General features: G+C 31.9%; 3 protein-coding genes across 6 annotated transcripts in view; 2 read left to right on the plus strand and 1 right to left on the minus strand.

Moving 5' to 3' along the window:
• The first annotated feature begins 9020 nt into the window (after nucleotides 1–9020).
• LOC145322122 (uncharacterized) lies at nucleotides 9021–13762 on the plus strand. 3 transcript variants are annotated; one of them, XM_080163911.1, is made up of 7 exons: nucleotides 9021–9087; nucleotides 9501–9574; nucleotides 10667–10719; nucleotides 11228–11378; nucleotides 11949–12080; nucleotides 12413–12525; nucleotides 13561–13762. In XM_080163911.1, the coding sequence occupies exons 2-7, from the start codon at nucleotides 9563–9565 to the stop codon at nucleotides 13610–13612; spliced, it is 513 nt and encodes a 170-aa protein (XP_080020037.1). In that variant the 5' UTR covers nucleotides 9021–9087; nucleotides 9501–9562; the 3' UTR covers nucleotides 13613–13762. The 3 variants fall into 3 exon arrangements, with proteins under 3 accessions (XP_080020037.1, XP_080020038.1, XP_080020039.1); XM_080163912.1 differs by having other exon boundaries at nucleotides 11291–11378; XM_080163913.1 differs by lacking the exon at nucleotides 12413–12525.
• Nucleotides 13763–26217: 12455 nt separating this feature from the next.
• Nucleotides 26218–91054, minus strand: LOC145322119 (FMRFamide receptor-like). The gene is made up of 16 exons (XM_080163907.1): nucleotides 90918–91054; nucleotides 84451–84531; nucleotides 82336–82431; nucleotides 64659–64722; nucleotides 58913–58974; nucleotides 56312–56385; nucleotides 49877–49980; nucleotides 46462–46503; nucleotides 37989–38041; nucleotides 35946–36063; nucleotides 29308–29407; nucleotides 28954–29015; nucleotides 28364–28409; nucleotides 27373–27444; nucleotides 26738–26822; nucleotides 26218–26421 (listed from the first exon to the last, which is right to left on the minus strand). The coding sequence occupies exons 2-16, from the start codon at nucleotides 84527–84529 to the stop codon at nucleotides 26369–26371; spliced, it is 1110 nt and encodes a 369-aa protein (XP_080020033.1). The 5' UTR covers nucleotides 84530–84531; nucleotides 90918–91054; the 3' UTR covers nucleotides 26218–26368.
• A 50386-nt stretch (nucleotides 91055–141440) lies between these two features.
• LOC145322124 (uncharacterized) overlaps nucleotides 141441–144179 on the plus strand; it is a 4885-nt gene continuing 2146 nt past the window's right edge. Inside the window, exons 1-2 of one of the 2 annotated variants that reach the window (XR_013880508.1) lie at nucleotides 141441–142072; nucleotides 143379–144179. The exon at nucleotides 143379–144179 is cut by the window's right edge and continues 2146 nt beyond it. Coding sequence is in view for 1 of the 2 variants with exons in the window: in XM_080163914.1 (XP_080020040.1) it covers nucleotides 141550–141618; nucleotides 143379–143747 (438 nt within the window). In the remaining variant the exon portion in view is untranslated. The remainder of the gene's footprint in view (nucleotides 142073–143378) is intronic. The other variant, XM_080163914.1, reaches the window with a different exon arrangement.

Consider the following 144179-nt stretch of genomic DNA (forward strand, 5'->3'; position numbering starts at 1 on the left):
AAAAATACAATTTTCTTTATTACTTTAAACAGGTGGGTAGTAACACCTACCTGCAACCAAAACCAAAATGCCTATGTTTTTAAAGAAAATTTGTACTGTAATTAGTATTAATGGCGAAAATAATGTTTTGAAAAGAAATAACTGTTTTCTTGTACTGTAGTAAATCCATGGATTTGTGGACAATAGGCGATAAATTAATGTACATCCCCAATGATGATAGACAAATATTACCCCTACTTCACTTTAGACTTATTAGTTGCAAAGTTTGAGCATTACTAGTATGGAACCAACCAATCAAAATTCAATAGAAATGCCCAAAGTACTTGAGTAAACGAAAACTTTGGGTACTAGTGTAATTTAATTGAATGTCCCCATCCTCCCTGAGTAAATCTAATTCTGGAAAGATGAATGAAGAGTAAATACATATTGTAGTAAAGTAGCTTCTATACAAGTAACAATTAGTGCCTATTGAAACAATTAACTTATAATATTTTCAAAATAACAGGCGAGGCGACTTAATTCTAGGGCATTTGTGCTGTTGCTTTGTACTGTTATTTGGGGGCTTCTAAAATATTTGTTGGGACCCGGGGCTTGTTAGCCCTTACCCCTCTCTTCATTTTGGAAAACATAAAAGATAACATGACAAATTCGAAAAAGCAAAGTGTCCCCAATAGAGAAATCAAGTAACAATTTGATTGCACGTCATTTGTTTAGAATGAGTATGGTAATAAATTGGGCACATGGGATAGCATTTTGAAGAGGGTCATATGCCCCCCTCCACCCCCCCCCCCCCAACTAAAAAATATATGATATCAAGCATACATAGTAAGAGTCTAAAGATATGGCGCAAGTAAAAATGAAACTTTTAAATTTAGTCAAGGCACGCACCAAAACTCTGTGCCCACTTTTTCTTTTTTTAAAAGTTAGACCATCATTTTGTTAAAAAAATGAAAATAAGATTATCGTTTCGAATAGTTTTGAACAAATCATCCTGGGTTTATTCTGACACTCTTGTCTCTCGAGAATTTATTGAATTTGAATTCCTTTTGAAAATTTGTATAAAATAGTGTGTCTTCACTTAGTATTAAATCCGCAATGTGTTTCATACTAGCAATAAGTTTGCAAGGATGCTAACATCCATAAAAGCAAAGCTCTAAAATCAGAAGCTGGGACAAACAAAGTTGTTTTCAAAAATGTTGAAGATCAGCATGTTTTAAATGGACGTAAGGACTTTCTGGTAACGATTATAAAGTTACTACACTTCCTAAATAGTTCCTAACTGTTATATCATGCAAAATATGAAGTCGATGGGACAATACTATAATGTCTAAATTAACGAAAAGAGCTAACCCTTACAAACTAACGGACAAACGGACCTACCCTAATTAGAGAACAGTTTCGCTTTTAATAAGAGAGAATGTTTAGTTAGACGAGTGAATCAAGTAACTTAGTGTTATCGTAATAATGTGATATAAATGTGCAAAAATGAATGTACACTATTGAAAAGTGCTAATTATAGAATATATCATAGGCTTAGTGTGAAATCATTTCCGCCATTACTTTCAATCAGGGAGGGAAGGGATATTGGACTGTAAATTATATTGGTAATCAATGTTTTATAACCACAATATCAATGAATTGTGATCGGTTGGTTCTAAACTAGAAGTGTTTAAATTTTTCAACCAATGAAATAATCAACAGAATGGGTAATTTTTCAACATCATTGGGGGTGTACAATGTACATCAATTTATTGTCTTATCTCTGAATATCCCTGCGTTCAATAAATTCTCAAATTCATTGAATGTCCTTTTATAATCCCTGTAGACTCTGGAAGTATGGTTTGGATATTGATGTAAAAGAATTGATGAGAAAGTGTGTAAATGAATGTATGTCCCCGCCCCGAGGACCCTGTTTTGACTTTCAATTGGGTCTTTGAAAGTCAACAAATAGCGTCGGAAATATGAACACAGTTAAGTCGGTAAAAAAGAGCAGAAAGCAATTTGATAGCAGACGAAAAGGGTCCCCAACAAGGGGATTCATGTAGATTTCTGGTTATACATCTATGTATAAAGATTTGTTATAATTAAAAGTAGCTGTTTCAACAAATACTTTCTTTTGCGTTTAGTTTCGGCTAATCCTTATTCTAGTACATATTAATGACTAGGATAAAAATGTGTTGATATATTAACATCACCAAAGCAGGGGCGTCCAAGCTTTTTTTTTTGGGGGGGGTAAAAAATTGTAGGGGGGGGGTAATTCGTGTTTGGGGGGGGTAAAATGGCGCGCGAAGCGCGCCGAAATTTTTTTTTACCCCCCCCAAAATTTTTACCCCGGGGGTAAAATTTGATTGGGGGGGGGGGTAATTACCCCCCCTAAAGTCTGTTGGGGGGGGGGGGGGGTAAATACTCCCCCCAAATCTGTTGGGGGGGGTAATTACCCCCCCAAAACTAATTTACCCTGGGGGTAAAATTTTTGGGGGGGGTAATTTAATTATGTAAAAAAAGCACCTACCTAATCTATTAAGTTAATAAGTACTATCCTATAACATAAAGTAGTAAGTAAGGTTTATTTGACTATAGCTTCAGATTTCATTACTTTTAATAATGAGTTCTCCTTTTTAGGAAAGCTTCACATAGATCCCATGATGGTTCCACACTATTATAGGTCAATCCTTTGAGTGGTTTTAGGCTATTTTTCTCCTCCCTTTTTACCCTTTAGAAAACAAGAGTTCTTAGATGCTAAGGGCGCCACTACTATTCCAATATATAGTAGTATCTCATTCTTTAGAACATAAAAATACAATAATTAACTCACTAACCAATGAACCAATATGATTATACTTTAAAGTGAAGCGTCTTATAGGTCCTGGTAAGTTTTATAACTAGTTTTGAGACACCCTGACATCCTCCCAAAAGAAATCGCCTATAGAAATTCTTTTTCATTATTTAATGAAATATTTAATTTAGTTAGGTATCTATTTTATGGAATCTTCAGTGCTTTACAATTACATCATAGATCCCCGGGATGGTTTTAGCCTTTATAAAGGCCCAAGCAAATAAAACATGATCAAACTATTAAATTTTTTGTTATCATGGTTAAGAACTGTTTTAACTGGTTGGACTATATTGGGGTATAATCCCTTTTGTGGCAACGCTCTTTAAGGGGCGTTTCTTCGTTTTTTTCACACAAGCTTCTCTCCTATTTCTAGCCCCTGCGGGGGGCCAATTGCTTAACCATGTGGGGCAATCACCTAAACCAATATAACCTATCCTAAAATAAACTATCAGTAAAATTTTTTTTAAAGAACATTCAATTTGGGGGGGGTAAATACCCCCCCAAAAAAATTTTTTTAAAGAACATTTATTTTGGGGGGGGTATTGTTCACAAAATTTTGGGGGTGCCTACGGCACCCCCAAAATCGTTTGGGGGTGCCAAATGGCCCATTACCCCCCCCCCCCTTGGACGCCTATGCACCAAAGCTCAACATGAACCATCTCATTCTCCCATGTCCAAGAGAGAGAAGGGGACAAAAGGCTGTTTATTACAATAGTCTCCAAAGGTTTATAATGACATTTTCTTATTCGTTGGCATTATAATTTTGGGAAAATAGTGAATTTCGATTGGTTAGTTCATTTATTTGAATGTCCAAACGTTTCAATCTCTAATTGTAACCTACAAAAGGGATAATTGTGTGTATCAAAATTTGGGGTGTTCATCAAATTGCCTTATCCCTTTAGATCCCTGAAATGCTCCCATGTCCCTTGATAGATTCTTCAAAGTTTTTTTTGTTCGTCATGGTCACTATATATATGTATGTATATTTTTTCTTCAAAGGATCCATTAAGATCAATGTAAGTATGAATAATACAGGGTTTAACAACAAAATTTTACTAAAAGTACAATTTTATTTAAAGATGTTGGTCATCTAGAAGCTAAAATAATCAGCTTTCCTTTTTGTAACGCTTGTTTTATCAAGTAATTTTCTTCATTGTTTATGATTTTCACTGTTTAGTTGCATATAAAAAGGCAGCTTTAAATTCATTTGATACAAAAAGGTAGGTCAAATTGTTTACCAAGCTTATTTTTAAGGAGGAGGGGGGATATTTACTTTTAAAGATGGGGGGGGGGGACAAAATCTAACTTATTTATACAATATTTTTTGGGAAAAGAACAAAAGTCAATTTGCTAGCAGACGAAAAGGGCCTTTACCACTTGGGGTAGGTAATTGTCTGGATTATAAATATATACAAATACATTTATAGTTTTGTATCTAAAATAAATTTTTAATGCCAGGCTTCTTAAAACTAGGGTTTACAGGTCACATTTTAGTAGAAGATTCAAACTTTGGAGTTATGCAAATTTTAACATGAAAAAGCTCTTTTTTTAAATTGGAAGTAGTTGGCATTAAACACCCACAGTACATTGTATAATCTATAAAAATTGCGAAAAAATGAACCTTATGAAGTAAGGTATTAAATAGCACCATAAACATTTCAAAGGTGTCTGAATATTAAGGGACTGTTTTTAAGTTAAGATATTTTCCAGCATGGCTTCCTTAAAAAAAATTTGCCTCACTAAAATCAGTTTGCCCCACTAAAATCAGTGAGGCTCACTAAAAATTTTGAGGTGATAAATTTGCCCCACTAAAATTTAAGGGAGGCAAACTGATTTTAGTGAGGCAAGAGTTTTTTAAGAATTCACCTCAGGACCACTGGAATATAACCGCCTTTGAGCCTACTAATGAAATCTGGCTTCGTATTGTACTATATGTAAGACAATATTCCACGAATCAAAACTGTAGTTATCTTTCATATCTCCTTTTGCTATCTGCGGAAAACTGTTTATGATTCGATGTGATAAAAAATTTTAACATAACTTTGGAAGATTTTTACAAAAATTATTTTTAGCCGATTCAAGTTTCTTCAATTTTATGTATTAAGAATCCACTGAAATTTAAAACAGCCTTAAGTTATTATGATTTTGTCTTCTATTAAACAAATTTTCCCAAAATATTTTTCTACTTGGACTAACACTTTCTTGTATAGTGTCATAAATTTCTCTCACTTTATTTCATACGTTTCAGTCAGGGAGTAAGGGAGGGGACAATGTGCAATTAATTCAATATAAGAGTTATCAAAGAAAGGGCATGAAATCCAGTTTAATCCAATAAATTTGTAGGAAATTATAAAGGGATTGTTAATTGAATAATAGATTTCCATAGCGTCATGTAAAGTGAAATCACAACTTGTTTTTTATGAAATATATTGAGGTTTTTTGGTGTGATTTTTATATTAAAAGATTATTGGACCCGGCCAGCTGCTAGCAAAAATATGACTGCCCCTTTTTATTCTTTTTATTTCCCTTGTCCCTTGCCCCCACCTCCCTTCTCCCTTCTCCTCGTCTGCTATATTCCAAACTAACACAACGAGTGTTTATTTCCCTTGCCCCCACTTCCCTTATCCCTTCTCCCTGTCTGCAATATTCAAAACATACATAACGAGTAGCGGCATTTCATGCGCAAGTCCTCAAACTCGGTCAGAAACTGCTAAATTCTTGCACATTCCCTTTAAGCCAGTACCCAAAGTCTGAGACTCCTAAAAATTGAATATTCGATCCATTGTCCCCTCCCTTACTCCCTGCGTTTTAGTGTATATACAAATTGAAATATAGATATTTTACACTTTATATACATTTACATAAATATGTAGTAAAATATATCTTAAGCTCCATATTTTTACAGTATTTTCTGAGAATTTCATTTTTTAGAAGCGTACCTACACATAGCTTTGTCCTTGTCTTATTTGGCAAGTTAGTAACCTCAACTGGAAATAAGAATTATTTAATATCCTAACGGCTTTGCTCCTAGAGGCCTCTAACTACTTTAGATTTTTGTTTTAAAAAGAAAAAGTAAAAAAGTAGTAGTGAATTTTTTCTTCTTGGGAGGGTGAACGGGGATTTTATAAACCTTTCTTCAACCTATTAAAAGATTCATAGTAGAGAAGAAGCATATCGGTTTTACAGTTAGAGGGATCTGTCGCTACACACAGACAGACAGAGTTCCACTTTTTTATCAGGCCTACATGTGGGTTGAGATAATCTTAGTAATTCTACGGAAACTAAGAAGATACAGTTATTATTGGTAATGCCCCCTCAATGAAAATTTTTAGGATACATTAAATTTAATCTCTCCCTCTGTTAAAAAATTATCCCCAAAATCTCTAATATCTTCACATGTTTCTTCGGCTTCGCTACCAAAAAATGTTGTCATCCTTGTTTTTAGCTTTATTTATGTATTATGTTACACCTACTAGGTCGTAGAAAAATAATGGTTTCAAAATATTTAGAAACTGAATATTCATGGTTTTAAAATGTATAGAAAAATTGGAAAATATTTTAAGGATAAAGGAAACTGGATATTGTCAAATATATTAAAATAAGTATAAAAAAAAGTTTATAACAGCGAGCCAAACTGCGATGTAAAGTAAATAAAACACAAATTTTAATATAAAAATTTTATTTTTTATTAAATGTATCTTTTACACGCATTAATTCTAAATTTAAGAAAGATGGGGCTGGTTAAATAAAGGATGATCTAGATAATTTATGAGAAAAGAAAAATATTACAACAAGGATGACAACATCTATAAAAGCGAAGCTCTTAATTGGTAAGACAAACGAACAATAACAATTGTAGAGTGTCAGAACTGAATAAGCAGAATATAAAGTTTAAGTCTAAACAAGATTGTAAGTTCATTTGTGTGAAAACTGCTTATACATTATACCTTGTTTTAATAGAAATTAGAGTTAAGATCAATGGGATAATCATATTGTACAAAAATTTGTTGTCGAAAAAAGTAAAAAATCAGCATGTTTAAAATGGACGTAGGAACTTTCTGGTAACGATTATAGAATTGCTACGTTTCCTAATTGCATCTTATTGTTATAGGAATCATCATTCAAATCATTGAAATTGATGGGACAATTCTAACATGTTTAAACTAACAATAAAAACTAACCGTTCTGTCGGACGGACGGACCAACCGAAAAATATTTTCAATATAGTATACTTACAATTTGACATCAGAGAAAAATGATAGATTTCAAGCTTGTAAAATCCTGTTTTAACAATATTTTTCATGATTTCAAACCTGTAAAATCAAGGTACATAGAAATTGTAATGGACAAATTTGTAGCTGACTTTCAATGAAATTTTATTCAGCCCATGAACAATTGAAATATTCTTAATATAAAACAATCTTTACATATAGACATACATACAGACAGAAATACTGTCAGAGTGAGGGACCCTAAGTTTTATAGAACATACAGTGTGTGATTAAATTGAAGATGAAGGGCTTACTTACCATATTCTTTCTTGTGTCAGTCTAAAATTCTAAAGAAGTTGTATCAACTTTTTTTTTTATAGCTAGCCGGTTCTTTTAGTAAGTAGTAGATGTAAAATTTTTCATAGAATTCAAATATGCAATCGGTTTTTTTGTAGACCTCTTATTTTTTAAGTAATTTAAGTTTTTTAAAAAAATAATTAAGTCGGTTTTAAGGTACTAAAACGCAACAAAATAAAAGAAGAAAATGGTCAGTAAGAACAAAAATAGTAAGATCTTTAATTTGACACCTTACTTTTAAAATTCTGTTGAGTAATTATTGAAAAAATCTATTTTTTTAACCTCGGTATAATAAAAACTTTAGACCTAAATATTTTCTCAAACAGACATAAAAAACATGGGTTCATATATACCATTAGAATCAGAAAAATATTACGAATCCATTGTAAGCAAAATTGAAAAAAATTAAAAAATTAAAAAATTACAGAAATGGCCAATTATTTTTTTTGTTCAGACAACACTATTGTTTTCCCTTTTTTACCCCCTCTTTACCCCCTCTTTACCCCCTTCCCATTTTTATACTCAATTGAAGAATTAAGACGTTGCCTGTACAACATAATATGATATTTTCATATAATTCCTTTTATTGTAGTTTATATACTATATTGTAAACTTTTTTTTTCAATTTTGCTTACAATGGATTCGTAATATTTTTCTGATTCTAATGGTATATATGAACCCATATTTTTTTATTTGTGAAATAATAAAATTAAGTTCAAAATTTTTATTCTCGTGGGTTTAAAAAAATCGATTTTTTCAATAATTACCTGACAGAATTGAAAAAGTAAGGTGTCAAATTAAAGATCTTACTATTTTTGTTCATAATGACCATTTTCTTTCTTTTTTTTGTTGCATTTTAGTACCTTAAAATCGACTTAATTTTTTTTTTTTTAAACTTAAATTACTTAAAAAATAAGAGGTCTACAAAAAAACCGATTGCATATCTGAATTCTATGAAAAATTTTACATCTACTACTTACTAAAAGAACCGGCTAGCTATAAAAAAAATAGTTGATACACCTTCTTTCAGCCCTTTCATCTAAAATTATGATAAAGTGTCTGCCAAAATAAAAATTTACTTTCTTAGAAGTTGAATATTCTACATTTATATGTACATGGAATTTTTTAAAAAAGTTGTTAGATCTTGTGAGAAATTATAATAGTAATTCGTCACATTATAGACAGCTTTCCACTGTTATTAAAATGAAAAACTAATATAAGATTAAAACCAGTTTTGTGATTTTTCATTTAAATACTCGTCCAAAGTTATCTTTAACACGACACAATAAATAATTTTTCAGTATGGCTAAAAACTGGTTTTAATCCAGCGGATATTAATCGGTTTCGAAAACAAAATGGAAAAAAATATTAAAATGGTTAGAAGTTTTATAAATTGAAAGCTTAGTTGGTCTGAAACGGCATCATGCAGCTCTCAGTGAAACGTAATGTTATCATACTGAGGCATATGACTTTAAAACCAACAATCAAACACTCCCCCCCCCCCCACCTCCATTCTTCAGTTTGACCGCTTAACCAGTTAATCCGGCCGACACCAACTCCCCGTCACCTTTTCCCCCTTCCCCAAACTTGATTAAAAAAGATTAGTAAACAGACAGTTTTACTTTAAATTTTATCTTCGTGACATGTAATATAAATAATTTGTTATATTATTAATAAAAGAAAGTAAGTAGGTTTTACTTTTTTACTTTGTTGGTTTGTGATTATGAAACTAATTTTTTGCATGTTCTCTTTTTATGAAAACTGTGTCCGTTTCCATTTATGTTTTTGTGCTACGCTTTTTATCTATGTTGACATCCTTGTTAGAATTAAGCAAAAATAGAATAAATCGTTTATGTGTGAAAATTTGTAAGTAAATGTACTCTTTTTTTTTCCACCGTTAACTTTTTTAACCGTGGGGCCGAAGGCCAAGTCTAACAAAACTGGTTTTATTATTATGATTTTATTTTTATATTCGTGAAAAGCTGTCTATAATACGATGTAATAATAAACTATTATTAAGGCTAAAAATTTCTTCTAATCTAGCGGATATTAATCGGATTCGAAGCCATACTGGAAATATTATTATTCTTATTTAGGTACTGTCGTATACTTGTTTGTTGTATCCATAAATCAGTAACCTACCAGAATAAACAAGAAAATGGGTTCTCATAACAGGAATATATTATCTTTGCTTATTTATTTCAAGACTGTAAATCCTACTGGTCCCCAAAGTCTTCTAAACACGAACTTTCATTTGATAGCTTATAAATTTTGTTGCATTTTATTAAATCTTAATTAATTTGTGCAATTATCCAGTGTTCAAACTTTTCAACGGGTAACTTTAATTTGCTGCAAGTGTCTTAACCATGACACTTTGGTTAAGTGTGACTTCCGAATTTGCGGGAAGTTCTAGAGATCTTGTTTGACGGACAAAAACCCCCAATACCAGGAACCATCAAGTTTCAACAGCAGGTTTGAGTATAGATTTATTGATACAAACTATTTCAAAGTCCTGAAATTCCAAAATCAATTAATACAAAATTCCAGTTTTTATAACCACGTAATATTATTTGCTTTTTAAAAATCTTTTTTTTTCTACGGTTAAGAATCTTTGGGTACTTTGGCTTTAAAGGAAAATTATTTGGTTTAATGGATCATTGTTAAATGCAAAAATAAAGGCACATAAAAATTACTAAAACATAATAATTGAATCATAATAAAGTTTCATGTTTAGCTGGCTAAAGCCTTTTAAACTTAATACATTCGTCCTATACGCCATTCAATTTAAATAAAATGAACAAAATCTACCTGAAGTTCTTATGGTTTAAAGCCCCTGGTATACTAGGGTTGTTCACGCACTATGAGACCAATGATAGGCCCAACTTTATTCTCCGAAATCTTCATCCACTCAAATATCATTCAAAAGTAAAGAACGTGGACACATCAAAACATAAACAACATTCATGCCGCGTCTCTTTAGGAAAGAAAAGTCAAACAAAGACGACATTTGCGCCGAATTGGGATTATGAATAAGGGAATTAATTTCGATCTTGATAAACACAAAGCTTCCTAGAAAAGAGGTTAAGACAGCAAGGGTAATTTTATCTTTCGTAATTTCAGGTTCACAGCAATTTATCGTCTATTGTTCTATCCCTTAATCTTTTGGTAATTATATGTAATTATAAATGAATATCTAAAATTTCTTTAATTTATTGATAAATTAAAATATGTATACCTAAGCAAAGTAAAAAAATGGATTAAAAACAGGAAAGTACTGCAGGACGTGGAGCTGACAACTCCATTGAGTACTCCCAGGTATTATTTTAATTTACTGCTTTGATACAACATTCTTTGTAAATTTAAGGGGTAACTGGATTTATTCAGCTGCTAAAACAGATATGTATCTGACTTTTTTTGCAGTTTACATTTATTTGAATGTCCAGTAAAAAAACTCTGTGACTTGTCTGTCCTGTCAGTCCGTATGCATTGCAAAGGAAGACAAATGTAACTTACTAGGCTGAAATTTTATGTGAACAGATAGATAAATAGATATATTTGGATTTTATTAATGAAGGATAGATAAGGAACTGATCAATCTCAATTTATGTTTTAGTGAAATTGAAAAATGTTTTTGTCTATGCAAAAATTTAATTTACCCTACGTTATAAATATGAGATGCATATTTTGCTATAATTTGCATAAAATTGTTGATTTTCTTTTTTGAAGCTATTTTTCAGGTTATTTGTTAATCATTTCTTAATAGTTTTTTAAATTTACATTTCTGTGCTTTGCTACTTAATAGTGTCATCCTTGTTTCACTTAGGCGTTCCTATGGAGCAATAAATGGAGACAATTGTTTTTATGGTAAAACTATCCGTTTTTCCAGGGATGTATTTACCTGTAAGGATGAGCCCCGCCCCCGCAGCGAGTCTGAGGAACCCTCCCAGTCCTTCAGAATACCTCTTTCTTCCCAGGTATGATAGTGGAAGCTGTTTATAGTGCCTATAAAAAATTACACTTTAAAAATGACCACTGATAGGCCAATACACACTGCTAAGTTACCAATGGAAGGCTGGTATACATTTAAATGGCCAATGGTAGGCCTACATGATGCCATTTTTGATAGGCACTATAAAAAGCTTCAGCATATTGACCCTGTCAGTGGCGCATCTATTTTATATTAGAGTATTTACCCTCGGTATTATTGTGACTGTGTCTGTTTTCTTTCGTAGAGATGTTGTGTACGAGTCAGGGTAACATCGTATCACAAAAGAGACTTTGATATTAATACTAAATGCTCGGCGTATGATCTTAGTAGGAGAGTTTTAGTCTATTATAAAACAGGCACAACTAATTACCAATCACAATGAAGTCTAAACTAGTATATATATTTTAAGATTTACTCTTATATACTTATATAGAATTTTTTTAACAATGGACAAATTGTAATTTTGAAAATTGTCATTAACGTTACAGACAAAAGGACGCTTAAAGTTCTAGAGAAAATTAAAACTCTAAAATGATCTAACTCTCAATATATTAAGGTATTCCGTCGTGCGAGGCTACAGAGGCTCAGCCGTCAGAAGAACGTTGGAATAACCATGATTGTCATACTCATTGTTTTACTCAACCTGGGATGTATTTATTTCAATCCAATTCAGATCTTTCTTGTTGAGGTTAGTTTTTATTAAATTTTTTTTTTTATAAAGCTTAATTGGTGATTTCCTTCTAAGTGCCTACTCGAGCACAGTAATTCAACATCCCCCCTTTATAATAGAATAAATTGATCATAAAGTTTTTGTTTTTCTTGTGTTTGTGATTTACTTTATGATAGGTTAGGTTATAGTGGATACAGTGTAGTATCACAGGGCTAGGGCACTGCAGGTGTAAGTCCCTAAGAATTTGGGCTAGCACATGTAGAAATATGTTCCACCATTAATAGTTTTGGCTATTTTTAAATGTTTAATTATTAATACTTAGGTACATTTCTTTTTCATTTTTTTTTCAGGGAACCGATCAATGGAATTTAAAGATTTCTCAGTTATCATTTGTGTTCAGTATTTTGATCCTAGCCATCCTTGTTAATTTCATCTGGCTACTCAATATTTGTTATAAACAAAGGTACATATTTTGATTTATATAACAGTAACAGGATGTCAGTCTGTGTGTAGTAATAGATCTTTCTAAAGAATTGGTTAAGTGAAGGGTCAACCCCCCCCCCCTCCCCTTTCTTTTTAAATTTGCCGGTTACAGTTGCACTACTAATGAATATAGTTGTCCTTGTTTAATTTTTAATATTTCGTTGTTAGTGTATATTTATAGTATCGGGGAGGCAGGGGACATTGGACTGTAAATTACATTGGTATCCAAAGTTTTATTCGTTTTTGCAAAAACTTTTGTTCCTTTAATTTTTATTGGTTAGTTGTTAACTTGTAGTGTCGAAACTTTTCAACCAACAATTTTAATCTTATTAAGGGGTAATATTGTCATTTGGGATATATATATAAAGAGGTTCACAAACAATATATGAATTTTACATATTTATTCAGACATTACAAATTGTTTCGTGCATGTATGCACTCTTCAGATGTCGATCAATGTAAAACTAAAGTTTAAAATAAATTTAAACTTAAAGGATTTTTACAAATACTTTGGAAGATTTTTTTAAACATAATAATATATCAATTTATTGTCCTATCCCTTAAGATCCATGGTATATTAAAGAATATAAATTCTTATACAAAGCTCATTTGTGTGTCTTAAACTTTTCTTTCTAAATCTTTTCTCAACTTTTCAGAACTTTATTCTCTATATTCTGTCTGCAAATTTGTTAGTATACTTTTTTCTAGAATATATTTAGCTAATTAATTTAGGTATCCTTCAAAATGTAATAAAATTTCTTATTGTTTTATTCATTGCACCTCTTTATAGACAGCTTTCTGAGGATAGTAAAATAATTAAATTACAAGATTAATTTAATGTTTGGGCTCTGAGGGCCGGTTTAACAAAACAGGGATTGACTTTTATTCTAGTTTTCGTGGAAAATTGCTTTTATTACAATACATATTTCTTTTAGGTGGCTAAGTACCAGGTCTAATTCAGCGGATATTTTTCGGTTTCAAAGGAATGGTTAAAAATATTTTCTTAATTTTTTAGGAAAAGTCGCTTGGATGGTGAAACTGACATAGAAAGAGATGGCATTTATTAGACTTAAAATTTATCCGAATTTGTGTTTTCTTCATTCTATTTTTAACTTGTACATAAATCTAATTTTGACATTATATTGGATAAACCTAGCTGTATATATAAATATTTGTTATTATTTTTTACTTGAAAAATAAATTTTAGTATTAGTCAAGTTGAGTGTTTTATTTAATTCTCCGAAATTAGTTGGTTGTTTGCATGGAGTTTGTTATGTTAGATCTCCTACATGGATGTATACTAAAGTGACGTAGTTAACATCCGCTCAGTAAAATTATTAGTGGAAAAGTTTAGATTTACAAAATCAAAATTTGATAAAAAATCCTCAAAGTTTACCCCCTTCCGTCCCTCTAAATAAAGCGTGGATGACCTTATTTAGACGTATGAAAATTTGATTGGTCTGTGTTCTGACCTAATTAATAACACTTTATATTTGTCACTTTCTTAAATATTATAATTAATTAAATCATGTCCACAAATTGGTGCAATAATTATTAATGATATTCTAACCTCACATTTCCAAATTATTTGTTGTAATCTTTCATCATATTACTATAATAAATTGAAACTTTCTAAAATTTATTTCAACTGGGTTTCTGTCAAACAAATCCCGATAGCTGCAGCTGCTTTTAGCCACTCGGCTGGAAACGGTATCACTTTGTATTTGCTTTTTATGGATATTATGATTTGCTGCATGCGACTTCTTTGTGTTTTTAACTAATACAAATTACAGATCTGGATTATAACAGATTTTTGTAATCTTTTGTAATCTCTAATAAAGTGAAACTTCCAGCGGGCTAAAAGAACGATACCCTCCATCCACCCTCTTTACCCTATCTGTCACTGGGCGAGCGATCTGACCAAAAAGTGAATTCCAGGTTATTGACCTTAATTGACAACAATTTTTCCTCTGTCATAATATTCGCAAATATTCTACTACATCCATTAACACAGTTCTTCCAAAGAGCTACTACATAGATGATATGAGTAATTTGGAAGCATTTAAAATATTTAACTAACTGGGTTGATAACACTTGAAAATTCTATTAATTTATCATATGTGTCCAGTGATGTGGAAAACAATTTTTTCTTACAAACCTGAAAGATTAATTATTCTTATCCAGAGTTTAGAGGATTTCTTTTACGACTGGAAGTCAAATCATTATATTTCATATAGAATACAAAGCTTTAGTTTTTAAAGGGTGAATATCATTTTCTGTTTGTTATCAAAGTCCTCTGGGGATTTATGCTTAAATGAAGGAATTTGCAATTTCACATTTTTGATGGTGAACAAATGAAATTAATAGTGTATTATACCTATTCCATTATTTCTGAATCTTATCTGCAAAGACCAGTAATTAGCTCTAGGAAAATTATGAATTAAAAACAGGGAGGGAGGGGACAATGGACTGTTTATTACTACAGTCTCCAATGTTATATAAAAAACTCTTCTTATTCATTGGCTTTTCATTTTTTGGGACTCTTATTGAATTTCGATTGGTTGGTTCAATAAGTTAAGTGTCCAAACATTTTAACTATTAATTAAAATCTACATAATGGGTAATTTTGTGTATCATCATATGGGTATGTACAATGATTTATCGGCCATTGTCGTATCCCTTTAGATCCCTGATTAGAATAGAATTATTGTTACCAAGAATAATTAATTCAGTAGAAAATTAATTTCAATTATGTACCTTTCTCTCAATGTTATTTTCATACTCTAAAAGCGATGCTTTACTATAATCAGGGTTTTTTTCTGTACGTCTGTACAAGAGACCTATGATCGTCAATGTGTGTATGATCGAATCAAATTGTCGACAAAAATTATTTTTTTATTGGTGATGTCCAGAGCGAATAGAAACAATGTTAGAAACGAAGCATCTATCTAATAAAGATTTAAAGATCTATAAAAAAAACATGACCTTAAAATGCATCAATGCATCCTACTTTCAAGTTGGTTTGTATTAGATCAAAAAAGTGAAGTCATCATTTTTAAAAATGCCATACGAACTTTCTGATAACGTTTATAAAAATGCTACGCTTTTAATTTACACCTAACTGTTACAAGAATCATCAAGTTTGAAATCTATAGAGCAATTCTATCGTGTCCAAATTATCAATAAGAGCTATCCGTTACGGATGGAATGTACAACGAGACCGCCGCTGTCGCCGAAAACCGGTATATGCCGTTATATTATTTTTTCCTTTTTATCGAAGTTAGAATTTTTAAAACTGATTTAGTTACCTATCCAAGTAAAAAGGCGCTTTAAAAATCCCCCATCCCTGCTACTTAATTTTCTATAAGCAGTAATAAATAGTATCTTTCTCTTATAACATGGCTTTCTGAAGCATGAAAATACTCTAGGTACAATATGTTAACTATTACTGTATTAATGTAAACATTATGATATTTTTGGTCTGATTTCTTATGACAAATATCTGTTGTAAAAAAGATAAAACTAATCTTCAAATTGATAAGGTGTTGCTTGATTGTAGCTTTGTTATAGTATATAATACTACTGTATATAAGGTGAACAATATTATTAAATTGCAGGGATCTAAAAGGATAAGACAATGCCCGACAAATTGATGTACATCCCCAATGATGATACACGAATTCCCCTATTCTATAGATTACAATAATTGGTTGAAACATTTGGACACTAATTTTTGGACTAAATTTCCCCAAAGTTGTTAAGCCATCGAATAAGAAACATCATTCAAAAGTTTGGGGAGTTGTGTAATAAACAGCCCATTGTCCCCTTCCTTCCTGATTAAATTGATTTCAATACTTATTTTTGTTTGAAAAGATAAAACTAATCTTCAAATTAATTAAGATAGCTTTAATTACTATTTTAAGAGATTAATAAGCCTTCATCATAATTTTTATGACGTTTATATAATCTGAAGTACATATGTGAGTTTTAAATCGGGGTTTAAAACATTTTTCTGTGATTAGGTAAATTCCTACAAAAGATCGAACAAAATGTTTTTTTTTGCTGTAATGATTTAGCATTTAGAAGTTTATTTAAATTTGAAGAACAATTCACAATAATTCGCAATTAAGCCACTAACCTCTTTTGGCTTTGTCCTAAGAAGTGATAAAAAAAAATTAAGGCAAAATTCGTAAAAGAACTAAGTAAATCTTCAGCAAGAAAAAAAGGAAAAAGGAAAAGTTCTGCAAAAAAAAGGACCAAGGAAATGTTCTGCAAAAAAAAGGACCAAGGAAATGTTCCGCAAAAGAAATGGGGGAGGGGGAATTTTTTGTTTTTTGGGGGGTTGGGGGTGTCCCACCCCCCAGAAAAATAGCCTAAAACCATCACAAGACCAGTAGGTATATTCCCAGAAGAGTAGAATCGGATCGGTTCAGTGGTTACCGAGATCTTAAGCTTCAGACGGACGGACGGACAGGCGGACAGACAGACATCAAGCTACTTTGTATTATAGATAAAATCCAGGAATTTACAGAGGAGAACATATGGAAGAGGAAAATATTATAGCAGGGATCTAAAGAGAATAGACAATGGCCGATAAATTTATCTACATCTCCAATGATTGCACACAAAATTACCCCTTCTGTAGATTATAAATAGTGGTTGAAACGTTTAGACAAAATCTCCAAAGATAAGGAGATAACGAACAATAAAACTTTGGAGACTAGTGTAATAAACAGCCAAATGTCTTCTCCCTCCCCTAGATTATATTATCGTATAATTCCCTGTATCCCTGCTATAAACCAAGTAAATTATGTTCTGGGAAGTGTAACTCAACAAATTAACTTTGTGGACAAGGATTTTTTACCGTAGTTTTTTTTTAGAAAATACAGAAAACATTTATTTAATGTACATCAATTGCTATGTTTTTTTCTCAATCTTGTACAAGTAAAAATATAGAAAATGTGTTAAAGGGTGTTTTAAAAAACCAATCGCTTCACTTTTTTCAATATAAACCTTACAGTTTTGGTCCAAAACTAATAAAAAATAATACAATTCATGCCCAAGCAATGACAAGAAGAAACAATATTGAATTTTAAATCTACTCACCCTTCGAGAGCACTAGAGCTCGAAACCTAGCCCTTGCAGAGAAATTTGCCCTAAGTGCATATTTTATAATAAATTTAAGACAAATTTGTCTCTTTAAAAAAAGAACAAACCGTCTTAAGTACTTATAATCTTGTAGATAGACCCCATAAAGTTTGAGGTTTTTGATGGGGCATGTAAAGACCTTTCTCTAGACACCTTAACAAGGTTTCTAACATAATCCTAGCCAATGCGGCATCAAAAAGAGAGACCTGACAAACATCAAGAACTAGATTTAAACAGAGCCGCCATGCCTCAATGTTGGATGGGTCTGTCTTTTTTATCCCAAATTGGCTAGGATTGAGGTAGAAACCTGTTTAAGGTGTCTAAAGAAAGGTTTTTACATGCCCCATCAAAAAATCTAAACATTATGGGGTCTATCTCCAAGATTTGAAGTGTTTATGGTGGTTCAAATTGTGAGCGATTGGTTTTTTTAAACACCCTTTATATTATTATCGGGGTGGGGGGAAGAGAGTTATTATTTTAGGAGATATTACTCTAAGTGGGTTAGTCTCAGCCTTTTTAATATAGCCTAAAACCTGAAAAGTATCATCTCTTAGGCTGTGGAGCAATCCGATCACAGCCGTTTACTAGATCTTACTGGACGTACATACACATATATAACTTACAACTTTATAATCTAAAGCAACAATTTGATATGAAAATTATAATTGGTCGTTTAAAATTCCTACCAAATCTATAAAAACTCACAACCCTTCATATTAAAGATTTACATAAATTTTATAAGCTACTTATTAATATTTTACCCATTGTTTAACAAATACATTATAATTACAATTATAATTACAAATACCATATAATTTAGAATAGTTTGCATGAATAAAACCCTTCTCTCTAAATTTCTTATTCTGGATATATTCAATTTAACTTCTTCGTGAAATCCATTCCAGTGTTTTAACAAGCAAAGCTACTCTATAGTCATCCGTCGTTCGTTTTGTTTTTACTTTTTTTAACACTGAATTTTTGTTCGCCTACTTTTCATTTTTCATTTTTTAGCCGTTCTCCCTTTTTTCGACTATTGTAGCTGTACTGTATCTTTTGTTGAAAATTTATCACCGCATCTGTAACCAGCGGATGTTTATGGCATATAATGGCATCCAAATAAAAACAATTTTCATCGGGACTCGGCAGCCGCGCGGTATCCACCTGTAAGCCTCAGGGGAATCAACCTTTTAAACTTTAAAAATATGTTAATCTTTCTTTTTAAATTTGTTTAAAAGCATTTAAATGAGTTTAGATTTGATTTAACGCACGGCTGCCGAGCCCTGGGTTCTATTAATCTGCGGCCTAGCCTTACAATATCAATATATCAATTTTCAAAAGTTTTAATCTGCCTTCGTAAATATTTTTGTACTCGTTTTTAAAAATATAAACTTACTTTTAAGATTACTTTGTTTCTTTATGTGTACTATGTAACTTAATCCAATTTCATCACACACAAAATACTAATACTATATAGAACATAAAAATCTGAAAAATCTGAGTGTTATTTGAGCGAGAAGAAAAGAGGGAGAAAAAAAGAGAAAGATAGAAAGACAGAGAGAGATAGAGAGAGAGAGAGAGAGAGAGAGAGAAAGATAGAAAGATAAGGACAGAGAGAGAGAGAGAGATAGAGAGAGAGAGAGAGAGAGAGAGAGAGAGAGAGAGAGAGAAAGAGAGAGAGAAAGAGAGAGAGAGAGAGAGAGAGAGAGAGAAAGAGAGAGAGAAAGAGAGTGAGAGAGAATGACATGGACTGAGTTAGAGATATAAAAATATCTAGGAACAATTTTGGACTTGAAAGGACTTGAAAAACTGTTAGACAAGGTTACTTATAAAGAAGCTATTCTACTTAAAAATGTTATATATTAGTCCAGGACAACATTATAAAGAACAAAGGGAAAGAAAAAGTATATACTAGGCAAACTTCAAGTTTCTCTGAAGTGCGTAACTTCATTACAATTGTCATCTCACTTGAGGTTGGATTTAAATTTCTATTATTGTCCTTCGGAACCAGTCATTTGACAGACAACCAACACTTTTAATTAGCGTTGCTACAAAAGACCTAACCCTACAAAAGACCCAATTTTACAAAAGGCCTAATCCTACAAATGATCTAACTACAAAAGACGTAAACCTAGGATTTGGTCTTTAGTAGCAACGCCCAATATTTTTTGTGATATAAATATCCTATTCATAAGCATTTTGGAAAACTGATTTCTAAGATAACAAAATACAATGTTACAAGCGAAGCATCTCTACGATTAAGACCTAATAATGTAAACATGTCCTTACACTATTCTGTATTCAATCATCTTTGCAACAAATTTACTTACAATTTAATGTAGACTTATACATTTATATTTAGTTTATTAAGTTCTGTCACTCTACAAGTGTCATTGTTGGTTTCTTCTACCTTTTAAGAGCTTCATTTTATGGATATTGTCATCCTTGTTTATGTTTTAAGATTAATACATTCGGTCCTTGACATTTGATATAAAAACAAGAAAGTTATTCTTATTTTAAATATTTAACAAAAGGAAACTTTTTCTCTGTAGTCAAATAATTATTGCTCTGAAAAAAGCTACGTCCGTCTGTATGTTGACTATAAAAATAAATATATACATAATTTAATTTTTTTGTTCATATACATATATATCTTTATTCTTCATACGACAAAAGTGTCCTTGTTTTTATATCTGTATGTCGGTCGTCTGTTGGTTCTGTAATGATAGCTTGACCTATAACATGTTAGGTATGACATGAGTTTTAATTAAATATCCTCTCATTTTTCTCTTCATTCTTCATTTTCAACTTTCTATTTTATCTTTCTTCATTCTTTAACACTCTCAGTAACTGAACGTATATGTTACCTATGATTTCAAGGAGCTTTGTTATTATTGTACGTAATCCTCCTTGTTTCATTTAATATTACACCCCTAGAGGCCTCTATGTGCACTTGAGGTGGTGGGGGGTTTTGAATTCAACCTCCCATTTTATATTTCAATTTCAAAAAGAAGAAGAAAAAAGTCAAATAGCTATAAACCTTCCCTGGACATATGAGAAGCTACACTGTAAAGGAGAACCGTATTGTTTCAGCGGTTAGCGAGATCCATCGGTACAGACACACACAGATTAGGCTACTATTTTATAAGAATTTTTTAGAATAATTGTTCTTAGCTATACTTATATTGTTTGTATCAACCTTTTTCTTTTATTTTTAAAGTTTATATTTGTTCAACAGATTTATAATGTCAAAAGACCAAAGTTTAGTTCCAAACAGGGACGGATAGTACAACATTATACTGGTACCCAAACTTTTATAACCATGCACTTTCATTCGTTAGTTTTGTATCTTAAGGTACTTTTATCAACTTTTAATTGATTGGTTCCAATAGGAGTGCCTAAACTTTCCAAGGCTTTTTAGGGACAGTCATAACGACATTGGATGTAAGCGAAGCTATTCTTCAAATAATTTCGGTTCGAACGTTCATAACTGATAGGAAATCTATGCCAGATCCGTCCTATCTATTTCAAACTGATGTTCTCAACATATAGATATCATAGCAACTCAATAATATTTAACAGAAAGTCTGTATATACATATTGATATGTTAAATAATTGGCACAGTAAGAAAACATCTTAATAATCATATCCAGAATTTATTTGTCTTATTATTTAAATATATACAAGAAATCATAATTTTAAAACACACATAAATTTAAGATAAAAGTACTTATAAACATGAAGTTGTACCCACGGAATTGCATCTATTTAGATTAGTTCCAGGGAGGGAGGGGACATTGGGCAGTTTATTAGACTAGTCCCCAACGTTCTTACATTGTTTCTTATTCGTTTGCTTAACAAAATTAGGTACTTTCAACCATCGATATATTATACATACAGAAGGGGTAATTTTGTGCATCATTATTGGGGATATACATTAATTTATTGGCTACTGTGAATGGTTTGGGTGCAATCACATGTGGGTTCAATTCCAATGTAACAACTATGGCAAGTATATTTAATTTTGATCACTCGTTGTATTAATTTACGCCATTCTTTTTCAATAATTAATAATACATAAACTTATCTCAAATCTTTTAAAAAGATAACATATCACATTCAAAAACAGTATTAATTGTGGTCTTTTTTCATCCACATATTTTAGATATATTATTTTTAAGTATGGCCGCTATTCTGCTAATTATTTTGTTTCTATAACATATCCTATTTTTCTGTTTATAAAAATTACTATTAACTATCATTAATTACATTTATGTAAGTTTTAATTAGATCTATTTTATATTTTTATTAGGTATCTATTATATCAATTTTAATCTATTTTTTTTACAGGTACAAATGTCATTTTTGCATTTAGTTTAATTTACAAAAGTTGGATGGTGCTTGCCCACAATTGGCCGGTTGGAAACTGATCACCTTCCCCTTTATTTTTAGAAAAAAATAAAAATAAGAGAGGGAGGGGGGGGGGTTGTTTTATCCTATGTCTAAACCCCTACGGGGCTTTGTCTGCAGTATTCTATAGGTTAACCTGATATGACCTAACCCCCCCCCCCTCTTATTTTTGATAATTTCAAAATAAGGAAGAGGGGAGGGTGTGGTTCAGTGCTCAAGAGGTAGTTTGTGGGATTGCACCATTTGCTGAAGAAAAAGAAAACTTTTATTATAAAATGCAAGGCTCGGCAGAGTAATGTCAGCCTCAACAAACTCTCCAATCTAAACCTGTATGGGTGTTTTCAAAAAGTTACTTTGCGGATTGCTTTATTAGAAACAACTTAAGGGGGGGGGGGGGTGTCCCATAGAGAAGGGGTTAGCGCACTACGCTGTGGTTGGGAAAATCCGAGTTCACTTGATATTACACTTGGATGACAAATGCTGTTGCTATTTGTCAGAATATAACTACGCAACCTTCCCTGTGATGCCCTTAGGTTGTTAGGAGGGAGATTTGTAGGAAGTTAGAATCCTACCTATCAAGCAACATTAGTCGTGCTTTCCCTAATCCATGCTTCTTATTAATATGAGAGTGCCATTAATTAGGGTGGCTTAACACTAACTTAACTCTAGGCCAGGGTGATGTAATAATTAAGAAGCTTCCACGAGATTTGCGGGTCAGCTTGTAATGTATCATAGAATACACTCAGCTGTGCGCAAAGCTTACCAATCTAGGATTGGTCAAAGGGTTCTCACCTCCAATCTCCTCGTGCATCTTAATCCTAACTTCAGAGAATCAAGGCTACATACATACAGGAACAACTTAAGCCATCTAGAGTATTTTAAAATGATAAAAAGTTGATTTACTCTGGCTGACACGCGACTTTCGAGCCCTCATAAAATGCAAACAATAGCTTTACAAAATTTACCTATTCATAAAAATTCTATAAAATAGTCATTCTTGATTAATTTCCAATTCAAAAGAACAGAATAACCAATTAGAAATTGAAATTTTATGTAACCTACTTTCTTTATAAATTGTAAGAGTATTAATTTAACTATACAATTACTTATATATTTGTAAAGAAATAAAATAATTTTTTTAAAAAGGTGTTTTTTAATTATTTAAGTCTATAAAATCTAGACTATAAATGTTCTTTGTATCAAATTGCTTTAAATATGTAATTAATTATTTTCCAGTATGGCTTCGAAATCGCTGGATAAGAACTGATTCTCAGCCATTCTGAAAAAATCACGCATAGCATCGTATTGAAGACAATTTTCCACGAATATTAACAAAAAAAATCATAGAATTAATACCAGTTTTCTCAAACCTGGCCTTCTGCCTCTCTGTACTAACAAGACTGGTTTTATTATTAAATTTTTAAATTTTAAAATCCACGGAAAGCTGTCAAAATACGATATAAAACTAACTATTATAAAATATGTATTACAAAACTATTATATGAAATGCAATAAATTCTGACCTCAAGACTATTAAAATATAATTTACAAATCGCTCTTTTTCAGGGACGTGCAAGTGAACTTATTTAGAGGGAGTTAAATACGGGGGGGGGGGGAAGGGTGAGATCCTTCTCCCCCTACCTGTAATTTTACTTTGTTCCCCATGAGAACGCATGAACCTAGTAATAGTGTCTAACTTTTTATCTTTGTGATGAGAGGGGAGGTGGGAAAGGAAACCCCTAAAAAAGAGATGGATTTTTGTTACGTCACATAGATAAAAAGTTAGACACTATTACTAGGTTCGAACGCATGCGACTGAGATAATGTGAAATAATAAGCAAAAACAGCAATTAAATAAAAGTCGTTTGAACATATAATAAATTAATGTAGCTTAGATATATAAAAGTTTTTTTCAAAATTAATAGATAGAAAAGTGAGCAATTTCTTTTTTTTTATTTACAAAATTTTCAATTATAAAATTTGTCAAGAAGAATTAACAGTTTGTAATAATACTAGCGGCTACGCCCCTAGAGGCCTCTAGGGGGACTTGAGGAGAAAGTCGAATTTAATAATTAAATTTCTTATTTTAGATTTTAAAAGAAAAAGTAAAAAAAAATTTTTTTGGGGGGAGCGAAAAATTTTTTTGGTGGGGGGGGGGGGGGGGGGGTGCCTCCCCCCCTCATTTTTAATTTTAGTTAAAAAAATTCAAAATTTTTTTTTGGGGGGGGGGATTTTTTATTTTTTGTGGGGTTTGGGGGTGTCCCATCCCCCAAGAAAATAGTTATAAACCTTCCCAAGACCTATGAGAAGCTACCCTGTTAAGGAGAACCCGATCGGTTCAGCGGTTAGCGAGATCCTTTGTTACAAACAAACAGACAAACACACAAACACACAAACAAACAGACAGACATCGTTCTACTTTGTATTATAGATGATTCATTTTTGAAAATTAAATGTTCTATTTACATTATTGATTTCATATTGTATCTATCTATGTATCAAATTTTTTAAGGTAAAATATATGTCTATTTTCTAATCTAAATAGAAATTTTATTAAATATTTGATGGATTTTTTTTCAGATTTAAAAAATATTAATTATTTTTATGTTATTTGTCATTTAACAGGTACAAAACCGGTGCAATATAATTAGAATTAATTAGCAAAACGATTAGATTAATGTTTAAAATATTATGTATTTGAATAACATGAAAATAGATATCTTTATACATAATATGATTAATTTATAAATAAAACGAATTAAAATATCACTTATTATCACTTTATATTAGAATACAACGTATAATATTTACATCTTTTTGCATATATATTTGTTAAAATTATTATTTTTTAAAAATTGCACATAAATTTTTGATACTATGTAAACAAAATAACAATGAAAATTCTATTTTTGCAAAAATGAAATATAAAGTAAAGTATAGAAATAAAATATTTTATAGAAATTATTGAAAATCCTTAATTAAACAGTAAAGCATCATTTTGTAATCGAACACTTTGCTAAAGTTTAACCAGCAATAATTTAACAATTACAAAAATGTTCCGAGGTGGGTTCTTAAAAAATAAGTATCGCATAATCGGCTATGCTGTATCCAACTCACCAACATTAATTTATTTTTAAATATTACAAAATCCTAACAAAAATCTCCAAAATTAAGAAACTCTTTACAATAATTTATGCATGAAATTCGTTTTTAATTGACTTTTACATACTGTTGATCTTGTTAAGATGCTAAAAAATAGGATTTGATGGTCCTTAAACTTCTTTAAATTCATTTTTGCAAAAAAGTTTTTTTAAATTATAACTAGCGGCTGCTCCCTATCTAAGGAAGGACTCTGTCTTTAAAAGGGGTAAGAATCGGACAGAAAAAAATAGCCATTTCAAGACTTAAATTTAAAATAAAATAGACCAAAATTATATCTTGACCTTTGTGAATCTTCGCTTAAAGGAAGAATTCAATCAGTTCAGTAATTAGTCAAATTTAATCTTCAGAGAAAGAAAAATCTTACTACTTTATATAGTAGGATAAAAAGCACAACCTTATGTTCACCGGTTTAGTTTAATATTACATAGAAAAGCTCGTTTATTGAAAAAAATAATAGTTTGCTGGTAACTTATACTCTCCATTTAGTTATTTAGATCTGGTGCAGTTTAGGGTGAAATGTTCCTGGTATCGATTATATACAAAAAAATCTATGAACTTTAAAGGATTCTAGCTGCCAAACGGATGAACTTACATGTTATATCCTCACATCGTTAAAAGAAAGTACTAAAAATAATCGATAATAGACAATATCATATCATGCACAAGGAAAGCTCGACTGAAGAAAACACACATAAAATAAGATAATAGATTTTTGGTGGTAATCAATTCCACGTACTTTTTTCCATGAACTGCAACTGATCCAATTTTTTAAAAAGTGTTTAAATCCGATTCCTTTCTGCTAGATAAAAACCGGTTCTAAATTGTAATAAAAACATATCAAGCATTAATTATACTATTTCATATTTATTATTTCTTTGGTGTTTCAAAAATATATACTTTGTATTTTATATCTATTTGTTTTAATCTAAATATATAATAATTATTTGGTATATATAACTTTGAGTTATTATTTGTCGCTGGGTTTAGTCACTTAAAATACAAAAATCTTAAAATATTATTGTATTTAAAATTAGTTAATAATGTTATGTTGTCTTTTTTGATATTCTATAGAGCAGCTTCTCTATAATGTGGTACTGTCTGTATTTTATACTGATTCAAGTTTATTTAGCAGGCTGGCGCTTAGTTCACTGTGACTTTCTGAAATTAAAAAAACATAATAATTTAACCCAGCTGTAACCAAAAACTTAATCAATTCGAAAAACAATATTTTATAATTTGGTTATTCAACTAAATGAACCAACTAATCAAAATTAAAAGTTGTTGAGTCAACGAATAAGAAAAGTTTATTATAAAACATTGGGAACTAGTATAATAATCATCCCAATGTCCCATTCCTCCCTGGTTATATAATTATTAGAGATCGTTACTAGTGTCTTTGATCTCAAAAGCATAATTTGTGTCGAGAATCGAATCAACTAGTGGCTAACTTATGGAATAATATATGATTAATCACCTGCGTCCCTGTCAAGCTGTGCCAGGTTGATCCTGTAGTAGGAATCTGGATTTCCAGACACAGGAGTCTCAACATTTCTTCGTGTCTGTGACCAATGTTTTGTCAATATATTAACATTTTTAGTTTTCAATATCAATTGCTTAATTTTTAAATTTAAGGGAAAATAGCCAAAAAAAGCTTTTTAATTTAAAAGTAAAGGAAATATTCATAATTAAATAAATTATTAAATTTGCGTAAATATTAGTTTTGAAAAGCCTGGGGCAGAAAAGTTGAAAATGCAAATAAGAAAAAAACTCTATATACCCAAAATGGAAATTCTTCAAGTACTTTTAAATGGAGATGGATGGGTACTACCCCACATAGTGCCTTTCGAGTACAGAACCCCCCCTTTCCCTCATTTTTAAAAAATTAAATGGAAACAAGGAGGGTTTGGTAGTTTTGTTTCTATGTCTAACCACTGCAAGGCTACTAATACCCAATATAACCAAACCTAACCTAAAGTAAAAAACAAACTACCCTTCCGTTATTTTTACTTTTTCAAAATAAGGGGAGAGGGAGTTCGGTGCTCAACAAGGAACTCTGGGGGAAAACGCCAATGGATGTATACAATATACATGTTAAGTATTGACACGTTCCTGGGAATAAATGTTGCAACAGAATAAATATTTAATACAGCTTAGCTCCAACTTTTCACGAAATAGCCGCTCCTAAACATTTAATAGTTATTTAACGCATAGTATTATAGACAGTATTCCGCAGATAATAAAATTAAAACAGATAAGATAAACAGATAAGATAAAACAGTTTTGTTGAACCCATTAGGCCAAAGGCCCGTCTAACAAAACTAGTATTAATTTTATGACTTTTATATTAAGTTCTTGGAAAATTGTCTGTTATACGATGTTATACATGATATTTCAGTATGGCTGATAACACGTTCTAATCCAGCGGATAATTATCGGTTTCGATGCCTTACTAGAAATTTGTATTAATCATGCAAAAAAATACATTTCTTTAGATACAAGACATCTTTCACATTGTTATTTTACTATCTCTATTTTAATCTTATACTTTAAATTTTTCAATATGCGCTATAGTTTTAAAAATTATTTTCATATCTTATTTAGATAAAGAAAATATACATTGCATTGTTAAAAATGATCTAACATTAAATTCTATAATCTATATAATAAATAATACTAGGAAATTACCACGCAAAAAGTTGAAAATAATTGGATGGTTTTAAGATAAAATTTCCTTATTATTTGAAATTATTGTCAAGTTTGGAGAGTGCGAGATATTGAAATTAATCTCCCCCCTAATAGTTACAAGCTTCTTCAAAATTTTGGTGCATGAATTGTGGGGTAGATTAGGTCAGGTTATGATACTTGGTTACGGAACTGCAGGTAGAGTCAAGCAGCCTCCCGAAAGGTTTAGACTAACCCCCCCTATTTAAACCTTTTTAACATTAATTGGGAGGACTAACTAATAAAAATCTTTAGTAGTGGTTATTTGTTCACTATCATAGTAGAATAAGTTGTAATGTTTTAACGTCTTTAGCGTAACGCGTTGGCATATGGACTCGAACTGAACACAGGCCCGACTACTAGCGAAAAAAAAACTTACTTGTAAGATGAAAACAAATATGTTGAGACATGAACACAGAACCAAACTGAAATAATAATATAAATTTCATTGTAATTGCATGACAGTTGTCCGCGGGTATGAATATTTAAAACTATAGGAAGGGGCCGATATAAAAAAGGACGTATCCTATATTTTTCTTTTCTTTTACGAGAATGGGTTTCTAAATTACGATACAGGATTTTTAGTACGGCTTGAAAACAGCTAAAAACCATGAAACCTTCGTCGAAAATATATCATGTCACTTATCAAGCAAGTAAGGGTTGTAGTAGCTGGAGAACAAACTATTGTGCAATAAAATACACAAGTTGTTTACCAAAAATTATGAATTCCACTAGGCGGTGCTAGTTATATTTTTTTGTATTTATAGCGATTTCTCTTGGGAGGGTTGTGGTACCCTCTCTCGAAATAGCTATAAACCTTCCCAGCACCCATAAGAAGCTACATTGTAAAGTAGAACCATATCAGTTCAGCGGTTAGTGAGATCTTTCGGTACACACACACAAACACTCAGAGATCCTATTACTTTATTATAAGGATACACTCTTAAGTTTTGAAAGTTTTTTTTTTACCTGAGATGAGAAACGTCCACTAACCATGGGTAGGGAAATGCCAATTCTTCTGCCATTGTAACCTTAGCAATAGATATATATTTCAAAACAAGGATGACAACATCCATAAGAAATAATGCTAATCAAAAGTGATGCAGATAAAACTGAAAATAACCTACTTATGATTGGATAGACTTTCGAATATTTTGGTGGCTATTCTTAATACAACCTAAGAAATAGTAAAAATGTTAAATGTAAAGTTTATAATCAGACCTCTATCTTCTATAGCCTATGAGAAAATCTAATTTTTGTTAACAGGCGAACGGAAAGGCCAACCCTAATTACAGAGATGATTCACTTCTTTTAAAAAATTACCAGGTATAGTTCATACATGCTAAATGTATGCCTCGGAAGATGACAGATGCCCATCAGAATTATTCCGCTGATCAACAAAAATGGATTGAAACTCTCCTCCCTAAAAAAATATTTAGAATGTAAACTTTAATATAAACTAGCGGTTTTGTCCCTAGCCTCTAGAGACATCTAGATAAAAACTTTTTACGGCGGTTAGGTAGTTTTGGTATAGACAGTGACAGACAAATTGACGGGTAACCTGCTTCTTTTATACAAAGATACAGTGCCAGCGCCCTTACGCTGTAAATATATCTTTAAAACTTTTATGTTCATATTTCACCATATTTTAAAAAGACAATACAAAAAATTTTAACATATAGAGCTGTACTATGATCAGATTAGGAAATGATAGGCTAATACAAGGTCCGAGTTTGAACAGCGCATATTTTACACATATGGGCTTTGTAGAGTTTTAAATTTTTTTTTGAAAAAAAAATTATTAAAATGTACAAATAAATGATTCATTTTTGGTCTACTGAGTCTCTGTAACCTTTTCAGTTAATGAAAAGAAATGTTATTATTTGTGTTTTGTTTTCTTTTGGCATTGTATTATAAATCCAATTTAGAATGAGGTAATACTAACTTACTTCAAAAAAGAAATGGTATTAGAGTTTTCTTTACTTTTGTACTATAAGAATTGATATAGAATATACGTGGATGTTATGATAGGGGAAAGTTGTGAAAAATTTAGCTTGCTAACATGGTTTATTACTTATTGTTCAGCTACTTTATTAGAGTACATGATAATATGGTGTAAGATCAAAGTAATAATAAATCCCCAACTATAAGTAGATCAATGAAAGGAGTACAAAAACTGTAACAATTGAATTTTTTTTAAACTCACGTTAAAATAAAGATTTAAATTAGTATCTGATTTGTTTCCAATAAAAGATCAAATCCTAATTGGTGGGTGGACTGTACATTTTCTCTAAGGAGTACATTGTTTTTTTTTTAAATAGAATGTCAATATAATGTTTGTTTATATTTTTCTTTTTAGAAGTGTGAGGGTGTCCCAGCACTTAAGAAAGCGCTAAAAACCAGCACATGTCCTGTAGGTAAAGAGTTCTGAAGAGTAGAGCCCAATCGGTTCATCGGTTAACGACAGACGAACAGACGGACATCGTTCTTCTTTGTATTATATATCACTGTACTTTACATGTTATAGATGTTGTCAACCTTGTTTTTTACCTAATATTATAATGCCAAACATGAAACGTCTGAACTATTTGAATGTTTCACAAGAAGTAAAAGTTTTCAGAAGATTCCAATAATGGATTTATTATTAAATGGATACTCCAGATTTTTTTTCGTGTACTCCAATAAGTCAAAATCATAGCTGGCTAAAGTTTACGATGCCCTCCATCCAACTCCATTACTATAACGAACTAACTAATAAAGGAGGTCCATATTAGCAACCTATATTGAAGAAATATTTTCCCCTGTCAATATATCCAAGTAATCTTATATGTTATGGATATTGTCAATCTTTTTTTTTACCTAATGTTATAATGTTAAACATGAAACGTCTAAACTATTTGTATGGAATGCAGGGGTCTAAAAGGATAAGACAATGGCCAATAGATTGATGTACATCCAATTCCACAATAATGATAAAAATTACCCCTCCTACGGATTACTATTAGTGGTTGAAACATTTGGACACTCAACTGAATGAGCTAACCAATCAAAATTGAATAAAGGTCCCCAAAAATGATAAGCCAACGAAAAAGAAAACATTATTATTAAACTTTGGGTACTATTTTTAAACAAACCAATGGCCCCACCCTCCCTGGTATGTTTTCCAAGAAAGTAAAAATTTGCAGAAGATTCCAATGCATTCCGTAATATTTTCACAAGAAGTAATGGATATAGGATATATATGGATATATTGTTACGAGAAAATTTCAAATATGGAAATAATTTTTGGCCTATTAATTTGTACAGTATAATGGGAGGGGATGGGGTAAAGGGTATATGGTTGGTTTCGTTATTTTGGCCCGCTGCATGTTTCAATTTATTAGATAACATGAGAATCTAGTGTAACAACAAAGTAAATAACAATATATCGATTCAATAAATATTCAATATACAACAAATATTCCACATTTTCAGGTATATAAAGATCAACTTTTTATTTTTCAGTGTTAGGTTTTAGTGCTGTTATTATGTCAACATGAGACATACTGTCGACTTAAAGATTTAACCTGTATGTCAAAACAATGAAATGCTCGTTTTCGTTGACTGCGCCATCTGTGTCTGTTTATCAGTCTAAGCTTGTCAAGCAGTATTATTTGATGTTCAGTTAAGGTTTAGTGAAATATTAAGAAAGGGAAACAAAAAAGGAGGATAGGAAATAAAAAGAAAGGGGAAGAAAAGGGAAGTGAATGGGGGAGTATTGTCCTTTTTCACAATAAAAATCAACACCCTTCTAAAATTACAGACAGTTTGACACAGATATTTATATTGTAGCTTCTCAACTAAAAACTGAGAAAATTATTAAACAAAAAATTTTGATAAAATAAACCAAGCCGATGGAAAAAATAACAAAAGGATTTATTTTATCCAGATTTTGTTTAATATTATAATGAAATCAAAACATAGAATTCTGCTGGACAATATCAAAGCATTGGATATAGAATATACATGGATATTATGACAGAGGAAAAATTGTAGTTAATTAAAGTTGCTAACATGTACATCACTTATTGGTCTATTAGTTTATACATTTAGAGGGGAGGGGATGGGGCGAAGAAGATGGATAGGAGGGGGGGGGTCGTTGTTTTAGCCAGCTACATGTTTCAATTTATTGGAGTACATGATAATCTGGTGTAAGATTTAAGAAATAATAATCTATTGTAATCTACAGAAGGGATAATTTTGTGAATCATCATTAGGAATGTAAATAAATTTATCGACCATTGTCTTATCCACTTAGATCCATGAAGACATATAAAGCTGCGCTGAAAAATAATGCAAAGAGGGTTATTTGTGGCATAGGCGTCCAAGGGGGGGGGGTAATGGGCCATTTAGCACCCCCAAACGATTTTGGGGGTGCCGTAGGCAAACCTACCCCCCCAAACCATTTTTTTTTTGGGGGGGGGGGTAATTACCCCCCCCCAAAATAAACGTTCTTTAAAAAAAATTTTTGGGGGGGTATTTACTATTTACCCCCCCCAAATTGAATGTTCTTAAAAAAAAATTTTACTGAACATTTTTTTTTGGGGGGGGGAGGGAGTAATCCCCGCCTTCCCCCCCCCCTAAAAAAAGTCATAGTGTGACTCGAGCCTTAAGGTGTAATATATTTTATGTTCCTTGTTTGGTCTCCTAATAGTTAATGAAAAGTATATCCTAATTGGCTTTTGATAGTTTATTTTAGGATAGGTTATATTGGTTTAGGTGATTGCCCCACATCGTTAAGCAATTGGCCCCCCGCAGGGGCTCGAAATAGGAGAGAAGCTTGTGTGAAAAAAACGAAGAAACGCCCCTTAAAGAGCGTTGCCACAAAAGGGACCATACCCCAATATAGTCCAACCAGTTAAAACAGTTCTTAACCATGATAACAAAAAATATAATAGTTTGATCATGTTTTATTAGCTTGGGCCTTTATAAGGGCTAAAACCATCCCGGGGATCTATGATGTAATTGTAGAGCACTGAAGATTCCATAAAATAGATACCTAACTAAATTAAATATTTCATTAAATAATGAAAAAGAATTTCTATAGGCGATTTCTTTTGGGAGGATGTCAGGGTGTCTCAAAACTAGTTATAAAACTTACCAGGACCTATAAGACGCTTCACTTTAAAGTATAATCATATTAGTTCATTGGTTAGTGAGTTAATTATTGTATTTTTATGTTCTAAAGAATGAGATACTGCTATATATTTGAATATTAGTGGCGCCCTTAGCATCTAAGAACTCGTGTTTTCTAAAGGGTAAAAAGGAAGGAGAAAAATAGCCTAAAACCACTCAAAGGATTGACCTATAATAGTGTGGAACCATCATGGGATCTATGTGAAGCTTTCCTAAAAAGGAGAACTCAGTATTAAAAGTAATGAAATCTGAAGCTATAGTCAAATAAACCTTACTTACTACTTTATGTTATAGGATAGTACTTATTAATTTAATAGATTAGGTAGGTGCTTTTTTTACATAATTAAATTACCCCCCCAAAAAATTTTACCCCCGGGGTAAATTAGTTTGGGGGGGGGGGTAATTACCCCCCCCCCAACAGATTTGGGGGAAGTATTTACCCCCCCCCCCCAACAGACTTTAGGGGGGGTAATTACCCCCCCCAATCAAATTTTACCCCCGGGGTAAAAATTTTGGGGGGGGTAAAAAAAAATTTCGGCGCGCTTCGAGCGCCATTTTACCCCCCCCAAACACGAATTACCCCCCCCCTAAAATTTTTTACTCCCCCCCCCAAAAAAGCTTGGACGCCCCTGATTTGTGGCCCAAGTGGCTAAATAAGAAATTTTGCAAATGTTTTTATTAGTCATCACATTACAAAGATCAAATCAATCCCATTTTAAAGTCTTGTCAATGAATTAAGAAATCTGCAATTTGCTAAAAAAATTAAAAAAGATTTTAGTCTAGTTTTTTTTTGGCAAAAGTAAAGATTTTCTAGTATTTAGGTTATTCTTTTTTGCATTGTTTGAATTGTTACTTATGTATGATATAATCGACCTGTTGATTTAAAACCACTAGTACATTGTGTATTAAAGCAGCTCAAAACGTTTTCTTCATTTTTTTTATATGCTTATAAAATGGAAATTACTATGACAACTAGACAACATTCAATTATGAAATTACAATTTAAAAAAGACTAAAGTTATTAATTATTATATGTATAAACACAGTTTATTTTTTAACTTTTTATTGATGGAATACATATGTTTCTCTATAAAAATAGATCATCAGTTCCAATTAAGATGTATAAAATAAGAGTTAAGAAAATATATGTCCTTGCATTTTGAATCCTTTTAAAAGACTAAATAAGAAAGAAGTGTTAGAAATTGTACCCCCTGCGGGTTTTTTTACTACTTATGTCCTCTTGGGGTTGGGGGGAATTAGCATCTTTATATAAAAAGGGGGAGGTGTTTAAAGAGAATCTTTAAAGAAAAAAATAGGTCATATTTTATCATTTGCAGTTTTACAAATTAATACATATTATATAAAAAAAGGAATCTTTCAAATTTTGTAAATTCGCGATTTTTGTACATTAAATGAAAATTACTTTCTTTCTAGTCATCCTTCTTAATTCGTCTAAATCTAAGTTTTGTGGTTTTGGTAAGTCTCCATTTAAAAAGTTAAATTCTCACAATAGAGCGTCAACATTTTAGTAAAAAATTTATGTATTTGACAGTTTATTTTTCTTTGTATCGTAGTCTTTCTATAGCTAAAGGTTTTACGCATATACATATGAATGTCTATTATGTTTTAAGCATAAGCCTGTATTAATCCTCTCGAAACGGACAGGACGGACGGACAGACGGACGAACGGATGGACGGACCGACCCTAGTTATAGAGTAGCTTGCCCTTCTAAAAAACACTAAACCTGATATTGTAAGAAAATACGATGCTGTGAGAATTGGTGCAAAAAATATGACGTAACAAAAAAAATTAGCCAATGAGAGGCCGTTATTGACCAATGGCGGCGACTACCATTGCCGCCATTTGTCAATAACGGCCTCTCATTGGCTAATTTTTTTGTTACGTCATATTTTTTGCACCAATTCTCACAGCATCAGAAAATACAAACAAAATGACAAAACCTAGTAATTTTACTTCAATTTGAGTTTATGTCAACTTAATTAAAGTGGTAGTTGCTGGCATAATATAGATATGCTATTTTTTAAATATTCCTTCGACAATACTTACGTCGACTATATGTCTATTAAAGTGACAATGGCTGACCTTATATCAACATTTCGACAGTCTTATTTAATTACTTATGTCGACATAATAATGACACATTTTTTTCAGACCATCTACTCAACAATCTATAAATAAAATCCTAACATCCATCTGTATTATACTTTATCTTTTACTTTTTTTGCGAATAAATAAAAAAGAGACGACGCAACTTTATTTGCAAATTTACTTGTTGTTTGATAGAGACAATTTTTAAAAGTTTTGCTAAACTTTTAATTAATTTGTGTTTAAATGAGACTTGGACTGGCTGTCTATATTTGTTTTTCTTATTTCTCATTCGTACCAGCTTTCCATTACTTTAAATTCACTGAATTCAAAATAAGTTTTATTTTTTGTTTATATTTTAAGGGGGGATTGGAGAAGTTAAAAGCAGGGTTTAGACTATTTTCTAATTGAGCAGCAGAGATAAATCAGTCGGTTTACTACAAAAATAGTTTCTAAATAATATACTAGCTCTTAAACCCCTAGAGGAATCTAGGGGCAGATGAGGTTGGTTGTGAGAAGATTTGAGGGAATTCAACCCCCTTCCCTAAAAATAGTTATAAACCTTACCAAGAGAAGCTAAATCTTTAAGGATAACGATATCGGTACAGACAGACACACACAAACAGAATCAGATACATTATTTTTATCTTTATATTTAACAAGTAAAATGTGAAGTTACCTAAATTTGCTTATTCGTTGACTGGGAGTGATTGACAGAGAACTTGGTGTAATTTGTCGTCTTCCTTCTCTCAGAACCAGTCCATTCATGATTCCAACTGTTAATAATGGTGCCACGCCTACAAATTCAAATTTCAATATAAACAAGGATGATAACATCCTTGAAAGCAACGCTCTAATATTAAACGATAGAACAAACGAACATTAACACTTGTAGGGTGTCAAAACTTAATAAGCAGAATATCTATTAATAGTAAACAAAATTTTATATACTCTTGCAGCAAATTGCTTAAATACATGATTCTGTTTAAGGACATACTTACCTTTTTAGGACTTGATTGTGGAAATACTCCGATTAAAATGTTATACCTAGTTGTCCTAGTAATTAATGTTGGAAAATCAGTATCTTTTAAATAGATTACGGTCTTTCTGGTAACGATTATATAAATTACGCTTTCTGAACAGTACATAACTATTGCAGTGATCATTATCCAAAGTTTGACATCGTTAGGGCAATTCTATTGTGTCTAAATTGAGGAAAAGACCCTTAGAGAAGAATTGCGTTAAAAAAGAGATACAATTGTACATATCCAATAAAAATTTATTTATTGGGATAAATTAGATGTTGCGGTAAATTTTAAAAAGAATTAATCAAACAAAATTGTTCTTTTAAGAATTCAATTCTTTCAAATAATTCTATTCTTTTTAGAATTAAGAGAAAAAATGAAAATATTCAAAAAAAAATTTGTTTATTGATCTATACAGAGAGAGAGGGGACAATGGGCTGTTTTTTATACTAGTCCGAAAAGTTTTCATTTTCTTTGATTTTACAACTTTGGGGACTTTTTGATTGGTTGGTTAATCAACCACTAATTGTAATCTATAGAAGGAATTTTGTGTATCATTATTGGGGATGTACATCAATTTATTAGCCATTTTCTTATCCCTTTACATCCCTGTCTATATCAGAGAAATTGTTGTTTTTCAAACAAATATTTTCCAACGTTTTTCATCGCGAATTTTCTTATTTTTATTCCAATTTTTACAGGTTTTAGATCGAAATATTTTTTCTCACGGGATGGAATGCTAATTTATTCTTTGAATTACAAAGTGCGAAAACAGAACCCCCGCACATCTATTATTTCTTAAAATAGATTAAAAGTATGTAATTAAGGGAAGTTTTTTTCTCCTTATGACTTATCACTGCGAGGGGCCCTCCAGGAATAAGTGTTACAACATCTTAGGTAAATCTGTAATGCACGAAAAACTATTCACAATTTTAAAGCGGTCTTAAAACATCTTGTAAAAATTCTTTTGATCAATATAATGTTAAAAAAATGTAGATAATTTCCATTTAAAGATTCTTTATGCACTATGTACTTAAATGGTAAATTGAATAAAAAAGTTTTTAACATTTATGCTTTAATCTGTTAATGGAATTTCGTAAGTTTAAGACAAACTTTATTATGAAATCAGTGTATATATTTGTAAGTACTTATTATGTAAATGTAAGTCAAAGTTAGATACATCATGGGAACATTAGGGCTTAAATTAATTTTACGTAACACGGATACCCAAAGTCTTCTAAGCACATATTCTCATTCATTGCCTTTAAAAACATTGGGTACTTATTTAAAATCATGATTGGTTGATTGTAAAAACTAAAAGTGTCTATACTATCGCAAATCATTTTGATCGAAGAATTGGCAATTCAGTTTATCATAATTGAGGGCTTACATCGATTTATCCCATTCCTATCCAAAGCTTATTTTTTATTACCCAAATTAAGTATTGAGTAAAATATTTAAAGAGAGAGAGGGGGGGGGGGGAATGATAACCATTATCTCGTAAACAAAATATTAAGGACACTTTAAAGGTACTGCAAATGCATATAAGGCTTCCTGAAAACAAATATTACAAAAGCCAATTATAATAAACGTTCGACCACTCCAAAAATACCTTAAACTTGGATTACAAATTATCTACAATTGTCAGCATCCCCCCCCCAAAAAAAAAAAAAAATTATATTTTTTCCATAATTTACCTAAGAGTAGAAATCCAGCTCCGATGGTGTAATAACTGTACTCCGCAGATTTCCTGAAAATAAAATATATAAAAGCTGAATTATTGAGAGAAAACAAGAACATTTAAGTTACATTATAGATAATTTTTAAGTGAATTATTGAATGTTAGAAAAAAGGAAAGAATTTGATTTTCCAAAAACCAATAATCTACAACCCGTTCTACATTCTCCCACTTGATACTTGAGGAGGTGATATGATAAGTTTTCTTTTATTATTATCACAGAAAGAAATTCAAAATTTATGAAGGCATTATTTGTCATCAATTGATTGTCCCTTGTAGACATTTTTCTATTAGATTTCAGACGGACAGAAGTTTGGATATAACTGAAGAGTAGCTACGCGTCGTCAGTAACAATCAGGAACAGACTATTTATTTTCTTGAGGTCTACATTCATTTTCTGGGATACGGATTAAAGTTCTGGCATAATATACAAACACAAAAGAATATTTAAAGAAGATAAGTAAAGTCCCTCAACAGATAATGAAGTCATACTCAAAATTGAAAAAAAAAATTTTAAGAGGATAACGCCAAACTTTACTGTCATCTATAAAAGCATCATTAAATTAGAGAACTCAATATGTTCAGTAGTTATCGAAATCTTAAGCAACATACAAAAAAATCATTATTACTGTATATAATAGGATTGCAATACAGGTTAGATTAATAAAACACTTGAAAAGATTTGAATTTCCAAGTTTATCTCCTCCCCTTGAAAATTTTGCAATAATGTCAAGATATTTAAGAACTTACTGAAGTCGCATATTTTTTTTTTACCAGCAAATCTTATTTTCATAGATCGGATAATAATAACACATAAAAATTTTATTTTAAGAAAGTTGAAAATCAACATGTTTAAAATGGACGTACGAACATTCTGACAACAATTCTAGAATTGCTACGCTTTCTATATCGTACCTAACTACTACAGGAATCACCATGCAATTTTTAAAATCGATAGAACAATTCTAACATGCCTAAATTAACGAAAAAAGCAATCCGTTCTGGACGGACGGACGGACAGACCCTAATTATAGAAAAGCTTCGCTTTAAAAAGATATTTATTCTTTCATGCATTTACATAAATATTTGTCACTACCCAGAACTAAATTAGATTTGCCAGGTCACTTTGTTTTTCCCAAGAGGATAATTCATATATAATTAGGGGCGTATTGTGGAGGGTGAGGAGTCAAATAGGGTGGTTATCCCCCCCCCCCCTCCTTAACGAGAATATGTGTTGTTTTATGTAAAACATCCCTAGGATGTTAAATTAATATCGTTTTAGTTTTATTGTCTCCCATTAAATTAACTGTAACCCCTCCCCCCCTCCCTCCCCCCCCCCAAAAAAAAGTTAAAATAGAATTTACGAAAATATTTAAAATATTGCAGGGTCATTTGTATTTTAGCACCACCCCCCCCCCCCCCCCTTAAATCATCTGTGCATGCCTGTATAAGATATCTACACAAATAAAAATAAGAATTAATACATTAACTTTCCTGTTATTACAGCAGTCAATATTAAATAGCAGCTAAAAAAAGAATTCATAGCTTTACGGACGGAATGACGGACAGACAAGAAAAAAAAATAATAGCTTTGCAGCTAAAAAATCTATTCTTAATGATTATTCCTAATTTCCTATAGAGGAAACAACGAAAATTTTACTACGATTTTTTTAATATAACAAAAAAAGACACGTTTTAAAATTACAAAAGGAAATGAAACTGTTTTTCTCAAAAGTTTTATTTAAAATTCAGAGAATAATCAAGAAAAATATTGAATTTAAATCCTCAAAAAAACTTTCTCGCCATTGTTTGTCAAACAGAAATTCATCCTATTCATTCAAAATTTTCTTTTAAAGGTTTAAGTAAAATATTTTTTAACTCTTTTAGCTTTTATAGTAACCAAGCTTCTCTATAATTCACTTTGTCTGTGTGGCCGTCACTCAATCCGTCCGTAACGATATTGGAGTAATGTGATTTATTTCGGCCGCTCTTTGAGAAAGATAACTAAAATTTTCATTAAAGATTCCAATGACCTGTGCACAGTAAAATAGACTTAAGACTGTATTGTCCGTCTGTCTGTCATTCATGCCTCAAAAGACAAAATTAATATTTTTCTCTCTTTTTCTTTTTATTATACGACAACTCACTAAACCTTACTGACTAATGTTTATGAGATCTTAAAGGACATAGCTACAGTCAAACAATCTGTTACTTTAAGGTATGAAAATGGTTAGAGATATTTTTATATTTACATTAAACAAATTTTTAAAAATTTAACATTGTAATTTAGAAAATTGTTAATTTAAAAGCACAGAATATGAAATATTGATATATATAAATACAATATATTGCATAAATATTTCAAAATAATACACTTTAAATATTTATACATTTACATGATATTGAGAAGAAAAAAAACCTTTTTACAGATTAAAATTATTGGTTAAAGTCAGCATACTTATATTTTTAAAACAATGAAACTTAAATAAAATACCCAAAGCTTTTCAGCAAACGAATAAGATAACAAGGTTATAAAGGTCACAAATGTAATTATAGTCCGATATCCCCTCTCTCTCTGCTAGAGATCCCTACAATAAAGTCATGTCTGTGTGTACCGAAGGATCTCGCTAACCACTGAACCAATATTAAAAAAAATTACAGCCCCCCCCCCAAAAAAAAAAATTTCTTTTTTTTTTAAACCTAAAATTAAAAATAGAAAGTAGTCGACTTCCCCAACCTACAGTGCCCCTAGAATCCTCTAAGGGGGCGTAGCCGCTAGTAAAGAATAAAAAATCTAATATATTATCCAGTTCACGTCAACCTTCCACACATATTAATTTCTCTGGCTGTGTTTTACAGGAAAATAATATTATTAATTATTTTCATGGATATTAGGTATATTGGGTTGTTTATTTCAATAGTCCCCAAAGTTTTAAAATAACGTTGGCCAAGCAATTTTGGGGACTCTAAATGAATTTGATTTGTTGGTTCATTAAGTTAAGGTTCAAACGTTTCAACCGCTAATTGTAATCTACAGAACGGGCAATTTATTGTTTGATTCATTGGGAATATACATTTATTTTTCGGCCATTGTCTTATCCCTCTAGAATGATCCCTTATTATTAGAATACTTCCTTCTTGGACCTGGAAGATTGGAATTGACATAAATTTTAATTCTTTTTGGCAACTTTCTGAATCTTTATAAGAGGGGTCATAGATGACATCAAAATGGAGGTAGAATATACATACGTTGATATTATGAATTCGAAACCGATTAATATCCGTAGGAATGGATTCGGTTCTAAGCCAAACTAAAAAAGAGCATCGTATTACAGACAATTTTCCACAAATATTAAAATAAAAATCATCAAATTTTTGGTCCAGACCTTCGGCCCCCCGGGGCTACCATAACTGTTCTGGATGATTTTCAATATTAATATCCGAAAGCTGTCTATAATATGATGCGATAAATAACTATTACCAGCAACTAATTTAATTCTACTATATCACATTTTTTGGGGCAACACTTAGACGACCTTTTTATCTGCTCCCAAATATTATTTTAGATTTATTTCGCTTGTTGGCTATACCTTATTCCTGCAATTGTAATATCCTTTCTCGTATTCATTCGAATCCGGTGGTTAGGAACCGGTTCTCATCCATACGGAAAAAACTATGTCTAGCATCGTATTATATCCAGTTTTCTACGAATATAGAAATGTACAATCATAAGGTTAAAACCAATTTTTTTAGCCGGTGCCTCCGGCACCTCGGGGCTAAAAAAACTAGTTTTAATCTTATAATTGTACATTCTATATCCGCGGAAAGTCGTTTATAATACGATACGAGAAATAACTATTCTCGTATTCATTCGAATCCGGTGGATAGGAACCGGTTCTCATCCATACGAAAAAACTATGTCTAGCATCGTATTATATCCAGCTTTCTACGAATATAAAAATGTACAATCATAAGATTAAAACCAGTTTTTTAACCGGTGCCTTCGGCACCTCGAGGCTAAAAAACTAGTTTTAATATCATAATTGTACATTCTATATCCGCGGAAAGCCGTTTATAATACGATGCGAGAAACAACTATTCTGGGACACAAAACTTTTAATACAAATAACAAAGAAAATCGTATTAATCTCTCAATCTTTATATTTGGACTGGCATTGTCCATAAATCGATTACTCAGCAATGCACGGTATCAATGATATAATGATTGAAATTCAATTAATACAGCTATATTATGTTTTATCAAAATGGTACAATATACAAAGAGAAGAAACGTTTTCTCTTACACTTATCAAGTTATAAAATATTAGTAGATCAAAATTAGTTTAGGGACAAAAAAGTACAGCTTTAAACAAAGGCTGACAGCCACAGATTTAGAAGGAAGATCGGCTGTCGCTGCTGATTAATAGGAGAAAAATGACCACTTACAAATTGTTATCTTGTTCTAAGTTGTAAGGAGTCTTTTTCTGCATTGTACAATCCAATGTAAAAAAGGCGATTGGTTTGAAAATAACTAGTGGATAAGCCCCTAGAGGCACTTGAAGGAAATGAGGAGAGAGGGTGAGTCGATGAAGGAAGATGTCCATCATAACTATTTTCGGTTCGATTCGCCCCATCTCTTTATGCATTCCCCTTTGAACTGGATTTTTCTGGATTATCTATTGATAGCGATAAGGTGTTTATACAAGTGCGCCAATGTTTTTTTTATAAAATTGTTTAAAAATGACATCTGTTTGGTTTTCCTTTGCAATTAAGCTTTTTTTTAGGTACAGGGAAGGTTTTTAACTATTTTGGGAGAGCGTATCTCTACCCTCCCAATTTAAAATCACACCCCCAAATTTTTTTCTGAATATTTCTTATTAAAACTCAGTTAAAAAGTAGAAGGGCGGTTGACTTATCCCCCTCCCACCTTAAGAACACCTAGAGGCTTCTTGGGGGCGTCCGTTGCCCCTAGTCTTTCTTAAAATAAAAGCTATGTCTTGCATTTTTTTCAATTAGGTGTTTGATCACGAATTTCATATGTTAAAAATATTTTTCTTATTTAATTGTTATCCTAATAAGATAAAAGTTATGCTTGAAAATTGTTTTAATAGCTATTATTTTATGTTGCATTTTTAGATAAACGTGAGAATTGCGTTCAGAATTTGCGTCAGAATTTGCGTCATTTGCGTCATTTCAATTTTCAGATTTTTATTGATGACGGGTAATAAAAATCTGAAAATTGAAATGACGCAAATGACGCAAATTCTGACGCAAATTCTGAACGCAATTCTCACGTTTATCTAAAAATGCAACATATAATAATAGCTATTAAAACAATTTTCAAGCATAACTTTTATCTTATTAGGATAACAATTAAATAAGAAAAATATTTTTAACATATGAAATTCGTGATCAAACACCTAATTGAAAAAAATGCAAGACATAGCTTTTATTTTAAGAAAGACTAGGGGCAACGGACGCCCCCAAGAAGCCTCTAGGTGTTCTTAAGGTGCAAGGGGGATAAGTCAACCGCCCTTCTACTTTTTAACTGAGTTTTAATAAGAAATATTCAGAAAAAAATTTGGGGGTGTGATTTTAAATTGGGAGGGTAGAGATACGCTCTCCCAAAATAGTTAAAAACCTTCCCTGTACCTAAAAAAAAGCTTAATTGCAAAGGAAAACCAAACAGATGTCATTTTTTAACAATTTTATAAAAAAAAAACATTGGCGCACTTGTATAAACACCTTATCGCTATCAAGTTTTGGAAAAGATAATCCAGAAAAATCCAGTTCAAAGGGGAATGCATAAAGAGATGGGGCGAATCGAACCGAAAATAGTTATGATGGACATCTTCCTTCATCTTTTTATTACCCGTCATCGGGTGAGTCAACATAAATTTGATGAAGGGTAATAGAAATCTGAAATATAAATGACGCAAGTGAGTACAAAATATATACTCATATTTTGGTCAATTTTGGTGTTTTTTTAAAAATGCAAAATATAATGATAACTATTAAAACAATTTTTAAGTATAACTTTTATCTTATTAGGATAACAATTTAAAAAGAAAAATATTTTTACTATATGCAATTCGTGTTCAAACACCTAATTGAAAAAAATAATGCAAGATATAGCTTTTATTTTAAGATAGACTCGGGGCAACGCCCCCTAGAAGCCTTTAGGTATTATTAAAGTGGGAGGGGGATAAGTCAACCGCCTTTCTACTTTTTAATTTGAGTTTTAATAAAAAATATTATAAAAAAATTTTAGGTAGGGGATTTGAAATTGGCGCATTTGTATAAACACCAGTTAATGCACAAAAATAAGGGGGGGGGGGGGGGGGGGAACAAAACAAGTTTTAAAAAATCCGAGATTTCGAACTACTGTTGTTTTGGGTGGGGGGTTGTATTATTTTTCAGTGACGATTTCTCTTGGGGGTATCATCCTTCAGAATAGTTATAAATAGTTTCAAATTTAAGGCACAGCCACGCAGAAGGATGGTAACTGTCATTGCATTTAGTCTATTTTGCCGGTAACAGCTCAAGTAGATTGCTTTAAATAAGTGTACCTGGCTTAACACTGCGATTACCAACTTATCCTGACAGGCTAGATAAATGAAGGAAAGATATGACTGCAATTGCCGAGCCCTAATGTTTAATCTAAATTCTAGATTCAAAGTTTAGATTGTTCAATTGTATTATAACATTTGCAAAAAAAAACATAAAAGGTTACTTTTAATACAATAGAAAACTTGCAATAAACTGGATTCATGCTTTGGTAAGTTTGTAGAGGAACAAAGATAGCAACATCCATAATAGCAAAGCTCAAAATTAACATGGTAGGACAAACGAACATCAACACATGTTATTAGCAGAATACTAATTTAGAAGTTTAAATTATAGAAAGACCTCGCTGTCAATATAAAATTATTTGTTTTGAATTGCTTTCAAACAAAATGGGCATTGTTTCAAAAAAAATAATATAAGACACGACATTTTCCGACAATTGAGTAATCATTACAAACATCTAACCCTTTTTGCACTGCCTGTCTAGGATATAGTTCTTATTTACATTGTAGCTTCTTATAGGTCCAGAAAAATTTATAACTGGAGTTAACTACCACCCAACCATGATAAATCACACATAGGTAAAAATGCCCTCCACCCTCCCAACAATTAACCCCCCCCCCTCAAAAAAAGAAACAGAGGCAATAGCTAGACTGCAGCAAAAGAAAGCGATATTTTTTTTGCATTGACGTATTACCGCCCTCAAAAACCACATGTTACAGAAAAGTTCCCAAAAAGAAATGATAAAATCAAAAATAAATGTAAACAATTAACATTTTTTTATTGCCGAGAACAATGGGAAACTATTTGCCCACAGTTGTAGATATGCAGCGCACCTTCTCTCCACATTTGTTTTCCGATCAGCTGAAAATGGATTTCATAATCGAGCCCTAGTTTCCTAAAGTGTACAGCAGATAACCCAATTATTGCAGACCCTATTTTCAGCGACTCTGGTCAAATGGAAAAGCGATTTAATGTATAAACGATTTATACATTATACATTCAAAAATTTAAATTTTTCAAATTTTGATTTTTTTAAAGTTTGAAGCTTTTTTAGCTAGTAGCAAATATTGAGATAGTACGCGGAAGCACACTTTCGGAAACTAAAATTCAGTTCATCTGTTTTCCTGTTACTACGATAGCTTACAAATGAATTCTTATTATCGATATATTTTGCGTGGATATAGCACCAGATTTTTATGTACTTTGAAGTAATACTCGCAGCAGGTTAAAATAACTCCTTTATTTCTGGATGAACGAACTGACCAACAAATGAAGTTTACACTAGCTAGATTAATTGACGACATTTTCCCCTGTCATTATATCCACGTATAATTATATCCTATGTCCACTATTCTTGTTGCTTATATATAAATATCGAGTATAATCAGGATTCTAATAGTTTATTATACAACTAGCGGTTGCTTGGTTGCCAACTAAAGGATTTGTATTTTAAAGGGTAAGTAAGAAGGGGCATGGGATATCTTAAAAACATCACAAGGCATATATCTAAAAATAAAATAGCCTTGTGACCTTATGATGCTTCCATTAAAGGAGAACGCAAACAGTTCTGTAGTTGTTTTTTTAATATAAAAGAATAGACTGACATTTATTTACAAATTATCTAATCTGCCAAATCAAAGAAATGTTGTTCTTAAGTGCTAATTTGTCTGGTTGTAATGTTGATGTAACAAAAAAACATCTAAAATAAAGTTTTTAAAGTGGAAATAAATTTGGGTAGTGTATCAGGTCCCCGCCCCCACCTCCTCAATGAGCGAAGCAACAAATCCAAATATTTTTATCAAAACAAGAACTTTACAAATGCAGAGCTGCAAGAACGTTTTAACAAAAATTTTAATTCTTACCTTAATTTTGTTGGTATGGAAAATGGCATCTCAGCGGATGTTCTAAAATAAAAATAAAATTAAAGATCTGACTATTTTTGTTCATACTGGCAATTTTCTTCTTTTATTTTGTTGCGTTTTAGTACCTTAAAACCGACTTAATTATTTTAAAAAAACTTAAATTACTTCAAAAATAAGAGGTCTACAAAAAAAACGATTGCATATTTAAATTCTATGAACCATTTTACATCTATTACTTACTAAAAACACCGACTAGCTATTCTAAATAAAAAGCAAAAAAGTTAAGACGCCTTCTTTTAAATGAAACCTTGATGAATTATATACATACGACCATATATTAAATTCCAATACCATTAATACAAATCACATTTACCAAATTTAATTCATTTAAATTAAAGCAAATATAAATATATAGATATTCAGGTTAAAATCATCATCAAGGCTCGACAGTTCAAGGTAAAATTTTACTGGTACCGATTATCTCCAAAAATCTATGAAAGCTTCTACCGGCCAAATGGTGGAACGTATATATTATGCCTGCACAAAATTTTAACCTACAAAAGAAGTCGTACAAATAATCTGGAATAGGCATTAATCAATAATTTTAAGTTATCTCACAGTGCGCAAAAAAAAAAATATTTTACGTGTTTTTTCTTCACTGAAGCTTTCCCTGCGCATCTTTAGATCTTGGCGATTCCAGATTATTTGTAGGTCTTCTTAGGCCGCTTAAAACGTAGTGCGGGCATGATATGTACATTCAGCCGTTTTGAAGCTAGCAGCCTTTAAAATTCATAGATCTTGAAGTCGCTGACCATCTTTCATATTTTAGACAATCCATAAACACTACACGAGAAAACAAATCAGCCATCAATAATTGCACCAACAGCAGTCAATCGGCCGCTGTTTTTTTTTCTTCAGAGTACGCAGCTGCCGAGCCGTAATCATTCCTACCAATCACGCTGATTTGTTTTAAGAAAATGTATTAGTATACTTCTTTTATTTCGTGAACTAACACTATCAAATATTAATACTGGAAAAAAGGAAGGTGTTCATTAACTGCCACATTATCTAAATGTGTATAAAATATACGTGGATATTTTGACAGGGGAAAATTTGTCGTCAATTTTAATGCCTCATTTATTGGTCAGCTCGTTCATCCAGTAGGAGGGTAAAGAGGGTGAATGGGGGTATCGTTAACTTTATCAGAGTATATGTAAATTTAGAACAACTTCCAAGCAATAATAATAATAATAATTGGTTGGTTGGTTCTTTAAGTAGAGTACTCAAACGTTTGAACCACTGATTGTAATATCTACAGAAGGGGTAACTTTGTGTATCATAATTGGGGATGTACATTGTACATACATTATTTAATCAGCCTTGTCTTATCACTTTAGATCCCTGATGAGAAACACTCAATGTTAAGATGTGATAATATACGGAAGTGAATTCACACCAAAACGGAATAAAATTAATCATTTATACAACTCAATATTATTGTGCAAAGACAGGGCACATTAATATTTTTGGCTATACCTTATTCCTGGCAAAAAAGGTGTCCTTTGTGGCATTAAATGTAACATAACTTCCTATTTCATTTTTACTTTTAAAAAATGCTCGAAAAGTTTTTTAGGTGCTAAATACCTCTCGTTCGCTTGGAATTTATGTCACAAACTGCATTCGAGCCTGGTATTGATTTTTTTGATTTTTTTTTCCATTTTCGTGGAAAATTGTCTCAATTCGATGCTATTCATGATTTTTTAGAATGGTTGAGAAACGGTACTAATCCATCGGATATTAATATGTTTGAAACCATACTGAAAAATAACATTAAAACTTGTCCCTCTCTGTGTAAGTGTCATGATATATTCATATACATATAATATACATAGATAATTAATATTTGGCTTAGAACATAATAACCCAGTTTAGAAAGAATATACATACTAGGGTTGGGCCGGATACTTTTTTGGCCGGATACCGGATACCGGATATCCGGCTGATTTCAAATGGTGGCCGGATATCCGGCAAATCACCGGTTATCCGGCCTAATTACTGGATATCCGGCCGGATAACCGGCCAAAATACAAGTTTTTAAAGTAACAAAAACAAAATTTCTTCATAAGCTGGTGTTTTATTATATAAAATTAATGTTAAAACTTAAAAATTAAGTAACTATTAAAATAATTGTTCTTTTAGATTCAATATTAAGAAAATTACAGCCATTTAAAATTTAAAAGGCAGATATTTTTGTTGTAAAATGTAAAAGATTATAGTGCCGGATATCCGGCCGGATAGTTTCAATATCCGGTATCCGGCCATCCGGCCCAACCCTAATACATACAATATTGTACATAGAAATATTATTAGAAAAAGTATTATTAGATATTATGTATTTATATGCAGACAAGCATAGATTAATAGAATGATACTAAGATAAAACCTTAACGTAAAAGAATATAGGCAGCACCAGCTAAATGTAACTCTACCCAAGGGGACCCTCTGCCGACTTTCAATTTGGTCTTTAAAACACAGCAGAGTCGCTACAAAAGAAAAAAGAGCTATTTGCAAGCAGATAAAAATGGTCTCCACCACTAGTGCCAGGTAGTAATCTACATCTACAACTTTTTTGTTAAAGCAGAAAATTGAGAATTGGCAGGCAATAAAACAGGAACAATAATATGCATTCCAATTTTGAATATGTATATTATTTTTTTAAAAACAATTCTTTAATAAAATAATTTTACTGTACAGATTTTACTTATGATTAAGGGAGAGAGAGAGAGAAAAAGAGAAAGTAATGTAGAGAGAGTAGAAAAAAAGAAAATGTGTTAGATAGATATATTCTATACTGATAAATAGATAAAAAAAAGATACAAAGAAAAGAAAAAAATGAGATAAAAAGATAAATAAATAGAATGTAGAAAAGTGGGTATTACAAATAAAAACTCATCCTTATATAAAAGTATCAGGTAGTCTATATGTGTGTTTGTGTGTGTGTGTGTGTGTCTGTATGGTTCTCCTTAACAACATATCATCTTATAGATCCTATTTTATCCATATTTTGGATCAAACAAACAATAATCTGTACAGTGCAAAAATAGATGGAGACATTCTATTTTTTAGATATCTTATAGTCTAAAAATAAGGCTGCGCTAGCTTTGGAACATTTTAAATCTTTACTCAAGTGTATCTCAACACTGGATTTCCTTGGGTAGAATGCTACTTATCTTTTACTCTTATAAATGCCTTATGAATTTACGACCTATAAAGAATCATAAAAGCCCACGCACGCTAAAGCAGTAATATGCAAGAATAATAGCTTGTTTTCAAAAGGTTGGTATAAGTTTGTTCAATTTATTTGAAACATAGATCTCGCATCTACAATTGTACTTTAAATAAATGTAAAACTCACCCCGAACCATCGTTGACATAGATGGTCTTTAACTCGAAAAATTTTGGTAGATTAAAAATGATTGAGAATACAACAACTGGCAGGACGTAGCCCTGGAAAGATCCCTGAAAAGAACAATATATTAATATACAATAAATAGATGTATGTATAACCCAGACAACTACCTTGTTCCAGTGGTGGGTACATTTTTCGCCTGCTAGCAAATTGCTTTCATTTCATATTGTAGCTGTGTTAATATTTCCGATGCTATTGGCTGATATTCAAAGACCGAATTGAAAGCTACACAGGGTTCCACCCCGTGATCATAAAGTTATTTAACTGTAATTATAATACAAAGTATGATGTATGTCTGTCTGTCCGTCTGTCTTGTCTGGAGATAAATCATTAATCATTTTAATTGTGAACTAATGAATTGTACTTGCTTAATTAATTTATCATAATTTAATCGCTTAATTTTAAATATTCCTTTTGACTGTACAAAAATATTTATATAACTCAAATAATAAATTTTTTACTTTTTTGCTGGGCTCGGCAGCCACTCGTCAGCAACATGGAAATCAGCTTTTTACAATTTTTAAAATCAGCTGAAAGTCTAAACCTGTCCCAAATAAGACCAGCCCTCTTTTTTGAAAAAAATTTACAAACATTCAAACGGGTTTAAATTTGAGGCTTCGTCGTGGCTGTCGCGCGGTTGCCGAGCCCTGCTTCTCAAACAAGAATTTCATAACCAACCATCTTATCTTTACCTAAACCTCTTGAAAAAATATCTGATTTAAAATTCATTTAAAGTATAAAGTTTGTACTTGACTTTTCAAGATTATTAAAGTTACTTAGAAAAAAGGATAATTTTTTTTCTTTAGCACTTTTCAATGGAATGCCAGTTTTAAAACTGTAAAAGAGCCTGAGTTGGACTAGATAGGTATTGTTACTAAAGGTTTTAAAGGTTGCTAATGGAGCAAATATTTTTAAAGCTATAAAAGTATGCTACTTTAAAAAAATTACTCTTAACTGGATATTCTACTATATGATACCCCATTCTTATTTTTTTTTTAATACAGATATCCCGGATGCTAGAGAGATGCCGCTAGTCATTGATTAAGAACTTTAATGATGTTTGCAAAGCATTTGATAAAAATTTTATATTCTGTATAGTCTGGTAGGTTAAGCTATATTGGATACTGGATATCCACATATAGGCCCCACAGGGGTTATGCATAGGGAAAAAACAACAACCTCCCCCTCTTCAGTTTTGAATTGTTATAAAAATAAGGGGAGCGGGTTAGTGATTAATAGTCACTTTGAGGGAAAGTACAAAAACTATCAATTAAAAATTTTAGAATTTCTCAAATGTTTGTTATTGGCCAATTTTAAACAGTACCTGTTATTTCTCAACCTGGTTTTTTTTACTAATTTTCAAACAAGAGTTCTGAAGAGGTGTATGGCTAGAAAAATATTCTTGGCAAAGTTTGGAGTAGAAAGTTTGAAATTTACCTCTTCTTAGAGAAAATCATTAATCATCTATTGAAGACAGAAATCCTTTAAGACCAAGATAAATTTGATTGAAAATAAAATAAATTAAGATTAAACCAAAAAAGAGGGAAAAAGTTTTCTCTAAATAATAAAAAAAATAATACTTTAAAATGCATTTTTAACTTTTTGATTGTTGAGAAGTCATGTAAAAAGTTGACAAGAATTTTACAAGCCGTTTAGGAGATCTTAGCAGATATACAAACTGGTAGTTAGACAGACAAACAACCTGTAACTTTAGTAGATCGTATTTGAAGGCTGTAAGTATTTTGTTACTTAATAGGATTAGAATGCCTTATTAATTATTCTGCCTAACCCTCTGAAATATAATATGATACAGGGAGGGAGGGGACATTGGGCTTTTTATTATATTAGTCCCCAACCCAAAGTTTTATAATAACGTTTCCTTGTTCGTTGGCTTAACAACTTTGGGGACTTTTATTGAATTTGAACGTTTAAACCACGAACTATAATCTAAAGAAGACGTAATTTTGTGTGTTTTCATTGGGGTTGTACATTAATTTATCGGCCATTGTCTTATCCCTTTCGATCCCCGATTATTATCTCTGAATATGCTTTATATACATGTAAAAAAATGGAGCGCATCCATCAGAAAATATAATATATTGTGAAAGGAATACTAATCATACGATTTCCCGCGGGAAATATTTTTGTGTAGCGCAGCTACTCTATATTTCACTTTGTCTAAACCTCAGTGAGTCCGTGCTAGGGAGAAATGTGATGTTCTAACTGCCATTCAAGAAAGACAACTGATTTTTTTGTTTACATTTCCTTTACTAATGAGCATCCAGTATGTACTTTGTCCGTAGGTCTGTCAGTCACGCTACAAAATATAAAAATAAATGAGTGAGAACGGTTTCGTGAATTTTGTCTCCAATAAATCTATTTTTTGTGCTTTGCTATTTATAGATGTTGCCATCCATGTTTTATGTATGCGAGCATGAGCGCAATAATATATTTATATTAATAAAATAACTTTTTGACATAATTATACATTGATAACAAAATGGATCTAATAAACGTATATATGTTATGACAGGGGAACAATTGTCATCAATTTAAGTTGCTATTCCCCCATCTTTTATTGGTCAGTTTGTTCATACAGTAGTAGGAGAAAGGATGATGGGGTGGATTGTTATTGTAGCACCCTACAAGTTTCACTTTATTAGAGTACATGATAATCTTGTGTAAGAACCAAAAAAATCCAATGATAACTATAAATAACAGGTTAAATAAAGAATAGTTATTTCTCGCATCGTATTATAAACGGCTTTCCGCGGATATAGAATGTACAATTATAAGATTAAAACTAGTTTATTTAGCCTTGAGGAGCCGAAGGCATCGGCTAATTTTAATCTTATGATTGTACATTTTTATATTCGTAGAAAGCTGGATATAATACGGTGCTAGACATAGTTTTTTCGTATGGATGAGAACCGGTTCCTATCCACCGGATTCGAATGAATACGAGAAAAATAATATTAATTCTTCAATTAGACTAATAGGAACATAGTGCACTGAAAATTGTCCATAGAAACGTAAATTCTAATTATATTCTCGGACAATTTTCCATAAAATACTAGCATAATCATAGATGGCTTTTCGTGGATATTAAAATAAAAAGTTATAAGATTAAATACAGTTTTGTTAGACATGGAGGGGGGGGGCCGGGGGGGGGGGGGGCGAAAGCCTGTCCTAACACAACTGGTATTAATATTAGAATTTTTAATATAACATTCGTGGAAAATTGTCTTTTATTCAATGCTATGCAAGATTTATCAGTATGGCTAAGATCCGATTTTAATCCACCAGATATTGAGCAGTTTAGAAACCATGCTAGAAATAATATTTTAGCTTTTGATCACAAATATAAACTATTAAATGTACAGCTTTATTTATGTACAAATATCAAGGTTCGGCGGTTGCGCGTCAGCCGCCACTAAGCCTCAAATTTAGACTCATTTGAATGCTTCCAATTTTTTTTTTCAGGATTGTCATATTTCGGTCAGGTTTAGACTTCTTGCTGATTTTTAAATTGTAAAAGGTTGATTTCCATGACATGAGGCTTACAGGCGGCTGATGTGCGACTGCCGAGTCCTGACAAATATAATCATTTACATACATAATAGTCCTAGGCTCAGGAATACAGGGATTTTTGATGATATATAAGAATCTATAAAGTCAATGAATATCTTATTACTTGGATCATACACCAGATTTTCATATTCTCTAATAAAGTGATACACGCAGCGGGCTAGAATAGTGATTCTTTCCATCCACTTTACCCCATCCCTTACCCTCCTACTTTATGAACAAACTCACCAATAAGTGATGTCCATATTAGCAAGATAGATTGACGACATTTTCCCCTGTTATAATATCCACTTTGTCCATCCACACATGACGTTAGAATGAAATATGATCTCTAAAGGGAGTGTGGTTTACTTAGCTGTTATTTGAGATAGATATCTTACATTTATAAAAAAAATGCTATAACAATTAAGTTGAGTGTTCAAACGTTTCAAACATTAATTTTAATTTACAGAAGGGGTAACTTTGTGTATCATCATTGGAGATGTACATCAATTTATCGGCAATTGTTTATCCCGTTAGATCCCTGGTATGTTTGTATAAAAGTTGATGGTTTTCTTAATATACAAATGTCTGACTTTTTATGGATGAAAACCAAACTTAGGAATAATTTACATTGAATAATGATATAGAATCAAGATCAATGCAACACAAGATTATTTATAAATTCCACATAATCCCCCCCCCCCAAAAAAAAGAAAAGAATTATTTAACGATCTGTTTTCATATTTTAACACTAGTTTTTTTAGTAGAGAACCCACTTTAAAATTCCTTTGTTTGACCTTGCGTCTGTCTTTCGAAATCCCTTTGGGTTAAGTGGGATTTTCTTGGACGCTATTCAAGATAAATAGCTTTCTATACAAATAAACATCCAGTATATTAAATTGTCTGTTAAATTGACTTTCAGTTAAGCTACAAAAATAAACATTACTGAAATGTATGGACATATCTCTCTAGCCAAACTTGTCAATATCCTTTATATCTGATCACTAAGGCGAAAGCAAATATTCCTTTTTTTCTTATTCTTCTTGTCACAGCAACTTTTGGGAAGGGAAAGGACAATAGCCAATAAATTAATCTCAATGGCGTTCAAACTTTTTTTTTTTTGGGGGGGGGATAAAAAATCTAGATAGGGGGATTAATTGGACTTTTCTGATGGGGGGAAACACTTTTTTAACCACCTCAAATCCCCAGTTTCGTTTTGTAAACAACCAATAACAACCCCGCACCCGGGACGTCCTTATAATATACATTCCTTTTTTTTTCAATCAAATGTTTACCATCCATCCAAGGCAGAATTCAAATGTATAAAATGGCCAGAAGATTATTTTCTTGTACATTTTCCTTTTCCTGATTTCTTGTATAACTTTCCTCAAGTCAGGCAGACAAATGGATATATTATTACTTGGATGTTACACCAGATTTTCATGTTCTCTAATAAAGTAAAACTGGCAGTGAGCTAAAACAATTCCCTCCATCCACCTCCTTTACCGCATACCCTACCCCCCTACAGGATAAACTATCTGACCAAGAAATTCCATGTTAGCAACTTAAATCGACTATTATTTTTCCCATGTCATAATATCCACATATATTCTATTTCCATTGGCAGACAATATGAATAAACTATACAAATTCAAATATTTATGGTTGTACGATTTTTAGTAACAAAGCTACTCTAAAAGTTGTTCAGTCTATAATTCTATATCATTCTCTATTCTTCAAATGTACCAATGGATGAAGAATATACGGGATATTATGAAAAGGAAAAATTGCCAACATAGACATCGCTTATTGGTCAGCTCGTTCATCCAAGGAATGGGGTAATAAAGGGAACATGAAAATATGGTAAAAGATCCAAGTCATAATATATCCATTCAGACAATATGAATAAACTATACAAATGTAAATACTTATGATTTTAGGATTTTTAGTAACAAAGCTACTCTAGAAGTTACATGTTAATCAGCCTCTCATTAATCAGTATCGTTAATTTAGGTAGCCATCATAGACATCGCTTATTGCTCAGTTCATTCATACAGTAGGAGGGTAATGAATGGGGTAAAGGGGTAGGATGAGGGGTATTTCTAATTTAGCCCGCTGCAAGTTTCAGTTTAATAGAGAATATGAAAATATGGTGAAAGATCCAAGTCATAATATATATCCATTCAGACAACATGAATAAACTATACAAATGTAAATATTTAAGGTTGTACGATTTATACTTTTTAGCAACGAAGCTACTCAAGAAGTTAAATGTTAACCTTTCTCCCAATCTCTAATCTTTACTTAGACATATTTTACTTTTTCATTATTTTGTAAGATGTTTGACTTTGAAAAGCTCAGAAAGTTTTTTATGAAAGTGATCTTATATTCTTTTTTTATCATTCCAATTATCATTTTTAAGAAGCTGTTTCTGTAATATTCTGTTTATAAGAGTCTAATTATTAGAGTAAAACAATATAGGGGGGAGGGGTTAATTTAAAAGGTCCCCAACACTGGATCCAGGTAATTGTCTGGGTTATACATCTATGTTTATTATTTATATTATATAGATTAGGCTATTTATTGCACTAGTCCCCAAAGGTTTATGATACCGTTTTTCGTATTTGACTTTGGGGTCTTTTTTGAATTTTGATTGATTAGTTCATGAGGGTAAGTGTTTAAACGTTTCAACCACTACGTGTAATCTAGAAGAGATGATTTTGTGTATTATTATTGGTGATGTACATCAGTTCATTGGCAATGATGATAAGCCCCGATGATAATAAAACCCTGCAGGGCCTAAAAACTTACCTTGTTCATATGATTTGGTTTACAGATTGTCAAATATCTCTCAATAGTCAGACATGCCACACAGTACATACTTACTAAAATACAAAAATAACACATTATTAGAGAAAGGTTGTAAAAATGATTAGCGGCATTATTAGGGATGTACGCGCGTCAAATATCTCTCAAGGGTTAGACACGCCACACAGTACATACTTACTAAAATATAAAAATAACATATTATTAGAGAAAGGTTGTAAAAATGATTAGCGGCATTATTAGGGATGTATGCGCGTCAAATATCTCTCAATGGTCAGACATGCCACACAGTACATACTTACTGAAATATGATATAAAACCATTAACCTACTAACACATATCTAATTTTTATTTCGTATTTTACTTATTTCATTATGTATGATTTTTTTATAAAAATAAATCATTTTAACAACAAAAATTATTAAAAGCAAAATGAAAAAAGTGAGAAAAAAATTCATTTTGATTCATGGAAAGATTAATGGCGGTAAAAATAAAAAAAAAGCATTTTTAGGGACCCACGAGTAAAAATTTCAAAAATGGTGCGAATGTTGAGATATAATTCTATTTATTTTTTAATGACTTTAAAATACAAGACCAATACTACGAGTTTTCTTTAAAAATGGTCAGACATGCAGGGAGTAAGGGAGGGGACAATGGATCGATATTCCATTTTTAGAGGTCTCAGACTTTGGGTACTGGCTTAAAGGGAATGTGCAAGAATTTAGCAGGTTCTGACTGACTTTGGGTACTAGCGCATCAAATGCCGCTAATTCGCAACGTTAGTTTTGAATATAGCAGAGAAGTATCAATAAACTTAATTTATTATGAGATGGCTGGTTTTAACAATTTTTTATATTATAAGTTACAGGATGTCTATGAGTCTATCTGTCTATTCTGAATAATCTAACTAATTACTGAACAGATATGTTTCTCCTTTACGATGTAGGTTCTCAAATGTCCTGATAAGGGTCATAACTATTTTTTGGGGTAAAATCACAACTTCAAAAAAAATTTGTTACTTTTTCTATAAAAAAAACTAAAAACGAAATCCCACCTCAAGTTATTTATAAAATTATACTTGTTTTATTTTAAGTCAATGATCGAAAATGCCCTGCGGTTAATGATTGGGTTGGTAAATAAAAACATTTTGGATGCGTAGCACCTCATTAAGTTAATGTTGTTTGGCTGAAATTGGTTTATTAGTATTATATCTCTAATCGTTACATCTAAGCTTTTCTCATTGTTAAAGAATAACTAATACAAAGCTAGTATTTAAATTACTTGTGTCTGTCAGTCAGTCTGTCTGTCTTTTAAACAATGTCAATTTTCTTTTCCTTTTATCCCCTGTCACTTTAGAAGTTTCGGAATAAAGAACGGGCCATATCGATCTAGCGGTTAGTGAGGATTTTTAGTGTTTACTACGTATCTTTGAACATTTTTTCTTGTCTTTCCCCGAAGCAAATTTGATATAAAAAAGATAAATTATTAATGATTAATAAAAAATAAATGAAAAAGTTTAAATACACAATATTTAGTGGCCAAAGATATAATTTTCTATTGAATTAACCCTTTCATTGATCAGTTGAACCTTTATACTCACCCCCCTTCCAATAATATGTTTACAGACCCATCGGGCTTTTCAACCCAATTGAGCCAAAAAGAAGCAATTTCTTTTTACAAAAGAAGCTTTTATATAACTTACATTTTTCTTCTGTTCAAAGGATAATAAGGAAACGTCATTTTCTCAGCTGTTATTTAAAATATATGTCTGAGTTTTTTTTTGAAGATTTTCGTTACCAATAAACATCTTTGTCTCTCCGTTTTTCCATAAGCACAATATTTAATTTTATCGGCCGCTATCAAAGATAGAGGTTTAAATTTTTATGATACCACTGATCCATATTCATATACTCCTTAACTTGCATCGTCCATCTGTCTTTTCTTATGGACATTCAATGGTTGAATATTAGGGTACTAGCGGCCAGAGGTATTCTTCCATTTTCTTTTATGATACTTTAAATGTCATTTTGTTTGACCAAAGTATTTAATATTTCCATTAATGTTAAATTAGTTTCAGAATAATTTGAATAATATATGGATTGTTAATATTACTGACATTTGGAAAAACAATAGTTAGGACGAATTAGCCAGAGAGGGAGGGGACATTGGGTCATAAATTAGACTAGTACCCAAAGTTGTATATACAGGTTAACTTTTTCGTTTGGGCACTTTTATTGAATTGTGATTAATTAGTTTAAAACTAATAGTGTACAAACGTTTCAACCAATGATTCTAATCTACAAAAGGGAGCAATTCTGTTTATCATTATTGGAGATGTTTATGAATTTATTGTCCTTTGTTTATACCTTAAAATCCCTGCGAGTCCACTGTCTGTCTGTTAGACGATTTTATCGGTAACAGTTTTACTCGTAGAAAGGCCGATAGCTTAAAACCACCCTCAAGTACTCCTAAAAATCAAAAAACCGATCGGACAAGTCAGTTCTAAGATATTTCAATGGATAATCATTGTGAAAGTCCAACTGCAGAAATTATAAAGTAGCTTCGCTTCTAGGAGTATGTACTTACTATTTAGAAGTATAGAGGTAACTGGTAATAATACTGGAATTGCATACGGGTACATCCATAGCCTAAAAATAAATATAAGATTAGTTATTTCTCTACCAATACACAGGAAATTATTCATGTATCCTACTGATAATTTAAATATCATAAAATAAAAAGTATTTCATGTATATTTTATAAACGGGTGACCTCTGAAACATAAATAAAAAATGTATAGTTTTAATAGGGGTATAGATTTTCTATATTTTCGCTCAGCATTATAGGCGCAAGTTTTAAATTATTTATTCTGAATCTATTAATAAATATATATTATTGTACAAGACAAGTATGCCTTTACATCCGCATAATCTTTCATAATTGCACAAAGACACAATAAAAAAAATGGGGAGAATCCATATAATATTACATGGTCGTTGCACCAGATTTTAATGTTAATGTTAGGCTCACTGGTGGCTAAAGTAACGATACCTCCCATCCACAACCTTTACCCCATTCCCTCCTCTCCTACTGGATGAACAAACTTACCAATAATGAGGTCCATATTAGCAAGCTAAATTACCTTGTCAATATATCCACGTATATCCTATATCTATATATGGGGAGTATAATGAATAAAACAGAAAGAAATTTGCTATTTGTGCTGTTGTAATAATATTTAATTCTAGCTAATAGATGATATGATACATGTACAGAAGTGAATACTCATAGCCATTGACTGGTATAATTTATACATTGACAAAATATAATTCCTGATCCCGCATTAAGGAACAATTATACATAATGACCTTTTGAGGACTTTTTAATGTTTTTTTTCTACAATTCCAAGGTTTTATTCTACTGGTCAAAATCAATACATTACTTGAACAGTTAAGGTTTCCAGACAAAGTGCGTGTGATAAAAGGATTTGTTGCTGTTTTATTGCTGTAGTTGGTATTATATAACAAACACTTTGTATGGACTAAAGAGGAGACACTTTTGCTTTCCCTTACAGTGTCTGAGGAGCACAGGCACCCCGTTACTTTTAAAATAAATGGTAAAAAGGGGGAGGTGGGTAGTTTTATCTCTCTCAACTCTACAGGGCTACCCTGTACCTAATACAACCTAACCTAATTTTCAATCCATTTCAAAATAAGACTGCTGTGCTTAAAATTAAAAAATCCCGAACAATTAGATAAGCATTTAAGTGATCCTTTTAAACATAACGACCTAAAAGCCAGAAACGTGCACAAACATTTGCCAGGGTATATGTGATTTATTACCGGTTCCCTTTATTACTGTGTATTATATGATTGACATCAACCAACAGAGAAAGCTAGAAACTCAAGATCATTCAAAGTTACTCAGAATTATAATATCCTGAATTTACATTTTAGACGTAAAATACATATATATTGAAAGTGTGTCAAAGGGGTAAAAAAGAAACAGCGAGAAATAGTTGATTTGGCTCAAAAAAAAAAAAAAAAAAAGCAGAAAAAGTATTCTTCTTTAACAGGCACTTGACTGGTTTGACCTATCTATCACAAAATAAGTATGTTAAAACTCCAGGCACTTCTTCAGATTATAAAGGCTGTTTTCATAATCTTCTTGAACACAAAAAAATACTTAATATAAGCTTATACCAATTAAAGCTATTTTCACTTTTAAAATCTCTTGTTTTTTTTGCATTTTATTTCTGTTTTCTAACATTAAAGTAAAAGAATAGAGCGGGTAGAAGTTAAATAACCGTATGTTTAATTGGGTCTTTGAATATCAACCAATAGAATCGGAAATATTAACGCAGCCAAGTGGCTACAAAAGAGCAGAATGCAATTTGCAGCAGACGAAAAAGGTCCCCACCACTGGATCCAAGTAGTTGTTTGGGTTATATACCTATACTTATACACACATTTATTTCCTGAACTTAAATATTTTTAGTTTTTACATATGGATCCCACTACCAATTTACTTTATATACATTTATTATTGATAACTCTCCCGCCAGGTATAGCTTTCCGATATTTATCCTTCTGTCTGTCAGTTCAACTCTAATTTGGAATTGGAATATTTCAATATCTTTCTGAAACCACATGAAAAAATATTTATTTTACATTTTAAATTGTTGTGGAAACAAGGGCTCAGCTGCCTGTTTTGAAGGTGGTTCGTTTGTAATTGGCTATTGAAAACTTTAGAATTTGACTTATGCTATTCTAATACTAGCTAATACAGCTAGCTAGAAGCCCCGTCTGACGACGGTGGATTAATTCCAAGTCCCAAATAAAACTATTTATATATGCGCCCCTAACATATAGGAGCTCTGTATCAAAGAGGTATTAGGGGCTTGAAAAAGAGCTCAAAACCACTTTTTAAAAGATTACTTTATATTTTAGAATATAAGATTAACTTTTCTTTTGTGAATAAAAATGTTTATAAATGGTAAAAGTTTCTAAAAAGCATCAAGTTAAAAGAGCAGGGACAATTCCTTTTGTATAAAGTTCCCTCTTTGTATTCTTAAAAAAAGATAAGTATGTCAAAAACTAGCGAAGGTGGGCATTTAAAGTTTAATTCACAAGGAGATAAAACTTGTAAAATTCCTTATCGAGTGAATTCTATCACACACACACAATAGAATTTAGAAATCAGTGCTCATAACTTAAATTCAACCTTTAGGAGATATACACAATTTATAAAAAATTTCCACCGCCGACAGACGAACGGACACACAAGCTTGTAGAGTTGCTTGATTACATAAAAATGAAACATTTACTATTTAGTCAGTAGTTCATGTCTAAGAATAGTGTATTTTTAAAAATAGGTTGAAAAACATACTAACTTTGAAATAAAGTAGTTAATGGGAAATAAAAAATCTTTACTACTTTGTGCAAGTATATTAAAAGTATTTATCAAAAGTTTGTATATTTGTAGTGATAATTATATGATTATTTCTATTTACTTGAGCTAATACCTAATTATACATAACTGTAGTTGTAATACGTAGGAGGGTTTCTTTTAAGTATGTTCAAAAACTGCATTCTGTCAAAATTCGCACATCATTAAAATCCTCAGGTACAACAAGAAATTTCAAAATCTGGAATATTCAATACTAAAAATTGCATTGAAAGGAGCGTTTTCACCAGTCACGCTTTCTGTGTATTATTTGGTTTTTATTTTTTCAAAGAATAATAGTATAGTAGCAATGGCGTGTATCAGGGGGATGTAATTCTAAAGGCTTGTCAACACCAACCTTAAAAAAGAAATTTGTATCACCTAATAGATTTATACGCTTAAGAACACAGCTATCTACTCATATTCCAGATTGTATTTGGTAGCACTTGCACTTGTAATAAATAATCATATTAATATTCACAGTCATATTAATATAAAAAGTTATTATCCGGGATAAAAAATTATTATTTTGGATAAAAAAATATATCAATGTAAATTATCCCGAAAGTTAGTTAGAATAAGAATAATCTAATCCGAATTACATAGAAGTTTTTTTTTTAAACCTCGTTTATTTCACCAAAATACTGAAAAATTAAATATTTAGAAAGATGTTTATCTTTTTAATGAATATTTGAATTTAGTACATTTTTTACTTTTCTACTTGAAAAAAACCTTTTTAGACTCTTTTTACTGTTGCCCTTTCTTTAAAAACAATGAATGCAACAGCTCCTTTCACGTAGGCCTAGCTATTGTAACAATCAATTCTATAAAAAAAAAACAGGACACCTTTTGAAGTTAGCTGGGGACATATCTTGTTTTTTCATATAACTGAAGGGAGAAAAAGGGAAAGGGGGTTGTGGGGAAATTTTCCTTTAGAATTGTTAGTCAGAATATCATTCCCTTTTCCCTGCCATTCACGTAAAGACTAACAGACTTACACGGATGATTTTTATAGTAGCTTTCAGATTATCAAGAAAACTCGTGCTTTCGCGCAAAGCATTAAGTGGACCACATAACACCCTTACCCCCAAATTGAATGAAATGATAGGAGGCAATGGATTTATTAGTTTCAACCAATTTAAAGCTTTAACAAAGTCTGTAGTTATAGCAATCCTGTGGGGGTGCACTGTAACCTATCCTAGCTTCATGTGGATTCTTAAAAGATTAAATCGTACAGAATATCTTACATTTTTAAAAGATTTTTCATAATTTTTAAAGATTTTTTTACAAAAAAAATGTAAAGAGTTTATTTTTGAAGAACATTTTTTCTGTGCTGAGCCACTCATATTTCTATCATGTTAGGGGGGAGGGAGGAAGGGGGTCCTCCATTTCATTTGAAAGGATATTGAAAAAAAACTTAATCACTGATATAATACTGCATCAGTGCATACTATATAAGAATATTAATAAAAAGTTTCTTGAATTATAAATAAAATGATGGGTACTTAATTCTACAGAAATATATGTATAAAACAAACATGTAGTCAGGAAAAGGGATGGGTAATTTAGAGTTATAATTGCAGTACCCAACATCGTGGAGTTTTGTTGATCCCTCCCCCCCCCCCTCAAAAAATGTTGTTCTACTGTATAAATAACGAATAACGCAGCAAAAACAACCTTGCACTATTTATATCTTTAGAGTATAACAGCAATAGCCTGCATAACTTGCTTAATACACTAAAAAGGCAACGTTTGATTTAAAAATGTTAAGCCGTATAACATATGCATATAATACCCTAGTTATAGAGTAGCTGCGCTACTATCATCTATAATACGTCTAAAACAAGTTTACAATTTAAAAAATAGCATGGATGGTCCTATGACAAACGCAGGAGTCACAAACGTCGGAGTGGACAAACGCAGGAGTGAAAACTAAACCTAACCTTACCTATTTTAGACCATCTTATAGGTTTTTCAATGCCTAATCCCTGCGGGGGGGGCTTATTTGTACATTCATATCTTAACCTAACCTCATCTGTATAGAAATACTTAATTAAATAAAAACTTTAACACTCCTGCGTTTGTCCACTCCGACGTTTGGGACTCCTGCGTTTGTCCTGGAACCGCATGGATGAATGCAGAAAAAAATGTACAGCCCTTTTCGCATTTATTGACGACACTTATATTTGAAGTACCCTAGAAAATTATCTTAGCAGGATGCCACTTAAAAACTTAACAAATGTGACAAATTAGAATTAGAATTCATTTGCAATGATAATTCTATGAAGATTAGCTCTACTAAATTTTCACAATCTTTTACTCTTTTCTTTTTTTGTATAATTTTGGGGTGGCACTTATTTTATGTCCATATCTCTCAGAAAAGGCGGTGTAGACACTCCCACAGAACAGCCTTAATCCAGCCCTGATCAATTGTGGAGCTATTGTTTTCAGCCATTTTTGAGATATTAGTTGACATGCATTCAAACGTACACAACAACTTACTACATTATAATATAAGATAATTATCCAGCCTTCATAATGCATTGCAGAGGAATAATATGCATCTAATTAAGATCCTGAAAAAAGCTACCTAATTATTCTTACATTTTTATTATGCATATATATTAATTAATGCTTTTTTTTTGAAAAATCTGCAACAAAAAAGAAAAATAAGAACAGATAAGATCAATGTTAGTTAAGCCTGTTATAGCTAGCCACACTGGTATTCATTGTATGATTTTAATTATATTTTCGTGCAAACTTGCCTGTAATATAATGATATACATGGTATTTAAGTATGGCTGTTATCTTGTTCTAATCTAGTGGATATTAATCTGTTTTGAAGCCATGCTAAAAGGTTGCTGCTTCCATTATGCAAAAGGCTCACCTGTAAAGTTCAGAAAGTTCACTGAGGCTGAATGTAAAGAAACTTGAGATCAGGAACAAAGAATCTAAAAAAAGTGTAAATATTAACTTTTCATATTATGTGTAGGACACAGGTAGAAGACAACAAGCGACCAAATTTTGAAGAGACAGTGTTTATAAATATTTTTTTTCGTATTCATTCGAATCCGGTGGATAAGAACCGGTTCTCATCCATATAAAAAAACTATGACTAGTATCGTATTATATCCAGCTTTCTATACGAATATCACCTCTGGGCTAAAAAAAAACTGGTTTTAATCTTATAATTGTACATTCTATATCCGCGGAAAGCTGTTTATACTACGATGCGAGAAATAACTATTTTTTTTTAAGGATTGTGTTATATACTAGAATTTAAAAATGTAATTAATAACTTGTATTTAAAGTAAGTATGTCATCTGTATAAATAAAATCTCAAACTGGTGCTTTCACTCAAACTGCCTATCAATCACAGAACTCCCCCCTTCCCCCCTCCCCAAGGGTTATTTTTAAAATGAATAAAAAAATTTTATCCATATAAATTGGAACAGTACTGCTAAATATATAGAGCAGTATTTGAAATTACAAAGCTGACATTAAGGAATTTTCAGAGTATTTTTGTCTGATTTAGATTCCTTTAATTATTAGAGATAACCATGGTCACTGTTGTTTTTATAAAATTTAGCTGCACTCAGTTGGATATTTTTATTCTGTTACTAAAATTTATATATTTTTAAAAGCGAAGCTTTTCTATAATTAGGGTCGGTCCGTCCGTACGTCCGTCCGTCCGTCACGGATAGCTTTTTTCGTTAATTTAGGCATGTTAGAATTGTCCTATCGATTTCAAACTTTGCATGGTGATTCCTGTAGAAGTTAGGTACGAGTTAGAAATCGTTGCAACTCTATAATCATTACCAGAATGTCCGTCCATTTTAAACATGTTGATTTTTTTTACATTTTTAACAACAAATTTGTATGTGACCTAATTATCCGATTGGTCTGATTTTTGGTATACTGATTCCTGGAACAATAAAGTACAATATTATAAGTGAAGCAACTCTATAATCAAGTCCTCAAAATGTAAGTATGTCCATAAACATTATCCTGTATCAAGCAGTTTTTCAACAAATTTACTTACAATTTTGCTTTGACTCTTATACATTTACATTTTTATTATTCAGTTCTGACATTATACAAGTGTTAATGACCGTTTGTCCTACCGTTTCAGAGCTTCGCTTTTATGGATGTTGTCATCCTTGTTTATGTATAACTGAACTTTAAAACAATTTTGCAATATAAATATTATTGCAGAAATAATAATTAGGAAGTTAATCTGCTTAATTATTGATAAGGATTAAATTTACAATCCTGCAATATACTTTGTATTATTTATACTTTTGATTTTATTTAAGTAACATATATATAAAAAACAAATTTTCATAACAAATTATATCATGTTTGTTTATGTATTTTTATAATTTATCTTTACTTACACCAGATTACATTAGCTTTAGAAAGGATTAATTTAGTTAAGCCAGTGGGTTTATTAGGTTTATTTTTTATCTAATCTAATGAGAACTTATGTTACTTAGTTAGTTAAAATGTTTAATACTACATCTGTTTCGGAACGCATGCCTTGCCGTTCTCGAAATCTTATCTCCAAGCCCTCCGAATGACCAACATAGCGAAGTTTACAAATGTGTATTTATTACCATGAAAACAGTGAGTCTAAAACAAAAATATAAAAATTAATTACATAATATTAATGGTTTATTATTTTTGTAAGATCGAGGTTGCGTGATTTCAATTTAATTAAAAATATAAAATTTCTAAAAAACTTTAAATTGGCACGAAACATATTAAATAGCATCAGAAATTGATAATTTTAGATTCAAATGATCAATAAAATTAAGGAAAATATTCGTATGTCAAAAGTTAGCAGTTAAATGGTCTATTTGTTGAAAAATTAATGTTTTAAATTTCTTCGTAAACATATACCATACTACACTTATTACTAAGAATTAAAGATAAATTCTTACCACATATGATGTCAAACTAAGCAGGAAGGCTTATTTGAGATCTTCCACGGATTAGAGCGCATGTATATTCAACCAATACATTATTTTCATTCACGTAGCTCTTCACATGGGAATCATCAAAGGAAAAATGCGCGGCTTCTTGTTTGTTTACAAGCGACGCGCGGAGATAGTTAGGAATGCCGCGTAACACACTCATTCTCTGGTGTAAGGAAAGGGGAATTAATGGGTTCGAACTTGCCAGGGAATACAAGAAAATCATTCCAACACACACCCGTCTAGTCACTGGGAATCGAACACAATAACTCATCTTAGCATCATGCGAGCAGACAGTGTCCACAAAATCATAATCTCATAACGCATAAATTACAAGAGTTTAAAATGGCATGGCCATCAGGCCTAAAATTAATTATGGTAACTTACGAACACCACAATAACTCAAACCGACTCCACTACCACATAAGGATAGGAATAAGGAATGGGAAAAGCATTCAACATTCATGAAATGCACATTTACCACTCACACATCTCATTATATCATGGCCTCATAATCTCAATTAAAGTTAGAATTACAGACCATGTAATTGCGAATACATGAATTAATAATCAATAGTACCTAAACTTTGATTAGGTACCTACATAATAATAGGCAAATGATTTTTATATTAAAAATCGCATCAATAATTAAATAATCAACTCAAACTTTTAAATCAAAAGAAAGAAAGATTAAATAATGACATTTTTTCTACTAAATCTTTTTGCTAGAAAAGAAAAGTAAATTTCATAAAAAACTTCTCAAAAATTAGCATTTTCTCCAGCGGAAAAATACTCGGGCTTACATCTAGACATTTCTTAGATAAGATAGGTAAGATCCTTAAATCTAACATGTTTTAATAAAATAGATACTTAAATCTAAATAAAATATGACTGAAAAAAAATCATCAAACATCGGAAAATTAAAATTTCATAATTTTAAATCTTCGTGAATCAAAATTGCGTAAATAAAATTGCAATTGAAATATGCAAATTAAATTACCAAAATAAAACAAAAGCTCAATTATAAGAAAAGAACTTCTCTAAATGCTGAGTTTGCAATTTCTCTCTGTTTTAAGAAGAAAGTAACTTGTACATATTCATACAGTCAAAATTAAGGCAATTTGGGGCCTCAGTTAGAATGAACCCCTCAAGATACAAACTAACCAATCTTTCAAATATTAATAATGCCATGTTCCAGCTATCCTGACGGACGTTATGTCTTTCCATCACAATTTTTTGATACTGCATAATTTCCGACAGGATTTCTGGCGCAGGGCTCCATCAATTATACTAAACTTTGGGTAGATTGATCTTGAGCAGACGTCTTGCGGAAGTCTCGTTACTCGTGGCGGCTGCGTCATCTGATAATTTGAACTTGCAAATCACGGTCCTCCCACCTGGGCGCACTTCTTCCACACGCCCCAATCTGAACTTCTTCATCAAATTTGTGCTATCGTCGATCAGCACCACGTCTCCCGGCTCGAGCAGCACCTTGTTGCTGCGCCACTTGACGGACTTGAGTAGCTCAGGCATGAGCTGCTCCTTGTACACCTGATGGAACTGACGGGTCAACTCCTCCAAGTTCTCCAGCCTCCTGGTGATGGGCTCTTTACAACCTGTCTCGAAGGTGCAGATTGCATCGTTGGTCCTGCCGCCTAACAGATCAGCAGGTGAAATTATTCTCCAGCAATTGACGTCATCTCCTTGGGTGGCATAGGTCAATGGCTTAGAATTCAAGACTCTTGCAGTCTCAGCACACAACACCAATAAATCATTGAAGGTTACAGTAGCACCAGCCAACTTCTTGTTCAACACACGCTTGACCAGCCCAACCTGCCTCTCCACAGTACCTACGAACGAGTGTGCTGCAGTGGGCACAAGATGCCATTCAAAATGCATTCTGGTATCCTTCAAAAGTTCATCCATAATTCGTTTGGCACCAGCCATATTGGTGCCTCTGTCTGTAGTAACCCTTCTAGGCATATTGTAAAACGCCTGAAGTTTTCTCAAGCCGACCAGCACGGCTTCAGTTGAATAATCGGTCAACACGTCAACAAACACAGCCTGTGTGAATCTACAGGCCACAATCAACAACCAGACTTTGTACTTAGTCTTGGAACTCCTGGTGCCAACGCCAGGCTTCGTAACTTCTATCAGCCCCGCAAGGTCCATATGCACCTCCTTGAAGGGCACAGAGGGCTCGATACGATCTGGCAGAATATTAGCAATTGCGGGACTCGAACGCTTGGCATATTCAATGGAACATGCAGCACAACTCTTGACCACTTTCATAGCCTCCATGCGGCCATGTGTGATCCATGCATACCTGCGACTTTGCGCCAACGTCTTACGATGGCCTCCATGCCCCAATTCATCGTGGGACTGTTGAAGGATAAGCCGCGCCAGCCTGTTGTGGCGGCTGAGCAAGACAACACCTGGGCTGTCCTTCATAATCTTCCTGGGGCCTCCAGCAGCGGCCTCAAGAGCCTCATCTCCTCTCCCGGACATTTTTAATATTGTAAATGTCCTAAGAGGAAAACATCCATCATGACCCACTATGGGCCAACAAACCTGGACCTTGTGATGATAGGGTTGAAGGGAGTCGAATTTCCCCTCGGCGTCCATGGTCATCTCCTTCTCTTGGTTGAAGGAAGTCAAAAACAAGTCACAAACAGAATCCATGTATGTATTTGTGAAAGTATAGTTCTCATAATACCTAGAACTATCATTGTTGCTAACACCATCCTCAATTGTTGCAACGCCACGTTTCTTGACAAGCAGCGTTTTAAAGCAGTTGGCAGCCTTAAGAACTGCGGCCACAGTCCTCCTTGCCTGCCTGTAGGTCCTTCTTGCCAGGGACCTCCAGAAATCATTGTCCACCACCTGTGTGAACATTACCTTGAGCTTCGCCATCTTGGGATTTAGCTCGCTCTCGGGAATGGATGCATTTACCTCACCCGCCGTCTTAACGGGCCACTGGTCCTGTTCCAGGCGCAACCAGCTTGGACCATCCTGATATGTAGATCCAGGTTGTACATCCTCAATCGTACACAAACCACGCGTCGCCAGGTCGGCGATGTTGTGTTGGGTTGGAACCCATCTCCAATCTTCAGGGCTCGTCAACTGTTGTATCTCGGAAACACGATGACTGTTGAAAACATTTAGCATGACACTGTCACTGGATAATTGAGCCAGGGCACAGCTGCTATCACTAAAAAATACTTTGCCAGAAATGTTGAAAGGTAGGGCTCTGACAACAGTATCCACAAGCCTTGCCAAAATTAGACAACTAAGCATTTCTAACCTTGGTATAGACTCTATCTTCACTGGTGCGACACGTGACTTAGCGCAACACAAAACTACATCATATCCTCCAGGAACTGGCCATCTCAGGTAGGTGATGGCTGCATAGGCCTGGTTAGATGCATCGCAGAAACCAACAATCATTGGAAGCCCCAACGGCTTATCAGGAACCATCGAACGTCTGAACGATACATTTCCAAGTGCCGAACGGTCCTGGAGGCTGGACACGAGCTCCGACCTCAACTCTCCAGGTATAACATCATCCCAGTTGCATCCATGTATGCAAACTGAGCGCAGACAAAGCTTGGATTTAAGCAGCAATGGCGCTGCTAGACCCATTGGGTCATAAAGTTGTTGCACAATTCTCCAAACTTCACGTTTAGTTATCAACTCAGGTAGACTTCTCCAGAGGTCCTCCAGGTCCAGATCCTCTAGTAACTTTCTACCCTTAATCTTCTCGCCGTGGTTGGCTCTGACAGGTAAGAACAACTTATCCTGTTTAGGGTCCCAAACAAGGCCCAGAACTTTTACACTGTCAACATCATCTCCAGAATAAACAACAGATTTAAACTTGAAATTGCCAGGTGCAATCATATCTTCCAGCTCTTGGACCAGCTGGACAGCTTCAGGTTTACTGTTATGACCGCTCAAACAGTCATCCACGTAAGTACAAGTCTCCAATTTGACCGATGGAGGGTCTTGATACAAAATAAATTCAGAGCTGAGTGGTTGCTGAACATCTCTCCACACATCCTGCTGGGCTACAACGTCACAACCTCTAATCTTCTCAGATCCATAAACATCTTGAACATCCTGCTGGGAACGTCCACCAAAAATACGACCAGTGAGTCTGAGGGCGGTCACGGCCATATCGCCGGCCAAGGCCTCACCAAAGTTGATGGTTTTGGTAAGGTAGACCTCCGGCTCTCCATCAACTGTATCAGCGAAAAAAACACGTTTCAGCTGAGAATCTTCATAGGTAGCTAATAATGAATTGTAGAACTTCTGAATATCAGCCACGAATGCACACTTATAACTTCTGAACCGGATAAGATTGTGCATCAGGGTATATAATGGAACTGGGCCGTCCATCATAATACTATTGAGGCTTAGCCCCTTGCAGCAGAGGCTAGAATTGGCGCATATCCTCAACGGCGTGGAAATAGACTCTTTATATGCGCAGACTAGGCTCGAATAATACACGGGCTTAGTATAAGCTAGGTCTTCTGGCGAAGCTTTCTGATACACTCCACGAGACACAGCTTCTTGGAACACCTGGCAGAAGGTGTCATATTCACCTTTTTTGACCATCCTCTGCCGGTCACGTAAGCAGATTTTGTACGCCTGCTCAGAATTATCAAACAACACACTTGGCGGCTGCTTGTAAGGATATGAAGCCGTCCAAATATGGTTCTCAAGATCTAATGTCAGACCTTCTTCAATCAGCTGCCGCTTGCGCACGTCCAAGGCGGACTGCCCGGCGGCTATGGCGGCGCAATGACGGCAGTTCTTACAACCGCTGCACATTGATGGCGGCTGTATTCCCAAACTCTCAGTACTCAGGAACTCCATCTTGCTGACCTCCAACTTCACAGCTTTACAGGCGACAGGATTAGCAACAGTCCTGCCATCTGCAGACACAACTAAATAGCCTGTACCAAATAAGCTTCTGTACAGTCTAGAATCACCAACCATTTTATCTGCACACGGGAACATAGCTGGTGTTAAATGGCCGATAAGAATATCAATCTTACCGTCGACCATAGAAAAATTATCAGGCTTCATGTTGAAAATGTCGGCGGCGGCTGTAGGATCAATAGAATGCAACCCTTCTTCAGTACCAATGCTGGGCACTACCGCCGCCTCCAGAATATGTGAATTCCGGTTGCGGTCAACCAAACAAATCTTGACTGTAGGACATGCTTGGCTCTTTCCATCTGCCAGAGAAATAGTAGCTGTGCGACCAGTTGATGGCAACTCTAACTTCTTGGCAATACTTCTAGAAATCAACGTCAAATTTGCTCCAGAGTCCCACATGGCATTGACGGTGACTTGACGTTTGTCAGCCGCCAATGCCGGGACCTGCTGCAACATCAGCATAAAATTGTTCTTGCTAAACAATTGTGATTCATACACTGCCGCAACTTGTCCACCAGCAACAGATTCGTGTAACAATGAATTATGAGGCTGGTTGCAACTGTCTATGGTACAGCTGCCAAGCTTATCGGCTCTGGGACAATCGGCCACCCGATGCCCTTTTTGTAAGCAGAGCAAACAGGCGCCTATCTTCTTGATGAAGACTTTGCGTTCAGGAACAGACATATCCCTAAACTTGGAGCACTTGAACAACAGGTGATCAGAGTTACAACCTTCCGACGGGCAAGGCTGTTTCTTCTTGGTCTTAGCTGGAGACCCAGGTTTACCAACGGCTGTAGCTGCGGCCGCAGGATTACCTTTCTTCTTGGAGGGGGTGTCTACATCGATTGAACACCTCATCAAAATGGCGCCACGCTGTTCCTCTATAATCTTCAACAGCTTAGGAATATTTGGGGTATCCATCGAGCCCAACGCCAGGTTGAGCTTGTCCTGGAAATCACGTGGCAACTTCTTGGATAACATCTCCAGAAGGATCACGGTCAACCACTGGCTTGTGGTGACTTCCTCATCATCATCATCTTTAGTCAGCTGCTCGAGCTGGCTAACTGCACCACCAAACTCTGCTAAGACTGTCACAATCTGGTTGGAGTCCGACGGTTTAGGCTTCTTCTCCCATTGGTTGAAAAGGCAGAGCATCTGACGTGTTTTGGACTTAAAACGTGCGTCGAGGTAAGCCCATTGAGATTCATGCGATTGAATCTGAATTAACTGAAGTCTCAACTCTTTATTTTTGCAGACCTTTTCACTGCTCAACAATAACTGTAAATATGACGGGTCCTGTCCTACTGTAAGCTTTTTAAAATTGTCCTTGAAACTTACGTAGGCTGACTCTGAGCCGTCAAAGCTTGGAAGAAGGCGTTCGTCGACACGATTCATATATCCTGGCGTGAATATAGAACCGGTGCCGAACTGTGGTGTGCCAAACGGCGACACAAATGGCGATGCTGTCGAAGCACCCGCCGTCGTTGTAGGCGGCTTCACAGGTTCAAGCTTAACCTCGGCCAGCCGTTTCATCAAAGCAGACAAAGTGTTTATAATTGGTTCTGGTAAGGGAAAGTATGACCCTTTAATAACTTTCACAATCTTTAAGCATCGATCATATAGTTCAGCCTTATGGTCAGGCAAATTATCACCAACTAAATCAACAACACTTTGAATGTCACTAAGCTCCTCCATAGCATCTAGAGCATCTTTCAGAGCGTTATAATCCTTTTGCACAGTAATTATATTAGAATAAATGTCACTAAACTCCTCAAGCTCTTGGATTCTCACACCAAGCTTGCTAAAACCGACCATAATGCTATCGAATGTCTCGAACTTGTCATGGACAAGGATTGACTCCTTAGTGAAATGTCTAACATCAAGCTCTGAAGATTCACTGACCAACTTCATCACTTTATTTAGTTCACTGGTTAGGGCCTCGACGGCTGGGCGCAGCCGTAATCCCAGTTGAGCGCCTTTATTCTTTTTAGGACCCATGATTGTCACAATAATTAACTGTACTGATTACGATTATAATAATGCGTGGTAAGGTATCACAACCAACACATTCACAAAACTTCACAGATATTTTCTTAGCCGCATCTGTTCTGTCTTGTTTTCATTGTTTCGGAACGCATGCCTTGCCGTTCTCGAAATCTTATCTCCAAGCCCTCCGAATGACCAACATAGCGAAGTTTACAAATGTGTATTTATTACCATGAAAACAGTGAGTCTAAAACAAAAATATAAAAATTAATTACATAATATTAATGGTTTATTATTTTTGTAAGATCGAGGTTGCGTGATTTCAATTTAATTAAAAATATAAAATTTCTAAAAAACTTTAAATTGGCACGAAACATATTAAATAGCATCAGAAATTGATAATTTTAGATTCAAATGATCAATAAAATTAAGGAAAATATTCGTATGTCAAAAGTTAGCAGTTAAATGGTCTATTTGTTGAAAAATTAATGTTTTAAATTTCTTCGTAAACATATACCATACTACACTTATTACTAAGAATTAAAGATAAATTCTTACCACATATGATGTCAAACTAAGCAGGAAGGCTTATTTGAGATCTTCCACGGATTAGAGCGCATGTATATTCAACCAATACATTATTTTCATTCACGTAGCTCTTCACATGGGAATCATCAAAGGAAAAATGCGCGGCTTCTTGTTTGTTTACAAGCGACGCGCGGAGATAGTTAGGAATGCCGCGTAACACACTCATTCTCTGGTGTAAGGAAAGGGGAATTAATGGGTTCGAACTTGCCAGGGAATACAAGAAAATCATTCCAACACAACATCAAAGTACAGGGTTCTGTACAGAATATGCTAATGTAGTATATTTGGTATTGAAGTTATATGCTTATGCTGAATAGGTTATGTCTAGGTTGGAGGATTATAAAATAAAAAGATAATAAAACAAGAAGATAGATATTACACAAAACCCCCCAAAATTAATGTTTTGAGAGTTAAAATAAAGTATTCAGTCCAATTAAGGTATTTAATACCTTTTTATATAATTTTAGTCATTTTTTAAATTTGTTTTTTTATGGATATATTTGTGCAAGTTGATTTTGCAGTTTTTATTAATCTGTACTGTAATGCCTGAAGTGTATTTATTTAGCTTCCTAACTTTTTTTATTTTTATATTTGCAACATAAGTATTTTTTTTATAAATCTGCATAAATATAAGCTCTTAGGGAAAATATAAGTTTTAACATCGTCATAATTGACAATAATAATAATTTAAAATCTATCTTCTTATGTTCATGATTGACAAATATAGTTAAAATCAAACAAAGTAATATTTATAACACATTTACCTTTAGTGTTAAAGACTTAGGAATGTTAAAAGAATTGTATGATAAAATGTAATGCACATTCTCTTATTATAGAATATTATTTATTGGATAATGTCATAGATGAAAGATACACTTTCATCAATAATTTGGAGATATTAACACTGATTATTTCTTATTCATATATGATGTATCATACTTATTAAAAACAATTTTTAGAACTAATCATATTTGATATAACATTTAATGTTGATTATATAGTTATTTGCTCTCCAAAATTGTTTACATCCTGAGCTAATTTAAAGCAGCATAGCAAAGGGGATTAGGTTGTTTAAAGATTTATTCATCTTAGGGAACAAATCATACATTGTAAAATAATTATACATAAGAACAATTTTCATTAAAAGAATAAATCATACATTTAAATACAAAAACATGAATATTTTAAAGAATAATAAAAACATTAAACCAACTACGCATTAATGTTAAACATTTGTTAATAATTAGTAAATTGTCACATCGACATAGGACCTGGGGGGGGGGGGGGGGCTGGGGTCAGGAATGAGCTAGGCAAACTCACAGTGGGCTATAGTGTGCACATACATATAGCATTCATCAGTATTTCTTCATTAAATACCAAAGGGGATGAGGTGAGAGTAACAAATGCTCTACTTTGAAAAGCAGAAATTTTACTGAATGTATATTTTCTATGAGATCTAATAACACGCAAGCTGTGAGATATACGACTGAATAATCTATGTTTTTCCATTTATTTAAAAGCAAACTGTCAAGTCAAATTTGAGCAAATTTTTTTTTGAAGGGAATTACATTCATTAATGGATTCAGTAAAACACCTCACTTACTCAATAAATGATGGATAATCTATAAAATTTTATAAAATTGTAAAAATTAAAGAATCAATCAAATAGTAGAGTTATATTGTTGTATATAGTTCTTTTCATAAGTACTCAAAACATGGCAGATACTGTCCCTTTATATGATGTATAGATATTGTACATCAGATCTGAATAGTAAAGATAAATGGTACAGAACCATAGCATTGTCTCTAGAGCATTATTTCATACAGAGTACAAGGCTGTCCATTATTATATATCAATAAGATACAACAGAATACAAAGATCAAAACATCCATAAGAAGTGTAGCTTGGATACAGGATTTTCTTATCTCAAAAGTTATGAGATATTTTACTTCGAAAATACTCTAAAACCAACTTTGCTTTCTTAAAAATCTAAAGCAGTTAAAGAGATCTTTTGATGCAAAGGAGTAGGCGGACATTTGATGAATGTGCATTATAAACAATAAGAGCTTTTACAAAAATAATTCTTAAGTATTCCCTAAAATTATCTCAGATTTAAGGTCAAAATGAATTGTAGAGTTGCTAAGCTTGTAGAAATACAAGCCAAGACATACAGACATATACAGGGTGGGGCAAATAAGACCGGACAAATTCTAACTTCTAAACAAATAAACATAAAATCGTCAATTTTAAAGATTTTATTTAATTTTAAAAACTGGCAAGCAAAATAGGTATATGACTATTAGATTATTCAATAAAATCGCTGCCAGCCTTAATCACCGCCTCTACCCGCCTCCTCAACCGCCGGCAGGTCCAGGTCAAAATGTACCTGTCCAAGCTGGCGTAATTCTCCTTGATAGTGGCAATGAGGGAGGTCTTTGTGGTATGGGCACGTCTATTGGTGCATGCTTCAAATTAGCCCCAGGCCCAAAAGTCCATTGAATTAAGATCGGGCTGCTGGGAGGCCACATTTCCTTAGTAACGTGAGTAACCGCAGGATCCAAATTCGCCCAACTTTCAAGCTACCCTTATACACGGAGGCTCTTATTTGGACCACAGTTGAGCTAGAATGACGTTCTTTACCTTTTTAGAAATGGCATAAAGTTTCAGCTAGGGTTGTCAGCGCAACCCATAGTCTAAAATGAGTTTTTAAGTTCAATATGGGTCCCTGAAGTCAACAACCGAGAAATTTTCACGGTTTTTGACGTTTTTTATAACTCAAAATCTGCCCCGTTTCACTTTGCTGGAGTACTACGGCCAAGACATATCAGATAGAAAGCTCTAGTCTTTTCTAAGGTCTTACTTATGTATCTAACAGTATTTCCATAAAGTAACATAACTCTACCTCACCTACAGATGGGCTGAGGTCAGATTTAGTGGGCCCTAGTCGAGAATCCAGTTTAAACCACCGGCGCATTTGGAATCTGCCTTGTTGAACATATGCGCGGCCAGCTCGGTGTACACGTCCATCTTCGTCCAAAGTTTTTTGTGTGCTTAAAGGTCATTATCTAAGCTTTTTATAGTGTGGTCAAACGTCCTGATTGGTCAAGTAGTTTTGGCGCTATGACCGTTTAAAGTTTGTCCGGTCTTATTTGCCCCACCCTGTATATTATGTCTATGTGGACTTTATTATATAATATATGTATATTCATTGAAAATACTGTAGATGCAAAGCAGACAAGCATATATCACATTTATTATAAATAAACCTCTTTGATAGTTACTAGGGGCTTCTCAATTGTTACTATGGCTTTGCCCTAAACAGGATGTCGGTGTGTTTGGGTGTCTGTACTGAAGGATTCTCATGGGTCCAGGGAAGGTTTATAACTATTTTGGGTGAGGGTACCACCACCCTCCCAAGAGAAATGACAAAATCTTTTTTAATATTCGGGAGACTTCAACGTAACATAAAGAGGTATCGTAACATAAAGAAATATCGTAGAGACTTTAAAAAAACAAAAACATTTAAAGTGCCACTAGAGGCCTCTAGGGGCGTAGCCGCTAGTTAAATAAAAAAGAGCTGTATTTTTTTTTTAAAGTTCGGTTGTCTTATCCTCCTTAAGTAGAAGACCCTAAGTATAGTTTCTTTGAAAACATATCAACCTAGTTGTTAAATGCCATTGTGCTTTCCCCCCTTTTCCAAAATATCATAAATCAGCAATTACATATATGTATATATTGGTGTGGAAAAAGCTAAATAAGTAGAATGTACAAAGATTAAGGAAAAAACGAATAGGCCATCAGAATCAGACAACAGAGCAATATCAGGGCTACAGGGATAGGATATCAGACGACAAAGCAATTATCAGGAATACACGGAAAGAACAATTTTTAGTAATTAATCCACCATTTCTTATTAGTCAATTTCTGCTTTTAGTAGATTTTAATATTGTGGATTTATTGAGTTGAAGATTTAATTGGCCCCTTTCTTACTGGCGAAAATAAAATGGTATAATCTATTATTTGGTTGGTACAGACATATGTAATCACTTTACTTAACCAACCAGGCCCTGTTAAACTTTGCTATTGTTATTATATCAACACAATCTTATAATGTTGTCACATAATGGTTGCATATTGTTACCGTCGTTTTATAAAACTTATTAGTAAGCAAAATCTTGTGAAAATAAGAAGGCATTTGTTCAATTTATCCTTACCACTCGCCCAGCAAGGATTTGTTAGACATTCCTTATTAAGATTTTTTATTTCCTCTTTTTCTTATGAATTTTAGTGGTATGTGCGTTGTCAACACCCCTCTGTCAAAATAAGGGGGTGAATACACCCCCTTTGCTTCAAGTATTTCACTTATCTTAAAAAGCACAGATAATATCAAGCATAAGAATGATTTTTTGGTTGAATTAAAGGAAATACATAAATTTTACAACGTCTAACTTAGTAACAGATGCATTTTTATTAAAATAGATATAAATAAGTTTTACATAATTATTCATGGATTAAGGGATTGGAAAATGCAAAAAAAAATAATGCATGATCATTTTTTTATTGTAATAAAAACATACTTATGATAACAGGGTGTTCAAAGCCGCCCAAAAAGTACAACACTTTAAAGACAGAGAAATAGGGGACAATGGGCTGTTTATTAAACACTAGTCTCCAAAGTTTTATAATAATGCTTTCTTATTCGTTAGCTTACACCTTTGTGTTCTTTAGTGAATTTTGATTGGATGAGTTGATTCATTAAGTTGATTGTACAAACGTTTCAACTACTAATCTACAGTAGGGGTAATTTTGTGTATCATCATTGGGAATGTACATCAATGTATGGGACTTTCTCTTATCCCTTTAGTTACAAAAAGAAGAATTAGAACATTATTTTAATTAAGGGTGTTTAAATCCGCCCAAAAATACATCCCCATAAAGTAAAAAAATAATATTTAGTAAATGTTAATTAACAACATAATAATAAAAAATAAGAGATCGGACTTCAAAATTGATTGAAGATCTGGATAATTAAAGTCAAATTTATTGGCTACAGCACTATCACTTTGTCTATGTAATTGACATGAATATGTGTGTCGGGCTAATTACATATTTAATTATAGCTGTAATTTGTATAAAAAGAAATTATGTTTCTTTATTAATAGCGTCGTCGTAGCTACTTTTTAGTTTGTAACGTTTTCTTATTCGCAGACTTAACAACTCTGGGGACTAATTTTGATTGGTTGGTTCATTAAGTTGAATGACCAAATGTTTTAACCACGAATCTACAGAAGGGGTAATTTAGTGTATCATCATTGGGGTCGTGTATCAATATTCTGGCGATTGTCTTATCCCTTTAGATTCATGATAATAGCACAGAATTTTAAGACAATTTAGTTTTATTATTTTGCTTAAAATTAAGAAGATTGTACTCCTGATAATTAACATGACCTTGTTGAATAAAAACATGATTTTATTCAAGAATTTATAGTACTTATGCATTCAATATGTATAGCAAATGTTATATCTAAACGATCCAACGAGGATGCTTTTTTCATTAATGCGCAGGTTTGAAGAGGGTGTCGCTCTTCAGGGATTTTAAGTGATAAGACAATAGCTGATTTATTTACACCCCATCTATAGATTACAACTATTGGAGAAAGTATTTGTCACTTAAGTTTGTTAAGTTTGATAAAAGTCCCCAAAATTTTAAGCCAAATTAAAATTAGAGACTTAGCAATTTTTCTATAACGAAAATATGTACTAAAATCTCAAGTTGATATTATAAGGGAGGGACTGGACATTGGGTTGTACACTAGTCCGCATAGTTTTATAATAAGGTTTTCTTATTCATTGGCTTACAAAACCTTGGAGACTTTTGTTGAATTTTGATTGGTTGGTTTATTTAGTTGAGTGTCGAAACGTTTCAACCACCAATTGTAATCAATTTTTTTTGTATCATCATTAAGGATGTTCACCTATTTATCGGCCATTGTCTTATCCCTTTAGATCCCTGATAAACCTGAAATAGATATTATTGAATAATGAAACTAACATATTAGGAACACAGTAATAGTGTCTGGCTGATTATGACGTAACAAAAAAATTAGCCAATGAGAGGCCACTATAAATTTTACCACTGGTCAATAACGGCCTCTCATTGGCTAATTTTTTTTTGTTACGTCATAATCAGTCAGACACTATTACTGTGTTCCATATTAGGGAAGATTCATAGTTTAGACAGGTTAAAGGTTTGAGTAATCTATTTTATCTTTCAAAAACAAACACATAGAAAAGGGGATAAGTAAGAGTTTAGGGAAACTACATTACAACTGAAAAAAAAACTTTTTTGGTCTTTGGTTTTAAATATACGTACAGCAATTAAATTTTTTATACCCCCCCAAATTAAATTAAAGATTTTATTTGTTAGAAATACAGAAAAAGAGTAAGTTTTACAGTATGGCTTAAAAAAACGATTGATATCCGCTGGATTAGAACAGGGTGTCAGCCATGCAGAAAAATCATGAAAAATAATTGAATTAATATTAAATTTGTTAGCCCGTGCCTTAGGGTTCACAAACCTGGTTTTAATCTTATAATTTCTCATTCTAATATCCGCGGAAAGCTGTCTAAAATACCATGCGATAAATAACTATTCCTCTCAAATATTGTCAGAGACAATTTTTCATTTTCGTGACAGAATATGAATAACTAATGTAATGGTCCACATCAGAGTATATTAGTTTCTTTACTAGATGCCCAGGGAGGGAGGAGACATTGACTGTTCATTACACTGGTCCCCAAAGTTTTCTAATAATGTTTTCTTATTCGTTGGCTTTACAACTTTGAGGACTTTTATAGAATTTTGATTGGTTTGTTCAATAAATTAAGTGTCCAAATGTTTCAACCACTAATTGTAATCTAGAGAAACGGTAATTTTGTGTATCATCATTGGGGATGTGCATTAATTCATCGGCCATTGTCTTATCCATGTAGATCCCTGACTAGATGCGCAATATATCATAAATTACAAATATTTACAGGAAACTTCAGGGATAAGACACTGGACGATGAATTAATGTCTGTCCCCAGTGGTGTCGAAATTACTCCTTCTGTAAATTAAAATTTTGTTGTTGAAAAGTTTGATTACTATTAGTTTGAACCAAACATGATTTGATGTAAATACTCATAGTTTTTAAAACGAATTGACAGTCCAATGTCCCATCCCTTACTGTATATTTAAGTTTTTAAGTAGGTGCAGCTACTATATAAATTATGTATGTAACTGTCCTTGTTTTGATTACAAAAAAATTATTTTAATCTAAATATAACCAAAAGTGAAATAAAATTTTCTTTTAAAGCACTTTCTAATACCCCAATAAAACACCCAAATGTCATTTTATAACCAAGTATTAATCTACTCCTGTAGTCATATATAATGTTAGTGTTACAGTAAAGTACAATTAGAGCAATGGTTGGTATTTAGCTGTAATTACTGATTGATAAATATCTTTAGAAACATAATTTAGATTTAATCTTTCTAACAGTTTAATTACTTTTTATATCAACATATGTTTCTTTTTTGTTATCATCCAATTAAAATAAAGTAAACTATTTAATTTTGATTTTTTAACATTAATATTGTTGCCCAATAATGAATAATCCTTACTAAATTAAAGAATTTAAAATTAAAAGCTTTCACAAAATCAGTTTTCCCCCCTTCACTGTTTTTGAAAAAAAAAGAAAATAAGGGGATGGTATTTTCCCTAAACTGCAGTGCACTAACCCTGCGGGGCGGGCTAGCCATTGCCCAATATAACCTGCCTAACCTGACCTAAAGTAATAAACAAAGAATTTCAAATATGGGGTAAAGAAAATTGCCAATGAGTTATAAAATGTAAACCAAATAGACATCTTGAAACACAAAAATACAGAAGGGCAATAAAAATGTAGTGATGCTTTGCAATGACGTCCAAGCTCTTTTTTGAGAGGACTTATATGAGGAGTTTCAAAGTTAAAAGGGGATAAACAACAAGGTGGAGGGGGGCATGGACGTCTATGCTACTAAAACTTACCTATTAGGCAGAGCCATTTTAATAGATTTGAGAACGTAACATGGAATGATAATGTTCCTTTGTGTTTGTGTAGGAATAGAAAACAGCTCAGGTTCCCTAAATATATAAATATTATTATAAACATGGAATAACAATGTTCCTTTGTGTTTGTGTAGGAATAGAAAACAGCTCAGGTTCCCTAAATATATAAATATTATTATAAACATGGAATAATAATGTTTCTTTGTGTTTATGTAGGAATAGAAAACAGCTCAGGTTCCCTAAATATATAAATATTATTATAAACATGGAATAATAATGTTCCTTTGTGTTTATGTAGGAATAGAAACAACTCAGGTTCCCTAAATATATAAATATTATTATAAACATGGTATAATAATGTTCCTTTGTGTTTATGTAGGAATAGAAAACAGCTCAGGTTCCCTAAATATATAAATATTATTATAAACATGGAATAATAATGTTCCTTTGTGTTTGTATTTGAATAGATAACATTTCAGGAAAGTATATCTGTCTGTCTGTCCGTCTATTTATTTTCAGATTATGCATGGAAATAATTTTCTAACAAGTTTGTATGAAAAATATTTTTATCAATTTATAGATAAACATCAATATTAAATACTTAATTTATGATAAAAAAAACAAGTGTTTTATTACAAATTTATGTAAATGAACCTATAAAATGAAAACTACATAAAAACTTGAAAAGCTGTAGACAATTTCTTTTATATGAACTTAAACAAATGTCAATGTTCAGTTTTTGCTTTTAAGAAACCCTAAATAAATATAGATATCAACATAGAGAGACCAACACAGATTATTTAAACATGTTAAATTTATTTGATAAGTTTGTACACTCTTTAATTATTTACAAATCATCAGTTTATAATAGATATTTATCGCACTATAAACAGCTTTCCTCGTGTATTAAAATAAAAAAATATTAGATTTAAAGCAGTTTTGTTAGCCCCAAGAGGCCGAAGGTAGAGGGGTAAGGAGTTGTATCCCCCCCTAAATAACTAAATAACATCCCCTTTGTTGTCTGTGTTACATCCCTAAAAAGCTCACACAACCATAGAATATGATTTTTAGAACTTTTAAATTAAAGTTTTCAATATCTATACTCCAAAAAATATGCCTCATTTAATTAATTTACTTTACAAAATAAATATAAATTTCAATTCAAATAAAAGTTTAAATTTAATTACAAAGTAAAATTAATGTTTATCAAATTAATAATTAATTTTCATTAGGGCTTATGTTGAATTAAATTAAACTGAGAAAAAAGTAATAAATTAATGTTTATCTTAAATTATTGTTTTAATTTGAAATTGCAGCCTAAGTTTTGATATAAATTTTGATAAACTTTAATTAATTATGAACATTCAGATTTGGATTGTTTATGATGATATCCTATTTTTGTACATCAAACATCATTTAAGAATAAAATAGCTACCTACAGATTTTCAAATATTTTAAAAAGAATTTTTTTAATTATAAAACAACTAGAGTCTGCGTCCTTAGCATCTAGGGGTTCTGCATTCAAAGGACATAAAATATTTTAAAACCACCTATTTGTCTGTGGAGCAATCATTCGGTTCAGTAGTTATCGAAATCTTAAGGTACAGACAAAATAACCTTACTACTTTCAATTATAGGAAATAACAATTCCACTTAAAATAAGTATTATAATGGTTATTTTTCTTTGTACTTTTGAAACTTGCGTACAGTCTTGGTCTATTATATCTCTGTAATCTTCTGTATGTTTGCGAACGTACATCGCCTGGACAGAGATTGAAAAAATAGACACCAAATCTGTTAAAATGAAAAATTCTATCCTATATTATAAAGTAGTAGGCTTCTTTGTTTGAACCTTAGGATTTCTATGACTATTGAACTGAATGAGTTCTCAATTTCAGGGAAGCTTCACGTTTGTCATGGGTTGGTTTTAGGCTATTCCATTTTTTAGATTTAAGTCTTAGGATTGTTTTAGGCTGATTTTTGTCCTCTTCCCTACCATTGTTAAAAGCTCCTAAATGCTAGGGGCTGGCCGCTAGCGGTAGTATAATTCTGTATATTCTGTTTCATTTTACAATACAAATTCCATATGCCTACCTATTAGTCCTGCCATGATAGTTGAGCTGAGAAGGATTCCATTGATCCAAAATTCAGGTTTCTGCTCCATTTGGCTCATTTCTAAAATAAATTTAGATATCATTTATTTATCTTCTGAAATGAATTAATATATTATTAATTTATTTTCTGAAATGAAATAATATATTATTTATTTTGGCTCAGTTCTAAAATGGATAAAATATTTTGCATTCATTTCGCTCGTTTCTAAATTAAATCAATATACATATAATTCATTTATTTGGCTCATTTTCAAAATAAATTCAAATATTATTCTTTTATTAGGATTATTTCTAAATAAATAAATTCATATTTTATCAATTTATTTTGCTCATTTCTAAAAATAATTCATATATAACTAATTTATTTGGCTCGTATGCGAAATAAATTCATATATTAATCATTTAATTGACCCATTGAAGAAAAACAGACAATCAACCTATTGCTTAAAAATATAGATTTTAATTATATAACCATATTTTGTTGAATTAAAGACCCTTTGAAAACTTTTTATGAAGACTTAAATGAATACATTTAGCATAATTTGATAATAATCTTACTTTCATGTTGAAATATAGTATGCAATCATTTCTGCATACATTGATTGTGTTTTATATTCTCAAAAATTCGCAATGATAATGTACATAGGTTATATAATCCAACAACTTTAACTACTTTAAAAATGTATTTTAGGCAATCTTTGGGAAAGGTATGGAATATACGTGGATATTATGACAGGGGAAAATTTGTCGTCAATTTAGATTACAAATATGGACATAATTTTTTTATTTAACAATTAGGAGGAAAGGGAACGGTGTAAAGGGGGTGGGTGAGGGGTATCATTATTTTAGCCATCTGCGAGCATCACTTCATTAGAGTACTTGAAAATCTGGTGCAACATTCAAGTAACAATATAACGATTGCAGTAGTGAATAAATAAGAGGGAGAGTGTGATGACACAGAGAGAGAGAGAGGGGACAATGGGCTGTTAATTACACTAGTCCCCAATAACATAATAACATTTTCATATTCGTTGGCTTAACAACTTTATGGACTTTAGTTTATTTTGATTGATTTATTCTTTAAGTTGAGTGTTCAAACGTTTTAACCACTAATTTTAATGTACAGAAGGAGTAATTTTGTGTATCCTCATTGGGAATGTACATCAATTATCGGCCATGTTTTATCACTCTAGATCCCTGATCTAACGACAAGAATTTTGAAGGGGGGGGAGGGGAATAATTTGCACTGTTGTAATAATTCTTTCATTTGTTATGATTTGATAATATGATATCTTTGAGGAAGTGAAGTGAATACGCACCTTTAGATGTAAGAATAATTCAATTTAAAGTAATGGTACCCAATAGATCTTTTCATGAAAATACTCTTTTTCGAATTTTAGTCTTCTGCTAACCTAAAAAGTTACTTTAGGAGCCTAGAAATACATGTACGAAATTTCAGCTCTCTATCTTTTCTGGCGACCTAGCGCCAGGCATGTAAAATATTAACAGATAACGGTAGCACGGCGGTTTTAACAATATCTCAGCAATGTGCAGGTTTTAAGCTCTTCTGCATATTTCAATTTAAACACATAAGGGCAAAGATATATTATCCCAAAAATCTTTTGTCAAAGTCTACTCTACACCTAGCGCCAGTCAGTTTTCTAAAATCATGCATTTTATACCTGTGAAAATAGAAATCGCCAGCGCTAGGTGTAGAGTAGACTTTGACAAAAGATTTTTGGGATGTTAAATCTTTGGCCTTGTGTGTTTAAATTGAAATATGCAGAACACCTAAATTCATCTTCCAAGCCATTCTCTAGGCATTTAATTTTTTTTTATGAAATAACGGGATTTCAAAACTGCCCTTTGAAAAGGCCTAAAAAATATCTTTTTTTGTCACTTTTTTCACTGCTTATAGTTACAACTTATTAAGATATTATGCTCAGTTAAAAAAAATCGGCGCCTCCAGCACCAAAACCGGCAAAAACTGGCAGTTAAACTTCTGTGCCCCTACTTGCCCCCCTCTTCGGCCAACAGTAGTTATCTCAAGAAGTAAAAGAGATATCAACACACAGAAAGAAAGCTTTTTAAATAAAACTGAACTAAGTAACTATTAAACATTTAATTTTGGGACTTTCCTTCTTAGGGGCTTGTGGAGCAAAAGACTTACCAAAACACTAATAATATGAGTTCTGAGCTTATTTTTAAAGATATCAACCTGATTTTTTAAAAAATCTTTTGTTACCATAATTGAACTCAGTACCATTTACAGATTTCATTTTGGGACTTTCCTTCTAGGGGCTTGTTTGGCAAAAGACCCCCAAAAACTAAAAATATGAGTTCTGGACTTATTTTCAAAGATATCAACCTAATTTTTTTTTGAGAAAACTTTTTTCACATAACCAAACTCAGCAACCTGTACAGATTTCATTTTGGGACTTTCCTTCCAGGTGCTAGTGGAGCAAAAGACCCCCCAAAACACAAAAAATATTTGTTCTGAGCTTATTTTTAAAGATATCAACCTGATTTTTTTAAAGAAAATTTTTAAAATAAAACTGAACTCAGTAATGATTACACATTTTATTTTGGGACTTTCCTTTGAGGGGCTTGTGGAGCAAAAGACCCCCCAAAACACAAAAAATATGAGTTCTGAGCTGATATTTAAAGATATCAAACTGATTTTTTTAAAGAAAACTTTTTTAACATAACCAAACTTAGCAGGGGCGTGCAAGCTTATTTTTTTTTTTTTGGGGGGGGGGGGGTAAAATTTGCTTGGAGGGGGGTAATTACCCCCCTGAAACCTGTTGGCCAGGGCAAATTTTGTTTACCTTCCCAAAATTTACCCCCAAATTTTTAAAGAAAATTTTTAAAATAAAACTGAACTCAGGAATGATTACACATTTCATTTTGGGACATTCCTTTCAGGACCCCCCAAAACACAAAAAATATGAGTTCTGAGCTGATATTTAAAGATATCAATCTGTTTTTTTTAAAGGAAACTTTTTTAACATAACAAAACACAGCAGGGGCGTCCAAGCTTTTTTTTTGGGGGGGGGGGGGTAATCCCCACTTTACCCCCCCTCTTGGACGTCTATGAAACTCAGTAATGTTTACAGATTTCATTTTAGGACTTTCCTTCTAGGGGCTAGTTGGGCAAAAGACCCCCAAAACTATAAATATGAGTTCTGAGCTTATTTTTAAATATATCAACCTGATTTTTTTTTGAAAACTTTGTTAACATAACCAAACTCAGTAACATTTACAGATTTCATTTTGGTACTTTCCTTCTAGAGGCTTGTTTGGCAAAAAAAACCAAAAACTAAAAATATGAGTTCTGGACTTATTTTTAAAGATATCAACCATTTGGAAGGGGTTTATTTAGGAGGGGTATTGCCCCCAGGGTAAAAAAAAAAAATTACCCTGGGGGCAAATTTTGTTTACCAACAGATTTCAGGGGGGGTAATTACACCCCCCCTCAAAGCAAATTTTACCCCCCCCCCCCAAAAAAAAAAGCTTGCACGCCCCTGCTGAGTTTGGTTATGTTAAAAAAGTTTTCTTTAAAAAAATCAGTTTGATATCTTTAAATATCAGCTCAGAACTTATATTTTTTGTGTTTTTGGGGGTCTTTTGCTCCACAAGCCCCTCAAAGAAAAGTCCTATAATGAAATGCGTAATCATTACTGAGTTCTGTTTTATTTTAAAGGTTTTCTTTTAAAAAATCAGGTTGATATCTTTAAAAATAAGCTCAGAACTCATATTTTTTGTGTTTTTGGGGGTCTTTTGCTCCTCTAGCACCTGGAAGGAAAGTCCAAAAATGAAATCTGGATAGGTTGCTGAGTTTGGTTATGTGTGAAAAAAGTTTTCTCAAAAAAAATTAGGTTGTTATCTTTAAAAATAAGTCCAGAACTCATATTTTTAGTTTTTGGGGGTCTTTTGCCAAACAAGCCCCTAGAAGGAAAGTCCCAAAATGAAATCTGTAAATGTTACTGAGTTCAATTATGGTAACAAAAGATTTTTTAAAAAATCAGGTTGATATCTTTAAAAATAAGCTCAGAACTCATATTATTAGTGTTTTGGTAAGTCTTTTGCTCCACAAGCCCCTAAGAAGGAAAGTCCCAAAATTAAATGTGTAATAGTTACTTAGTTTAGTTTTATTTAAAAAGCTTTCTTTCTGTGTGTTGATATCTCTTTTACTTCTTGAGATAACTACTGTTTACCGAAGAGGGGGGCAAGTAGGGGCACAGAAGTTTAACTGCCAGTTTTTGCCGGTTTTGGTGCTGGAGGCGCCGATTTTTTTAACTGAACATAATATCTTAATAAGTTGTAACTATATGCAGTGAAAAAAGTGACAAAAAAAGATATTTTTTAGGCCTTTTCAAAGGGCAGTTTTGAAATCCCGTTATTTCATAAAAAAAATTAAATGCCTAGAGAATGGCTTGGAAGAAGAATTCAGGTGTTCTGCATATTTCAACTTAAACACATAAGGCCAAAGATATAATATCCCAAAAATCTTTTGTCAAAGTCTACTCTACACCTAGCGCTGGCGATTTCTATTTTCACAGGTATAAAATGCATGATTTTAGAAAACTGACTGGCGCTAGGTGTAGAGTAGACTTTGACAAAAGATTTTTGGGATAATATATCTTTGTCCTTATGTGTTTAAATTGAAATATGCAGAAAAGCTAAAAACCTGCACATTGCTGAGATATTGTTAAAACCGCCGTGCTACCGTTATCTGTTAATATTTTACATACCTGGCGCTAGGTCGCCAGTAGAGATAGAGAGCTGAAATTTTGTACATGTATTTCTAGGCTCCTAAAGTAACTTTTTAGGTTAGCAGAAGACTAAAATTCGAAAAAGTGTATTTTCATGAAAAGATCTAGTACCCAATCTAATTAAAATCATTTGAAACAACATTATTTAGTTGAAAATCATTAACATAAACTATTTTAGCTATGATGCGATCTAAAAATACGATTTTTTCCAAAAGTTGCTTCTAATTTGGGTCAAATAGCTTGTATTAGTTTTGAAAAACTATATCTTTAAAAATTTTTGTATGAAATATTTTGACACAAAAAAGTAAATTATGCATGAATTTTTAAAGTTGTGTCTAACATAATTACTTCTTAATAGCGTGGCTTCTCTATGTCTAGGATATGTCAGTCAGAGTAAATTAATTATCTTTATTTTTTTAGTATGTATTATTTGTATACATTTGTTCGTTTATAACTGCTGTCCTATTGCTTGACAAGGGTCGTCCAAGGGGGGGGGGAGTGATTACATCAAAACTTTTAAGTCTTAACCCACCCCCTAAATAAAAAAAGCATGGACGTCCTTGCCTATATGATGTAAAAATTACCAACCCTCCCCCCAAAATGAATTTGGGGATGCCTTTTATATTTTATCATCCCCCTCCCCCCCAAAAAAAGCTTGGACTTCCTTGTGCTTGAACATGTGTCTTCTAAATTTAATTCTACTAAACAAACGTTATCATTTCTTTATAATCTATTTGGTATTTAAACTGTAATTAAGTTTGTTGTTCTTTTCTTGTTTTAGTATTGCCGCTACAAATGGACAAAATTGTCCATTTTTCTTTCAATTTTTATGTATTGTACAGTTACACACAGAGAGAGGGGGGAAATTGGGCTGTTTATTTCACTAGTCCCCAAATTTTTACAATAACATTTTCTATTCGTTGGCTTAACAGCTTTAGGGATGTTTCCTAAATTTTGATTGGTTGGTTTATTAAGTTGAGTGTTTAAACGTTTCAACCGCTAATTTTAATCTACAGAAAGGGGTAATTTTGTGTGTCATCATTGGTGATGTATATCAATTTATCGGCTGTTGTCTTATCCCTTCAAGATCCCAGTATTGTACATCTGTCTATTTTTTTCTCTACTGTCTTCCTCTCCTTTTTTCTGCCTCTTTTCCTTTCTATTTTTCTTCCTTTAATTTATTTTAACAAAGCTAGATAATGAAAGAAAATAGTAATCTTAAAAGACAGACCTTTACCACACTATGCGCCGTTTAAACAAAAAATAATAAAAAATTATCTTAAAATTTATCAACAAAATCAAGCCCAATTTTTCTAAAAAAGGATCTCTAAGGAGCGAAGTATTGATGTCCAAGTGTGGAGACTCCCCTCAAACTTTGAAACCCCTTATTCTGCCCTCCTCTCTAACATTTGAAACCACTCATTTTACATCCCTAAAAAAAAGATTGGACGTCCCGAAGTAACAAAAGCTAAAATGTTTTTAGAATTTTTAAAAAGTTGTTCAATATTTCTGATGCAATATTTGTTTGGATGGCTGCGTTAAGAATAAGACTCTGTAAACTATGACACAACTATGTTCACAATCATCTTTCATAATTTGTAATAGGAAAATTAATCTAATTATAGAAATGCTTTATTACTAAAAAAAGGACGTTTAACTTTAAAAAACTCACCTTAAATTTCTCGTATTGCAGGTAACTGATTGTTTGATAAAGAAATATTTTCTAAAAATGTCCAAGTTTTTACGTTCAGGTCCCACTGTGGAAAATAATTGCCATTCTTTTACAGTCTCATCCGATCATTTCAGTTAGTTTCTGAAATTTAAACAATTTTTTAATTTTCACTTTTTTTGTCAACAAATATTTCAAAATCTGATAATTGAAAATTTGACTTTTTTTAACGTTTTTTACAGTTTTCTAGGGCTTCGAAACCGATTAATATTCGCTGAATTAGAACCGGTTATCAGCCATACTGAAAAATCATGTGTAGCATCATATTGCAGACAGTTTGCAAGGAATATTAAAATAAAAATCATTATTATCTGCTGAAAGCTGTCTATAATAAGAAACGATAAATAACTATAGCTAGTTGTACTTATTTATGGATTCAAAAATATATAAAAACGCAATCATATTTTACTCCAAACATTATGATACAATAAATCGACATTTACTCCTTTACAATGCAATTGTTTGTTACATAAACGTGCAGCTTCTCTATACTTACAGTAAATTTGTATAAATGGATATATGTATAAGACGTGGAATTTGTAACCGGAGAATTTTTGTCGTTAATTTAGGTTGCTAGTATAGTCATCAGCTATTGGTAATTCAGTGGTGGGATAAGGGGGTATCGTTGTATTAGTCAGCTGAAAGAATCATTTCATTACATACATTTTGATAGCTAGCCGAGAAGGATAGAAACTAGTTTTTGTAATAGTTAAAAATAAGGTGAAGGTGGCTAAGTGACTAAACAAAAAAACTTTCCCTTTCATGGATGTATTTATCCTTGTTCCTTTACTTGACATTTGCAAACATTGGCAAGCATGGTGTGTCTTCAATTCCCGCATATTATCATATTCGCATAGTATTACATATTAAAAACGTAATAGCAAAAAAAATATATGAAAGTGTTTATAATACGAGTATGGAAGCAAGATGAAATGGCAGTTTGTGCTGTTTTAATAATCTGCAGCTCTGATATTATGACAATGTTATACATGTGCGGAAGTTAATGCACACTTTTGCAAATTTATAAATGTGGAAAATTATTAATTCATGTACCTACGTCCTACATACTTTGTTGTATACACATCAGGAATAAGGTGTACATACAATTTTGCATGTTCAATTGTTGGTGGGGGTAAAGACGTGATTCCCAAACTTAAAATTGCAAAAATATATATATAAATTACCCCCCTCAAACCTTTGAATCCTCTCATTTTACCACCAAAAAATATTTCAAGATTTCAGAAAGCATAATCCGACAACATTTTGCTAAAAAAGGACATTAGGGTAATTTTTGGGCTTACATTATCAGTGTCCAAACGTTTCAACCACCAAATGTTATCTACAGAAGGGGTAATTTTGTATATCATCATTTGGGATGTATGTACATCAATTTATTGGCCATTGTCTTATCCCTTTAGATCCTTGATTTTGTATATAATAATAAATCACCTTTGTTGTATAAAATCGATATCCGAGTCGTGAAAAATTACTTTCATGCTTTAACTTTAACTTCGCAGATTCCAACGTTGCAATGTTTTTAGCAAAGCCACTCTAGAATTGCATGTGACCATAGTCTTCTCTTTATATTATAGACTTATTTTTGGTTAATCGTATTGGATTTAAAGTTGGCATTGTAAACACCTTAATAGTTATTTATTGTATCGTATTATAAACAGCTTTCCGCGGTTATTAAAATGAAAAATATGAGATTAGAACCAGTTTTGTAAGCCCCGAGGTGTCCAGGTATTTATTTTATAATTTCTAGTTTATTGTTCGTGGAAAATTGTCTCTAATACGATGAGATGCATGATCATTGCTCAGAAACGGTTCTAATCAAATGTTAATGGGTTTGGAAACATATTAGAAATTAAATTACTTAATTATTATACTACAAATAAATTTTTCACCTATTATAAGGAGCTGACTATTGAAACTAAATAATTAAAGCATTAACAATTGAAAGCATGATTTTATTATTAGTAAAAAATAGTTTTTGTGCAAATTTATGTTTTAAGCAAAAACGGTTTAAAATTTTAGTTCATAAATATTCATCAACTTTGCTAAAATTCATGTTGAAAGGATTCAAGCAAGGATGATTCAACATCCATGAAAGCTAATCTATAAAATCGGACAGTAGGGCAAACGAGCACTTGTAGATTATAACAACCTTATAAGCAGACATAGACGTCCAAGGGGGGGGGGGTAATGGGGCGATTACCCACCCCCCCCCAAACGAATTTGGGGGTGCCGTAATTATCCCCCCCCCAAAAATTGTTTGGGGGGGGGGGGGTAAATACCCCCCCAAAAATAAAAAATCTCTAACAAAAAAAATTTTTGCGCGCGCATTTTTAATACTAAATTTTTAATAAAATTTAAATTACCCCCCCCAAAAAATTTTACCCCGGGGGTAAATTTTGGGGGGGGGGGTAAACAAATTTTACCCCTGCCAACAGATTTCAGGGGGGGTAATTACCCCCCCCCCAAGCAAATTTTACCCCCGGGGTAAAAATTTTGGGGGGGGTAAAAAAAATTTGCGGCGCGCTTCGCGCGCCATTTTACCCCCCCAAAAAACGAATTACCCCCCCCCTACAAATTTTTTACCCCCCCCAAAATAAAAAGCTTGGACGCCCCTGTAAGCAGAAGATTAGTTTATAAGTCTAAATTAAATTGCATACAAATTTGTAGCAAAATTGCGTAAATACAGGATATTGTTTAAAGGCATCCTTTTTTAGGAGTTACCCAACTGTTACAGAAATCGTCATTAAAATTTTGAAATCGATAGCACAATTCTAACATGCCTAAAATAATTATATGAGCTATCATTTACAAATAGATGCACAGTTCGACGGACGGACTTACGAACCGACTCTGATTTTTAAAAAAAGCTTTGTTTGTAAACAAAACTGTGGAGTAGACCCCAAAAAAAAGATATTTATTATTCCAAACATGTTTAGTACTTTTTTTGTTGATTGGCAAACAATCAAAACAAATAAGGAAAATTAGATTTAACCTTTTATTCCAGTATGGCTTCGAAGCCAATTTATATCCGCTTGATCAGAACCGGTTCTAAGCCATACTGCAAAATCATGTAACGTTTCGAATTATATCCAGTTTTCTACGAATGCAAAAATAAAATCATAAAGATTAAACAAGTCCGGGCCTTCTGGCCCTCGGGGCTAACAAAGTTGGTTTTATTTCATTATGTCTATAATACGTTTCGATAAATATCTATCACTTTTCTATTGTTTTCTGTGTATTTTTTGATGCTGTCATTCCTATATATTTCCAAATATGTCATAACCCAGGAACGAAGAGATGGGTCAAACAATAAAAAATATCTTCCACGTATATTTTGCTGGTGGAAGTTTGAAAATTAATTAGCTAAAAATAGTTGGGGTTGGGGGTTGTGAGTTCAGAAGTAGACAAAGGATATCATAAAAACCTTAACCCATCCAAAGGGAAAGATTAATATTTGTCCATTTACCTTATTTTGTATCCCTGTATTAATGAAATCATTAGATGAATATATATTCTTAAGTGAGTTGATTAATGGCCATTTTTATCAGTTGCTTTGCTAAGGTCACGGAAATTCAGCCTTAAATAAATCATATGTATATAGAGAGGTTTTATGACAGACTTTATAAAAGCAAAGTTGTTCAAAATTTTAAATAAATAATATTTGTTTTTCTTGTCATGATTATGCGGTAACTCCTAGTGGATTAAAATTGAACTTGAAATTTTCAAATCTAATTTTCTCAAAAATGGCTGCATTTTAGATTTTGTTGAAAAGTGAAATGAAGTTACCTAACCTAGGGTAATGAAATGCACTATGTCCCAAATTAGGTTCTGACACAAAAGTCAAAGCACCTTCAAACGCACTGTGATCAATAAATATAAATGCAAATATTTCCCTTCTCCCTGAATCTAACCCATATAACGTATAACTATACAAGCCATCTTCCTTTAGGTGTTTTTACTATTAAGTAAAAGATTATTTTAAGTTAAAATAAGAAAATATTTATTCTTTTAAATATGATAAACAAATATTCTTTTAGTTTTTATTTAATTTCTAATACAAAAAAAGGATTTGAAATAATATAAGATGCTAAGAAAAAAAATCTTTGCTGTTTATTTAAGAAATTGGTTTTTATACTCTCATGCTGTAATGTTTCTTCCTTTTATTTGGGTGTCTAACATTAATTTACCATATTTATGCACATGAAAAAGAAACATTATGTAAGTTTTAAATTTTTTAATATTCTTTCTTAATAAATAGTAAAGTTTTTATGATTATCCTATAAGAGTTCGCTAATTTCTAAACGGATTGAATTTTATTCATGGAATCTTTGGAGAGTTTACAGCTTTTTTCTTAGTATAATTATCCATATAATTATCCTATTTGGTAAAATTAAATAGTGATTACTGGATGATTAAGCACATTGTTATAAGCAAACAATTCTAATATCAAAATAAAATAAGGGTGAGAGATTGCAAGCTTTTGAATTCAACTAAAAAATTCAATACTGAACTTTTTTGTACGATTTATCAAAGCACAAAACGAGGAAATAAGCCTGGTCGATCTTAAATCAAATGTGTCCAGCGGACAGCCACAACAAGTCAAAGACAATAATTTGCCAATCAAAACTCTGTGAATATGATTATAAACGGCCAAAACATCTTGGCATTTAGAACAATCCATTGTCTATACTAGAATTATTGTTTTAAAGTTTATATTCGGTATAAATGGATATAGTTTACGTGGATATATTGACAGGGGAAATTTAGGTTTCTTTTATTGGTCAGTTCGTTCATCCATATGGGGAAAGGATGGATAAAGGGCATCGTTATTCTAGCCAGCTGTGACGAACACCTAATTAAAGTACATGAAAATCGGGTGCAACATCAAAGTAATTATATATCGATTTCTGTACAATACCACAGCTACTCTATAATGCAAAATGTCCGAGTAAGCGTTATTTCCTCGGTTGAAATCAATGAAGTCTTTAATTATCTAATAAGTAACTATATTATATCTTATATTATTCTATGAGAAAAATGTGATTTACTCAGCTGTTATTAACGAAAGATGTCTAGAAAAAAATTCGAGATGCCAATGATCATCTAATACAGTAATTTCCACAGCCATTGTCAAGCAACCACTGAAAATGACACAAACTGTTTAAACCATAGGTATTAAGCATAGTTTAAAGTTAAATAAAAAAAACAGCAATTTTATCTTAAATAAGGTTTTGTATCATTTTCCTCATAATGTTTACTTTTTGACGTTAATTTTTGCTGAAACTTTAAAAGAAAACTTCAAGTTAAGATAAAGTTTTTCACAGATAATATGTAATAATCTAAACGCCCCCTTCTCTTATTTTGAAATAAATTAAAAACATTTAAGGGATATTTTGTTTCTTCTTATGCCCTACTCATTGCGAGGGCCCTAACCTTGCGGAGTACCCAATATAACAAAACTTAACCTGATCTAAAGTAATAAACAAAAAAATTCTCCCCCTTATTTTCAAAATATCACAAAATAAGGGTACTTTTTTAAAGTAACCTTCATATACAAGTCTACTTTTGTATAACAGTATAATTTACTTTAGCAGTCATATGTACTCATGACTGACCTCGATATGACAATCTGTCATATGACATAGTAGACATGAGATAGCAATACCTCAAAATGCAAAAAAATTGTATTTAGAAAATTGTCTAAAATTGCATATCATGTAACAGATGTTGAAAAAAAAAGGAAATGAAAAATGATGAAAATAGTCAAGGCTTTGCAGCTGCGTCCATATCACTAGTTCTCAATCGCAAATTTTCTTTAAAGCCACAAACGTCCGATTTGTAGCAAAGCCAAGTTAGTAATATGCTGGGTTCTTGTAGGATAAGTCAATGGAAGATACATTTTTGTACATTCCCAATGATAATAAACATGATTACTGTCGATTGAAATTATTAGCTGAAAGTTTTAAACTCTTTTAGTTTTAATCCAACCGATCAAGATTTCTAAGCACCCAAAGTTTTTAAGCCAAATTTGCGTACCAAAAGTGTAATTGACAGTACCTTCCTGGTAATAAACTGCGAATCCAGGTCGCAAATCAATCATTCTTGGAAAATACTGTCTATGATCTATAGCACTTTTATGACAGTAAGCCTTTATAAACAGCGTCGGCTGCCGAGCCTTGAATTTAAACTGTCACATACAAGTTTAAAGTTTGTGCGTAACACTTAAAAATATGATGTTTCAAAATTTTAGACATTTTACTCATTTATATACTTAATGTTAATATCCTTTATTTTTCTCATCAACCATGAAAAAGCAAAAAATAGTTATTTCTCGTATCGTATTATAGACGGCTTTCCGCGGATATAGAATGTACAATTATAAGATTAAAACTAGTTTTTTTAGCCCCGTGGTGCAGAAGGCACCGGCTAAAAAAACTAGTTTTAATCTTGTGATTGTACATTTCTATATTCGAAGAAAACTGGATATAATACGATGCTAGACATAGTTTTTTCGTATGGATGAGAACCGGTTCCTATCCACCGGATTCGAATGAATACGAGAAAATGTTTTATTTATGAATTTCAAACAAATATCAAATGAAGGAAAATACAGATGATCTTACTAATAATAAATATTTTAAATTTGCAATAGAATCAATTTTAATATTAAATTTGACTTTAAAACAAAACTTTAGGAGGTATGAAGTAAAAGTAACAGGTATCATAAACAAGTAAAGACTTTTAAGTTTGGTTGTTTGTAATAGTTAAATTAATGGTGCCATATGATATAACATAAAAGTGTGGTCAACTATTCACCTTATCCTTTACCTGGAAATGTATGGAATGAATGGATATAGGATAAACGTGGATTTATTGACAGGGGAAAATTTCGCTTGCTAATATGGGACCTCAGTTATTGGTAAGTCTGTTTATCCATTAGAAGAAAAAGGGAAGTAGTAAAGGGGTTGATGGGATTATCGTTATTTATTCAGCGCATGCGAGCATCACTTTATTAGAGTACATGAAAATCTGGTACAACATCCAAGTAATAATACATCGATTATGGAATGGGTAAAATTAATAATATGAGAGAAATGAGAATAATACGCAGATACTAATGGATAGACTTTTCATTTGGTTGCTTTTTTTCTAGCTTTTGTGGCATTGCCCTTCTAAGCTTCCATTGAAGTAAACAACTCTCCCCCACTCTCAAAGTTTTTAAAATATTAGGGACTCTTTTAATACAAAATTAATCATATTGTTTCATTTGTCTAAGTCAGGTCGAGTTGGGTAACTACACAGGGGTCAGACATCCAAAGAATGTGGTATTAATTCAATTTTTGGATAAGTGGCCTTTTATGTTCTACCCTTCTACCTCCTTATTTCAATTTAATTATATTATTCGAAGATGGGGGGGGGGCCGGGGGGGGGGGGGGGTTAATGCAGCAGTTTTTTCTTGTTGCATTATCTTGTTGATGTAGAATATAGAGGCTCATTAAACACACATTTTATATATTGTATTTTCTTCTACTACTAGTTTAGACGAGAATAAAATCCCTTTTCTTTGCAAGTGGGTCCAACCAAACCACCCCCCTCCCCTCCCCTGCATAATATTTATCAAACTTTCCTTATTAGGACATATTGTAGAATTTTTTATGTTTGTCTTTGGTATGGTAAACCTTGTTATATGTCTCTCCCAATATCAACCTTGCCACGGTTTTTTTTAAGTAGCCCCTCAGTGTTAGAGCTTCCCAAAGTGTTTAGGCGTATGTCTTACATAAATATAACCTAATTATTATGTAAGAGTTTCTTTGGGAATAGTCCCTTCCGTGGCAACACCCCTTAAGGGGCGATTCGTCGTATTTTCAAAATGGCTTTTGATAGGTCATTTTAGGTCAGGTTAGGTTATATTGGGTTAGGTGATTGCCCCCCAGGGTTAGGCAATTGGTTCCGCAGGGTTAGAGCCCCCCGGAAAGGCTAGAAATAGGAGAAAAGCTACTTTGAAAATACGAAGAAACGCCCCTTAAGAGGCGTTTTCACGAAAGAGACTATAACCGTTTCTTAAATGGTATGTCGATAATATAATAGCCAGGTATGATAATTATGTGTTTTGAGGGGTTCTGTGGCTCCAAAAGAGACTCTACATAAATATATGTGTATATTCTCTAAAAAAATAAATGATGAACATTTATTTTATGTAAAAAGTTACTTAGCAACAGATTTCTACATTTAATTAAAAGAATGTGGAACAAATAAATGGAAAAATATTAACCAAAGTATATTATACCATCTCTAAAATGAGGCATCTTTTATAATTTTTTCCTCCTTATTAGGAATGACATTAAAAAAAGCTTAAAACAACCCTATGTTAAACACCTTCCCAAAGTCAAGATCTCAATTGGTTTAGTTGTTGTAGAATTCTTAAGCTTCAGACAAAAAAACCTTACTACTTTATATATTAGGATATATTTGAATAAAATGCTTTACATGACTAAATAGCATAATAGTTAATTTTGAAAACAAATCAAACAAAAACGTGCTCTACATATGATTAAAGCAATCTAACAATTGAACTTATTGAAAATTTATTTCTTAAAAATGGATTTTTTTCTGTTTAAAATCAAGCCATTATTAAAGGCACTTTTTAAAATTGAGTCCAATATTTAATAGGTTTATTTATATATAGATTAATAATATGGCGGTTTAACCTTTCATGTTGGAATTTTAATAATAAATGAGGTAAAAACTATAATTTAAGGTGATTTATTTAATTATTCTTACCTAAAACTAACATTAATAATGAATTTTCATTTTCTAAGCAAATATTAAAAAAATATAAAATCGATAAAATCCAAATTACAAAGCTACAAAAAAAATGTTTCATGCTTTGAATAAGTAGCGTAGCAGTAACAAACTTTTTTAAATGTTATTGTCAAATAGTCATCAAATAGGTAATTTTCTATATTATTTATTTTCAGCGATTTGTGCTTTTAATCTAATACTATCCGTTACTCACAAAGTAAGTTTATTTGAGACACCGTAAATTCTACTATTGGTCCATTACAATGTATACTGGCATATCATTGGTCATTTTATTGTATGATATCATTTCATTGGAGGCACCCTACGCGGTTTTAGTGTATTTGTGCTTCAGCTAAAATATTCAGTAGCTGTCGGACGTTTACAAATACCCATGTAGAGTAGCTGAGATTTTTAATAATAAAACATTCTTAAGCAAATATTACAATGCGGCTTTAACGATGACAAAAACGAACTTTACATATTCGATAACTTTTTAAGATATTTTGTAAATTACATGAAGCTATCGACCCCAAGAATATTATATGCCACATGGATTATTTGGCTTATTAAGTTAAGTTAAAAATTAGCAAAGACAAATGTAAAATTTCTAACATTTAACAAAGGTTTGGATAGATTTTAGATAATATGACTTTTGTTAAACTATTCTTGAGTTTGTATTTTTTTATAGGTATAAATTGCTATGATACTTGATTAACATGGTTGTTCTTATTTTGTTATTTTACAGAGTTTATCAATTTAGTAAAGTGTCTGAGTAGGGATTAAATTAAAACGTAGTTTAGTAAAACAAGTGTTTGTATATCAAAAGAAATAAAATGACATTCAACGGAAATAAAAGATTCTTACAGTTAAAGGTTTCACTTGATCCAATGAAAATTTAGATTTGGGTAAGAGGAGGGGGAGGGGGGGGGATGTAATTGAGAATAAACCTGAAGCGCCAAAAAAATTTATTGGTTTTATAGAATTTTGGGGTGGTATTACCCCTACCCTTATATGGCTTCTATGGGCTTCCTATGGAAATTTTTCACTGTATATTTTTTATAGTATGGGGTGAATGCTATAAAGGTGCTATACACTTAGTGTACTGTTCTATTTTACCAGGTATATTGTATGCATGGATATACAAGCATAAAATAATTATTTTATCCACACATAAATGATACAGACCAAAAGGCAAAATACATAAATTAACATTAGTCTGTGTGGATTTTAATGAACTATAGTTTACTCAAGCTGCTAATGCAAGATTAACATTAATCTTACAAACTTAGTAAAACAACGTCTGTCCCGCTGAACGTACTGGACCTGTTGTGGATTTAAGCTATATTCTTGGGTGTTAGAGGCGAATCCAATAGTTGGTGAAAAAGGAGAAAGATTTTTTTTAGTAGCGAATCTACTATATAATTACAAATGTCCATTAGAGGCTTACTGGGGGAAACGTGATTTTCTCAGCTCATATTTAAGATAGCAGTCAACTGGAAGGCTTCGCCAATGGTCTGGTGTTGAACAAAAAATATTAGAATTTTACTCTCTATATTTATCACTTACAGATATTATACGAAAGACTTAGTAAATATAAGCAGGTTTTAGTCTATTAGTAATGGATAAGTTACTCAATTAAACAGCTGTCACTTGAAAGTCCTCACCAGTGGTCTCGTGTTGAACGAAGAATATTAGAATAATACTCACTATGTATATCATTATTTATCACTTACAGATATTATATGTGAGATATTGAAAATGGAAGCAGGTTTTAGGCTATTAGTAATGAATAACTTACTCAATTAAACAGCTGTCAATTGAAAGTCCTCACCAGTGCAGTGGTCTGGTGTTGAACAAAGAATATTAGAATAATACTCACTATGTATATCATTATTTATCACTTACTACTTACTTATTATATGTGAGATATTGAAAATGGAAGCAGGTTTTAGGATATTAGTAATGGGTAAGTTACTCAAATTAACAGAAGTAAATCCAAAAGCCTCACCAGTGGTCTGGTGTTGAAAAAAGAATATTAGAATATTACTGTCTATATCATAATCAAATAATGTTCAGGTTTTAGGCTATTAGTAATGGGTAAGTTACTCAATAAAACAGAAGTAAATCCAAAAGCCTCGCCGGTGGTCTGGTGTTGAACAAAGAATATTAGAATATTACTCTCTATATCATTATTTATCACTTGCAGATATTAATATTATAATATTCAGGTAGCTATAGAATCCTTATGATAAAGTAACAGGATGTCTGTTTGTTTGTACCGAAGGATCTTACTAACTGCTGAACCGATATGGTTCTTCTTTACAGGTTAACTTCCCATAGGTCCTGGGAAGATTTATAACTATTTGGGGGGGAGGGTACCCCCAACCTCCCAAGAGAAATAGCCAATTGAAAAATATTACCCCAACCCCCCCAAAAAAACGAAAAAGGTAATATACAACTCCTTCTTTTCTCAATAACAACAAAACCGGAATAATTCTATGCACGTATTTGCACCTTATAATCTCAATAACAGCTTAACTCATTGGGAAGCTATCTATGGGTCCCAAGAATGTTTTTACTTATTTTGAGGAAAGTTAGTTCCACTCTATCACCCTTAAAAAAGAAGCTTTGAAAAAATCTACCCCCAAACTTTCAAATGTCTCTAAGAAAGTATGGAAACATCTTAATCTCATGTTGATTTATCTCTGTACCATCAGTAAACACTGATAAATAGAATGGTCTGAAAGGCAAATGAACAATAGACTGGCCCAAAAAAACATGAATTTTTAAATCTTTACCCACTGCGAATTTTAAAAGAAAAAAAGTTAACCCTCAAAATTTCACCTTAAAGTGATACTTTTCACTGTGGGCTACAATTGAATCAAGACAAAAGTAAGTGCCGAGCCCTGGGACCTATGTAGAGTGAAAATAGACATAAATCCTTGATGATTCCAGGTGGAGACAAAATATTTTAGCGGGGTCTTTTGGTTTTTTTTTCAATTTAAAGTTCTGAAAAAAAATTGAAAAAAATATGAAAATCTTTAATAAAAAACAAACAAAAAATAATTTTCAATATTTTTTTTTACTATAAGATACAAACAACTTATATAAATACTATAAGCTTTAAAAAAATCCCAATTTTCAAATTTAGACTTTCAATATAAAGATTTGTAGAAAAAACCTAACAACAAATTCTAACATATTTCTGATCAACATAGCAATAAAACGCCTTTTGCAAAATCTTTATCATCAAAAATAAATAGAACTTACTAAAGACTTTTTTTCATTTAAACTTATACTTTTCACATTAATTAACTTTAAAGATTGATTTTTTTCTAAAAGAAAGGTTGCGTGATTTTTTTATTCATAATTAATTGCCTAATTTTGAGATTCAGATAAAAAACTTTACTACTTTATATCACTGGATACTCTACTAGCAGCGGCTACGCCTCTAGAGGCATATAGGGACCCTTAGGTTGGGGGGGAAGACGAACCCCCCCTTACAATTTAAGTTTTTTTTAATGAAAAAGTTAAAAACATTTATTTTGGAGAGTTGATTCTCTTGGGATAGTGATGGTACCCTTCCCCAAAATAGTAATAAGCCTTACCAGGACATATGAGAAGCTACCATGTAAAGGAGAACCATATTGGTTCAGTGGTTAGTGAGATCCCTTGGTGCACAAAGACTCACATAGAACGTGTTACTTTATTATAAAGATACATACATATATACAAAGAAACTCTACAATCAGAGTATGTCTGTTTGTTCATCCGTCTGTATAAAAACATTACAGAATATATTTATTTGGTACTAGCGGCTACGCCCCTAGAGGCCTTTAGGGGCACTTGAGAGGGGAAGAAGTGGTTGAATTCAACAACCATATTTTTAGTTTAGGCTTAAAAAGAAAAAGTTTTTTTGTGTGTTGTGGTCCTTTTTTAAGGGGCGATTTCTCTTCTCTTTTTTCTATCATTTAAAAGTTATATCCCTGTATAAAAAAGATAGGATGTCTTTGTGTTTTTTCTGTCTGTGCCTAAAGTTCTTGCTAACCGCTGGACCAATTTGGTTCTTCTTTATTGACCTATCTTTTAGACTGATAATAGGATCAACATACTAAGGAGTAGTTTAGTGTCTATTAATCCTTATATAAAAGTAACAGTTTCTGTGTCTGTCTGTTTGTGTGTGTGTGTGTAAGGGTGTCTGTCGGTACCGAAGATTCTTTGTAACCACTTAACTGATATAGTTCTTCTTGGTTCAAGTTTTTCATGGTCCTGAGAAGTTTTGAGTTTAGAAAAAATTAGTTCCTACCCAACATTTAAAAAAAACTTTTTCTTTTACATACTAAAACTGAAAGTAGGGAAGGGGTCAACTTCCCCCCACTTATCAAGGGCCCCTAGATGCCTCTAGGGGCAAAACCGCTAGTGATAAAATAATTTTTATCTTGAATTATGATTAAATTGTTCTTTTTCCATACAGATACAAAAATATATTAATCAGAGCGAGATGGGACAATGGGCTGTTTATTAGATTAGTCCCCATAGTTTAATATAGGAATTTGTTATTCGTTGGCTTAACTACTTAGGGGACCTGTTGCGATTTTTGTTTGGTTGGATTATTAAATTAAGTGCCCAACATTTCAACCATTAACTGAAACATACAGAAGGGTTATCCATGTATCATATTTGGGAATGTAAATCAATTTAGCGGTCATTGTCTTATCCCTTTAGATCCCTGAATAGTAATTAAGAATGATCAATGGTTCTCTTTTTTTCTATGTAGCTTCTCATTGGTTCTTGGAAGGTTTATAACTTATTTTGGGAGGGTACCTCCACCATCCTAGGAGAAATCAACCCCTAAAAAAGGACCCCATTTCACACACAAAAAAATAACTTTTTCTTTTTAAGTCTAAAATAAAAATCTAGTTGTAGAATTCAACCACTTCTTCCCCTCTCAAGTGCCCCTAAAGGCCTCTAGGGGCGTAGCCGCTAGTACCAAATAAATATATTCTGTAATGTTTTTATACAGACAGATGAACAAACAGACATACTCTGATTGTAGAGTTTCTTTGTATATATGTATGTATCTTTATAATAAAGTAACACGTTCTATGTGAGTCTTTGTGCACCAAGGGATCTCACTAACCACTGAACCAATATGGTTCTCCTTTACATGGTAGCTTCTTATATGTCCTGGTAAGGCTTATTACTATTTTGGGGAAGGGTACCATCACTATCCCAAGAGAATCAACTCTCCAAAATAAATGTTTTTAACTTTTTCATTAAAAAAAACTTAAATTGTCAGGGGGGGTTTGTCTTCCCCCCCAACCTAAGGGTCCCTATATGCCTCTAGAGGCGTAGCCGCTGCTAGTAGAGTATCCAATGATATAAAGTAGTAAGGTTTTTTTATCTGAATCTCAAAATTAGGCAATTAATTATGAATAAAAAAATCACGCAACCTTTCTTTTAGAAAAAATCAATCTTTAAAGTTAATTAATGTGAAAAGTATAAGTTTAAATGAAAAAAAGTCTTTAGTAAGTTCTATTTATTTTTGATGATAAAGATTTTGCAAAAGGCGTTTTATTGCTATGTTGATCAGAAATATGTTAGAATTTGTTGTTAGGTTTTTTCTACAAATCTTTATATTGAAAGTCTAAATTTGAAAATTGGGATTTTTTTAAAGCTTATAGTATTTATATAAGTTGTTTGTATCTTATAGTAAAAAAAAATATTGAAAATTATTTTTTGTTTGTTTTTTATTAAAGATTTTCATATTTTTTTCAATTTTTTTTCAGAACTTTAAATTGAAAAAAAACCAAAAGACCCCGCTAAAATATTTTGTCTCCACCTGGAATCATCAAGGATTTATGTCTATTTTCACCCTACATAGGTCCCAGGGCTCGGCACTTACTTTTGTCTTGATTCAATTGTAGCCCACAGTGTTTTCTAATAGTTTATAGTCCACTAAGTTGTAAGTAGTAAGAATTAAAATCCATTAAGTCCCTTCTAACAAGATATTGGCAACTTTTTGCACACATTTTCGCAAACGGCAATTATTTCCTTTAATTGAAGTTTTGGTTAATAACATTTTCATAAAAGTTTTTAGTAATAATCATTTAAGATCCATTGTTGAGAAAATATAACTGAAAAATGTGTTTCCATGCAAAATAATCTTAAAATTTAATGATTTTAAAAATTAGCGATTTAATGGTAAAAAAGAATATTTTTTGCTTTTTGATAGCCTGAATATGTTTAATTTTGTTTATTATATAATCTATTCTTTGAAACGACATGCATATTCTTTTAGATTTGAAAAAAATTGAAAAAATAAAAAATCGGAATTAATCAAAATTAATCTATAGCCTTTAAAAAATTCTTTTGATATTTTAAACCTATATAATCAATAAAATCAATGGAAAATAAAATTGATTTATAAAACAAACTTTTGAAAAATGTTTAAGATAACTTCATAAAGTTAGCATTTAAGTAGGATATTTTTCTTGTCTATTTTAAAAATGCAATTTAAACATAGTTAACAAATATTTTATTAGCAAGAATAGTAATAAAATATTTCAATAACTACTTAAACCTTTTTGTTTTATGTTATTCATTTAAACAGAAAATCTATTTTGTCAAAATTATAAAAATAATGAAGTATTTTCAATCAAGCTTGCAAAATAAACGTAATTTTATCAAACTTCCTCACAGTTTATAGAAGATATTGTTTTAAAATATTAAATTATCAAAATAAAATCTTTAATTTACAATGTTTAAAACACCTAAAAGTAAATTCTAAGCAAAATTAGATTTATTCTCTAGATTTAGAGTAGCTGCGCTACTTAAAAAACATCTAGTATTAAAACCTATCAGCTGATCAAATTTCAATAGTCATGAATTGGTGGTTTACAGATATCTAAGCATATATGTCTTACAGATTTATTTTTAAGATGGAATGAAAAGTATATCATACGAGATGCCATTAAGTCAAATTTTAAACAAATTTTTTTTCATTAATTCATTAACAAAAAATAATGTTATAAATTTAAACTCACAAAGAGACTATTGTGCATTTTAATGATATGTTCTTTCTGCAATTTTAATCAAAACAAACTTTTTCTCTCATTCAAGTCAGGGATGATTTTAGCACCAAAAAAAAAAACAAATTGAAATACTTAATTTATATTTAATTTGATATTATCGTACATTATTTTTTTTATATACATAATTTAAGAAATATATTCTTGAAATATTTACCTGTCATAAAGACGACATATAAAAACAACATCCTAATAAGGAAATTAAGATCTAAATTCAAAATTTTCAAATTCATTTTATGCTTAAGTGTTATAGCATTTTACCTAATACATAAGAAAGACGACCTTCAAGAGTTAGGTCTTTAATTTATACTTTAATATTTAAGACTACCTCATCTTATGTGGAAGATAAATGTATGGAGCTATATTGTGTTGTCTCCCCCCCCCCCCCCCTCCATCATCTCCCCTACCTACCCAATAGATGGTCTGTGCATGGTCTAAGCGGTGCACAACACAACCAGGAGCGGAGTGTGCTGTATTGCTTAACTACGTAATGGCCAAGCTCTACAGAATCTTGGAGTTCCTTCTCAACCACTGTGAGGCGTACAGTGATCCACCGCAATGCCTTTGCCATTTCAGTTATTTTACTTGTAATTGTAAACATTTTCAATAGTTTTCACTTTTCCATAATAAATCATAATTAGTTGTACCCAAGGCCAAGGTACAAAAAAAAAGAATTTATATACACATATTCCTCGATATATCCTTTATTCCACTAGACCACAACCCCCCCCCCCCTCTTGAGAAAATGTAGCATTGTTTAACAACTTTCTTTAATCGGTACTACCCCCCCTCCGTTTAAGGGTGGTCCCGAAAGGACTGCCCTTTCCAAAATTGAACTTAATATATGAGAATTGAGTCACTATGGTTAAGGGTTAGGTCCCACAAATGGCTGGATAGGTGCAGGTAGAATTAAGGAAAAGTTTAACAGCAATGTTACTATTTCTTTCCCTTTCCCAACTTTGGGTATTTTATTCTTGAGACCTCTTTTGAACATTATTGTTCTAGGTAACCCGGTTGAAATAAGACCAGCATCCAAGAAAAGAATTTTAAACTTAAGCAAAACATTTGAAAGAAAAATGGGCTTAAAAAGGATTTGAAGGTTTTTTTCTGATGTACAAAGAAGGGACGAGAAGGATTTGAATCTCAACATTAACTTGTTATTTTGCTTGTATATTTATCATATTTGTTTACAGTTTATTGGTAAAGTGTGGTAATACTTTATTTCGAATCTATGCCATTGTGTACCATATCAATTTGCGCATACCTTGAAGTTGTTACCTGCTCAAATGTAGACCTTTTAGTGAAAACTAGACCTCTCTACAATGAAAATTGATCTCGAAATTTCAATCTTAAGCTTTTTATCAAAAACTGCATATTTTCATGATTTTAACAAGAAATAATCAAATACCTGCCAACTTAAAATAATGTAACAAGAGTTTAAATATGAAGCAATTATAAAAAGTAGGCAGAACCGCCATTCCTGCCGAATAATTCCGAAAAACGTCTAAAAACATTGTTTTATTTAAATTGATAATTTGTGTAAGAAATTGAACTGAAACAGTAGCTATTAGTCTTATGAGAAGAGAAATGATGAAAAACTCTAAAAAATATACATTTTAAAGACATAAAATAGGAAAAAGTGTTTTTAATAAATTTTATGGCTCAACAGACATTGTCGCCAATAAAGAGACAATTTATTTAGATAAAAAATTAAATGAAGGTAAAAAAACATGTAATATACGTATTCTCATATTCAACTTTTAAAAAAAGCATACTAATAAAAAAATTAATATTGCAAAAAATAAATTGATTGTTTTTTATTAAACCAGGAATAAAGAGTAAGGCTTATCTTTAATTATTTTTCTTACATGATTTTGCAGTATGAATTAGCTTTTCCAAATTATTGTAATTGTACATAAATAAATTTTTATACTTTCTTTCTTCATATGTTTATTCCTGGTGATTTTAATATTTTATTTCAATATTTGTAAACAAACAGACAGAAAATTTGATGTTTTGCTTTATATCTGGTGTAAGGCTATATTAATTGGGGAAGAAAGAATGAAAATAAAAATGCATTTGACGAGATAGCGATAGATTTTTTCTTAAAATCAATTATAGAGCTAAAATCTACAAACAATACATAACCTATTTTTACATTGCGCACATTGAAAAGCGATTTAGACCTTCATTTGGGCCACACTAATGAACAATCACACACACAGACATACACACAGACACACACACACACACATACCCAGACACAGACCACAGACACAGACACACAAACATACATAGAGACACTGAATATGATAATTATATTTTCTTCAGATTACATAAATAGATCTTGTATGCTACACTTCATATATATATTATACATACATGCATCAGGGATCTAAAGGGATAAGACAATGTCCGATAAATTGATGTACATCCCCAATGATGATAGACAAAATTATCCCTTCTGTAGATTAAGATTAGTGGGTGAAACGTTTGAACAAATCAATCAAAATTCAATGAAAGTTCCCAAAGTTGATAAGTCAACAAATAAGAAAACGCTATTATAAAACTTTGGGGACTGTTGTAATAAACAGCCTAATGTCCCCTCCCTCCTGCATACATACATACTGAGATGAAAGAATGTATAGAATGTTGATTAAGTTTTGGGACATTGTAAGCTTTCCTTTAATGGGAGGTTTTAAAGAGATGATTAATAAAAAACAGTTAAGAGGCATGCTAAGATGTGGTAAAATTAGACTTATAGCCAAAAAAAATGCTGACCTTTCAAAAATTAAATCTTGGAGAACAATTTTTTGTCTATCTACTGTGTATAAAATTTTCTCTGGGGTTATTGACAATAGGTTAAAAAAAGTAATTGACAGAATAAATATAAGATCACAAAAAGCCTATTCTTCTAAATACACTATTCAGGAAAATTTGATTCAAATTTATGAACTTATTTCTAAAACTTTAGCTTCCAACTCGTCTCTAGCAATTGCATTAATTGACTTTCACTCAGCCTTTGACTGTATTGGACATAAATATTTAAAAGATGTATTAGAATTTATGAATTTTGGCCCCAATATGATAAACATGATTTTAACTTGCATGAATGATAGATTTGCCCACATTCTGACTGATACTGGAATAACACCTAACTTTCCCATGAAAGTTGGTTATATGCAAGGTGATAGGCCTAGTCCTAACATATTTAAAATTGCCCTAACCCCTTTATTACTTACTATTTCAATTAACAATGAAATTGCAATTCCAAGAGCTATACCTTTTAAATTGACCGACACAGATATACAGCCAGACCCTGAATCAGCATTTGCCGATGATTGTAATGTTGCATTTACTCCTACAGCCATTGCTTTAAGAACTATTTTTCAAATTCTTACCTACTTTGCTCAAGTTTCTAATTTAAGAACCAATGTTAACAAAACTAAAATTTGTATTATAGGTAGGAAGCCACCAAATGATTTTTTTCTTGAATTGGATTCAATTGGTATTGAATTGGTTGATGATTTTGATATTTTAGGTTTACATTTTGATTCAAAACTGTCTAATATGCAAGATAATTGGAACAAAATTGTCACTAAAATGTCAAAAGTTAGAAATTTTTGGGCACTTTTCTGCCTTACTACACCTGGAAAAATTGCAATTATTAAGGGATTCATGTTACCGTTACTGAATTATGTAGGGGCAGTTGTCTTTCCTTCTGAAGAAATTATTTCACAAATTGAAAATATCATTATTTCTTTCTTAAGTCAAAGTAGACCAATTGCAAAATCTAAAATCTTTTCAAGTGTTGAAAATGGAGGTTTAGGAATACCAAAAGTAATAGATTTTTTACGCTCTTTAGATATTTTAATGTATAAAAAATCTTTATCTATAGTAGATACTTGGTCTTTAGAAATAAAAAATACGAGATGTCAAGCAAATGATCCATTTTATTTCAATGAAAAATTAGATAAGAATATTAATCCCATTTTATCTAGAATCATTGAATCATATACAATATTTTCAAATTCATTTTGGCTAAACCATGACAACATAAAAGACATGAGAATTTTTAAAAATAACTTTTTTTGCAATAATGAAAAACAAATTGTAAGTAGGGTAATTTTTACAGAAACAACATGGTTACGCTATGAAAATGATATAAAGTTAATTTGTTTTGGAGACCTTCTAAATACTGATAATTTATGTCTAGATTATAGAAACTTTAACATCAAATCAAAGGTCAATTTCAATTACATGGAATATTTGAGACTTAGGGGATTTGTTCAGCACAATATTGCTATATATAGGTGTAAACTTTCTAAACCCCAAACTAAAATTAGTTCACTATTTTTAAAGCCAAAAGTAAAGTCAAAACATTTTCGTTACTTCTTATCGAATGATGATCAGAGGATAGAAAAGTGTAAGTCTTATTTAAATAGGTATAACTGGGCGAAAATCAGAGAATTTGACATAGAGAGAGAGCGTAAATGGCAGAGAGTATGGACTTTGTCCTTTATTCCAATAAATATACGAGAATTCTCGTTTAAATCTATAAACAATTATAACTATTTTAATGCTAATATCGCTAATTTTAGGCCAGAGTCTCCAGATTGTACACTTTGTATACTAGACCGGAATCTACCCGCACCCAAAGAAACTGCCCAGCACTCTTATCTGGACTGTCCTGTCACAACTGATATTACTACCAACTACTTTACAGACTTTCTACATAATATTCAACTCAATTTTGACGCAAGCTGGCTGTTAGTAGGAGTTCCAAAAACGCTCACAAGTAAAATGATAACTGTTTTAAATATTGAAATTATACTTGTGTTATATTTCATCTTTCAGTCAAGACTGAAAAAAAAGCTTCCATTAAATTCAAATCTACTTGAATTTATTTCCTTTCAAAGGAAATTTTTGCTTAAAAACAAACAGTATAAACAAGGATATGAAAAATTAACAACAATTCAATTTGACCCTGGATAAATTTTATTCCTACTCTGTCTGTTATTCAGCTATAGGGTAAATACCTAGGTAAGGGACCAGTCGATAATGATCCTTCATTAATCCTCTGGCGACTCTTAAACCTAACAGGGTCAGAGCTGTCTACTATCAGAATACCTGTCCTTGCCCCACTCATCTTAATTCAGTCTGCCAAGCACATCTTATATGTGATACACTATTTCTTTGAGGCTTTATTGATGACTGGGCTCAGGGAATACCACAGGATATCTGACTTAAATTAAAGGGGCAATAACAAGGTAAGGGACCAGTCATCCTCTGGCGACCCTTGTACCTAACAGTGTTAATAAAACTGTCCATGCCCCTCCCTTACTTATTCAGTCTGCTAATCACATCTTAAATGTGATCCATTATTATTTTATATGATATTCTTTAATATATGTGTACATAAATAATTTATATCCATTTTTTTTATATTGTGAATGACTTTTAAAATAATATTGATAAACTTTAAATGTAATTTTTGTATGATAAAGACAAATAAAGACAAATAAAGAATCAAAAAAAAAAAAAAAAAAAAAAGAGATGAAAGATATTTATTTTGCATATTAGATAATCACTTTAACATTAAATATTTTCTTTATATAAAAAGTACTATCGGCTTATCGATCCCCACCCCCTTTTCAAATGTAGTTTTAAAAAGAAAAAGTAAAAAAAATATTTTTCTCAAAGGGCGATTTCTCTTGGAAGGGAATGGTGGTACCCTTCCCCAAAATAGGTTGTACCCTTCCCCAAAATAGGTTGTACCCTTCCCCAAAATAGGTTGTACCCGTCCCCAAAATAGTTATAAACCTTATAAGGATCCAATAGATGCTTTACTGGAGTTCAGCGGTTAACGAGATCCTTCGGTACAAACAGGCAGACAGACTATCTGTTAATTTTATATAAGGATATATTACAAGTAATATAATGTCTAACTAAAATTAACTTTGCAAAAACTTTTTAGCAGCTAGGTCACTTTTAAATCAGAGTATATCATTACGTCTGCTTATCTTTTAAATGTATTGTTTTAAAACAACTCATTTTATCTAATTAATTTTAATTTTACGCTCATATGTATGCAATATACATTCTACAATCAAATGTTTAGAATTCTAACATCGTGAACTTTCTATGAACTTTATCATGAAAAAAAATATAAGAGTTTATGGTTTTATAAATATTTATCAAAACGTTTTATTTCGCAAGAAAATGATAAAATTTTATATTTTTGATAAATATTTGATGTTGTTTTGACAGACAAAATTGCTAATTTCAAAATGGTTTAAGTAAAAATACATCAAAACAAAAATATTTTTTTATTTCATAAATTAAAAGATATAAAAAAGGCAGTTTCCCTTATATTGTATATGGATCACAAACAACTATTTTGAGAAGAAAAAAAGTGTTTGCATTAGGTTAGGTTAAGTAAGCGTTAGATTTGCTTAAAACTGATTTTTTTTTATCAAAAAATGCATTAAAGTACGTGCTTAAGACTGACTTTTTTTTACACAAAGCGACTTTGTAAGGCATCAGTATTGGTCTGTCGTCAACACGGCTCATTTTCTCTTTTTTTTATTTATCAAAAATCAAAAACGATTGTCATATTTGCACATTTTTTAAATGTAAATCCTAGTTCGATACGGAATAATTTTGAAGGCGTATAATATCTATAATTATATCCATAAAAAGTAAATTCATATTATTTGTTAAGAATTATAAATACAAATTATTGTACAATTTTCATCTTTATTAATTACTAATCTTCGTTTGTCTCTCTTTATAATTAGATTTAGTTCAGCATCACATCAGCATAGATGTTGCCATCCTTGTCTTTATTGGATTTTTGCGCAGTAAGATTTAAATAATTACATCAATTATACTCATAAAATTTAATTTGGTGTAAAACGGACTAATTTGGTATCATTTATAAGCAGGGCTCGGCAGCCGAGGCAAAGCTTCAAATTTAAACCCGTTTGTGGATGCCTTACAAGTTGTCTTGAAAATTAGAATTGCCATATTGTAAAAGGATGATTTCTGTGAGGTTTACAGGCGGCTGTTGCGCGGCTGCCGAGCCCTGTTTATAAGGTTCATGGATAGGATAACTTAAAACAAATATTAAGACGGTTGCTCCAGCGAATTTAAAACATCAATGCAAGATGACTTCTGTAAAATTCAAGCATAATTTATTAAGCAGCACTTGTTAGCAATACATCACGTATGTACAGTTATTGGGCAGATGTTCATTGTTGTAAAGATATTATAAAATATAATTATAATTGTAAAATATTATATATCATTATAAAATCACAAAGCTTTCTATATTAAATTTGAAAATAGGCAGTCCGACGGACTACGTTCAATAAATTCTAGACTTTCATTTGTAACAGGAATCTACACAAAAAATCTACCCATTTCATTTCTTACAGACGGACGGAGAGACAATGGACTGTCATTTCAAATTATAGAGTAGCTTAGCTTCCATGCAAAAATAAATAATGTATTAGCTGCTTGAAAATACATGTGCAATAAATAAATGATTGAATTTGATGTATGGACATAAAAATGATAAATTTTGTTTTATTGCAAACAATCGAAATTAAACTAAAGATAGTTTTAATGTGCGATCTATTTTAGGCAAAAAAGAACATTCTATGAATAATTTTAAAAATAAAAAATCAAATATTTTATGTTACATATTAAGTTTAAAAAGATATTATGCAATTATCTAAAAAACTTGATTTACATAATGAAACAAACAATAACATTATATAATGTTAATAGTTATTCATCGCTTTACGCGGATATTAAAATAAAAAAATTAAGATCAAAGTCAGTTTTGTTAGCCTCAAGGGGCCAAAAATCTGGGCTAACAAGACTGGTATTAATTATATGAATTTTATTTTATTATTTTTATTAAATTTTCTGCAATACAGAAGTTTTCAGTATGACTGAGATCCGGTGCCGATCCATCGGATATTAAACGGGTTGGAAGCCATACTAGAAATATATTTCCTCGCTACCGGTAAATAAAGTCCTATACATTTTGCTTAAAAAAATAAACTAAAAATTAGAAATAATATACAGTTAGAAATGAAAAAACGACATAAACTTCTATTTGAAATTATAAATTAGAAACTTATTATTGAATATTTATAGTTTGAATATCACTTTGATGACCACAAATGATGTCTCATTTAAGAAAATACTGGGAAATTACACAGTGGTGGTTTCAGGATGTTCGTTCGATTCTGTCAGGGATAAATGGGAATGAAAAAAAAGGTTAAAAATGTCTTTTTTGTTTATGATATTTTGAATAATTGAGACATTATTTTCTGCATGTTTTCTGACAATCGTATCTCAATTCCAAGTTTTACCTTTTTAAGCATACTAACGGCATCGTCTTTAGCCTCAAGGCGCCCCTGACAAAATAATTAATGCTCCCCTAAAAAGAACAATATAAATAAAAAAATAATTGAGATTTTTTGCTTAAAATATATATTTTTTCACACTCTATTACTAAATCCTTATTTAAAGTCTTAGGAAAAGAAAAAAGCCGTTAAAATCTTATGACAAATCATAAAGAAATGAAATTAGTATCTAATATTAATGTCAGTAGGTGCGCCCCTAGCCTCTACAAGAGGAAGACCGGAAATAGGCTAAAAATATACCAGATGTAAAGCTTAGCTAAAATGAAGAACACAATTGGTTCAGTGGTTTGCAAGAAAAAAAAATATTTTTAGATTTGAAAGATTTTACAATTCCAATAAAACCACTCAAGTTCAATCTGCAGGATTTAAATTCAAAATCATAAAACTAAAGTAAACAAGAATGGCAAAATTCATGTAAAGTAAATCTAAACAAATAATAAGTTAGAAGAAACTTATAAGAAAGTCCAAACAAAACTCGTGCTATTGCCTAAAATCCAAGAAAATCGTCCAAGTAATTTCATCTTAAAACTTAAGTGAATAGAACAATTCTATCTATTTAAAAATATGTCGTACAGATTATCTTGAGATGACTATAGAAATACTACGCTTCAATGGTTTTGCCTTATTGTTACAGAAATCCTCTTGCAAATCTTACCGTTGTGTTCCAAATCCAAACCCTTGATTTAAAGTGAAATAAAAAAAGATAAATCTTTTAACACGAAAACATGACTAACCAAAAAAAAGTTAATTACTTGGTATTATAGAAAGAGGAGACATTTTCCTTATAAAGCAGGGAGGGAGTGGACAATGATCGTTTAATTAACTTTGACCTTTCTTTCCCCAAAATTCATGTTTATAATAAGACCAGAATTTCGCTTGAATTGTGGAGGAGAAGAAGGTAATTTGTTTTCATTGTCCAATCCCTAGATCATTCTTATAAAGCATGGAGGGTGGCAACACTGGGCTGTTTATTACACTGGTCCCCAAAGTTTTATAATAACATTTCCTATTTGTTGGCTCAGTAACTTTGGTAATTGATTTTTAATTGGTTGGTTCATTAATTTAAGTGTCCAGATGTTTTAACCACTAATTGTAATCAACGGAAGGGTTTATTTTGAGTATCATAATTGGAGATGTACATTAAATTATCCGCCATTGTCTTATCCCTTTAAATCCCTGGTTATTAAGGCAAATATCGATGTATCTTTCTCATACTAAAATTAGGAAAGAAATATAGAAATATTTGTATTTATTATTAATAATGCTATACATAGATTATATGATTTAAAGTACAGAGGAAGTAATTATTTTTTAGCGCAGCTTCTCTATATCAATCCTATAATTTCTGTTAGGTCCTACTGTAACAATCGATTGCAATCCATATATAATTACTAAAATATTGTATCAGATTTTCATTTACTCTAATAAAGTGATACTTCCAGCAGGCTAAAATAACGATACCCTCTTGTGAATGTCAATTTGTCTTTAAGATATTACAAACGGCAAGATTACAAGTTTTCTTTTTAAAGGAGCTTCATCATTATTGGACCCTAGTTAAAAATAAGAAATTAAGTAAATTCTTATCCGTATATAAAATATGGTCTGTGTATACGTGTGTCTACCTGTCTGTACCAAAGGATCTTGCTAACGCCTAACCGATATGGTTCCCCTTTACAGTTTAGCTTTTCTTAGGTCCTGGGATGGTTTATAACTATTTTAAGGGAAAGGAAACAACACTATTCAAAGAGAAATCGCCCCTCGAAAAAGACATCCCTTCCCGTAAAAAAAACTAATCAGGTTTTCAAAATATAAGTGAATTTCAGAATAGCTCCACTCCTAATAACTGGTATAAAACATCAATATTTAGACATTTCATCTATTAAAAGTGTGAGAAAAGATGAATTCTACAAAAATCACATAAAAATAGCTTTAACAAAATTTTAATGACTTATTTTTTTCGAAAGGCAAAGTGGTAATGTGTACCTTTGAATCAAAATATCTCAACGATTCCCTGTTCAATGGTTTGCGTGCGTCTGTAAGTCTTTTTTACATAGGAGTAGATCTCAGCGAAGCCAATTATTAGACAAAACAAAGACAGTTTTGTCCATACATAGCACAAAAATTAATTCATAATCTAAAGGTATAATAAGAAAATCTTTTAGAACATCTATTAAATGTAAACTTATCTTTTATTTTACCATCGGCTGTGCATGCACCTATAGCTTCTAAGGGCACTTTACTTTCTAACTCAATTGATTCAGAAGTCGGCAAGATCTTAACAGACTTTCTAAAACAAACTTTAAATTATCGGATATCCGGTTTTATCTGTGAGATAAAAAGACATAATTTCGAAGGTGCATTTCTCCATGCTAAGAATAGTTTGATGTATGACAAATAACGATGGGAAAGGAAACACACACAAACACATACACACACACACACACACACAAAACAAATACACACACAATCAAACACACACACACACACACACACACAACACAAACACACCCACACACGCTTACACATAAAACTGTCATTATGAGTGTTTACAAAATCCTACACTATTTTCCAAATAGCAATCTGCATTATACAAAACATTGATAAAACTTTTTTGGCTTATGTTATGTTAATAATGAAAAATTGTACGCGTAATTGGTTAATTAATAATATTTTAATCATGATTTTTTGCTAAAATTGATTCTAGCTGTATTTGTAAGTAACTATCATTAGAATCTTAGAAATGAACTTTTCCTCAGACTTAATTGTCATTTACACAACTTAAATCAATGATTAAAGTAGAGGCGTGACAATAAATTAGCTAAATATTTGTCTTTATATTTGGATAACATAATCCAAACCATTAAAAAAAAGAATTTCGCTATATAGGTTGAAATCTTGTCTGTTTGTCTATAGCTTAAACTTTGGTAATTGCTGAACTGATATGGTCCTCCTCTATAATAAAGCTTTTTAAAGTTCCAGGGAAGATTTATAAATATCTTGGAAGAGAGGTACCTCAACCCAAACAAAAGAAATCGCCCTGGAAAAAATGCCCAAAAAATTATTTGTGTTTCTTTTGAAACTATTATTGAAAGTGGAGGGTAAAGTTGACTTCCCTTCCCTCTATAGGCCTATAAGGTCGTAGCCGCTAGTTTATTTAAATTTAATCTTCCCCCCAAAAAGTAATAAGCTGACAAAGGTGTGGTCATTATAGGTAGTAATTTTATCTTCATATAAAAATATTGTGGTATAACAGTAAACTTTTACATGAAAAATATTTTTTTTGTTGAAATAAACCCACGTTATAATTGTTTTAGGATGTATGTGACGAGTACAGAATAAAAAATAATTTTAGATGTTATTGGGATAAAAAAAATGTTCTCTGTCACAATCACAACGTAAAATTATTTTTGTATAAAAATATTTGCAAAAATATTTCTTGAAATTGAAATACTTAGCTTTTTATTTTAAATATTATATACTTTTAATCCCAATAATGACTATATTAAACGGATAAAGTGTTGAAGGAAACAAATTATTCATCTACGGTTAACATGTCCCTTCCTGATTAAAAGTATACACAGCTTGTGTCTTGTGATAATTATTTTCTCTCATTAAAAGATTAATCTTGTACATTGTAGGGAAGCTCCTTGCTTTTGATTTGTGTAGTTTGACCTTAGCAACATATTTGACACAATTGACGGTGTCTCCAGCCTCTAGGGGCTTTTTTCCGTACGAAAATTGATTGAGGGGTAGAAAATACTCAAGTAATATCCTAAGACTAATCAATTAAATTTAATAATTTTCCGGCACGGGTGAAGCTTGAAATAAAATAGTTCAGATATCATTTAATTCAAACTGTTAAGAGTATTCCTTTGACAAATAGGTACAATTTTATCGTCATCTCTATCGCTATTCCTCAATATTTGGTAAGTTAATTAACTTACATGAAATATCTTGTATGATAAGCAATTTTACATTATATAACCCCAGTTTTTAAACTCAATTTTTTGCATGACCTCATATTTATAAGATTAATCTAAATTTAAATTTGCATATAAGCCTGGGTTTTATAGTGTACGTTTAGGATTTGTGTAGATAATTAAAGAGAGATTACAGAGCATAATATGTTTGAGGTTAACGCGTAGATAAAACACAAATTGTAAGTAAATATAAAAAATTCATTATTAAGAAGCATAGCAACTCTATAAATTAAAGTTTCAAATCACTTTTCCTTCCTAGTGTTACGGACTGACTGGCGACGAGACAAACTAAATTGTAAAGTAACTTCACTACTAAAAAGTTTTCATGCAATTATTTTTAAATGATATATAAGATTGTATGCAGTAATTCATGTTAAAATAAATATTCTGATATTTGTAATTATTATTTCCCAACAGTTGAAAAAAGTGACCTGTGTTAATTTTAACGTGTCCTGCATTAGATTTTAAAGGGGGTGGAGACAAAGATAAAATCAGAAAGATAGGGAACAATGGGTTGTTTTTTACACTAGTCCCCAAAGTTTTATAATAATGTTTTCTTATTCGTTGGCTTTACAAGTTTGGGGACTTTAGTTAATTTTGATTGGTTAAATCATTAAGTTGAGTTTTAACCACTAATTTTATTCTACAGAAGGGGTAATTTTGTGTATCATCATGGGAGATGTACATCAATTTATCGGCTATTGTCTTATCCCTTTAGATCCCTGGACAAAGATGACTGGCTTTCAGTTGTATTTATTATGAGTTCTTAATTTACAATTTATTTTTAGTACAAGTACAAAAATCTATATATTATTGGATGTTACACCAGACCTACATGTACTCGATACTCGCAGCAGTCTAAAAAAAACGATACCCCCACCTCCCCTATCCAATCCCTTTACATCATCCCTTCCCCTTCTACTGGATGAGCGAACTGTCTAATAAATGAGACCCTTGTTAGCAACCTAAATTCACGACAAGAGGTTGTTCGTTTGTCTCTCTGTCTGTTACTAATGTCAATGACTTTGCCCATAGAAGTTTGTGCTTTTAGGGGAAGCATTTATGAATCTTTCTAACCCAGTAGAATTAGGGTGACTTTACTTTTTAAACTCTACAGATTATACTACAAATATAAAAAAAAATCATAATATTTTCACATGTACTTTATTGAAAATTCTTTAAATGTGCTTCCTAAATTATTTTAATCAAAATCAAAGGAAAAAATACATGAAATGCAAGACGTGTGAGGTTTCGAAACACTAAAAAAATGCACAAAAATAAACATTTATAAAACATTGAAAATGGACATTTTAAAAAACAAATAAACGATTTATCATAGATAGCAACGAAATAAAATCACATTTCTTCGCTTTTCTATTCTTTGAAAGGAGACAGAAAGATGCTAAAAATGATTGTTTTACTTTTTGGTCAAGCAATTTTTACCATGGAGGGAGGGGACACCGGCTGTTCATTACACTAGTCTGCAAAGTTCTATAATGGCATTTTCTTATTCGTAGGCTTCGTTAGGGACTTTCGATTAATTTTGAGTGGTTGATTCAATAAGTTCAGTGTCCAAATGTCTTAACCACAAATTGTACTATAAAGAAGTTGTAACTTTGTGTATCATCACTGGGGATGTATTCAATAACCATTGTCTTATCCCTTTAGATCCCTGAATATTTACATGAAGCTTCAGATGAGTATCACAAGTTTGTATTCTCTAATGGATGGACAGATAGACTGACTGATAGACATTGTTCATATTTATATAGGTGGCTATTGATGAAGCAAATCTATCTTTTATGCCAGATAGGTAAATCACATTTTTCCAAAAGTAAAATTAAATTAATTTTGCAACTTTTAATTGTCAAATCAAGTTGAATTTTCAAAAATCTTTCAAAAGTATCAAACATCCAAAAATTGTAACTATAATTAGAGGTTTATTAGGAAGGAGATTACTTATTTCCGTCTGTCTTGTTTCCAATTAGGTTTCTATCGATAATGGATAAATTATTACTTGGATCTTACACCAGATTTTCATTTTCTCTAATGAAGAAAAACTTTTAGCAGGCTAAATTACAATTCATCCATCCATAGCGTTTACTCCATCCCCTTCACTACTACTAGATAAACAAACTGACCAATAAACAAATTCCATGTTAGCAAGCAACATTGACGACAATTTTTCCCCTGTCATAATATCTATTCTATCGATTAACCCTGATAATTATGAAGGCATTTAGTTGACATACGATTGTATATGAGATATTTTGCCCGAAAAATACATACACAGTAAGTAATTCTAGAATTGTATAAAAAATTCTTAAAAGCAGTAATAATAACGGATAAGACAGTGCCCAAAAAATGGATGTAAATCTCGAATGATAATAAACAAAATTACCCCATATTTAGATTTAAATTATTTGTTCCATTCAAATGTTTGAATACTGCTAGTTTACTAGCTAACCTATCAAGTTTAGTGTTTAAGCCAAAAAACAAGAAATACTGTCTTTGGGTATCACTACCGGGTGAAAAAGTCTCCTCCCTCCCTGCTTAAATTTTGTATTCGTATGTATGACAGAGGGTTAAAAAGGATGAGAAAATTGACTTCAAACTCTTGTGAAATCCTTTTCGTTTTTTTTTTCAAATATAATTATGACAATAAGAAATATTTTAGAAAAAACAAGGATGGCAACATCCATAAGCAGCGAAGCACAAAAAAATGATGGAATGGACAAACGGACAAAGTAAGCTACAGAGCAGATGTTCAATACGTATCCTAAAGAAAATAAAGAGAGGGAATACGCAAAAATCAAAGTAAATATTTGAAGACTGTGGTTTATGGCTGACTGACGGACAAAACAATGTTTAGACTGGATGCGCATATATCTTTCGAATCTTCACTGAAAATTTCAATTTTTTATCTTCAATAATAAATCCCATTTCCCCCATAGTGTTACGGACTGACTAACTGACAGACAAACAGCCAAACAGACAAAGTGAATTATAGAGTAGCTTCGCTACTAAAAACTACGTAAAATAAAATGTATGGTTAATATGAATTGTTTTATTTTTTAATTTATGGAACGTTTCATTATAGATCAACTACATGAAAGTCAAGCACTGAAAATAAAAAAATTGCTTAAAAGCATAAATTATTTTTCCGATAAATTTTTAAAGACGAAGCTTTTCTATAATTAAGGTACGCCCGGAACGGATAGCTTTATTTCATTAATTTAGGCATGTTAGAATTGTCCAATTGATTTCAAACTTTACATGGTGATTCCTGTAGTATTTAGGTACAATTTAGACAGCTTTGCAATTTTATGTCGCTACCTGAATGTCCGTACGTCCATTTTAAAAATGTTGATTTTCAACTTTTTAAACAACAATTCTTTAAGCTATATAATTATCCGATTGATCTGATTTTTGGATTACTGATTACTAAAACAAACATTATCCTTTATTGAAGCATTTTGTTTTGACAACTTTACTTACAATTTTGTTTCGATTTTTATACATTTAAGTTCTGATTATTCAGTTCTGACACCCTACAAGTGTTAATGTACTACCGTTCAGAGCTTTGCTTTTTATGGATATTGCCATCCTTGTAAAACCCTAAAATATTAGAAACATTTGTGATGATTTTTTTTGCTTCTTTACAAATGTGTTTGAACAATAACAAGGATGACAACCCTCATGAAAGCTAGGCTTAATAAATCTGACAAAATTATAGAATTAAACGTCATTTAGAAGTCTTAATATTACTTGAAAACATGATGAAGGGACATATTTGCATTTGTGAATTATAAAGTTGCGTTGCTTAAAACATTGTACATAATCTTCACTATTCCTAAAGTCAAGGAAATAATATAATCATAAATATCATAAAAATATGCTTAAAAAATCATTATTTTAAAATTTAGTTTCTACACTTCCTAAATTGTACATAACTGTTATAGGAATCATTACACCTCGTTTGAAATAGCTAGGGCAATTCTAACAAGCTTAAATTAACAATAAGAGCTATATGTTACGGACGTACAGACTACCCCAAACTTAGAAAAGCTTCGCTTTTAAAATCTTAAGTGATAACATATGTAGCGACATTAAAGTAAAAGAATAGAGGGACCACGGGCCATATGTAACGCTACCCAAGGGTTGGGGTCCATGTGCCGACTTTTAATTGTGTCTTTGAATATTACCCAATAGCGTCGGAGATATAAATACATACAAGTCTTTATAAAAGAACAGGAAGCAACTTGCAAGCAGACGAAAAATGTCCCACCAATTGTGAAAATTAGTTGTCTGGGGTAAGCCTCTATACTTACACATTTATTGTAGCGACATTGTTAAATAAGATAAAAATGAAACAGACAACATGTTGATTCTGAATTAAAATGTTAGTAATATTAAGATGCAAATTATTTACAAACAAGAATGACAATAACCTTAAGACATCGAAGCGTTTTATATGAAAAAAGGACATTTAACGTTATGTTGAGTTTTAGGAATTTTTAGTCAATGTTGTTCATTGCAATCACTGCAATATTTACAACTTGCAGCGGTATCTAGGGACCCCCCCCCCTTTTAGTTATTTAAAGAGAAAGTTTTTAAAATATTTTTTGGGGGTTTATTATTTTCTAGTGGTGATTTCTCTTGGGATAGTGGTGGTACCCTTCCCCAAAATAGTTTAAACCTTACCAGGACCTGTGAGATGCTAACATGTAAGGAGAACAATATCGGTTCAGTGGTTAGCGAGGTCCATCGGAACACACACACACAAAGACACAAACATAACCTGTTACTTTATTATAAGGATTGTTCATTCAAGATCAGTTTTTGAAGAAAAAAATAATTAATAGAAATGAGAAAAAAAAGATTTAGTTAATACTCATTGAGACAGACAGTCCCGGTTTAACGAGTAAATTTGCAACTAAAATGAAAAAAAAATATTCTTATACAATTGTTAGATTTGATCAGGCTATTTCATGTTGTTGTGTGATACTATAGTTAGATATTTAGACCTAGGGTGAGTCCCCCCTCCATCAACCCTCATTTCTAAGTTTTTGATAAAAAGTGTTTCTAGCACACTTACTTAATCTAATCTAAAACATTTTTTTAATTTGCTTGTAGAAAGAAAGCTAAAACAATACTAAAAGAAAAATGCACAAGGAAAAAACACTTTTTCGTGTATCTATATTCTATAGTTATAAAACTATTTGATTGTTATCAATAAGTAGTACTATTACAATATTTAAAAGCACCTGTTGTTAAGTGTGTTAAAAGTTAGAGGTAAAATAGATTTTCTTTCTAAAAAAATTCAAATATGGAAAAACTTAAACTACTTATCTAAATAATGATCTATGGATGCAGGGAATAATTGAGAATTGGACAAAAAAAATTTCATTTACTCCCTTATCCATGGTTATTGGCTATTGATTTATGGAATTTATAAAAGTAAACATTTAAAAATCTGGTTTATTTTGGAAAAATCAAATCTTAATGATCTTTAAACTGGTATCAATAAAAGAAGATTTTAATCATTTTTGTTATATTTAATAATTAAAAAATTAAGGGGGGGGGGGGTACTACAGTTTTACTCAGGGGGGGGGGGACATTGTTCAATCCACTAGTCCCCAAAGTCTTATAATAACTTTTTCCTTATTCGTTCGCATAACAACCTGTGGGAATTAAATTGAATTTTGATTGGTTGATTTATTTAGTTGAGTGTCCAAATGTTTTAACCACTTATTGTAATCTACAGAAGAGGTAGTTTTGTGTAGCATCATTGGGATGTACATCATTGTATCAGCCATTGTCTTATCCTTTTAGATCCCTGGTTTTACTAATTGTTGTCAAATTTAGAATTTTACAGATTTAGTTTGAAGATTTTTTCCTATTAAAAGCAGGATTTATACCTAATACTTTTTTTATTTTGTAGTTTTTAAATAAAAGTTTGGCAACTGTAATAGTTATTTCTTTCATCCGGTTCCTATCCACCGGATTCGAATGAATACGAAAAAATGTTTTCATTCTTTTTTATAAAGTATCTTACCTATGAAGTAAACTTATAAATTCAACATATTATACGTTTTCCTTAACATTTATGCACTTATTTAAATAGTAAATTATTATCAAACATTTATTTTCCTTAAAAGCAGTAATAAAACTAACACAAAAATGCTTTTAGAGCATTATCATGTTATTCTAAGTTTGCAATTACTTATAACATTCTGGATAGAAATATATCCGGCTGGTAAAAAGTTAAATGATAGATTGTAAAAATTAGTTTTTAGTCAGGTAAGCTTTACATTATATATTCATCCATCAGTAACTTTTTTTTTCATTAAGTTTTATAAAAACAAATTACTTTTTCCTTAATAAAAATGGATTATTACCATAATAATTAACATAGTGTAGTATTGAAAAATGTTGGTTTAACTAAAGATTTCCAAGTCTTTTATTGTTGTCACTATAAAAGATCAATAAAAACTTAAATATTTAACATAGCAATGTCATAAATTCATGGCATTTTCTCCGCTGACGGCTTATGAAAACCAACTGAAGTTTTGTTGTGCCTTTTCTTTTCCTCCCTCTTCTATACTCTCACCTTTATCATGCTCTCTCTCTCTCTCTCTCTTTCTCTCTCTCTCTCTCTTAGCCTCTCTCACCTTCCCCCTCCCTCAGTCTCTAGCTAAGTGTGTGTAGAATTTTGAGTTGTGGACAACTAAGAAGGAAGACAGACTAGTAGTAGTATGATGCGATCAAAATTTCTCCAGACTCGGCATGTTACACTGCATGTGTCGTCAAAATACAATTTACACGAAAATGGGAAAGAACGCAATTTTAGATGATTGTGTTGGGGTTTGGGAGGGGGGTGGGATGAATAGAAATAACAAAAAGGAAGAGATAGACAGAGATACTTCTGGGAATAATGTGGTAACTTGTTAAAAGTTGTAGTAGTAGAGAAATCAAGATGAATAGATTATTTAACAGATTTTTTCGGGACACGAGCTACTCTATTGTTATGTAATGTCCGCACGTCTGACCAACTGTATGACTCTGTGGGACAACCATGTACCCGATAAAATCTAACATAAACTGACATAAAAGAAAATAAATTAAACCCACCCCCCGATTATTTTCAACAGAATAATGAAAGGCAAAAAATTAACATTTTCCTTTGGTAAACTTCTAAAGCTCAAAATCAATTAAGACATCTGTTTAATATTATTTTTGATATGTTGCTCATTAGAACCGCTAGTGTAGAGTGACATCACATTAGCGCAAACGCTCTTCGTTACTGAGGTAATGGTTTCGAATCTTGGCCCAAAAGACGTCATAACTAAATATTGAAAGTTATTGCTATGGCAGATGCCCCACATTTAAAGTAAATTAAGATGGGTAATGCCTTTGCCCAAAACAGGATCAACTCATTACTATGAAAAGTTAGGCCTTCTTGACAAAGGTTATGCAATCAAATCCAAAGTTGGATGTTTCTTAATCAAATTTCCTATTGCATCCGATCGATTTCAAGCAGATGATGCCTTTAGGTTCTCTGGATGATCACTTAAAATCGAAATAGAACCCCGTACCTATGAGGTAATAACAAGGTATTTCAAATACATACAAGCCAAAAATTTATATTTTTCTAGAAGCTAAGTGTTCTATTTTGGTTTCAATTATATTTTTATGGCTGCGTTGCTTATTGTAATTAATTGTTCTTGTTAGAGTTTTGTGGATTCCACAAAATAATCAGGTAAAATAATACACAAACTTGCGGTGGCTCCTAGCCTCTTTTACACAAACACACACACAGAATACCCCCAATCCCACACACGCAAACACAAAATATACACGGACAAATTATTTTAATCATGCAAATTATTTAGAATGTTCATAATATAAAAGAATACATATTTGAAAATTTACAAATTGTTACAAAAAAATAATTTTTAATAGCAAAGATACTTCTTCTTTCCGTCAGTCCGTCAGTTCAAAACGCCATGGGGAAAATTTGATTTTCTCCGCTTCTATTTAAGATAGACTACCGATTTTCTTATATACTTCATCCTCTTTTTTATGACCACTGAATATTTGCTCTATAATTAACTCTGTTCGTTTTGTATGTTGTCATCCTTGTTTATATTCATAAACAAACAACCGTATTGAAGGTGTTAGTCGGGGTTGTTATAAAACCTTAAGATTTCTTAAACGATTAGGACCTTAGTGTTGTGTCATAATTGCCATTAAATATACCTGGACCTAAAACTATGCATACTTTGTTTTCTACTGCATCCAACTAAAAATAATATTTTTAAAGCTGGGCTCGGCACCCATTCTATGTTCTGTGTGGATGAATTTGCTGAAAATTGTTAAAAACATTTATGCTTGAATGACAGTGTTTGCTACTAACTGCTGGTTATGCCTTTATTTAGCAAATATCAAAGATGGCTGCGACTGCTTCTGGACCATTATACAAGAAAATCAAAGCAACTGATTGATATAAATATTTTAGTTTTGTCAGATGTAAGTAATAAAAGTTAGGATAGAAGGGGACATTAAACTGTTTATTACACCAGTCCCCAAAGAATAATATCATTTATCGTTGGCTTGACAATTTTGGGAACTTTTGTTGAAATTATTTGGTGCTCAAACGTTTCAACCACTAATTGTAATCTACAGATGGGGTAAAATTGTTATCATCATTGGGGATGTACATCAATTTATAGGCCATTGTCATATCCCTTTCGATTACTGAATAAAAGTTGTCATCCAACTGATGTATGGTGTGCGTTCACCACCGCACATGTGAAGAATATCAAATTATATGGACCTGGTACAGTTCACTGTAAAATGTTGCTAGAAACGATTTTTAAAAGGGAAACTAACAACTTTAGCGGTCAAACGGCTGAACTCACATATTATGTTCGCTCATAAGTGCAAGCAATAAAGACCTCCAAAAGATATTTCTCAACGCATATAATTGCGTGAAAAAAATTTACTTTTCTCGTGTTTGATCACCAGAGCTCTTGGTTTCTTGAAATATTCGATTCTAGCAATATTTCATTGTAAACTGTACCAGATAAAACCCTAAAAATTATTAAAACAGCACACCAAATTTCCTATTGCTTGATTTTCATTATTTATAAGTGCTATCTCTAACGTATGAAGTGTAATATTGTCTGTGTTTGCAAATATGTATAAGATATTAAGTGGATGTGCTAATTGGCGGAAATACATGCACACCCTGTAGTATATATATTTATTGTCAAATATATCTGCAGGCACTTTTTATATTGAGTGAGGCATTTGAGTTAATTTCTGCCTAACTATTCCTAACTCTAATAGCATGGCTTTAAAACAGATTAATTTTAGTTGTATGAGAACCGACTCAGACGAATAATAAAAACAATTTCAAGAATAATAGAATTTAACCGATTGGCTTCTACATTTAAAGGATGGTTTTAACTTTTTGGGTTAAAGTTCTGAGCTGGTTTTAAGCTATTTTTACTAAAGTAAACTTATCTTGAAAACAAATATGATATTTTTTCTTAAGGTAAAAACCTTTAAAAACCAAAATCACTGTAGTATAGGCATAGTCCAAACTTTTAAAATATATCTTGGTGGGATTAATTGTAGAAATGGATTTAGAATACGTGAATATTGTGACAGGGGAATTTTTGTCGTCTTATTAGGTTGATAACATAGTTCTCAGATAATGGTCAATACGTTCCTCCATGTTTAGGGGAGGGGATGGGGTATAGTCATAAAGGGGAATGATGTGGAGGGGTATCGTTATATTAGACAGCTCGGAGAAACATTGTACCAGGGTTCGCGAGAATCTCACATATAATATCCACGTTTTTTTATATTCATTATTGAAGATTTATTTCAAAAGTCTTTAGACGACTCAATATGACAGCTTGATGCAATCTGTAGTTTAAATGACAACATCCATAAATCATAATTCCACAAATTAGACCAGCGGACAAACGAACATTAACACTCATAAAAGGTCTGAGCTTTAGAAGCCGAATGTCATTTAAAAAAACAACTTTCCGGATTTTCGAGTTGCTTTGTATTTAAACGGTATCTTTTGCCAAAAGAATCATCATAAAAGGCTTAAAATCCATAGGTCGATTCTAAAATGCAAAAATCAACGGTTTTATTAACTGATTGACAGTCTATTTAAAAATTGTGATGTTAAATGAGGTTAAGAATAGTTCTTGGAACCAGATATAGTAAATTGTTTTCACATTTATTGTCAATTTTGATTTAATAGCCTGCTCGTTTAGCTATTAACAGTGCGTTTAATATATAAATGTTTCAAAATTTTAATTATAATTCTATTTTAGCAATAGAGATATTTTAGAATTTTTTTATTTAAAAACAACAAGAACGGTTAATACAGGTTTTTTTATAAATTACCTACAAGATATAATCTTAAGATGTTTTTGGAGATTTTTTGAAATGGTATCAAAATATAATCTGACACCTGTAGAATCATACTGCAGAGTTTTAAAAAAGATTAATAACCCACATAAATTTTTATTATGATTTTAAGTTTTAATTTCTTTTACTCATTAGGTCTATTTTTCTATGTTTATGTGTCTTCCCTTTTGGGTAAAATTCTCAGCGTTTATGTTTTAGAGTGTTTTGCTACATAATATTGTACTCTAGTATAGACTATAGAATAAAACTAAGTCTGTTTGATTTCATTTATCAAAAATGCTTTAAAATCAGTTTAAAGTTGTGTTTTTTCCTTCAAAGTGTTTTAATGAAAAAGGGGATTTACACGCAAAAAAAAGTTCTGCGCAGTTTGCTTTTACAGACCTATGATAGAAATAATGCAATTAGAGTGTGTAGAAGCATTATCTAATTAATATTTTAATCTGATGCAAGCATTTTTATATATCCTTATATGAAAGGAACAGAGTCAGGGTCTGTTTTTTGTCAGCTTGTCCCGAAGGATTTCTTGGGGGAGGGTACCACCACCATAAAAAAAAACAGCCCCTATAAAAAAAATTTCCCCCTAAAAAAATTGTATTTGTTACTTTAAAAACATTAATTTAGAATAGAGAGGAGTGGTTTTAAATTAATTTAATTATATTTTGATTTTAAGGTGTAAGATATCTTTATTATTTTAAATCCTTATTTCTAACATTAAACTGATATCTATGGGCGAGTTATATTTACTTTCAGTGAAGAAGGAGACAATGGACTGTAAATTATCCTGGAACCCAAAGTTGTTAAAATGCTCCCTTTTGGTTGGCAAAAATCTATACTTGAAATTATCTCCCATTGTCTTATCCCTTTAGATCCCTATTTATATCTTGGCAATAATTAGAATTTTAAAAATTACATTTGTGGTTCTACCAAAGCATGTGGTTTTTTTTTATTTTAGTATGAGCAAGACTATGTTATGCAACCATTTTTCGCTCAGTTGAGGCCTTTCTTTTACAGTGACCAGTGCTTGGGTTTTGTGATTCATTGGCCAAATAAAATAAGGATCTAGTTAGAAACCTATTTTGTCCAATACGAAATGGAAATAAATATATAAACATCCCCCATAATGATAAACAAAATTACTTCGTATTTATTTTGATATTAAGTTAAAAAGTTGTGACGCTACTTGTTTGAGACAACCAATAAGTTTTAAGCAAATATCTTAAACCAACGAATAAAAGAATGTATTTGCATAACTTTAGGTACCCGCATAATTTACAGTCCAATGCCAACTCCCTTTCTATCTGTCTTTTTTCCTTTAATACGACTGTCATTCAATTTTCTACGAGTTGTGTAGCTTAGGTACGGCCATTCCGTTGATAGCTGTCGATTGCAGTGCTACTTTTGGACTGAAGTGTCCTAGTATATCAACATATTTTTTTATAAAACAAGAACAAAATCATTGAATAATTATCTAACCGATCCTGAATAATTGAACAATTTAGAAAATAAAAAAGGATATCTCTATCTCTTAACTCCAAGAGCACTCTTATAGCAATTACTCAATAGCGCTACATGTTTAGCACATTACAGACAGACAGACAGACAGACATTGTGAGGGATCCTAAGCTTTATAGAAAACGGTTTGCATGTTAAAAAAAACTAAATTTTGAAATATTGAGTAGCAATGTTAATGGATATAGGATATACGTGGATATTATGACAGGGGAAAAATTGCCATAAATTACGGTTGCTAACATGGACATCACTTATTGGTCAGTTTGTTCATCCAGTAGGAGGTGAGGGTATGGGATAAAAGGGGTGGATGGGGAGATCTTAGTTTAGCTAGGTACAAGATTGACTTTTTTAGACTACATGATAATCTGGGGTAAGATCCAAGAAATTATAGATATATTGTTATGTTAGACTTGAAAGACAAGACTACATTACGCAATGTTCTATATTTGTTTATCAGGAATTTGGCATTGCCAAAGAAGCGAAATAAATCTAAAACAGTTTATGGGGTGTAAAACAAGGGTCGTCAATTCTACTATGCGTGGCCCCCAACGACAGTTGAAAATCACATATAGGTTTTGTGATTTTTTTCGAATTAATTTTTGTTGTTGGCATTAGCTGGTTTCAAACACATTATCGTGGCAATGTAATAGGATTATATTTCTGATAATTTGTTAATGATTTTATTTCAAATTATGGGTTTCATTTATCGTAAATCCGTTAAGTAAAGATACAACCTTATAGCAGTTATAAAACTTGTGTCCAATCGTATCTTTAAAGTGACAGAGTCGTGTTCAGGGAGGTTAAGTTATAGTTTTCTTTTCTTTTAGTAGTCTTTTAATAGTCTTGGGTTGAAAATGTTGGTGTTTTCCTTCAAAGTGCAAAGTCGAGCATAGATATTGAAAGCACCCATCACTTAGAATAAATTAAAAATAAGGGGTTGGGGTAGTGTTTTACTTCGAGTTAGGTTTAATTAGGTACATAGTAACCCAGCAGGATTAGGGCACAGCAGGTGTAAGTAAAATTATATTGATGTACCTTTAAATATATAGAGCAGCTAGACTCCCAGATCAAATTGCTATTAAATTTCAATAAAATTTACATACTTTTTGTTTTTGTCTATCTTTTTGGCATTACAGTGGATGTATTATTGCTTGGATCTTCATGATTTTCATGTTCTGTAATAAAATGAAACTTGAAGCAGGCTAAAATTACAATCCCCCCTTCCATTCCCTTTACCCCTTCCCCTCCCCTCCTTCTGGATGAACGAACTGACCGATAAACGACTTCCATGTTAGCAAGATAAATTTTTCCCTTGTCATAATATCCACATATTCCATTGACATATCAATCAAATAAATATGTCGCGATTTGTGTATTTTATGTATTGAAAATACTTGAAATAAGATAAAATCAATATTTTTTTTGCAAATTTTATGTCAAGTACGAAATGACGATTGTGTTTTATAGCAGGGAGCTAAAGGGATAAGACAATACCCGATAAAATTATGTACATCCCCAATGCTGATACACAACCTTACCACTTCTGTATATTACAATTGGTGGTTGAAATGTTTGGATTATAAACTTATTTAGCCAACCAATCAAATTCAATAATAGTTATTTCTCGTATCGTATTATAAACGGCTTTCCGCGGATATAGAATGTACAATTATAAGATTAAAACTAGTTTTTTTAGCCCCGAGGTGCCGGAGGCACCGGCTAAAAAAACTAGTTTTAATCTTATGATTGTACATTTCTATATTCGTAGAAAACTGGATATAATACGATGCTAGACATAGTTTTTTTCGTATGGATGAGAACCTGTTCCTGTCCACCGGATTCGAATGAATACGAGAAAAGTCTTTAAAGTTGTTAGGCCAATCAATAAGAAAACGTTTTTATCAAATTGAGATTGGTTAGTTTATCAAGTTAAGTGTCCAACCAATGATTTAATCTACAGAAGGGGTAATTTTGTGTATCATCATTTGAGATGTACATCAATTTATCGACCATTGTCTCATCCCTGTAGATCGTTAAAAACATGCAAGGCCCACCCAAATAAAAGATATATTAGCAAAGATTCCACAGGAAATGACAAAATTATAAAATTGTAGTGTCTATTTTTAGCGGCGTAAAGCATCTCTATGAAAAGGTTTCAATTATTATCAGCTGCAAAAGGCGGATTTTTAAAAGCGAAGCTTTTCTATAATTAGGGTCGGTCCGTCCGTACGTCCGTCCGTCCGTACGTCCATCCGAGATAGATAGCTTTTATTCGTTAATTTAGGCATGTTAGAATTGTCCTATCGATTTCAAACTTTGCATGATGATTCCTGTAGTAGTTGGGTACGATTTAGAAAGCGTAGCAACTCTATAATCATTACCAGAATGTCCGTACGTCCATTTTAAACATGTTGATTTTTCTAATTTTTTAACAGCAAATTTTTTTGTGATCTAATTATCCGTTTGATCTGATTTTTGGTATATTGATTCCTGAGACAACAAAAAACAATATTTTAAGCAAAGCAACTCTATAATCAAATCCTAAAAATGTAAGTATGTCCATAAACTCAATAAACATTATCCTGTATCAAGAAGTTTTTCAACAAATTTACTTACAATTTTGCTTCGACTCTTATACTTTTATATTCTGATAATTCAGTTTAGACACTATACAAGTTTTAATGTCCGTTTGTCCTACCGTTTCAGTGCTTCGCTTTTATGGATGTTGTCATCCTTGTTATATAAGGAAAAGAGGAAGGGTTGGGCAGTAAAGGGGATAAGAAAGGAAGGGTTTATGAAGTAATGGGGAAATGAAGGAAGTTAAATTTTCTAAACTTTATATCGCAACCAGAACATTACAGACAAACAAACAGACAGATTGCTAAGAACGCCTGTAGAATAGCTTAACATCTAACAATCATTGAAATAATAAAGATATCATTTACAACAACAGATTTACAGAACAAAGAAATAGATACTAACTTTTGGGTTACAATTTTAGTTCTTCGAACTCAGTATTTGTAAACCCTCTCAATCTGATTAAATTGTAGAAAAACTACTCTTTAAATGTTGTATCTTAAAAAGAACTCACAATCAATTGCCTTTATTTTATGATTTTAAATGGATCACACTCGTTGAGATATTTTGTTGTAAAAATTAACAGACAAAATAAACAATTTTGATAAGTTTTAAAACTGTAAGACCTTTCTTTCATTTCAAAACTTAAAATTTAAATCAACTATTTGTACCTGTTGTTATTATTTTTAAAAAAGCAACCATTTAAAATTTTTACTTGTGGAAAGTTTTATCCTTGGTTTCCGCAAACATTTTTAAAATAAGTCTTTTTTTACAAAAGTTTATGAGTAAAAGTATTCTAAAAATTGTTACCAAATATAAAATAAGCTGAATTAAGAGAAAACTTTTTCATATCAGGTTGAATAAAGACAATTAACGTCTAAAAATTCTTATACATATAACAGGATATATATCTGTCTCTTTATACCGAAGAATCTTGCTTACTTCTGAACTGGTATGGTTCTCTTTTATAATGAAGCTTCTCATAGGTCCTGGGAAGGTTTATAAATACTTTGTGGGAGGGTACCACAATTTTCACAAGTTACATCGCCCCTTTTTCTTCTACTTTTTACCTCTAGATATAAAGGACTGGCTGAATTTTCGGCTGATTTACACAATTTTACATTGGATTGACTTGAATTTGTATTTCTTTTGCAGCTTTAGGAAATTAATACGTTGATGGGTAATATGATTCTTTTAACAAAGATCTACAGTATAGATGTATATACAGATTACTACCTTCCCCCATTTCCAATGACCTTTTTCGTCTGCTAGCAAATTGTTTTCTGCTACTTGGCTGTGTTTATATTCCCGACACCACTGGTAATTTGAATAAGGAAATACAATTATTTAACTCCTTCCTCCTCTAGTGTTTTACTCTAATCTTTTACCAGCATTATAAATTCTCAAAATTCACGCTTGATTAAAGTTCTTAATCTTTTTTAGGGATAAAACATTGAGCTATTATTGTTTTGTCAGATGTAAGTAATAAAAGTTAGAAAAGAAGGGGACATTGAACTCTTTATTGTACCAGTCCCCAAAGTATAATATCATTAATCGTTGGCTTGACAATTTTGGGAACTTTTATTGAATTTTTATTTGGTGGTCCATTAAGTTGAGTGTCCAAACGTTTCAGCCACAAATTGTAATCTACATAAGGGGTAAAATTGTGTATCATCATTGAGGTGGGGATGTACATCAATTTTTCGGCCATTGTCTTATCCCTTTAGATTCCTTATTGTCATCCAACTAATGTATGGTGTGCGTTCACATCCGCAGATGTATATCAAATTATATGGACCTGGTACATTTCACTGTAAAATGTTGCTAGAAACGATTTTTAAAAGAGAAACTAACAACTTTAGCGGTCAAACGGCTGAACTCACATATTATGTTCGCTCATTAGTGCAAGACCATAGAATAGAAGACCTCGAAAAGTTATTTCTCAACTCATGTAATTGCGTGAAAAAAAATTATTTTTCTCGTGTTTTCATAGAGATGTAAAGGTAATATATGTATGATCGACAGAGCTCTTGGTTTCTTGAAATATTCGATTCTACAGGGTGTTTTTTTTAATAAGTTAAAAGTATTGCTTAATTTAACCCACTTGCCATTGGCAGAAATTAATAATCTTTATCTTAATTTCTTCATTGATGTGGGGCATTTTGTATTTGGCGATTTACAACAAATTCTGCCTTAAAAAACAGTTTTTCCAAAGTACCTATTTTTGGAAGATTTTTGGATCATGACTAATTTAAAGAGTGTGCAAAAATGCGTACATTTTTAAAAATCAAATTGCGCGGCTTGTGTTAATAGTAAAAAATGCCCCACATCAATGAAATTAAGATATAGATTATTAATTTCTGTCAATGGCAAGTGGGTTAAATTAAGCAATACTTTTAACTTATTAAAAAACACCCTGTAGCAACATTTTTTTGTAAACTGTACCAGATAAAACGCAAAAAATTATAAAACAGCACACCAAATTTCCTATTGCCTGATTTTTCTAATTTATTTTTCTAATATATTCAGTGGCGTGCGAACCGAAGGGGGCATTTGGGGCAATCGCCCCCCCCTAGCGACCAAAACGCCCCCCCCCCCCTGCCCCCCCCTAGCCACCGCCCCCCCTGCCCCCCCCTAAATGTTGAAAAATGCCCCATTTTGCCCCCCCTGGTCAACAAAAATGCCCCTTTTTGCCCCCTACCCTACAAAACTATCCCAGTTTCCAAAAAAAAAAAAAAGAAATACTCAAAAAAAAATTTTGGCGCTTCGCGCCAAGCAGACAGTTACTATTCATTTAACCTTACCAAATTTTTTAATTAGTGTAGAAATTAGGTTATAATCTTTTTTCACTAAATATAACAAACCAGGTAATAGGAAGTATTTTATTTTGTATAATATAAACTTTTTACCAAAGAAATTTTGTACATCCCCAATGATGATACACAAATTACCCCTTATATTAGTGGGTGAAATGTAAGGAAACTCGACTTAATTAACCAACCAATCAAAATTCCATTAAGGTCCCCAAAGTTGTTGAGCAAACGAATAAGAAAATTTTATATGAAATATTTGGGACTAGTGTAATAAATAGCCCAAAAACCCCTCCCTCCCTGCATATTTAAAGAGAAAAATTTGCGCTTCGCGCCCTTCCAAATGGTTTCTGCTTTTTATCACTTTGTATATTTTGTTTTTATTTCTATAAAAACATGTGTAAACAACAAATATTTAATCAAAAAGTTATTTTATATAAAAAAGAAACAGCATTGATATTTATCTAAGCCTTTTTCTCAACACTGTATGTCTGTCTAAATGAATAACTATATATAATGTCATATTATTTTCAGGATAAGTTTATCATTTTTTTTGTGTACATATCCTTACAAAGAGACATGTTTTTTTTATGGCAATTTTCATTAAAAACCCTTAAAACTAACTACACTCTATATTTTTAACTGTAAAATACGCCACTCTTGTTGTCTTTAATTGATTTTAGTTCAAAGGGGGAGTAAATATTTTTAGGTGCGCTTCACGCACCGCCCTTATAAATCCTTGGAAACACTACTTAATCAAAAATTAACAGACTTTTAAAGTGCCATTTAAAGAGGGTAGGATATGTTGATATAACTTTTTAACTTCTCTATAATTCACTATGGCTGTCAGTACGTAATGCTAAGGGGAAAATGTGATTTTTTCAATTGCAATTAAAGATTGAAGGTTAAAACTTAATGTTAACATTCCCATCATTATGGAGTATAATTAACTATTAAAAATTCGGACTGCTTTTCATGACGTTTTTGGCTATTTTTGTATCTTTTAAATTTCGGGTATAGTCCCTTATGTGACATTGCCTATTAAGGTGCATTTTGTTGTATTTTCACAGTAGCTTTTCATCTATTTATAGCTCCTGCGGGGCCAATTGCCTAATCCTGCGGGGAAATCACCTGACCTAACTTAACCTAGAATAACCTATTAAAAGCTACTATGAAAATACAACGAAATGCCCCTTTAGAGGCGTTACCACAAAAGAGACTATACCCCAAAGTTTTCTATATTTCTAAGAGATTTTTATATCTGTAGATAAAGGACAAGTAATTTTTTTTATTTTTTACATAGTTCTTTATATCTTTTGTTTTTATGGTACGATAAATTTTTTTGTGGATTATAATATTAAAAAAAATAAAATTTCTCGCTGTACATACAGGAAAAAGAATTTGTGACTTTTTCTACCTAAAATATATACCTATTTATTTCAACAGGTGCTCTTTAAATCTACTCATCTGTATTCTTATTAATGATTTTTTGTGCTTTGCTACTTAAAGATGTTGTCATACAATAAAGAAATACTTAAAATCAGTTTTACATATAAGGTTAATTTTTGGTAAATTATTTCCAAAATGAGTGTTTTTATCTCCCCCCCCCCCCAAATTTTTTTAATGGGGTTATTCATCCTTCCTGCTGAGATTTTATAACATCCCCTTCCACTCATATAAATGTTTTGTGGTGGGGGGGGGAGGTTAAATTATCTTCTGTACTTTTTTTTCGAAGATGCTTTCTAGCTCCCTTCCCTTCGGTCAATGCAGGGTGGGGAGAAGGGATGGGGGAGAAGAGATGGGGAAGAAGAGATGGGGGGAAGAGATGGGGGGGAAGAGATGGGGGAGAAGAGATGGGGGGAAGAGATGGGGGGGGAGAGATGGGGGGGGAGAGATGGGAAATAGGGATGGGGAAGAAGGGATAAGGACTAGAAGGCCCATAATCAAATAATCCCACCCCTTAAAACGCCCTTATTTAAAACTAGTATATATAATCAAAATGCCCCCCCCTAAAGCAAAGTGCCCCCCCGGGGCACTTTGATTTAGGGGGGGGCAAAATTTTACAAAATCTTCAAAATGCCCCCCCCTAGACAAAGTGCTTCGCACGCCACTGAATATATTCTAATTTATGAAGTGTAATATTGTCTGTGTTTGCAAATATGTATAAGATATCAAGTGGATGTGCTAATTGGCGGAAATACAAGCACACCCTGTAGTATATATATTTACTAGTGGCTTCGCCCCTAGCCTCTAGGGGCTTTGCCCCAAGAGATGATAAAAAAAAGTTAAGGTGAAATTCGTAAAAGAAAAAAATAAGAAGGGCCAAGGAAATCTCCTGCAAAAAAAAAAAAAAAAAAAGATGGGGGGGTGTTTTTTTTAGTTTTTTGGGGGGTTGGGGGTGTCCCACCCCCCAGGAAAATAGCTTAAAACCATCACAGGACCAGTAAGTATAATCCCTGAAAAGTAGAGCCCAATCAGTTCAGCGGTTACTGAGATCTTAAGCTTCAGACGGACAGACAGACGGACAGACAGACGGACAGACGGACAGACAGACATCGTTCTACTTTGTATTATAGATTGTCAAATATATCTGCAGGCACTTTTTACATTGAGTGAGGCATTTGAGTTAACTTCTGCCTAACTATTCATAAATCTAATAACATGGCATCAAAACAGATTAATATTAGTTGTATGAGAACCGACTCAGACGAATAATAAAAACAATTTCAAGAATAATAGAATTTAACCGATTGGCTTCTACATTTAAAGGATGGTTTTAACTTTTTGGGTTAAAGTTCTGAGCTGGTTTTAGGCTATTTCCACTAAAAGAAGTAAACTTATCTTGAAAACAAATATGGTATTTTTTCTTAAGGTAAAAACCTTTAAAAACCAAAATCACTGTAGTATAGTCTGGAGGGATAAATTGTAGAAATGGATTTAGAATACGTGAATACTGTGACAGGGGAATTTTTGTCGTCTTATTTTGTTGATAATATAGTTCTCAGATAATGGTCAATAGATTTCTTCATGATCACTGGAGGGGATGTGTTATAGTCATAGATGTGGTATGAGTATCGTTATGATAGACAACTGAGAGAAACATTTTATCAGTGTAGGTGAGAATCTCATACACTATCCACGTATTTTATATCCATTATTGTATGTAGATTTGGTTCAAAAGTCTTTAGACGACTCAATATGACAGCTTGATGCAAATCTGTAGTTTAAATGACGACATCCATAAATCATAATTCCACAAATTAGACAAACGGACAAACGAACATTAACACTCATAAAGTGTCTGAGCTTCATATACCGAATATCATTTGAAAAACCACTTTATTCATATTAGAATGGCTAAAAAATAATTTAAACTGTACGGATTTTCCGGATTTTCGAGTTGCTTTGTTTTTAAACGGTACCTTTTTGTTAAAAGAATCATCATAAAAAGCATAAAATCCATAGGATGATTCTAAAATGCAAAAATCAACGATTTATTAACTGATATATAGTCTACTAAAAAGTTGTGATGTTATATAATGTTTAGCAAAGTTCTTATTACCAGAAATTGTAAATTGTTTTCACATTTATTGTCAAATTTGATTTAATAGCCTGCTCGTTTAGCTATTAACAGTGTGTTTAATATTTAAATGTTTCAAAATTTTAATTATAATTCTATTTTAGCAATAGAGATATTTTAGAATTTTTTTATTTAAAAACAACAAAAACGGTTAATACAGTTTTTTTTATAAATTACCTACAAGATATAATCTTAAAATGTTTGAAGAATTTTTGAAATGGTATCAAAATATAATCTTACACCTGTAGAATCATACTGCAGAGTTTTAAAAAAGATTAATAACCCACATCAATTTTTATTATGATTTTAAGTTTTAATTTCTTTTACTCATTAGGTCTATTTTTCTATGTTTATGTGTCTTCCCTTTTGGGTAAAATTTTCAGCTTTTATGTTTTAGAGTGTTTTGCTACATAATATTGTACTTTAGTATAGACTATAGAATAAAACTAAGTCTTTTTCATTTCATTTATCAAAAATCAGTTTAAAGTTGTGTTTCTTCCTTCAATCAAAGTGTTTTAATGAAAAAGGGGATTTACACGAAAAAAAAAGTTTTGCGCAGTTTGCTTTTACAGATCTATTATTATAGAAATAATGCATTTAGAGTGTGTAAAAGCCTAATCTAATTAATATTTAAATCTGATACAAGCATTTTTATATATCCTTATATGAAAGGAACAGAGTCTGGGTCTGTTTTGTGTCTGCTTGTCCCGAAGGATTTCTTGGGGGAGGGTACCACCACAATCCCAAAAAAAACAGCCCCTATAAAAAAAATTACCCCCTCTAAAAATTGTATTTGTTACTTTAAAAAACATTAATATAGAATAGAGAGTAGTGGTTTGACTCCCCCACCCCCCAAGAGAAAAATAACCCACTAATTTAATTATATTTTGATTTTAAGGTGTAAGATATCTTTATTATTTTAAATCCTTATTTCTAACATTAAACTGATATCTATGGGCGAGTCATATTTATTTGCAGTGAAGAAGGAGACAATGGACTGTAAATTATCCTGGAAGTTGTTAAAATGCTCCCTTTTGGTTGGCAAAAATCTATACTTGAAATTATCTCCCATTGTCCCCTTAGATCCCTATTAATATCTTGGCAATGATTAGAATTTTAAAAATTAAATTTGTGGTTCTACCAAAGCATGTAGTTTTTTTATTTAAGTATTTACAAGACTATGTTATGCAACCATTTTTCGCTCAGTTGAGGCCTTTCTTTTACAGTGACCAGTGCTTGGGTTTTGTGATTCATTGGCCAAATAAAATAAGGATCTAGTTAGAAACCTATTTTGTCCAACAAAAAAATGATTTTGACCAGAGAAATGGAAAAGAAAATCGGCTTGCTCCTGTTAGCTGCTAGTTTTGAGACAACAGTATGCTTGTTTATACAATTGTTATGGATTTCTCCGTGGAGCGTTTGTCTGTGTGGAATTTTTTTAGGGAAGCTTACTATAGAGCCTATAAAAAAAAAATACGTCAATCAATACAAATGACCAATGATGACCAATAAACAGAATAAAATACCCAATGGCAGGCCAGTATTCATTTTAATTGGCTAATTATAGGCCAGTATTACGTAATTCTTTATAGGCACTATAAATTGCTTCTTTTCTAGGTGTTGCTCACAATCTTATTAATTGTATGTTCATCAGGTTTACTTCAGAATCATGGCTTTGGGACATTAGTGCAATAATTATTTCTGTTGTATTATTATTATTAATCCCACAATTGACTGTAGATAACTTTAATTATGGCCTTCTCCAAATTTTCACATTTATTTGGAGTATCTGGCTTCAATTCTTTGTAGTAGTCACTGGATTGGTTAAGGTAAGCTTTTTAGGGTTTAGCTCTGCCTGATAATCTGCAGGGAGGAAGGATACATTGGGCTGTTTATTACACTAGTTTCAAGTGAGTGCCCTAACGTTTCAACCAAATTGTAATGTACAGTAGGGTTAATTTTGTGTATTATCATAGGGGTTATAAATCAATTTATCAGCCATTGTCTTATCCCTTTAGATCCCTTGTTAATCTGTTAGTCCGACCGTATTGCAAGAGTGGCTTGAATTTCCCTTTAAAGAGATTCACGCTCTGCCCGTAAAACTTGTGCTTAGCTAACGACATAATTTAGTATGATCCAGCATATTATGAGCAAAACATGAAAACAGGAAAAAAATAAGCATCCCTTGAGTGCGGTGTGGGGCCCATTTTTTTCTCTCTTTCTCTTTTCTTCTATTTCCTTCTCTTTCCTTCTTTTTCCTTCTCTTTCCTTCTCTTTCCTTCATACTCCTTTTCTTTCCTTTCCTTCTTTTTCTTTCTCTTTTCTTCTCTTTCCTTCTCTTTCCTTCTCCTTACTTCTCTCGCCTTCTCTTTACTTCTCTTTCTTTCTCTTTCCTTCACATTCCTTTTATTTTTTCCCTTTCCTTCTCTTTTCTTCTCTATCCTTCTTTTGCCTTCTCTTTCCTTCTCCCTCTCTTTCCTTTTCTCTCACCTTTCTTTTCCTTCCTTTTCCGCATTTTGCTTTCTTTCCTTCTTTTGCCTTTTTTTCTTTCTCCTTCTTTTCTCTCTCCTTTTTTCCTTCTGTTTCCTTCTTTTTCTTCTCTTTTTTTTTCCTTCCTCCTCTCTCCTTCCGTTTCCTTCTCTTTCCTTCATATTCATTTTCTTTCCTTTCCTTTCCTTCTTTTTCTTTCTCTTTACTTCTCCTTTCCTTCTCTTTCCTTTTCTTCTCTTCTCTCACCTTTCTTTTTCTTCTTTTTCCGTATTTTGCTTTCTCTTTCCTTCTCTGCCTTCTTCTTCTCTTCTCTCTCCTTCTTTTTCCTTCTCTTCTCTCTCAATCTCTCTCCTTCTCTTTCCTTCTCTTTTCTTCACTCCTTTCTTTCCTTCTTTTTCCTTCTCTTTACTTCTTCTTTTTTCTCTTTCCTTCTTTTGCCTTCTTTTTCCTTCTCTTCCCTTCTCTTTACTTCTCCTTTTTCTCTTTCCTTCTCTTTCCTTTTCTTTCCTTCTTTTGCCTTTTTTTCCTTCTCTTTCCTACTCTTTCATTCTGTCTCCTTCTCTTTCATTCTTTATCTTGCTTCTCTTTAACCAATTTCATAATATTTCATCTAAAAAATAAATTTAAAATGCCTTTAAATTTTAGTTGATGTGTAGAAAATGTGAGAAATCTTCAGTAACTACAACACCTACAGAAATAGAATCTTCAGCACCTACGGAACCAGTGCCTACAGCGAGTGCCATATACAGTAATAGGGCTTACAGACGTGATATCTATAGTAACAGTGCCAATATGACAATACCTAGAGCAACAGCACCTGTTCCAACAGCACCACCACCTTTTCCAACGGCACCAGTGCCTACAGCGAGTGCTGTATACAGAAATAATATCTACAGTATCAGTGCTACAACAACTGACTATGAAATTCCTCCTCCAAGTTATGAGGAAGTGGTAGAAAACATGCCAAGAAATAATTGTGAAGTGACTAATTTCCTCCATGGCACATTGGTCTGAAAACACAGTTTTGGGTCAACAATTCGTTTTCAGCCGTCTTTTGGCCGATTTTAATGCCCAATACTGCAAATTAGGGGTTTTTTGGGTCAGGGAGTCCATTTATGAAAAAAAATATATGACCTCGAAGGTCAAAGACCGTTAAAATGACCTTTAAAGTCTGATTTTTGCCGTTCCCAAAGTTTTATTGGACATTTAGGGCGGGAAGGAGTTGTCAAATCAAGAAGACTCTGAAATACTTTTTTGTAGACAATTGCATTGGCTAAATATCATGTAAAGTAAAAACTTTTGTAAGTATAACCAGTGTTTCACCAGCTGCAAATTTCAAATTTGCACGTTTTTAATTTTTAATATCTTGATTATTTTATCTAAATTTTCTTGATTTAATCCATTTAGAAAATATTTTAAATCATTGTTATTTCATCTTACTAAAGG

Source organism: Acartia tonsa, chromosome 6, assembly GCF_053477335.1.
Source record: "Acartia tonsa isolate MP-2025a chromosome 6, ASM5347733v1, whole genome shotgun sequence".
Taxonomy (NCBI): Eukaryota; Metazoa; Arthropoda; class Copepoda; order Calanoida; family Acartiidae; genus Acartia; species Acartia tonsa.

Excerpts from the sequence above, each read along its gene's own strand:
- LOC145322122 (XM_080163911.1), top strand. Across the intron at positions 12,081-12,412 it reads TTCAGATCTTTCTTGTTGAG|GGAACCGATCAATGGAATTT; the intron begins GTTAGTTTTTAT and ends TTTTTTTTTCAG. Across the intron at positions 12,526-13,560 it reads AATATTTGTTATAAACAAAG|GAAAAGTCGCTTGGATGGTG; the intron begins GTACATATTTTG and ends TTAATTTTTTAG.
- LOC145322119 (XM_080163907.1), bottom strand. The coding sequence starts at position 84,529 with ATGAGCCAAATGGAGCAGAAACCTGAATTTTGGATCAATGGAATCCTT. Across the intron at positions 38,042-46,461 it reads TCCATACCAACAAAATTAAG|GAAATCTGCGGAGTACAGTT; the intron begins GTAAGAATTAAA and ends TTTTATTTTCAG. Across the intron at positions 29,408-35,945 it reads CAACGAATAAGCAAATTTAG|GGAGGAGAGTTTCAATCCAT; the intron begins GTAACTTCACAT and ends ATATTTTTTTAG.